General features: G+C 39.1%; 16 protein-coding genes, 3 long non-coding RNA genes and 3 pseudogenes across 26 annotated transcripts; 10 read left to right on the top strand and 12 right to left on the bottom strand.

Annotated features, from left to right (window-relative positions):
• Positions 1-11531: 11531 nt before the first annotated feature.
• On the bottom strand, positions 11532-14829 carry LOC112189198. The gene is made up of 7 exons (XM_024328472.2): positions 14195-14829; positions 13480-14008; positions 13090-13353; positions 12887-12978; positions 12695-12787; positions 12520-12587; positions 11532-11950 (listed from the first exon to the last, which is right to left on the bottom strand). Exons 1-7 carry the CDS (start codon positions 14702-14704, stop codon positions 11767-11769), a joined length of 1740 nt encoding a protein of 579 aa, XP_024184240.1. The 5' UTR covers positions 14705-14829; the 3' UTR covers positions 11532-11766.
• A 6476-nt stretch (positions 14830-21305) lies between these two features.
• Positions 21306-23074, top strand: LOC112183594 (annotated as a pseudogene).
• A 3783-nt stretch (positions 23075-26857) lies between these two features.
• On the top strand, positions 26858-28673 carry LOC112183302. 3 transcript variants are annotated; one of them, XR_005807477.1, is made up of 7 exons: positions 26860-26970; positions 27078-27142; positions 27229-27264; positions 27415-27458; positions 28023-28088; positions 28190-28246; positions 28458-28666. It is a non-coding gene; the product is annotated as an uncharacterized LOC112183302 (long non-coding RNA). The 3 variants fall into 3 exon arrangements; XR_005807478.1 differs by lacking the exon at positions 28190-28246 and having other exon boundaries at positions 26858-26970; positions 28377-28673; XR_005807479.1 differs by lacking the exon at positions 28190-28246 and having other exon boundaries at positions 26859-26970; positions 28458-28670.
• Positions 28674-35039: 6366 nt separating this feature from the next.
• LOC112188267 (trimethyltridecatetraene synthase) lies at positions 35040-37044 on the top strand. Its single transcript, XM_024327351.2, has 2 exons — positions 35040-35979; positions 36304-37044. The coding sequence occupies exons 1-2, from the start codon at positions 35077-35079 to the stop codon at positions 36928-36930; spliced, it is 1530 nt and encodes a 509-aa protein (XP_024183119.1). The 5' UTR covers positions 35040-35076; the 3' UTR covers positions 36931-37044.
• Positions 37045-46616: 9572 nt separating this feature from the next.
• On the bottom strand, positions 46617-51395 carry LOC112184774 (tubulin--tyrosine ligase-like protein 12). The gene is made up of 15 exons (XM_024323014.2): positions 50974-51395; positions 50628-50861; positions 50411-50535; positions 50092-50308; positions 49773-49898; positions 49420-49676; positions 49192-49299; positions 48929-49070; positions 48660-48825; positions 48295-48452; positions 47762-48085; positions 47531-47605; positions 47362-47431; positions 47080-47237; positions 46617-46978 (listed from the first exon to the last, which is right to left on the bottom strand). The coding sequence occupies exons 1-15, from the start codon at positions 51250-51252 to the stop codon at positions 46829-46831; spliced, it is 2589 nt and encodes an 862-aa protein (XP_024178782.1). The 5' UTR covers positions 51253-51395; the 3' UTR covers positions 46617-46828.
• A 3390-nt stretch (positions 51396-54785) lies between these two features.
• LOC112187874 lies at positions 54786-57536 on the top strand. The gene is made up of 2 exons (XM_024326830.2): positions 54786-55458; positions 56806-57536. The coding sequence occupies exons 1-2, from the start codon at positions 55172-55174 to the stop codon at positions 57284-57286; spliced, it is 768 nt and encodes a 255-aa protein (XP_024182598.1). The 5' UTR covers positions 54786-55171; the 3' UTR covers positions 57287-57536.
• A 1250-nt stretch (positions 57537-58786) lies between these two features.
• On the top strand, positions 58787-59928 carry LOC112191016. Its single transcript, XM_024330543.2, has one exon. The coding sequence runs from the start codon at positions 58798-58800 to the stop codon at positions 59656-59658; it is 861 nt and encodes a 286-aa protein (XP_024186311.1). The 5' UTR covers positions 58787-58797; the 3' UTR covers positions 59659-59928.
• A 1355-nt stretch (positions 59929-61283) lies between these two features.
• LOC112188230 lies at positions 61284-63557 on the top strand. The gene is made up of 5 exons (XM_024327313.2): positions 61284-61513; positions 62101-62253; positions 62481-62656; positions 63037-63184; positions 63373-63557. The coding sequence occupies exons 1-5, from the start codon at positions 61379-61381 to the stop codon at positions 63388-63390; spliced, it is 630 nt and encodes a 209-aa protein (XP_024183081.1). The 5' UTR covers positions 61284-61378; the 3' UTR covers positions 63391-63557.
• A 296-nt stretch (positions 63558-63853) lies between these two features.
• On the top strand, positions 63854-64477 carry LOC112183593. The gene has a single exon (XM_024321968.1). The coding sequence runs from the start codon at positions 63854-63856 to the stop codon at positions 64475-64477; it is 624 nt and encodes a 207-aa protein (XP_024177736.1).
• A 1156-nt stretch (positions 64478-65633) lies between these two features.
• LOC112188810 lies at positions 65634-69574 on the top strand. 4 transcript variants are annotated; one of them, XM_024328018.2, is made up of 10 exons: positions 65634-65860; positions 67171-67388; positions 67508-67718; positions 67832-67884; positions 68292-68328; positions 68419-68484; positions 68628-68732; positions 68827-68980; positions 69065-69141; positions 69254-69574. In XM_024328018.2, exons 2-10 carry the CDS (start codon positions 67285-67287, stop codon positions 69317-69319), a joined length of 873 nt encoding a protein of 290 aa, XP_024183786.1. In that variant the 5' UTR covers positions 65634-65860; positions 67171-67284; the 3' UTR covers positions 69320-69574. The 4 variants fall into 4 exon arrangements, with proteins under 4 accessions (XP_024183786.1, XP_024183785.1, XP_040371645.1 ...); XM_024328017.2 differs by having other exon boundaries at positions 67168-67388; XM_040515711.1 differs by lacking the exon at positions 65634-65860 and adding an exon at positions 66361-66518 and having other exon boundaries at positions 67168-67388.
• A 2578-nt stretch (positions 69575-72152) lies between these two features.
• LOC112185502 lies at positions 72153-72862 on the bottom strand. Its single transcript, XR_002930299.2, has 3 exons — positions 72776-72862; positions 72340-72400; positions 72153-72210 (listed from the first exon to the last, which is right to left on the bottom strand). It is a non-coding gene; the product is annotated as an uncharacterized LOC112185502 (long non-coding RNA).
• Positions 72863-77977: 5115 nt separating this feature from the next.
• LOC112183592 lies at positions 77978-78927 on the bottom strand (annotated as a pseudogene).
• Positions 78928-85361: 6434 nt separating this feature from the next.
• Positions 85362-87267, top strand: LOC112186006. The gene is made up of 5 exons (XR_002930584.2): positions 85362-85376; positions 85869-85977; positions 86800-86898; positions 86988-87125; positions 87253-87267. It is a non-coding gene; the product is annotated as an uncharacterized LOC112186006 (long non-coding RNA).
• A 1088-nt stretch (positions 87268-88355) lies between these two features.
• Positions 88356-88954, bottom strand: LOC112190211 (probable mannitol dehydrogenase). The gene is made up of 2 exons (XM_040515397.1): positions 88780-88954; positions 88356-88700 (listed from the first exon to the last, which is right to left on the bottom strand). Exons 1-2 carry the CDS (start codon positions 88916-88918, stop codon positions 88495-88497), a joined length of 345 nt encoding a protein of 114 aa, XP_040371331.1. The 5' UTR covers positions 88919-88954; the 3' UTR covers positions 88356-88494.
• Positions 88955-88999: 45 nt separating this feature from the next.
• LOC112183591 (probable mannitol dehydrogenase) lies at positions 89000-90315 on the bottom strand. The gene is made up of 3 exons (XM_024321967.2): positions 90218-90315; positions 89998-90114; positions 89000-89530 (listed from the first exon to the last, which is right to left on the bottom strand). Exons 1-3 carry the CDS (start codon positions 90313-90315, stop codon positions 89017-89019), a joined length of 729 nt encoding a protein of 242 aa, XP_024177735.2. The 3' UTR covers positions 89000-89016.
• A 4253-nt stretch (positions 90316-94568) lies between these two features.
• Positions 94569-97558, bottom strand: LOC112190210. Its single transcript, XM_024329631.2, has 7 exons — positions 96929-97558; positions 96205-96751; positions 95825-96085; positions 95626-95717; positions 95432-95524; positions 95236-95318; positions 94569-95026 (listed from the first exon to the last, which is right to left on the bottom strand). Exons 2-7 carry the CDS (start codon positions 96308-96310, stop codon positions 94843-94845), a joined length of 819 nt encoding a protein of 272 aa, XP_024185399.1. The 5' UTR covers positions 96311-96751; positions 96929-97558; the 3' UTR covers positions 94569-94842.
• A 2270-nt stretch (positions 97559-99828) lies between these two features.
• Positions 99829-101837, bottom strand: LOC112190208 (annotated as a pseudogene).
• A 1177-nt stretch (positions 101838-103014) lies between these two features.
• On the bottom strand, positions 103015-106335 carry LOC112190207 (ankyrin repeat-containing protein ITN1). Of its 2 annotated transcripts, none has more exons than XM_024329630.2 (7): positions 105981-106335; positions 105398-105880; positions 105170-105319; positions 104955-105068; positions 104426-104473; positions 103898-104340; positions 103015-103800 (listed from the first exon to the last, which is right to left on the bottom strand). In XM_024329630.2, the coding sequence occupies exons 1-7, from the start codon at positions 106135-106137 to the stop codon at positions 103201-103203; spliced, it is 1995 nt and encodes a 664-aa protein (XP_024185398.1). In that variant the 5' UTR covers positions 106138-106335; the 3' UTR covers positions 103015-103200. The 2 variants fall into 2 exon arrangements, with proteins under 2 accessions (XP_024185398.1, XP_040371330.1); XM_040515396.1 differs by having other exon boundaries at positions 105170-105268.
• A 135-nt stretch (positions 106336-106470) lies between these two features.
• LOC112190206 lies at positions 106471-110875 on the bottom strand. The gene is made up of 6 exons (XM_024329629.2): positions 109071-110875; positions 107985-108418; positions 107689-107850; positions 107383-107458; positions 106994-107149; positions 106471-106853 (listed from the first exon to the last, which is right to left on the bottom strand). Exons 1-6 carry the CDS (start codon positions 110772-110774, stop codon positions 106713-106715), a joined length of 2673 nt encoding a protein of 890 aa, XP_024185397.1. The 5' UTR covers positions 110775-110875; the 3' UTR covers positions 106471-106712.
• Positions 110876-113402: 2527 nt separating this feature from the next.
• On the top strand, positions 113403-117621 carry LOC112187397 (O-fucosyltransferase 35). The gene is made up of 9 exons (XM_024326160.2): positions 113403-114076; positions 114621-114761; positions 114894-114966; positions 115101-115171; positions 115268-115356; positions 115485-115617; positions 115933-116165; positions 116368-116844; positions 116954-117621. The coding sequence occupies exons 1-9, from the start codon at positions 113573-113575 to the stop codon at positions 117153-117155; spliced, it is 1923 nt and encodes a 640-aa protein (XP_024181928.1). The 5' UTR covers positions 113403-113572; the 3' UTR covers positions 117156-117621.
• A 354-nt stretch (positions 117622-117975) lies between these two features.
• Positions 117976-120420, bottom strand: LOC112187891 (MOB kinase activator-like 1A). Of its 2 annotated transcripts, XM_024326853.2 has the most exons (7): positions 120092-120420; positions 119546-119594; positions 119348-119456; positions 119072-119165; positions 118771-118904; positions 118528-118691; positions 118043-118439 (listed from the first exon to the last, which is right to left on the bottom strand). In XM_024326853.2, exons 1-7 carry the CDS (start codon positions 120115-120117, stop codon positions 118365-118367), a joined length of 651 nt encoding a protein of 216 aa, XP_024182621.1. In that variant the 5' UTR covers positions 120118-120420; the 3' UTR covers positions 118043-118364. The 2 variants fall into 2 exon arrangements, with proteins under 2 accessions (XP_024182622.1, XP_024182621.1); XM_024326854.1 differs by lacking the exons at positions 119072-119165; positions 120092-120420 and having other exon boundaries at positions 117976-118439.
• A 15639-nt stretch (positions 120421-136059) lies between these two features.
• Positions 136060-137472, bottom strand: LOC112183588. The gene is made up of 2 exons (XM_024321964.1): positions 137137-137472; positions 136060-136728 (listed from the first exon to the last, which is right to left on the bottom strand). The coding sequence occupies exons 1-2, from the start codon at positions 137470-137472 to the stop codon at positions 136060-136062; spliced, it is 1005 nt and encodes a 334-aa protein (XP_024177732.1).
• Positions 137473-139574: the final 2102 nt, after the last annotated feature.

The raw sequence follows: 139574 nt of genomic DNA, 5'->3' as shown, positions 1-139574 counted from the left end.
GAAGATCAACTCTCATGATAAACCAATTACAGACGTCAGCTGAACCAACCAAGTAGCTTGGGGCTTGATCACTTTTTGTAATCTTGTATCTGTTTAGTTATTTAGATTAGATAACAAAAGTTAGGAAGGAAAATGGATATGAGGAACAAAACATGCACATAACATTTGCGAAGAATCTTAAAAAGATCTCGGACTTCTTTTTCAAGTAAGAAACCCTTGCATCCAAGAGTTTTTAGTTTCCTTTACTCACTCGTGTTAAGGTTATTGAAGAAGAATATCAAGGCTAGGTCAAACAGATTTGTCTCAGACTGAAACACGTGTCGGTGCATAAGGGGGAATCTTCAGCTGTTACACGGTTACTCATCAAAAAAAAAAAAAACAATAAAAAAAACAAAGAAATTTATGTTAAAGAAGTATATATGAACCTGTAAACTTACCACAGAAAATATCAACATAATTAGATTCTTCTTCTTCGTGCTTTCGTTGTTTGGCTTAGTTCTTCATTCTTGTTCTAACTTCATCATCATCAAAATCCTAGCAGCTCGGAACATACAGTTGATCAACCAGAAGATCATTTATGCAGAAAGAATTGGCTCATATTTATGAAGGGTGAAGTCCGATATCATACTTCAGATACATGCATGATAACTCTATTTAAAATTGGAGAACCACGAACCGTAACATATCTATGAATGCATGTATATGACATGATGACCGTTTCAAATCTTATAAAGAACCCTAGCTAGCTAGTACTACATTGTGGGAGAACTTGCCACGCTCTTGAGTAATCCATCAGGGAATCTAGTGCGATAAGGATCATTACAACAATGTTAATTGATCAAGAAAGGAACATTTAATTGTTACTAAAAAATAGGAACACACCTGATATGATAGATAGGAATTGGGGAAGAAAGAAAGAGGGGCTCTGAGAATTTTATTAGATACAACCAAAAAAGAAAAATTTCCAAAGAATAATCGGTTCACCTTACATAGGTTTACACAATCTGCTAGCTAGCTTGTGCTTCAATTTGGGTTAATCTTAGTTAGTTGGTAAACTTGCTATGCACATGCATGCTTAATTAGCTCAGCTGTAAGGCAATGACATCTACTAAAACTCAGTTCGTCTAGTCATTAGGGTTCATAATTACTAGACTATTAAATTATCATTGGTGTTGGATTTATGCTAGCTTCAAGAATACTTTGTTAAGGGTAGTATAGTAAAAAGCATTAGTTATATTTTCTTCTAGTATATGAAGAGTATACTGCAAAAATGAGTGTAACAAGAAAATCCAATCACAATACAGCTTCTCGTTTCTTTTCGCGATTCTTTCCCCTCTTTTCCTTCTTCTTCTTCTTCTTCTTCTTCCTGAAATTCCAGCATGGTATCAAAGCCCATGGCGGCCTGACCATTGCTCATCCTTCTTCTTTTCGCTGCAATTTTAGTTGTTCTGTGATAGAAATCTGCAAAGATAATAGAAAGCTCTAAACAAAACCCTAGAAATTGTACAATTACCGGTTAAAACACCAAATCCCTCAGTCTGTTCTTGATTTTCTGTAAAATTACCTCTCAAAACATCAAAATCTCTTCGTTTCTTGTTTAGTTCTTCAAGATTTCGATCTGTTACTCATCAAGAATCTTCAAAGTTTCAAGCTTCATCAATAATGGCGTATTTCAACACTCAAAGCTGTAATGCTGTCTCTGTGAGGCTCGATGAAACCAACTATCCCACTTGGTTCTTTCAGATGTTTCATTATCTTAGAGGCCATGGTCTACTCAAATTCGTTGATGGATCTCACCCTTGTCCATCTCAGTTCCACATTGCAAATGATGGTTCACCTACTTCTGAAAATTCAAAGGCTTATGAGCGTTGGCTTGAGCAGGATAGTTCCTTGATTTTAATGATCACAAATACTCTTTCAGCAGAAGCACTTACCCTGGTCATTGGATGCAAAACATCAATGGAGGTATGGCTTACTTTGAAGCAAAGATATGCTATTGTGTCTGAAGTACATATTATGCAATTGAAGGCAACTCTGCAAAATATTGAAAAAGGCTCAGAATCTATAGAAAAGTACTTATTGCGTTTTAAATCTATAAGAGATCGATTGACAGCAGCTGGTGTTTCTATGTCTGATCAAGATGCTAAGTTTCTAATTCTTGCTGGTCTACCTGGAGAATATGGTCACACACGACAAATTATTAGAGGGAAACATGATATAACCATGGATGAAGTCAGGTCTTTATTACTCTCTGCTGAATTTGAGATTGAGTTGGTGCACAAGGCATTGCCTTTATCCTCTTTTACTGTTATGGCTGCTCAAAATAGTATGACATTACTAGAAGAAATTCAATGGAATGGGTCTCGTGGTGTTGCTTCACCTTATAATTGTTTAGTGTCTACTGGGATAACTAGTCCAAATGCTCCCTCTATTGGATGTCAATCTGCATTCAACACTAATGCAATGATGAATAATGGTATCTTGAGCAATGGTACTTATGTCTCTGAATGTGGATCTATTGGGTATCAATCTGCACCATACAGTAGTACCACACAGCAAAATGTTTATGGTTGTTTCTCTCAACCAACTGGCTTCATTGCTCAAAATGGCAGAGGAATCACTCAAAATAGTGGAAGTATGCAGGTTCCTTATGGTGGTGCAATATCACAGCTACACGATGGTTGTTCCCCTCAAAATTCTGTTTTCAGTCAGCAGCATTTTCAGTCATTTTGTGAAAATGTGAACACATGTTCTCTTAATGATCCATATTCAAATGCTACTGAAAACCCACCATTCGGTGAAGGGCAATTCTTAGAAACTAATGATCTTTCAAATCCAGCCAATCCAGTTGAGCCAAATTCTGCAGGTTTTGATATGCTTGATGAGTACCTTACATACTTCGATGCGGATGATGACATCTCTCAGTACATTGATTTTGATTCTTGTGGAATGCTGGGGAATGAAAATATTGTTCCTAGTGAACCTCTGGTTGAGCAGAAGTCTGTTACGGGTGAAACTGAGCCACTATATTGCGAAGAACAGAAGTACTTTGACATACCAGAGCATTATGAGATGGATACAAAGTCAGTTAAAGTTGATTATATAACTTCGGAATCTCATGACAACCTGAAGTTCTTCAACCTATCAGAATATTATGAGACGGAATCAAAAGTGGTCAAAGATGAATACTATGTTGAACAAAGCCATAATCCTGAAGATGTGAGCAAGACATTGGAACCGACAAGTAATTTTGGTTTTGGAACTTCATCTAGTGAACTAGCAGAAGACAGAGACAAGATCTTTTATGGGAATACTAGAGAACCTTCCTGCCATGTGATTACTAGTGAGAATCATCAATGTGCTCAAGAGGAGATGATGGAAATAGACTTGGTGCAACCAGAAATTCAAAGTTTTCAGATTACAAGAGAAGAGCATTGTCTAAGAAACTTAGAAGCTGACATGGAAAATCTGAAAGTTGTTACATTTTCGCAAGAAGAATCCCTGGGCGGACTTGGTGTTCTCTGTGGGGCCAAGAAACCTCAAGAACTTGTTTGTTCATATGGAGAAGAGAATCATAATGATGAAGAACCAACTAAGTTACAGGACATGATTGCACCAGATACCATGAAAAGTAAAAACAGAAAAACCACAGTAACCAAAGGATATTCAGAAGACCAGCTTGGGGGTTTATCATTCAGCATGGTGGTGTTTTTCTTCGTTTCTCTCTTTCTTCTTCTCTTGTTTGCATTAATCAAATTTGCCACAGCTGATGATGATTTCACTTTGATGTCCAAACACCATGCCAACCGCAACAAAATTGAAGACAAAGTTATTTGGATAACTGGTGCTAGCCGTGGAATTGGGGAGATTCTTGCCAAGCAACTTGCAAATTTGGGAGCCAAGCTCATTATTTCCTCTTGTAATAGTGAAGCTGAATTGGAGCGAGTCAAAAAGCAACTTACTAGTAAACATGCACCTGATGGTGTGAAAATTTCTGGTGAAGATTGGCTCAAGGATGTTGTAGAGAAAGCAGAGTCATACTTTACGAATGTTGGTGTTGATTACATGACCCATTCCAACCATTATGCTTGGTACCCGAGCATATGGTTGAGGGGGGATGTTAAGGGTAGTATAGTAAAAAGCATTAGTTATATTTTCTTCTAGTATATGAAGAGTATACTGCAAAAATGAGTGTAACAAGAAAATCCAATCACAATACAGCTTCTCGTTTCTTTTCGCGATTCTTTCCCCTCTTTTCCTTCTTCTTCTTCTTCTTCTTCTTCCTGAAATTCCAGCATACTTCGTATAGATTAACACGACTGTGAAGTATAAATGCCGTAGCCTTTGCATCCGAAACTGGAACTGCAAGATGAAATTAGCTATAGCCTATGGTAACGAAATAAAAAAAATATCAAACCACATACGTGCGTGATTGACTTTATCTTTTTCTTTTGTGATAAGGTAAATTGGCCTCCAACGATTAATATTAAGAAAGCAACCATTATCTAACAGTGGTTCGAATTGAAGAGGCTTCATTACTAGCAATGAAAATCAGTAAAACCACAATATTCCAGAGTTTGTCAAATGCAACAAGAAAGGTATAAAACTAGAAACAAAACGAAAGATGGTTTACCTTTAGCAAATCCTGCTTTTTTTTTTTCTTTTTTATTGGGGAAAGTGTCGAGTCTGTTTTTGAATATTATGGGAAAACCCAAAAGACCAAGAGAGATATAGAGTCTATTTTTTACCTGTTTATATAAATATAGTTTATGACCTAGTCTGCTCATTTTTACGCAACAAGTTTCTTCAAATACAGCAGTTGTGGGTATGTCTGTGATGGTAGCACAGCCCAGTACGCAATCAGTCAATCACTCAAATGGTAAAAAATAAAATAATGAATGACTTAAATATGAAATACAGTCGGATATATAATTCTTTTTTGAGATTGATCCGACTGATGAGAGTTACCCCAGTAATTTTATGACTAATGCAGCATCATTTCCCAGAATTGCACTGGAATGGCAAAGAAAGAGCAGTTGTACGTCTTGGGCAAAAAGAGAAATCGAGAAGCAGAGAATCAAGGAAATGGAAGTGCTTAATGGTCAAGGGAGCTCTGGTAACGGGCAGAGTGGGTTTTGTGTAAGAGAGAGATTAATACTATTAAGAGTGCCTTGATGGGATGGTGTCATGGGGATGGGTAGGGAGTCCAGATTGTAAAGATCTAGATTTGTTGAATGGGGGTTTGGTAAAATGTTAGAGGGATGAACTTAAGATGAGAAAAGCTGGTGGTCGTGTGTTAAATACTGGGGTGGTTGTAGCGACTAAGGCAGGGAGGAAGATACACTCACGGGAACTGAGACATGCTCTGGGAGAGAAAACTAGCTAGTATCAGAATATGAAGAAACTTGGATTTAGTTTTCACAAAGGTAGATGCTTTCTTGTACGTACAAGAGCATGCAGATACCTTATGCATGGAGGAAATAGTTGCGGGAGGGGAAGTACGTAGTCAGAGCTCGCTACTTTTATAACAAAGTCTCTCTCTCTCTTTTTGAATGAGACCACTGATCATGTGAGTCCATTGTAAATTGTAATTGAGATATAGGGCAATACCGCAATAGTACTATTTTTAAATGTTATGGAAAGCCATAATACTAATGTACAATTGCGTATGAATAATATTATTAGCCTATTAGGTCATCTTCGCCCAGCGAAAACATGATGTATCGATCCTAACTGTAGTAAACATATGACTAAGTTTTTGAGAGACTCATTGGCAAATCATGCTCATCGTGAAAAGTACACAACACCTAAATAAGTTTCAAAAAGATAACATTTTAGATGGTGGTAATCGTGTCTTATTATCTAGACTATTAACTCAAATCTCAAATGTATTGATTAATTACTTGCTCCTTTGACGTACGATGCAACAATAACTAAGAGTGGTGATGCATGTGACCCAAACAGCGTGCAGGCCGGGAAGGCTGTGCATATATATATATGGCCTATATATGTTATTACAGGCATCCTATATATGTTATTACATACATTTTTTTGGCGTTTGAACACTGAATAAACTACAACACTCATCTACCACCATCTTCTCAGAATTGAGTTATTATTTTCTTTTGTACATTCAGATGCTGACCTGATCCATATATAATAGTGCAGCTGACAGTAGCAACTGATGAAGTTTTAGTGCATTATCTTCTGTTCAAAGAGACAGTAGCAACTGAAGCAATTTATTCATCATGAGCTACCTAGGAGCTCCAGGCCGTAGGTGTAGCTCTTGCAAAATATATTAAATTTAAACCTAAATTCTACTCTTTTTTTAATTGTCATATAAGATTCACCACATCTGAGCCTACTAGTTCACTCTTTTTCACTTTGTAAAGCTTATTATGAGCAGAATAATAAATGTAAATTAAGTTTCTAGAAAAGTACATAGTTAACTTAGGCCATCAAATTTAAAATTTCAGGCTTCATCATTGTTCGATCAATTTAGCTTAGAAAGTGCACCTCGATGAGTAATTCCCGGCCATTGGCTGGTCCTAAGAACAGTTTCAGAGAAGAACTAGAAACAAATTGATCCATCCTCCATTTACTAGACACTTAATTAAGTGTTACGACTACGTAATCACTCAAATGGTAAACCATAAACAAAAATGAAGCAAAACCAGTTAGTTTATTGTAACAGTAAATATTGGTCTTATTTTGAAGATATCGATGATATTTTTCTAATGGTGCCCAGCACAAGTTTTGAGGATATAGATTTAGATTCATGCAATTACAGTTGATTAAGGATAGGGGACAATACGAAGCTCAAAGCTGACTTACCAAAAAGGGCAAAGAGAGATATTCACTCCAGTTTCTTATATAGGGACAAAAGGCAAAGATTTTGTGGTCCTTAATTTCTTTGTTGGTTGGTTCTGAAAATTAAAATCGTTGTGGCTCAACCCTAGAGAGTCTCAGAGAGAGCAGGCATGGGTAGTTGGATGATATAAACCAAACCCTAGCTAGCTTCATATATATACTTCCTGCTTTCTTCTTTTGCATTAATATATAGGCCGGGGAAAATTAACTCGATCTTAAAGATATTCAACTACTCTTACAAGTACAACGATCTCGATCATCACAATACTAGCCAGATATTTTGTTGCCAGATCTCGATCATTGAAATGTTAATATTCCAAATAATTAGTGTTGCCCAATCTTTGGTGGTAGCTAGCTAAGTACATATATTTTTGTTTCGAAGTTCTTTCTCATTGGTTTTGGATTCCTGCTTCAAAACTTCGATGTCAATAGACTGTAAGTTGATATACACACACACATATAGGGAGCAGTACCAAAGGCATAACATGAGGACGCCAAATTAAATATACATTTTCTTAGAGGGCCATCGATGTAGCATTATATAATGGCGCGCAAACCCTACCTATATATACGAGTTTGAATGTGAATTGTCAGGGTCTCAGGGATATCAATCATGACATGGTATAAGAGCTATGCACGCAGAAATCCAGTTCAGCTAGACTTACCACAGAAGTGATACAATTAAATGGGAAACCTAACCTGGCTTTACTTATCTGTAGATCAAAAAGGGCAAAGACAGATACTCACGCCAGGATAATTTTTGACTAACAGAGTCAAAAAATCGTGTGGTCCTTGATTAGTTGATTTCCTATGTTGAATTGGGTTTGTTTCTAGACATTAACTCATATAACATCTCTGTGGCTCAACCCTAGAGAAATATCATCATTATCTACCTACATGCTATTAAATAGTGAATTTATGCAGATCTTCTAAACCCTAATTAAGTTAGTGACTGAGAGACATGATCAAGGATTTTTTTTTTTTCATAAATTTTTTTGTTTACAACTAATCTATATGTTTCTGTCAATAGATAAGCAAAACACAGGGATAAAAAGTGACGAAGACTTCAATTCTCATTTGTTATGCAAGCCAATAGAGTATGGAGCGAGCTAGGGAATGAATTTTTTCGTCCAAATGAAAACATTATCAATTAACTACAGAACCCTAAATTAGTAAATCATAAACTTAAGATTAGTCGTCTATTATCGATCAAGTTCAATCAGAAATAACTATAACACCCTAATTAAGATGATTTTCTTTTTTTTGAAAAGCAAATAAAATTTATAAATTAAAGGCTCCATAGCAATCAGAGTTTATAGTGTCAAACAGCAAGGTCAAAAAGACCTCCTTTGGGACCGTATTGGTCCAAGAAACGTCCTCATGAAATTAACTTCTGTCCTAAATTTGCTACTGCAATAGTTACAAAGTTTACTTCTCTAAAAGAACCCTAATTAAGATGATTACATATGTTTGTGTTGGAAAATTAACTATAAGAGTGATTAACAGTAAGACCCTATTTCGATGGATATTACCTAAGCGTTGAATTGGGAGTAGCTATAGGATTTGTTTGTAAACACATTCTCATATCAGATCTTTAGGGTTAAGCCACAAAGTGTCAACACACACACATATGATGACTCTGCCGCCCTGCATTTCATGTGTGCAGTGGATCTTAAGTTCACGTCCTTTTCTTGGATTATATTGGATATCATGATGAAGTGAAGTAGAGAAATACATATTAAAGCAGAAAGTGTTACCGTTACATACCAACAGCACGCAATTAATCAATGATACAATTTAAGGTAAACAAGTAAAACCCATGCAATTAAGCTGTGGTACTTGATCGAACACTCAATGAAGCAATTAAGCCAACCACTTGTCCAAACTTATAAATTCTGGCTCGATCAATTCAATGGTACACTTCGTATCAAAAAAAAATCAATGGGTACACTTACGGGATGCTTGGCAGTAGCTAGCTGGCTATCACTCACCTTAGTAACGGAACAAAAATTACTTAAAAACATAAGTCTGATATTGATCATATAAAACCAAACTCTAGCTTTATATATATAGCCCCTGCATTCTTCTTTTGCATTAATATGCGTAGGCCTGTGAAAATTAACTCAGTCTTAGAGATCTCGATTATTACAATATTAGCCACATCTTTTGTTGCCAGATCTTGATCATTGATGGTAGTTAAGTACATATATTTTTCTTACGACCATGAAAGTTCTCATTGTTTTTATTTGTAAATGAAAATTAAGTAGAAGTTTGATTACGTTGTGTGTGTGTGTGTATAAAGCAACAGAGTAGTTTGGTTGTCTCCCTTCCATTTCATATAAGATATTTGTGGCTCAACCCTAGAGAGTCTCATCCTTGTTCCTTAACTCAATCCAGTCTATCTCCTCACCAACACATCATGCAAGCTTCTGATGGGTCTAGCGTGGTCTCCGACGCCACCTCGGGTAAAATACCAAGCCGCTCTGTCCTGGTCTACACCGTAGATCATCTGCCACAGGGACTCCAACTTGCACCTCTCAATCCACTTATGACGCTTAATGCAGATATCAATCCACTGAATCCAGAACCGGAGAAATGTTGCGATGATTACGCTAACTGGAGTGATCCCCACCTATTTCACCCCATCATTCTTCATTGCTACCGGTGCAACCAGAACACCGAAACTTTGCGTCTCAAGGCCAGCATCTCAGTTCCTGACGACTTGTTTCCGGAGAAGAGGAACCATTTGGCTCAGAGTTGCCCCAGTTCGTGTATGCCTCCTACCAAAGTCCGGGTCCTCCGCAGGGGAAGGAGACCCGTCATCCCGGGTGTCGAGACTCCCATCCTTGAGGTGGAAGTTGATGGTGACCTCGATGCACTTTCTGATACGAATGTGAGGCGTTATTGCTTTGACCTAGGCTGCTTTGATTTTGACGGTGGTGCTATGTACTGGCTGGAGGAGGTTCGAGCTGTAAACAACAATGGCCGTTGGAACTTCAGGGTATGGGATACTGAGGAAATGAAGGTCATGTTAGGCGAGGTGCGGGGATTCAGAGCCAAATGGGTGAACGTCAACTGGACGGAGGACTCATACGACAGGTTGGGACTGAGGGTCATCGACGAGCACTGCTCGGTCAAAGTTGACTATCCCCCTCAGGATTGGACGTCCGGGGAAGAAGACCAGGGAGGCCAGGATGATGGCGGTCATGGTGGCCAGGATGACGGCGAGGAGTGAGCCGAAGATCGATTGATCTGTTTCTATTATGTGTTTTATGTTTTATTATGTTCTCTTAGAGGTTTGTTTGTCTCGGGGTCCAGAGCAGGTTTGTCGCCTGTTTTTGGGCTTAAGGATGTCTGTGATATTTAAGTTTGTAGTTGTCCTAATTTCGGTTAGCCTAGCGTAACTGGCAGTGTTTAATGATTAACCTAGCTTCTCTATGTTCTCTACATTTCCATTTGTTCCTCCACAGTGATTATCAAATCCCTCAACTCAAATTCACTCTTGGTTTTACATTGAATAGATTAAAGCATCCTCTGCCTCCTATTCACTGTTTTCAGTTTTTACATTCAAAGCGTAAAAAGCCAGTTGTTAAACAGAGTCCGGTGCAAACAAATAATAGGAAACTGCATAGCAGCAGTTGGATCGTTCAAATGCATCTGATAATAAACCAAAGTGACTGAAGCAGCTAGAAATTAAGAAAGAAAGATTGACAAGGTAACATGTTCTCATGTGCATGACCTTCCCCTCCCAGCTTGTATCACTGGCCACCATAGATTAGTACCTTGCTAGCTTCCCCACTAATTAAATCCACTTGCAATCCACAATCATCGAATTCCCCGAGAAGCAATAGATTGATCAGTCAAAGCATCAATAAACTAGCAACAGCCTAGCCTTCTTGATCGGTTAAGTATAAGGCCATATACATGCAGCTTTTCCAGTGTATGTTGGATAAACGATTTAATAAGACACCATCTGGATTGAAGTCGCAGTAAGAAATAGAGGGGAACTCAGTTTGAGCTGCTACTGGAGAGCTCCAGTATGTTCTGAGTTTATTACAACACATCAGCAAAGGCATGCATTTATAGCTAGGAAACATTAAGATGTAGAGATTTCATTCCTAGTTTCAGTACGCATCAACTACTCTGGAGATTCACTAAACTACTTCTGCAAGTTAATGTAAAATCAAATACTATTCCAGCCATCAACTAGTTACCGAGGTTGCTTTCAACCACCTCAGTCAGCTGTAGCATATAGTTTGTTTGCTCTGATTATGGTATTGTAAAAAACATTCCAAGCATCACAGGATTAGATTACTAATCAAAACTTACTCAACACTTTATGTCCTTCCATAAGCTTTAAATTGAAATGATTTTCATTAAATAAGATTTGAAGCGTTCAATTGCACTTGCAACCTAGCTAGAGATACCTCGCAGACATGATGCAGCAACAATGTCCTAGAAGATCAATGAGAGTCTGTTGGAACAGATTTTCCTGCGTTTCAAAGATCTTATACAGTTTTCTCTCACAAACGCAGGGTATGGCATAACACAGCATCCATCAACAAATTCCCAAGCATGCTATTTAGGTTTACTCGCATGGTAGTCTGACTCACTTTCACTTGGTTTCATATCTCAGAAACTATTGTTATTTGTAGGCATACTTTGCACAACTTTCCAACTAAACATCAAATTATGTTAAAAATATGCGGAGTTTCTGTTTTCTCCTATAAACCCTGTTCCAATATTGTATACAAACAAGCACACCACTCCAGACTTCTGTTGGATCAGACTCAACATCAGGAATCAGAACATAAACGTGGCCTACAATAACAACTTACCTTCGTGAATAAGTTAACTACGTAGATAAGTATATAAACTGTCTTGAACTACAAGCCTCTAGAGTTTAAGCTTCTTTGTCATCGCAGCTGCACCCAACATCCTTCGTGCGGCAGCACCCTTGGCAATATTCCTAGCACGCCATTCCCTGAACTCTCTATTCCAGGCCTCATACTCAATATCTGGATCATCCATCTCCCGTTTTGAATTGTTACATGGTGCTTTATCATACGCTTGATTGTTTCTGGTAGTAATGAAAACAGTTTGTTAATGCAAACAGAAACAAGACACGCATGCAAAACTTATCAATCACAACCACAGAAAGCAAATGAACTGTGCACATGCGAAGATAGAGAAAAGAAAAAAGTAAGTTAAATAGATAGATATAGAATGTCGTTAGGAGTCTTCTCATCTATTCCACATTTTAATTTTTTTAAAGACCACTCACCATTTATCCAGGGTTTACGGTTGCTTGCATATGCTTGGATTCTATTTAGAGAAAGATAGGGCGAAAATATGCTCAGTGAGTTATAAACCAAGAAGCACATAGGGAGAGCATTTAGTTTCAGTGTGTTCCATGAGTGCAGCTCATTGTTCAAAGCCGAAAAGGAAGATGGATATCACGCGTGAAAGTTAGTCTTGTTTAACTCTCTCCTATTTGAGGCTAGAGGCTATCATGTGTGAAAGTTAGTTTTTTTTCTTCAACTCTATCCTATTTGAGGTTAGAGGCGAAACAATCCTTTAATAAAACATAACCACGATGAAGATAAGCGAGTTCTTGCAGGATGAAAATCTGACTGAGAAAGGTGATACCTGACAGTAGTTGCTGTGGACACATTAGATCTCGCCTCCACAGATTTAGAACCCAGCTGTTCATTGATCTGTTTTTAACCAAAAAAAGAAAAAAGAAATATTAACAATATATAACATACGAAAAAGTATTGACAGCATGAGAAATCTCATTCTAGCAACATGTTTCTCAACAGACCTCTGCAAGCAGTTCCATGTGTTCTTGAGGCAAGACAGCCATTATAGCATCACGCCCCCATTTCTCAACAACCACTTGTAGAACAAGCTTGACCTGAAAGAATTCAGGTTTGAGTCATTAATCTATTAAAACATAATATATGAAAAAGTGATAGTAGCATCCTTAATCTATTAATAGATGAAAAATAAGCACCTCCTCCTTGAAACGGAACTCTTGATCAGGCAACTTCTGCATGTCTGCTAAGGTCTTCAGTGTACCCTTCATCAAATACGAAGAGTATACCCCTGCACAACAACAGCTATCACACTTATTAAAACAAATGGAAAAAATAAACGCACGGAAAGTTTAAAGTAGGTTAAGTAATTTTAAATATCTACAAGACAGAAAACACTAACCTAGTTTCTCGAACATTGTTGAGACAATTTCAAAAGCAAGGTACAGGATAGTAGTGTCGGAATAACCAAATAAGCTTTGAATAGTAGCACACAATTTTTCAATTATAGTTGGCTCAGAGTTTGTCCTGTTATACATATTTGCATTCATCAGAATACGGTCAACTCCCTGTTTGATCAAGCTTTCATCGATGCAAGCACGAATTAAACACTTAAATGCCTGTGCTGCATGAGCAATGTCTTCTTCTTCAGGCTTTACCATTATAACTGACAAATGCAAAAGAGTCTGTCACTCAAAGAAAGGCAAATCTAATGTATCTGGAGTTATGGTGTATGCAAGTCTGCAACAAAAGTTAGTTAATAGTAGAGTTCATGGGGGAAACAACTGTATACCTTTGAGTGCATCAAACACAACAGGGAGCTTAGTTTCGCAGATTTTCCTGTTCAAGGAATAGACTTTTGCCACTCCAGTAGCCAGCAATTCAGATATATTTTTCACAATATAATGTGTCTCATGTTTGGAGACAGAATGACATATCGAGCATATTAGATCGAGCAACAATTCAGGAGAAACGTCTGGAGATGGGTTGAGACAAACTCTATGCACACCATTTATTATGCGAAATGTAACATAGCCTTGTTGCAGTTCAAACAGAGTTTTATAGTAGAAGAGCACAGCAGTTCTGTCCTGGGTTGACATAACGGGAAGAAGTACTGCCACAGCATCCAAAGCAAGCACGGCCTTAAAAACTTTGCGTTGAACTACTTGACTCTCCTTGCAGATGTCTGGTTGGATTGCTTGCTGCGGCGGAGGATACTTATTCAACAAGTGAGCAATCTGTTTGCTTGCAGGGTCAAGCAGCGGCGTGCCTTGAAAACATTGTAGTACATGATGAAGACTCGAACACGCTTCGTCTGTCACCTGTTTCCAAATCCAATTAACACACATTACAATTCCCCTTCCAGTAAATCAATTATCAAGTCTACACGGATGAACATCAACTAATCAATTCTTAAATAGCTAGCTAACCAAACAAGGGACTGAAGTGTATCGATAATCAAACATTAATAGCTAGAAACAAGCTAGACAAAATAAAGAGTAATGTACCAGGCAGGTGCCAGTCATGGTAGCGAAGGTGAGTAAGAAGCTGTAGAGTTCGGAAACATCTGACCAGCTGTTGAAGCGTTTTGTGATAACGATGATCAAGTGAGCAAGGCATTTAACTCCTAAGCAGCAGGTAGTGGCGTCCAACGGAAACGGAAACTTAGACCGGAGAGGTCGCCTCAAACAAGCAACGATCAACTGGAGATTGCTCATCAGAAATCTGGCGGGGGCTTTCGGAATGACGATGGAGAGAACTGTGAGGTGGGCGTCGATGACGTCAGTGGGACGTTTGGGGTTGGAGACGTCGAAGGTGGAGGCGACGAGGTCGAGAGAGGAGCAGGTGGAGCCGAGGTAGGCTTCCGGCGTCGGAGCGGCGTTGTGGTCTCGGAAGAGCTGGGCCATGACGACGATGAGTTTGCGGATTTCGAGGTCGACTTGGTTGTTGGGGTCGGTGAAGCGCATCAGGATTGAGGTGCCTATGTTGCCGTCGTCTACGGCGGTTAGGGTTTCCATTGCCTTCAGTTGCACAAAACCACCGTAGAATGTGACGGAGACGGAGATCTAGAGAAGAAGGTGGTCCTTTTTGAGAACAAGGTGGTCCTTTGAACTAGTTTATACTGGCACTTGATTTATTAGGAGTAGAGATGGATCGAACTCTGGTTTTTATGTCATTTTCATAGTTGACCTTGTTTTTTTTAAGTTGACCCCAAAATCTTCTTTCTTTCTCCAATCGTTCCAAAACCAAGATTTGAGTCCCCAGCTGACCCACGATGGGTTGGACTCGATCAGTTAGATCTTCTTCGGCCCACATGTATGACCCACGTACACGATCTCCTTTTCTTATCTTGGTTTTAGGAAAATGCATGGGACAGAGATATTTTGCAAGGACTGAAAAATCGAAAAAATCGGCGAAATTTCACCGAAAATTTCGTTTTTTTGGAGGCCCGATATATCCATAGCATACCATGACAATTTCGGTCGAAATTTTCGATATTTCCCGATACATTCCATCTCCAACAACAATTCTCACATGCAAAATCAATCTCCGTGGGCCCAACACGTGTGGTGGATGAGTAGTTGACATAAAATTCAATCCAAAAAATCAACAACAACACCAAAGATCGAACCTTGGTCATCCCACTACCCTTTGAGAGGGTTTGCTAACTCTGCTGCACAAACCTTTATCTATTAATCACAACATTCTAATATATATTGATTTGCCTACAAATCTGAAAACTTAGATACACGTCCAATCAATAACTAACTTGAAACACTTAATTACTATATTGACTTTTTTTTTACTAAATGTTCAAATATTTTACAACAACATTTCAAATTATAACTTCTATAAATAGTTTAAAATAATCTTCATACCTTGTACCTCATAGGTCTTTTACGTGGTTCTAAGTTACTCATGTAATTCAAGGTGTAATGTATGATATGTACAAAAAATGTATATAAGGCGTGATGGCTTAGCCTCCCATTAGATTTCTAGCCATAAAAAAAAAAAAAATTAGATGTTTATTTAAAAAAATTTCAGAGTTATCGGCGATTCAGCATTTACCGTTTCATCTTAAATTATTACAATTTACTATATAAACAAGGTTTATTCAAGGTTTTCTTTCTATATATAGTAGATAATTGATAAAATAAACATATCTAAAAGTTTCACTTAAAATTTCCATGTTTTTCTTCAAATTTCCATCATTTTCTTGATTATTTACCGAAATCGATATATCCTCGATATTTCCGTCGAAATTTCCGTTTTCGGGACCATCGATATTTCCTCGAAACTCGATATTTTGGTCCTTGATATTTTGAACAAGAAACTTAATCCGCTACGGGAGTTTAAGAGCATCAATCAAGAGTTTGAAATCGCCGTCAACAATCAAAGACTGGGAAGTGAAAGTGGAGAGCCGCTAGCTGCAACCCATCACGAACTACACCAACTACTGCTCGAGGTTCAATAAGTACTAGTTCAGCAAATTAATTATATGTAAAATCAAATAATAACCCGGCCATCAACTAGTTACCAAGTTTGTTCTCACTGGTTATGCTATTGTAGAAAACAGCGAAAGCATTACAAGATTAGATTGCTAATCAAAACGAACTCCGACTCTAGTATGTCCTTCCACAAGCTTTATTAAATTGAAATGACTTTCAGTTAATTCTGGCAACATTCCATTGCCCTGCTTGCGCAAACCTAGCTAGAGATCCCTCGCAGACATGAAGTAGCAACAGTCTCTCCTAGAAGATCAATGAGTCTGTTGGAGCAGATCTCCCTACACTTCCAAGATCTTATACAGTTTTCTTTCACAAAGGCAGAGTATGGCATAACACAGGTTCCATCAACTAATTCTCAAGCATGCTATTTAGGTCTACTTACATGGTAGTCATGACTCACTCTCACTTGGTTTCATATCTCAGAACTATCGTTATTTGTAGCATACTTTGCATGACTTTCCAACTAAACATCAAATTATGTTTGAAATATGCGGAGTACGTTTCCGTTTTCTCCTATAAACCCTGTTCCAATATTGAATACAATACAAACCACAACACTCTGGACTTCTGTTGGATCAGACTCAACATCAGGAACCAGAACATAAACGTGGCCTATAATAACAACTTACCTTGGCATGTGATTAAGTTAACTACGTAGATAAGTATACAAAATGTCTTGAACTACAAGCCTCTAGAGTTTAAGCGCATGCATTCTTTGCGATAGCAGCTGCACCTGACATTCTTTGTGCTGTAGCGTCCATATTCAAGCGGCCGTGGCAGAGGATACTTATTCAACAAGTGAGTAATCTGTTTGCTTGCAGCCTTGCAGGGTCAATCAGTGGCGTAGCTTGAAAGCATTGTAGTACATGATGAAGACACGAACACGCTTCGTCTGTCACCTGTATCCGAATCCGGCCAATTAACACACATTACAATTCCCTTTCAGTAATCGATTTTTAAATATCTAATAACCAAACAAGGGACTGAATTGTATCGATAATTAAACAATATAAACAAAGACAAAAGTGTAACCCATGGCCGTCCCAATATGAAACGAGGCCTAAGGCGAAATGTTAGAAAGACATGCATTCTTTACTCCTTATAAGAAATTTATCCTTTGTGTTTCAAATATAGAAAAAAAAAAAATTACCTGCAGTTGAAGAAAGAGAGCAGGCTAAATCATAGGTTAATATTTGTTGTTTATCAATCAATCATTAGTTAGAGCCTTAATGTTGTAATTTTGATTCATACATAAATTGTAATTTTAGTTCAAGTAGATGTATAATGAGTGTATGATAAACATCATAATATCATAACTTGTTCCTTTCAAGAGTATGTTGATCACACTCTCCCTTATCATCCGGATGAGTATGAGCCCCTCTATGATGAGGCGCCTAAGCCAAACGAGTCATATCCACATTATGAAAAGTGATATGTCCTCATGTACCGAGTTAAGAAGATTAGAGGTATTCAGAGATTTTTTCCCGTGAACACCGTGAAAGACAACTACTGTGAGGTTTACAACACATGTGGGCCAATCCTTACATTGATCATGAGATTACCATAAGTGCAATAGATGCACTTTTCAAGAGGCAACCATCATTAGAGTGCGTTCCGAAAGTTCTTGTTCAACACCAGAGATGAGGCCGGATGAACGACCTTTGTTTCATAAGAGGATACAATGGGACAAGTGCAACCTGGAGGCCACCATGACCATTCTGAGGATGGGGTCCGAGCCACTCCAAGTTGACAAGGAGGCCTATCTTATTATGGAAATCGAGATGACAGATCCTTTTGAGTTCGTACTATACTATTATTAAGAGAAGATGTTTTGTTATCCAAAACTGAAAAAATGTAACAAAATAACCCTGAAATATTAATGAACTTTAAAAATCATAAAATAAATAGGGATAATATAGTCAAATTATAAAAAGAAAAAGAAAAATAAAAAATAGGGAAACAGATAAGTACGTGGGAAAACTATCAACCATATGAATAACTACTCATTCAATCCGTTTTCTCTGCATATAAACTAGCCACTATAGTTATCTGCAATCTGCATATAACTTTCTTTCTTTTTTTGTACAAATGAAATTTTTTCTCATACATGCAGAGCATGTGGTTACAGACTAGTATTAATAAATAAACAGTTGCATTAGGGTACTAAAAGGAACGAACATTATAAACACACACTTAGCCTAACTTAGGAAACCATAAACTACCCACTATAGTTATTTTCACATAACTTTCTTTTTTATGTTCTTTTTTTATCTTTTTTACAATGAAATTTTTTCCCATACATGCAAAGCATGTGGTTATAAACTAGTATTGATACATAAAACAGTTGCATTAGGGTACTAAAAGGAACGAACATTACAAACACACTCACTTAGCCCAACTTAGGAAACCATAAAACAACGAAGCTAGAAACAGTGGGCGGTTAATTACTACTTACTACCTAAGCTAAGAAATAGGAATACTGACTGAAACATAATATATACAAACACTTATCCATTCAAGTCCACAAACACTTCACTTAGGTCTCAGGCCACTAAGTCATCATGATGCAGGCTCCTAAGCGCTGGACTCGCAGTCTGATGGAGTATGTAGCCCGCTGTAATCATGATTGTCATTACTGCCATGATCCGCAATCCCATGGCAGATGTTGCCCTCTCCATCTTCCCCATCTTACCCATCGCCCTCAGAAGTCTAGTCCTGAGGTGGCCACCCTTGCAGAACAGCATTGTGCTGATCAAGAATCCTCAAACCATACCCATCATATAATTTGTCCCCCCGATCAGCCTTCTCCCATTATCCTTTGAAGCCCCTGACAAACCCAAACCCCTTCTCCACCTAAAACATTAAAAAGAAGCATATCAGTCAAATAATCAAATCTTCCAATTACAAATGGACAGCAATTGTACACAAAACGTATACAATATGTACATGTCCAACTCAAAAGTTTGTGTTTTCTTGCCAGAGATTTAAAGACAACACCACTTAAACTAGACTGAACCAAAGATCAAGTAATAGAACTGATTAAGCCTATTAAGTAATCCTGACCTAATAGAGGGTATAACTTGTCTCGTTCCAGAGTGTGTTGATCACACTCTCCCTTAGCATCCGGATGAGTATAAGCCCCTCTATGATGATTTAATAGAGGGGCTCATACTCATCCAGATGCTAAGGGAGAGTGTGATCAACTTACTCTGGAATGGGACAAGTTATGTTATTGTGATGCTTATCATACATTTTCAGTGCCTGGGCCCAGCGCTATGAAATTCGGGCAAGAGAATGAAATGGAAGCACGTTCATAACTACTGTACACCTCATAATGAATGAAACATCTTAGTATGTACTTAATTTACAAATATGACAGCAAAATTTTTGTCATTGTGGTAAAGTAAGTCCTATTTAGTGTAATATTTATGGTACACCACCTCCTACCTTGTTACAAGTTTTTGAACAAATTTGTTGTCAATGTTGTTATTTTGGTTTAATTTTATGTAAATATTGTAAAAAGATGAATTGAACACTGGTTCAACTAGATGTAAAATGATTGTATGATAAACCTCATAGACTCACAATACCATAGCTTGTCCATTTTTAGAGTATTTGGATCACAGTCATCTCCTTTGTCATCCAAATGAGTATCAGGCCTCTATGATGAGGCACCTGAGCCAAAGAGTCATATCCAAGTTAAGAAGATGAGAGTTATCCGGAGACTTTTCCCAATGAAAACAGTGAAAGACAACTATTGTGAGGGTTACGACACTTGTGAGCCGATCCTTGCATTCATCATGATATTACCATAATTGCAACCTTACACTAAGTTAAGGAGATGAAAGGTATTCAGACACCTTTTGCGGTGAAAACCGTTAAAGACAACTACTATAAGGCATACGGCACTTATGCATCGATCCGTGCATTGATCATGGGATTACCAAAAAGTGCAATGCATGCACTTTTCAAGAGGTGACCCTCACGGAGTGCGTTCTGGAAGTTCTTATTCAATATCAGAGATGAAGCAGGAGGAACGACCTCTGTTTCATGTTTCATGAGAGGATACAATGTGACAAGTGTAACCAGAAGGCCACCATCACCATCATGAGGATGAGGTCTGAGCTACTCCAAGCTGATAAAAGGAGGCTTGTCCTCTTATGGAAACCGGAAGGCTACGAGAGTTTATTAGTCGAGATGGAATTTGGTTTGACTTTCAGTGCTTAGGCACAACACTATGAAATCCGGCCAAGAGATAAAATGGAAAGCAAGTATGTAGCTACTGTACACCTCAAAATGAATGAAACATCTTAATATTTACTTACTTTACAAATGTGACAACCTAATTTTTGTCATTGTGGTAACGTGAGTCCCATTTAGCGTAATTACTACAAGTTTTTGAACAAATTTGTTGTCAATATTGTAATTTTAGTTTAAATATATGTAAATAATTAATGGAAAATGAATGTGGTATCTTTGTTCTCAATGTTGTAACTTTAATTTTTATAAGTTGAAATTTTTGTTCAAGTAGATGTAAAATAAGTGTATGATAAAAAAATCACAGATTCACAGTACCATAACTTTTTCCGTTCTAGAGTATATTGATCACACTTTTCCCTATCATCCGGATGTATGACCCCCCTATGATGAAGAGCTCGAGCCGGAAGAGTCATACTCCACACTACGGAAAATGATATGTCCTCTTAAGTTCATGTTCTTTTCTTCTGTTGAATTGGATCATGAATGCATGATACACTTTTACCCTTATGCACCACAGTTGTGCAGCACGCAAATTAATGTGACACAATTAAGCATGTGGTACTTCTTTGGTGTGGTATTTAGTATTTACTACTAGCTAATAATATATATAAAAACTTCCGATACCAATTATTTATACGACTTGAATTATAAAAATTATTAGTGGATCAAAATTCAGACAGACACTGTTTGTGATTTTTTTTTCCTTTGTAAAATCATTATCAAGATATTGTAGAATGTAAAATTTGGAATGCAGATTTCACTCCCCCAATTGAAGCCTTCAACTATGTAAGTACCCTCCAACTCCAAGGCCATCTCATACTCTCCCCAACTATAATCACAGTGCCCAAAAATGGAGTCTCTTTCTTGTGCTATTTCAACGCTAGCAGTAATCTTTGCTACTCTGACCTTCCTCTCAAAAGTTCTCTTCCCCAAAAGCCACAAACTGAATCTGAAATTTCCACCCGGTCCAAAACCCTGGCCGATCATTGGCAACCTCAACCTCATTGGTCCTCTCCCTCATCAATCCCTTCACAAATTATCCCAAACTACTTATGGACCAATAATGCAGCTTAAGTTTGGCTCCTAACCAGTTGTTATTGCTTCATCTCCAGAAATAGCAAAGCAAATTTTAAGGACGCATGATCATGTGTTTGCCTCCAGACCCCAAGCTGCAGCTGGCAAGTACACCACTTACAACCACCTCAACATCAGTTGGGCACCTCACGGCCCATATTGGCGCCAAGGCCGCAAAATCTACCTCTCCGAGCTATTCAACTCGAAGAGACTAGACTCTTTTGAGTACATTCGTGTGGAGGAAACTTGCGCTTTCCTCTCGCAGCTATGTGCCTTGTCAGGCAAGCCAGTCACCCTCAAGGAGCACCTCTCACGCCTCACTCTCGGCATTATAAGTAGGATTGTGTTGGGGAAGAAGTACTTCAGCGTGTCTGAGTCTGAGACTTCGATTGTGGCACTCGACGAGTTCCAGCAGATGCTGGACGAGTTGTTCTTGCTTAATGGGGTGTTGAACATAGGGGATTGGATACCCTGGCTCGAGCTTTTGGACTTGCAAGGTTATGTTAAGCGTATGAAGGCTTTAAAGAAAAAGTTCGACAGATTTCATGACCATGTTTTCGGTGAACACAGATCAAACAAGGAAGGTGTAAAGGAGTTTGTGCCAAAGGACATAGTAGATGTACTATTGAAGCTCGCTGATGATCCTAATATTGAAGTTAAGCTAAACTATGACAGTGTCAGGGAACTCACCCAGGTACGTATTCTAGTAGTTCCTTCTTCATTCATCAATTAATTTTGTTTAATTGAATGATGAGACATTTATTTATTCAAATATAAGTTTATTATGAACCTTATTTATTTCTAAAAGAAATTAGAAACCGACATACATCTTGACACATTGTTTATTTGAAATCAGGATTTAATAGCGGAAGGCACTGATACCTTAGCGACCACTGTGGACTGGGCAATGTCCGAACTGATGAAACAACCACACCTCATCGAAAAAGCGATCGAAGAACTTGACAGAGTGATTGGGAGAGAGAGATGAGTGGAAGACAAAGACATAGCACAACTTCCTTGCATAGATGCGATCATGAAAGAGACAATGAGGAAACACCCTGTTGCTGTAATGCTCGCACCACGTCTGGCTCTTGAAGATTGCAATGTGGAAGGTTACGATATTCGTAAGGGGACAAGAGTGTTCATAAACACATGGAGCATAGGGAGAAACTCATCAGTGTGGGAAGCACCAGAGGAGTTTAATTAAACCAGAGAGGTTTATGGGGAATTCAATTGATGCGAAGGGACATAATTTTGAGCTGCTGCCATTTGGTTAAGGAAGGAGGATGTGCCCAGGTTATAGCCTTGGATTGAAACTGATTCGGTCTAGCATAGCTAACATGCTTCATGGATTCAACAGGAAATTGCCTGAGAATATGAAACCAGAAGTTCTGAGCATGGATGAAGTTTATGGATTGGCAACACCAAGGAAGTTTCCACTTGTTGCAGTCGTGGAGCCTAGGCTCCCAAACCATCTTTATTAATTATAACAATGTATACCTTGCTTACAGTGTTTTTTTTTCTTCCTTTCCTATATGAAGTGAGTAAATGTACTACTGTAATAAACCCCTAATGTAATAAATCATTCCACGGTGTCTGATATTCTACACCCCAAACTAATCTAAGGGGGGTGTATTGTATATGGAATTAGTGGAACTTTTAAAGAAATCTATGGAATTTAAAAGTCTAGGTGTATTCAATATAGACTTTTAATAGTCCATGAAAGTCTTGAGGTATTCAATTAGGATTTTGAAGACTTCATGAATTCCACCAAAATCTAGGGGTATTCAATTAGGACTTTTAAAAATGAATAAAAGTACAGAGGTATTCAAAATATCATTCATACTTATGGAATTAGAAAATCATGGATAATCATGGACTTTGTAGTGTTAACTATATATACCAAACTCCAATAATTTTCCAGCCTCCAGACCAAAGATTTCAAAAAGTCTATCAAAGTTTCCTCTTCAAAAAAAAATTTTTTTATCAAAGTTCTTCTCTTTACGCACGAAAAAGTTTGTCTTTCATCATCTCTCTCTTAATTTTTTGTCTTTTCTCTAATCTTTTATGATATCAACCTTTTTTGATACCCAACATGTTCATTGTAGTTGTAGAATGCGATTTTTTTTTTCTTTCAATTGTGATACTTCGAACCCTAATAACAATAAAAATGATTTATGAAACCCTAAAACTCAAATATTGTGGTCTAACCCTAAGACCTTGAACCGTACTAAATTTTATTTAATTAATTAATTATTCTCATTAATTTGAATTTATATTATGGTTCAAAAAAAGGTTGAACAATTGAATTTAAATTGATTGATTATAGATCAAGACATTGACCAATATTGCTACAATATATATTAATCGGCGAAAACAAAATTGATGAGAATAATTAACCATAAACATCAAGTGATCTATATTGTATATTTATGTTGTTGGGAGATTAGGAATGAGAACAAACTCGCTAGACAGACTAACAATCATTTATTTGAGTAATTTCTATTAGAAGATACTGGAGCATTGAAGAGACAACAAGTTATTATTTTGTTTTGTGTTTGGGCTGCATTTGTTTTATTTTTTTATTTTTGTTTTTTGTTTTGTTTTTGTTTTTTTATATTTTGTACATCCTAGGAAATCTGTAGAAGTCATTCATAATAAAGTATATAGATTTTCATGAATCAATAAAAGTCTGTTGCTAAAATCAATGGTTTTAAGAAATCCATAACAGTTTATCAACTTTTTAAAGAGTCTGTGGACTTTTCAAAAAGTCTGTTATTTAAAAAAAGTCTGCACAAATCCAAATACAATACACCCCCCTAAGATCAGAAACATTAATAATACAACTCTGTTCGTTCTAGCTAATCAAGCCCTTATTCTTAATATCATCTTTTGTCAAACTAAAGTACCTCATCAGAGTGTTGATTTGCCAGGAAATCCACCGCCAAATCCATCTTTTAATTTCTTTATATGGGAAACTGATTTTTTTTTTTGGCGTAATAATCTGAATAATTAAGTTCTTGGCGTACCTGTAAAATTCTCTCTTTCTTTCAGCGCAATTGTTCCAAACTTCCTATTATTGAAAATCTCACTGTATAGCTCAATCTATATTTCCATTGATCGAGTGGCGATCAAGATTCCCCAACAAAGTGCTCGATCAACCTAACTTAATTACTGGTATAAAATATACTAAAACTAGTGAAATTATCCCATTACTAACTGTACTTACATAGGGATTTGCGTAGCATAATTAGTTAGACATTGGGGTCAACCCCTGCTACCATCACAGGCACTAGCGTTGTCATAGGTGTAACCTCCGGGAACACCACTAGGCGGACTATCGCTTGAGCTCAAGTTCAGGCCAAGATCTCCCCTGATGTGCCTTCACACGCCGCGTCAAGATCAGCTCACTGAAGCATGAGAAGGCCCAAAACTGATCTCTATCAGTCCCACATCGGAAACCAAATGAGTTCACTCTCCTGCTCACCTATAAAATGTTCAATCCTCTCTCTTCATTCATTAAGCATTAAATATTTGGCTAACGTTATTCTGTCAACACAAATACATTGACTAACTTAGGCATCGGAGTAGTGAAGATGACCAGTCGGGGTCTTCCTCCTGACGCCAGTGTATTTTACAGTTTTTACTCATCTAGCAAAGGTCCAAACTTGGGTCTACGTTAGCAAGGCCTGACTATTGTCAGATCTTGAGCATTAACACTAACTGTATTTGTTGAGAGTCAAGGTATCAAAAAAAGTCGGTACTCACCAAGTTTATACCAAAAACTAGGGGTGGGCGTGGGTCTGCCCGGCTCGGTTTTGGGCCAAAACTGAGTCCGATCCGAATCATTCGGTGGGCCTAAAATTATGGCTGAAAATTGAATGTAAATACACTGGGCCAAGTCGACCCGGTTCGATTTCCTGCGCTGTCTAGTTGTCGGCAACGTCGCTGCTGTACGTGGACGTTGTCAGAAACGTCGTCGCCCTCGTCTTCTTCACAATGAAGATTTGAAGCTTCGAGACAGTGAGATTGATGCTAGCGTTTTCGTTATGCATAGAGAGGGGTTTAGGTGGGGGTCAAAATCTGAGGTCTTCGACCCTGAGTTGCGATTTGGTGTTAGCATCTTTGTCTCCTGCTATGAAGACGAAGCACAGCGTCGAGATGAGAGGGAGATGAGAGAGGAGAGATGAAATTCGGGGCTTAGGGTTTTCTATAGCTAATAGGGATCTGGTGCGACAGGTTTTACATAAAACTTGTTTCTACCCAATCAAAATTCAACAGCCATTAAAAAATTAATTTAATATAACTTAATTAATAGGCCGGTTCAGTTTTATTCCCGTTGATTCAAATCAAATGCGAACCCGATTCTGACCTAGTTTAGTTCGGTCCAGTTCAGAAAAGTTAAGTTTTCAGCTTTGTTTTATCCGGTTAGGTATCCGAACTTTCCGGGCTGGTTCGACTGGTTTTGGAACCTCGGGTCGGTCTATACCCAGCCCTACCAGAAACAGATGGCGACACGTGTTCTAATTCTAATGGTCTGTTGATCAGTTATTACATATTAAAACTATACTGAGCCTTATTCTTCTTACTTAGAGTTTGATTTCCTATTTGTTTTCGTCCGTAAGCAAAATTATAGAGAATTAATGTCATTCATGGGGTCTCTATTATTTCCTTGTATTACAATATGTGAATAGATGCAAAAATTTCTCAAGCTCTTTTATGATTTGCAAATATTAGTTAAACATGTTTATCATATCGATGAAAGTCGATATTCATGTGTGTCTGTATTGATTTCTTATATGTGCTTAATGATTCATCTCATAACCGTGGTTATTCAGAGACTAAAATTCGATTACCAACGTAATTTTCATTGTTTACTTTATATTTCATGTTGTGTGTCATAATATATTGTATTCCATATTAGCGGTGCAGCCGGTTGAATAAACTTAGAGGACTTGAAATTTTATTCTTTTTTATTTTTTTAACCAAAATACCCATGAATAGCAATCTAGGGAAACCTAGTGTCAATCCTAGTGAACTAGGCTGCATGTCAATTCATCTCTACTACTATAAAGCCAAGCGTGATCTTTGGTGTCAAAGGCTTCACCAATTTTTTGAAGTCCCTAAATTGTCCACCACAGATACAAAGATCACTAAAATAAAAGATATCAGAGAGGGTTATTCCTGTAAAATATCAAAAAAAAAAAAAAGAATATAAATACGGAACTATAGCTTTGTGCGGCAGAGAAAAGAAAAAAAAAAAAGAATCGCACATGATCTGCAAACAAGAGAGAACTGCCAGGAAGCACGATCTCAACACAGACGTGGGAGTACATATGGCTCCATCAATTTACGATTCATACAGAGAGGAGCAGAGCAAAATCAAACAGGAGGAGAAAATTATTATCAAGTCGGCTGACAATTTTGCAGATTCACTTGAGGTCAGACTTGACAATTGTCATTGGATAATTTTCAGATTTCGATTTTCATATGCACTTTTTGGGTTTTGATGGGTTTGTATATAATTTTTGGGGTTAATGGTTTTCAGCCAGGTACACAGCGACGACGATACTGGCATTGACGCAAGAAGTGGCGCACTTCTTCAGAACAAAGGTATGCCTAAATCTATTATTTGGGTGTCATTTAGCTTAGATTTTGGGTTAACTTTTTTTCATAGTTGTTTTCTCCAAATTTTGCAGGTATCTTGAACAAATGACTAATTTCTTTTGTTCCTGGTAATCGTTGCTCTCTGCTCTCCCGTTTTCCTTTTCTATTTAATTGAATTTAGTTTCCCAATTGCACAATTTCTATTTATTCCCTGTCATTATGCTTTCCATTGATTATCAATATCGATCATCACTAAGGATGTTTTTTTTTAAAACTAGATTGGAATATTGTCTCAAGAATACAAACACGGCAAAGAGAACAGGTACTCTTATCCAGATTATATTTGATTTATGCAGTTACTTTTTCCCATTTATCTCAACCTGTAATTGTATTGTTTTGGATTTTCTTGGCTTTTGCAACCTGTTTCTATAAATTCAGTTTCATAGGGAAGAGAGTAGGTTCTCTCAATTGATGTGCTATAAGGATAATGACATATGGGTTTATATATATCAGTGTTGACATTGAATTCTATCAGGGCACTAACAACTTTCTAATCATATAAACCATCGTCCTTCATGTGTAACCTTGAGCAGGCTCTAGACTGATGATAGACTTCAGTACTCACTTCAGAAATCTCCTATAAATTAAAGTCTTATTTGTACCTTCAGCAACCTCTATACTCCACCAATAGCAGTAATTGTCAATTGTTTCTGGAATTCTTCAGTCATTGTAATTTCATAAATTGCTACCAGTTCTCGATCTTACTTCATGATAATTCTTTCCCCATGTGTGTTTATTCTTTTTAGTATTAACTCTGCTCAATATTCTAGGTGAACGTATTAATACTAACTCTTTCCTTTTGTTATTTTCTTTCATTGGAGTGCAGATGCAGGACTTTGGAATATGAAGTTGCTGATTCTTTGATTTTATATCATCCACATGTCTATAAGAGGTAAGGTCATTATGTTCAGGTCATGAATTGCTTAATTTGATGCTTATTACGCTTTCTTTTCTTTTATCCTTCTCACTCATTATGCATTCTGTTCTGTTCAGTACAATAAACTATTCTAATTGTTTCCCTATGCGAAATTGGGAATTTGGAGCATGCAGGTAATTCTCTAACTTTTGTTTTAGACGAATTGCAGTGATGTTATTGTACTGTTTGGTCTCAGACCCTTGATCTACAATTTTATAATACTTATATACTTTATAGCTTATACTCCTTTCAAATTTTGGGTAGTGTGGAACTGTGGATTTCCATCGTGTTTCTTTGCCATGAAACTCAAACTACAAACCTGATTCTTACAGTTTTACTTTGTAGGAATGATTTTCAATGGAACTTCTATTCTTTTTCTACGATAATGGACACAAGACTTACATTCAGGGTATGAAAATCTTTATTCGGTAATCGGTACCGACTTTCAAAGATCAACATTCAGGGTGAAACTAATTGTTGATTAGATGTCCAGGCAAGTAAAGCACACTCAAGTTACATATTTTTTTTTTTTTTGGTTTCTCTTTTACTTTGAAATATGGATGTATGTATTCAATTTTCATTTTTTTTGCTCCTATTTCAGGTACAAAAGGGGGATAAATAGGAGATTTTCTTTGCTCTGGTCAACAACAACTAGCACCTGCGTTTCGAGAAGTTCGAACTACCTCAGTGGAAAAGATGTAAATGTAACTGTAAACATAGCTATATGGACATTGAGATAGGTCTTCAGGAGACTAAAGACAATCACTTGGAATAGTTCTGACAAATCAGAATTAATTGATATTGACATACATTTTTCTTTTTTTTGTTGGTATTAAATTCCCCTGTGGTGTGATTGTTCACTTCTCTATTGTTCATCTCTTAATATTTTCCTTTCTCCTATAACCAGAAGAAAAGAACTTAGGTTCTGTTCTACAAAAGGTTTACATAACAACGTAAGTGAGCTCACATTAAGGTACAATGATGGCTTAAAGGATTGAAGCAGTGGCAATTGAGTATGGAGAAAGCTTAGTGTATGAGCTTTCGCTGAAGTTCAATCCGATGGGTAGGAAGGGGTTAGAGATTTTGCTGTCAAATATTGCCAGTTCTGTACATTCTTAGTGTATTACAAATAGCACCTTTTATGTGATAATCTAGGAAATTAACCAAATATGTCCTCATTTCTTCATCATTAGATGAGAGAGAGAGAGAGAGAGAGAGAGAGAGAGAGAGAGAAATAATGCATTCGCACGCGCGAGCGCAGTACTTCCGCACTCGCAAGGCGCGTGCAGGAAGGCTAGTTATAATAATTGAGGGAAACATTGAAATGGAGTTCCAGATTTCTATAAAAATGAGTTACGAAAGAAAATTTTAAAATAAAAACTCTATAGCAATCTAACATAGTGCAACCCTAGAGCAAAGTTCCAAGTAACCAATTAGTAATCTGATACTATTAAGGAAGACTCTGAACACAGTTAATACCCTTTCCCAATTATTCATGTTGCCAAAGAAACACCTTCCATAGAAAAGGCTTCCCCGGACTCCTTAATTGAAAGAATAAAATTAAAAATGAGAAGCGCAGCAAGTCAAGGATTAGATATAGCATGCATTAACATAGTGGCCCAATGACAGCAGCTTCATACCCATCCAAGCCTAACAGCACCAAGCCCAAGTCAAGAGGAGCCTCAGACTCACCATATGCTGAACGAAGGTTGGGTCACCCAGCCGCCACGCCGCAACCCTAAAGGATTTGTTGGAAGCATCCACATCTGCGCCTGCAACCCCAACAACATTGCGCACCAAACCCAACCTCGGGTTGAGAGTATCCGTTCCGCAGCCGATGATTGCATCTAGGGCTAGCATTTTGGGTCGAGTGGGTTGAACCAGGTTGAATTCGAACCTGGCCATACCGAGATGCGCCCCAGACCCAAACCCGGGTTGAGAGTATCCGCTTCGCAACCGATGACTGCGCCTAGGGCTGACATTTTGGGCCGAGTGGGTCAAACCAGGTTGAATTCGAACCTGGCCGCCATACCGATATGCGTCCCAGACCCAAACCCGGGTTGAGAGTATCTGCTCCGCAGCCGAGGACTGTGTTTAGGGCTGGCATTTTGGGCCGAGTGGGTCGAACCAAGTTGAATTCGAACTTGGCCATACTGAGATGGGCCGACAAATTGGTAAGCCGACTATTCGGCTCAACTAAGCCGTACCGATTCAATGCTTCAGCTTGGCTATGATATGAGGTATTGCATACCGTCAGTATACTGCACCGACCATATGTACGTACATACCGAATAATATGCAAAATATACAAAATTTGGTAAGAGGTGAGGTTTAAACCCCTTAGCACCCGAGGTTTGAACCCCTCATCACCTCTTACACAAAAGCCTTGCTCCCAACCACTAGAGCATGAGAAGCTCTCAATATATTATATGCAAAGTTTCTATTTATTACTCTTATGCGGTAGAATTAAAACACAATAGTACCTAGAACCCTCTTTTACTTTCTACTCTCTATTTCTCTCTCTTTTCTAGTCGTCTTCTTTGACTCTTCTTCTTCTACAATTTTGCTTCATCTCTTCTTTTTGTCATTTTTTTTCTTCCTCCCCAATCCCCATTTTGCAGTTCTCTATTTACCATATATTCCACTAATCACCAACTAGATCTACGGCCCATTTGTCATCAAGTCAACATCAGATCTTCCTCATCCAATTACTATATATTCCATCATGAAATCAACATCATCAGATCATCCCCATTGAAAAATCAACTTCTTTGTTCAGTTGTTTCCTCTTCCTCCTCTTTCATCAACTACATAATACTCTCCTCTTTCTTCTAGTTCTTTCCCCCTCCTCCTCTTTCATCAAGTTCTTTCTTCTTCCGGCTATTTTCTTCGAATTCTTTCCAACATCGGTATTCCTATCAACTCTAGCCGAATCATGCTGATATCTCGGTATACCAACCTCTCGGTAATCGACCGCGGCGGTACTGCTGCGGTTTTAGATTTTAGAAAACCGACCATATGTCAGTCGGCAGCCGGTTGACAGATTTAGTGGTCGGTTTTCAACCGAATCCAGCCCTAACTATGCCCCCAACAACTACGCCATTTTGTCATTTGTTAAAGTAAGTACAATTAGAGAGCGGCAACCTCGAAAAGTTGTATAATATATGAATCAATTTTGAGAAAATAATGTTGAGGCAAATTGTACTCAAAACCATTGGCCTGGGGGTTGAAAAAATTAGAGGGCCTAGAATCTTGTATTGCTATCATATGAATAATTAGTTGGGCTAATCCAACCTAGATGAGTAGATTCCCTCAGTAAAGTTGTTCAAATATGATTTATCTGATATGGTAGTGTTAAACTTCATTCATGTACAGTATATTTTAGGTACATACACCAGGATTACTCCATCCAAACTCGGAAGTAAAGAGAATGCTAAAGCCCTAATAACAAATTATCCGACATATATATTCCCAGATCCAAAGCAAGAACACAAAGGAACGAAAGCAAAGCAATAAATCATGCAATTAATCGACAGTTCACGAAAGTAATATTTCAGGGTGTCAGCCACTTACATACTCGAAATGTATGGCTACCAAGGTTTGGGATTCAAGGATATACATCTCAATATGTCATACTCAATTATTGATATTTACGTCGATCCGTGCAAGTGCGTATAGTATAGTGCTTAATTTCATATCTATTTCTTTCATATACACTATAGTATTATACATAAACCTAATTAACTTTCATAAAGGGATCAATAAATTAAGAGATTGGTCATTGGTGTAGTCATTCTCATTTTCCTCGTGTTATTATTATATTAATATATATATATATATATATATTTTTTTTTTTTAGTGGAAACGCCAAAACTTCATATCTACTAGGGATGGCATATATTACAGGACCCAGTGGTTGCTCCTCATTGTGGAGCTAAAGGCAAATTAAGCCATTAGACAATTCGATCAGATAATTAACGAAAATTACTTGGATATCAATTTAGCTTATTGGTACGTGAGTTGGCTTCTTCCAAAAAAGATGACATCACAACAGTAATATAAACTTGCCTACAAATTATTGATGTCCAAACTTCAGAGGAGGCTTCCAGACTTCTCCAAACTTGAATGATTGATCTTGGAGATATTTCAGTTGATGCAGCACCAGTGGCGGAGCCAGGAATTTAGATTCACTGGGGCACAAAAAAAAAATACAAAATATTATTACAATGGTAATTGCCCTCGATGAGATTTCATATTTTGAAATCCTTGCATGATAGTCTCATTATCTATGCTAGTAAAAATGTCTTTCTCAATATATGAAATCAATCAAGCAATCTTCAGGAAACTCGTGTGCTCTAGGTTGACAAGGACCTTTTTGAAGATAATATCTGCGTACTTCAATTTGAACATTAGGATGATAAGTTGAAATTGGAGGACGATTTCCATGATCAGAATGATATTTTTCATTAATTTCGGGACAAGGCTTCTCTAAATTACTAAAGTTTTTCTATTGGAACCTCCAAATTTACTCATTTGACCTCTATGCTTTTTACACCTCTTATCAAATTTTCAAATACTAAATTTACTCACTAAACCTCACTAAACTTCCTCAAATAACCTCTCATATAATTTGCAAATAAATTATTATCTTTAAAATAAAAAATTTAGTCATTTCAATGATTTAATCATTCTATAAATCTTAACTAAATATACATTTCTTAATCAAACTTGAGTTTCAAAAATTAATGTCTAATCAATAAGAAAATGCCATGAACTATTATGTTTTTTTTTTTTTTTTTCTATTTTAGCTGTACAAAAAAAAATGAAGAAATCATTTGTTTTTATTCTCTCAAAAAAAAAATCATTCGTTTTTTAATGTTTATTTTTTTTCTGTATTTTTTGTACCACATGATTAATTATTTAAATATTTTTATTTTTATTATTTTTTTATGTTTTATGTTTAATTATTATAAATTTTTTTTTTTTTTTGCAAATAGAATGGATTGACTTAGATTTAGGTCATAAATCATAAAATGATTTATTTTATTTTCCCTCACCAATATGCGTTCAACATATATATCCATATATTTTTATGTCACATGATCTTAATCATATTTTTAATTCTTATTAAATATATATGAATGATTTAATGAGTATGTAGTGAATTTGGAAAATAAAAATAGATAAGGAAAATAATGAGGAATACAATCTAATATTATTGAATTGGAAAGTCTACATAAAATAAATGTAATATTTTTTTGGTATAATTATTGTCCTTAATAGTCATTTTATAGCAAGTTATATATGTCATTTAATAATTCATAACAGATTGAGGTAAAGTGAGCAGATTTGGAGGTCCCAATAGAAACTCTCAAATTACTATCATTCTTCTTTGTTTTTGTTTTTTTTTTTTTTTGGGGAGATGAATCTAATGAGGTATTTATACCCGACGACTCCTCTGCACCAGAATTTTCTTTTCAAAGTATCTTAATATATCTGAATGAAAAATAGAGTAGTAGTAAGAATCAAAAGAAATGACTACAACAATACTCTTCACAAAAGAATTGATTAAGAATCGTCAAGTGACGATATATGTACATACATACATACATACATACATACATACATGTTATTGATGTAATAGAATATTTTTTTAATCCTTTTTCTATTAGACTTAAAAAATATATAGGTAATAAGGAAATAAGAATCATTAATTGTAATCAATTTTATTGTTGATGTCCAAAAAATTGGGAAAAGAAAAATATAATATAAATCAAACGTGGAGCCCACGTTTTCTTCCTCAAACAATCCCAACAATGAAAACAAAAAAATGCAAGTGAAGTGGTGAAGTGCTCTGAAGGTGAAAAAAATAATATAAAATTATATCTTAAAAACCTAATAATAATATAATACTAATACTATGTGTCTATATATATATATATATATATAAACTTTTTGGTAAAAATGTGAGTGGGGCACAGGACCCACTGAGCCCCTGCCTCCCTCTGTCTCTGTTCAGCCACTATGTTTTGAATCGAATATTGAAAAGGAAATAAGAAAACGTTTATTTCTCTCTGAGAGATTAGAAGTAATGGCATCTCCAATAATGGGGTTAAAAGTCGAAGTTATTAGTAAAATTTGACACCCTAGTGTTATCACTATTCATTCATATTTTGCATCTCTAATTCTCTTTAGTAAAAAAAAAAATCAAAGTCATTTCATAATTTAATTATTTTAAACAATTATTTAACTGCAATATGAATTTATATATCATAATAAATATTGCAGTTAATATATAATTAGTTTTAGAAAATTTTATTTTATTTTATAATATTTGTTTCGTTTAAAATTACATTACTTTATTATCAACCGTTCAATTTAATTCCTCACAATTTTCTGACCGCCAGATTACAAATTAAATAATTATATATTTATTTTTTTAGTTTTGGTATCAATTAATCTGGGCCTTCCATTTTAAATCGAGCTAATGGAAATTGAATCAGGGCCGCTGATTTCCTAGCCTTTGGAAGCCCACAAAGGCTTCTGGCGCATGCGGGGCCCAGTGTCGGCCAACCACAGCGCCCGTGCCAAAAATTTTGTCTTCTAGCGCGTCTGTTTCTTGTTTTCTCCCTCTGGCGCGTCAACAGTGGCATTTGCAGCAGGCAAGTGGGACGTGGGGCCCAGCCTTCTCCACTAACTAAAGCCATTTTTTGGCTTTCTACCTTCAATCCCTCTCGTCAAAATGACTCGAGGTAATGGTACGTATGGCTCAAAAGCCACATTTAAATTGGGTTTGGAGATGGTGAAAAGGAAGCCCCTCAACCATTTTGACATTTGACTCTTATTGGAAATAGTACTGTAATAGTCTATCATCTCGATACTATATATATGGTCTCTACAATATGAACGTCAAGCTGCAACAAGACCACCTCAAACTCTCACCATATATAACTGATTCACATACATGGAGGCTTCAGTTTCTTGGTCATGGCTATTCCTTCTGGCCCTTGTATCAAAAATCTTCTTTTCCCAACTACGCAAACTGAATCTGAAATTTCCACCCGGTCCAAAACCCTGGCCTATTGTTGGCAACCTCAACCTCATCAATGGTCCTCTCCCTCATCAATCCCTTCACAAACTATCCCAAACTTATGGCCCTATAATGCAGCTCAAGTTTGGCTCCTACCCAGTCGTAGTTGCTTCCACTGCAGAAATGGCAAAACAGTTTCTGAAAACACATGATCATGTCTTTGCCTCTAGACCACGAACTGCAGCAGGCAAGTATATCACTTATAACTACCTCAACATCACTTGGTCGCCTCACGGTCCATATTGGCGCCAAGGCCGCAAGATCTTCCTCTCCGAGCTATTCAGCTCGAAAAGGCTAGAGTCCTTTGAGTACATCCGTGTTGAGGAAATTCGCGCTTTTATCTCACGACTGTATGCCTTGTCGGAAAAGCCAGTTATGCTGAAAGAGCATCTGTCACGCCTGACTCTTTGCGTTATGACTAGATGTGTGATGGGGAAGGAGTACTTTAGGGATCCTGAGTTTCAGCGTTCGGTGATGAGGATCGAAGAATTTCAGGACATGTTAGATGAGTTGTTCTTGCTCAATGGGGTTTTCAATATCGGGGACTGGATACCGTGGCTCGATTTTTTGGACTTGCAAGGGTACATAAAGCGAATGAAGGCCTTGACGAAAAAATCGGAGCCATTTTATGATTATGTGCTTGATGAACACAAGGCAAAGACTGAAGGAGTGAAGGATTATGTAGCCAAAGACATGGTGGATTCACTGTTGCAGCTTGTTGATGATCCTGATCTCGAAGTTAAGCTCACCAATGACAGTGTCAAGGCATTCATCCAGGTACACATGAACTGTGTGGCTGCCCTTATCCGATCAAATTAGATTAATCGTATATTAAAGTATAGCAAACGTATATTCTTAAATTTGCAAGACTTTGAATTTGGATCATACGTACATTTAGCTAGACAGGAATAAATTTATCTGTAATATATATATATATATATATATATATATATATATATAGTGTCAACTTAATTAGTATAACAACATGTAGTTAAACTGTTAAACTGTCTAGCAAGAGAACATTATGCGCGTACCTTTTTTTTATTATTATCAACGCTAGTGTTGCTTTATTAATATTAATTTTGTTCATTCAAAAATCAGGACTTAATTGCAGGAGGGACTGACACCTCTGCAACAACTTTGGAGTGGGCAATGTCTGAACTGATAAAACAACCTGACCACATTGAAAGGGCGACGGAAGAGCTAGACAGAGTAATTGGAAGAGACAGATGGGTGGAAGAGAAAGACATTTCACAACTTCCTTATATAGACGCAATCATGAAAGAGACAATGAGGAAACACCCAGTGGTTGTTTTGCTTCCGCCACATTTGGCTCTTGACGATTGCAATGTGGGTGGTTTCGATATTCGTAGAGGGACAAGAGTGTTCATAAACACATGGAGCATAGGAAGAGACCCCTCAGTGTGGGATGCACCGGAAGAGTTCAATCCGGAGAGGTTTCTGGGAAACAAGGCAATAGATGTGAAGGGACAAAGTTTCGAATTGTTGCCATTTGGTTCAGGAAGGAGAATGTGCCCTGGTTATAGCCTTGGACTGAAAATGATTGGATCTTGCTTGGCCAACATGTTACATGGATTCAACTGGAAATTACCTGAAAACATGAAAGTAGAAGATTTGGGGATGGAGGAAGCTTGTGGATTGGTAACACACAGGAAGTTCCCACTTGTTGCAGTCACGGAGCCTCGGCTTCCAATCCATCTTTATTAACTGCCTTTGATATTGATCGTCTTCTTGCTGAAACGAAAGAACGTACTATATATGTTTGTATCAAAGTTTATAGTAATGAATGAATAATGAGGATTCCAGATCGAGGAAAAAAATTCCACTGAGCCAACTGACTTGTAATGGGTTATCTAGTCATTCTTCGCCATTTTCCTTGATATCTAAATCAACGATTTTGAGGTTTTCATCCTATATTCGTATACCTAGCACGATCGAGTACGTACATATATCAAGCTCGTGATCCAGAAATGTACGTGTTACAATATATATATATATATATATATATATATATATATCCTATCGAGAGCGAGGCATCGCTTTGAAATTTCAGAGCGAGGTTAGGGTTTAGGGTCACTTTTCGGTCGCATATCCACATCTCAACCGTTCGGTTTTTAGGTACTAATGTATAGATCATCTCTGCAAAATTTCAACGAAATTGATGGTCGTTAAGGTATCTAACTCGCTTAAACCAATGGACGAACTGAATCTGTCCAACCTGAACCGTACTAGCTTTAAGGCAGTTATCAATGCCTTAACGACCATCAATTTGGCTGAAATTTTGTAGAGATGATCTATACATTAATACCTAGAAACTGAACGGTTGAGATGTGGATATGCGACCGAAAAGTGACCCTAAACCCTAACCTCGCTCTGAAATTTCAAAGCGATGCCTCGCTCTGGATAGGATCTGTATATATATATATATATATATATATATATATATATATATATATATATATATATATATATATATAAACTCAATATTCTAAAGAGGCATTGGGAAAAATCCATACATATTTTCTTATCAATCTACACCGAATCCACGTAAGCAAACCTTCCTGTATAGTGTTGATGTATAATTAATATTTTTTCATGTTGTCCTATATGCTTGATTTCCCTTAAGGTTACCCTTAGACCATGTTTGGTTCACGGATTTGAGGAATCAGGAAAGGAAAGTCATTCCTTTGTTTTTTTTTTTTTTTTTGAATAAATGGCTGGTGCGGCTGCCCTCAAGCCTTGATTAATGAAACTGTCGAATACAGGGGGGGACATTAAGCCTAAACCCCTTATTACAATAAGTATCTAGAGAACGTCATGAAATAGTATCATGCGTCTCTACCAAATAATTGTATTCAACTAGGCACCAACTAGCAAAAAGCGCACTACTGGCTGCTCTATTTGCTTTGACATAGCGGTGACATAACGGAAAAATAACTCGATATGTAACCTGATTACAGCGTAGCATAATTACCATACTCACAGCTTTCCTATTCTGTTACCGCCGGAGGATAAATCCGACAACACTTAGTCTCACCCTGCCACTAGGAGGCAGTGACCATTTGACGAAGCAAGGAACTCGTCGCATACCTAGAGCAAATAAGGCACATTGAGTGCACACACAAGCATATAGCCCGACTAGCCCTACATGAAAATTGTAGAGACTTATTGCTCGCAAAAAGCGCAACCATATTAAACAACATAAAAAAAATAACAACATTAAAGTAAAAATAAAAAACTGCCAGGTCAAAGCCTAAGAGATGAGCCCAACCCCACAGACCAGCCCTGATTGGGCCCAAATTCTGAACTCAGGCCCAAATCTGAGCAAAGCCATTCTGCCAAGGAAGTGAGAAGACCACAGCCCACCATCGAAGCCTGTCTCCATCCCAACACGGCCACCCCCGACCTGCCATCCTCTCCACTGCACGACCACCTTAGCCAGATCAAATCCAAATCGCTCCAAATCCTTCCCCAGATCAGAACCTTTCTCAGATCGAAACCAATTCCAACCCAGATCACGCCACCAGGAGCACTCCAGATGCGACACCAAAGAGATCGGATCAGCCACGGCCACGGGTCCAAACCTAGCCACGTCGCTATGTCATGCCACCACCCCCGATAGCCGTTGTGATCTCTCCCATTCCTCACCTCACACACCGCAGTAATTTCCTCAATTCAGATGATCAATCGAGGAGGCCGACCTCAGACCCACGCAGGGACAACAAAGACCGGTCCGACGACGGTGAAAAGGCTCGCCGAATAAAAGGGAGGACGATCTCTTTTTTTTCTTCAGGCGCGTGCAAGCGCGTTCTAGTGTTTTTTTTTTTGCCTCTCTTTTTTTCATTCATTTCCTTTGTTTGGTAGGCACAAACTTTAGAAGTATTGTCCTGACAGAGGGGAAAATAGGGGGAAGATCATTCCTTTTCAGACCGCATGAGATTGATTTTCTCTTCTCCTTTCCCAGCATTTATTACGAAAATTTTGGCAACAATATCCCTGCTCAAATGTGTTATCGCCAAAATTGGTGTACTTTTGAATTTTCATGATGTTATTTTTATTTTAAGATACAAGGGTAATTTTAAAATACAAGGGTATTATTGAAACATTGTTATATTTTTGCTTTTCTTTCATGCACCAACCAAACACCAGAAGGGAAATAAAATGGTATTGCTTGAATGTTTTCTCTGCTTTACCAAACATAGGAAATGAAACCTGACAGAATTTTAATTTCCCATCCCTATGGGAAAGGCAAGCGGTGACATGACGGAAAGATAACTCGATATGTAACCTGATTACAACGTAGCATTACCATACGCACAGCTTTCCTACTCTGTTACCGCCGGAGAATAAATCCGACAACACTTAGTCTCACCCTGCCACTAGGAGGCAGTGACCATTTGACGAAGCAAGGAACTCGCCGCATACCTAGAGCAGACAAGGCACATTGAGTGCATACACAGGCATATAGCCCGACTAGCCCTACATGAAATCTGTAGGGACTTATTGCTCGCAAAAAGCGCAACCATATTAAACAACATAAAAAATAATAACAACATTAAAGTAAAAATAAAAAACTGCCAGGTCAAAGCCCAAGAGATGAGCCCAACCCCACAGACCAACCCTGATTGGGCCCAAATTCTGAACTCAGGCCCAAATCTGAGCATAAGCCATTCTGCCAAGGAAGTGAGAAGACCACAGCCCACCATCGAAGCCTGTCTCCAACCCAACACGGCCACCCTCGACCTGCCATCCTCTCCGCCGCATGACCACCTCAGCCAGATCAAATCCATATTGCTCCAGAGATCCTTCCCCAGATCAGAACCTTTCTCAGATCGAAACCAATTCCAACCCAGATTGCGCCACCAGGAGCACTCCAGATCGGACACCAAAGAGATCGGATCAGCCACGGCCACGGGTCCAAACCTAGCCACGCCGCTACGCTTGATAGCCGTTGTGATCTCTCCCATTCCTCACCGCCGTAATCTCCTCAATTCAGACGATCAATCGAGGAGGCCGACCTCACACCCACGCAGGGATGACAAAGAGCCGTCCGACGACTGTGAAAAGTCTCGCCGCATAAAAGGGAGGACGATCTCTCTTTTTCTTCAGGCGCGTGCAAGCGCGTTCTAGTGTTTTTTTTTTTTTTTTGCTACTCTTTTTTTCATTCATTTCCTTTGTTTGGTGGGCACAAACTTTAGGAGTATTGTCCTGACAGAGGGGAAAATAGGGGGAAGATCATTCCTTTTCAGACCGTAGAAGATTGATTTTCTCTTCTTCTCATTTCCCAGCATTTATTACGAAAATATTAGCTACAATATCCCTGCTCAAATGCGTTATCGCCAAAATTGGTGTACTTTTGAATTTTCATGATGTTATTTTTATTTTAAGATACAAGGGCAATTTTAAAATACAAGGGTATTATTGAAACATTGTTATATTTTTGTTTTTCTTTCATGCACCAACCAAACACCGGAAGGGAAATATAATGGTATTTCCTGAATGCTTTCTCTGCTTTACCAAACATAGGAAATGAAACCTGACAGAATTTTAATTTCCCATCCCCATGGGAAAGGCAAGAGGTGACATAAAGGAAAGATAACTCGATATGTAACCTGATTACAACGTAGCATAATTACCATATGCACAGCTTTCCTATTCTGTTGCCGCCAGAGGATAAATCCGACAACACTTAGTCTCACCCTGCTACTAGGAGGCAGTGACCATTTGACGAAGCAAGGAACTCGCCACATACCCAGAGCAGACAAGGCACATTGAGTGCACACACAGGCATATAGACCGACTAGCCCTACATGAAAACTGTAGAGACTTATTGCTCGCAAAAAGCGCAACCATATTAAACAACATAAAAAAATAATAACAACATTAAAGTAAAAATAAAAAACTGCCAGGTCAAAGCCCAGGAGATGAGCCCAACCCCACAGACCAGCCCTGATTGGGCCCAAATTCTGAACTCAGGCCCAAATCTGAGCACAAGCCATTCTGCCAAGGAAGTGAGAAGACCACAGCCCACCATCGAAGCCTGTCTCCAACCCAACACGGCCACCCCCGACCTGCCATCCTCTCCGCCGCACGACCACCTCAGCCAGATCAAATCCATATCGCTCCAGATCCTTCCCCATATCAGAACCTTTCTCAGATCGAAACCAATTCCAACCCATATCGCGCCACCAGGAGCACTCCAGATAGGACACCAAAGAGATCGGATCAGTCACGGCCATGGGTCCAAACCTAGCCACGCTGCTACGCCACGCCACCACCCCCGATAGCAGTTGTGATCTCTCTCATTCCTCACCTCACACACAGCCGTAATCTCCTCAATTTAGACAATCAACCGAGGAGGCCGACCTCACACCCACGCAAGGATGACAAAGACCCGTCTGACGATGGCGAAAAGGCTCGCCGCATAAAAGGGAGGACTATCTCTCTTTTTTCTTCAGGAACGTGCAAACGCGTTCTAGTGTTTTTTTTATATATTTTTGCCTCTCTTTTTTCATTCATTTCCTTTGTTTGGTAGGCACAAACTTTAGAAGTATTGTCCTGACAGAGGGGAAAATAGGGGGAAGATCATTCCTTTTCATACCACATGAGATTGATTTTCTCTTCTCCTTTCCCAACATTTATTACAAAATTTTGGCTACAATATCCCTGCTCAAATGCGTTATCGCCAAAATTGGTGTACTTTTGAATTTTCATGATGTTATTTTTATTTGGGCTAAATACTGTTTAGTCCTTGAACTTTTGCCCTAAAAACACTTCAGTCCCTGGCCTTTTAATTTCACATGGTTAGTCCTTGTACTTCAAAATTTCAAACCAATAGGTCCTTGCCGTGACTTTCTGTCCAAAAATTCTGTTAAAGCGCTGACGTGGCAGCTTCTTTGCAATAAAATGACTATTATACCCTCACATCATTTTTTTAATTTAATTTTTTTTCCTTTTGTTTATCTCTTCTTCTTCTTTTTTTTTTTTTTTTTTTTTCTGGGAAGTTGGCAAATTTCTCTCTCTTCTTCCCAATCTTCACCAAGGGCCTCTCTCTCTCTTCTCTCTCTCTCTCTCTCTCTCTCTCTCTCTCTCTCTCTCTCTCTCTCTCTCACACTGTTCTCTACAACCAAAAATACCCTGAGTTGGGTTCCTCTTCTGCGGCGCTATCACCTTCGCTCAGCCCTCGGCGGTGCTCGCCCTCCCTTGGCCCGAGCCTCGTGGCCAGCTCTCTCTGTCTCTCTCTCTCAAAATCCCCAAATTTGGAAAACTCAAAACCTCCTCTCCTTGCTTCTGCAAAATCAAGCTCACCAACTTCCCCCACCAGTTCTCCGCCGTCCCTCTCATCATTGACCACAACGCTGCCGCCGCCGCTCAGACTAGCACAACCCACGACACCACCCGCTCCCACTCCCACTCCCTCAACTCCTGCTTCAACCTCACCAAACCCCAAATCAGAAACCCTAGCCTCCAAGTGCCCCATCCTCTCCATCTCGATCTACAAATCGAAGTAGCTGATGTCACCGTGGGAATCGGAGGCGGCATCTGAGAAGAAGTCGCCGTTGGAGGTGCGCGAATCGATGGGATCGATGAAGGGGTTGAAGTTGTGATGGGTGCACCAGTGGGTGAGTCAGGGCGGGTCGGGTTGGTTTGGTGGCTCTGGGTCTCTAGGTAGGTGAGGGGACTGTGGTGATTAAGTAGAGGAGATAAGGGTTTGGTAAGAGAGAGAGAGGAGGAAGAGGGCACGGCAGCATGGTGACGAGTGATGGAGGAAGAGAGAGAGGAGGAAGAGGAGGAAGAAGGTGCTATAATGTCGACCGTAAAAATAAAAAAAGAAAGAAAGAATAAATTAAGAAAAAAACAAAAACAGAAAAAAGAGAGAAAAGAATTAATTAATTAATTAAAAAAAATGATGTGAGGGTATAATAGTCATTTTATCGCAGAGAAGCTGCCACGTCAGCGCTTTAACGGAATTTTTGGACGAAAAATCACGGCAAGGACCTATTGGTTTGAAATTTTGAAGTACAAGGACTAAACGTGTGAAATTAAAAGGCTAGGGACTGAAGTGTTTTTAGGGCAAAAGTTCAAGGACTAAACAGTATTTAGTCCTTTTTATTTTAAGATACAAGGGTATTATTGAAACATTGTTATATTTTTTCTTTTCTTTCATGCACCAACCAAACACCGGAAGGGAAATAAAATGGTATTTCTTGATTGCTTTCTCTGCTTTACCAAACATAGGAAATGAAACCTGACAGAATTTTAGGGGATGTTCGGTATTGTTTTAGGATACTGTTTTTCGTATTATGAATTCAGAAATAGCCGTAATATGCGTTTGGTGCGGTGAATTTTGAAAACGAGAAGAATGGTTCTCATAGTACAATTCTGAAACACCACGTAATTTGTGGAAACGTCTTTTTATTGTTTTCATTATTTTTTAAGTATAATCAGCGCAAACAAAAACACGCAAGTTTTCGTGCTTACTCATAATCTCTGCCAAGCTCTCTATTTTCATTGATAGACTCGTTCTTTCTCTCCCCACAACCCTCGTTCTCCTGCAGTTGTTCCACTGATCTCCTCCTGTAACTTTCTCTGGCTGCAGTTTTGATCTATTGGATTCTCTACGTAGACTCTTGTCTATCAATTGTAACATCCAAAAGCGCCACACAATTGAGAGAGAGAGAGGACATATAATTGAACCCCAAAGTTTCCTCCTTGTGCCATTCCTTCTCTAATTAGCCTGGTTGTAGATCAAATTGCTCATGAGATAGATCCACAAAATCCCAGAGATCTAGGTGGGCTGTTTAGCATGAAATAGGAACAGTGACTGCTCATTTTGGACAGAAAAAATCTGAAATTGGGTTTTGGATTTTTGGGTTTGGGATTTGTGTATGTGGATACTTTTGATAATTTTGTTGCAGACACATGGAGGTCATTTGGGGAGAGAGGGTGAAAGAAAGGTAGACAGGTGGAGGGAGGAAGACGTTAATTTATTTTAATTTTATTGCCGAACACATTCTAAAATTATGAAAATGCAAAATATAATTCATTGTTTTTTTTTTTTGTAAAATAATTTTTTGAAAATTATTCTGTAAACTGTTACCGAACAGGCCCTTAATTTCCCATCCCCATGGGAAAGGCAAGGCAATTGATTTCCCTTCCGTGAACTAAACGAGGCCTTAGGGTAGCTCCACGTAGGCAAACCTTGTAGAGTGTTGATGTATAATTAATATTTTTTCATGTTGTCCTATATGCCTGATTTACCCTTTGGGTAGTGAAAAGTAATATGAAATGAAGTTATGTCATTAATTTTAGCATTTACTCATTGAACATGTAACTAATAAATGACATAGGTATGAGGTATCTAAAACTAAATACCTTTTGACAAGGTATTGAAAAAAAAATCATATTAGAAAATAACTTACCTTATAGCCATGACATTAGATAACATATACCTCTAGAACAGGTAACCAATAAATGACATAGATATTGAGGTATTTAAAATTATATACCTTTTGACAAGGTATTGAAAAAAAATAATGGCATAAAACAACTTACCTCATAGCCATGACATTAGATAACAAACCTCTAGAACAGATAACCAATAAATGACATAGGTATGAGACATCTAAAACTTTATGCCTTTTACAAGGTATTGAAAAAAAATTCATGGCATAAAGCAACTTACCTCATAGCCATGAACATCGCTAAATGTCATACATTTGGAATTGTAACCAATGAAACTCATAACATAAAAAAAAAAAAAAAACAGTAGGCATCAAAGTTTTAGAATTTGAAAATCGTACCTACTACATTTATTTTAATCATCACCTGAAAGTCAGGTGTTTTACCCAACTCCTCAAGTTATCATGGGTGTAATAGGTATGGTATAGACTATAGACATATAGTTGAACAAAACTATATATGAACTAAATTCTTAATAACATTTCATCGAATACATTGAGTGCACCACAAAAAAAAAAGTAATCAATGAAACTCATAGCATAAAAAATATAAAAATAAAAACCAGTAGACATTAAAGTTGTAGAACTTGAAAGTCTACCTACTACATACTTTTTTTTAATCGTCACTTGAAAGTTAGGAGTTTTACCTAACTCCTCGAGTATAGGTATGATATATACGCATAGTCAAACAAACCTCTATGGTAGTTATGCAACTAATAAAAAAAAAGGTAACCAATGAAACTCAGGGAAATTCATAGCATAAAAAAAAATAAAAAAACAAACCAGTAGTTTTAAAACTTGAAAGTCTATCTACTACATACTTTTTTTTAATCGTCACCTGAAAGTCAGGAGTTTTACCTAACTCCTCGAGTTAGCATAGGTATAATAGGTATGGTATGTACGCATAGTCGAACAAACCTCTATGGTAGGTATGTACATAGAGTACACCACCAAAATATATATATCATAAACACTGTTCTCCACAATCTCAATCATAAAACAATTACTATCGATAGTAAGAATCAGATAAATTAACTATGTGATAGAAGGTTTGTGAACCCAGCAATCAACTCGTTTGAATTTAAAAAAATAGACCAAATTGCATGATTCTAGCAATATTGATGACAATATTAAAGTTAGGGATTACAAAACCTACAATTAAAATAATAATGCAAAGAGCTTTAATCATGGAATACATAACATTATTTTTTCGTCAACAGATAGATTAACGTGGGTTAATAATTTTGTTCAGTGACAATTTCTGTAATTTTGAGGGAGACTCACAACTCCTAATTGATTTTCTCAATAGACGGATTCACATTTCTTGGAGAATTTCTCAGATGGTGAGAGATGTCAATTCTCTTGCCCATCTCACAAGAGTTGTTTCCTTCCAACACATAAAACGGGAAGCTAATTTCTTAGCTGATGCCATAGCTAAACTTGGCCACAATCGATGCGCTCAAAACTGGAACAGCGCTCTTCCGCTTTCAGCCTCTTCGGCTTTTATTCTGGACAATCTTGGAGTTGGTTGTGTCCGTGATTTTTGATTGTAATTTCCTTTCCTGTTTGAAAAAAAAAAAAAAAAAAAAAATCTTTTTAGTCTGAAGTGATATCCCATAATGCAATTTTAGTCTGAAGTAGATCTGCTTGCCAATAGTTGCAGTCCAAAGCAGAGTTTAATGTACTACAGCAGTTTGAGTGAAAAACAGTAGGCACGAACATAAAGAAATTATTAATGCAGTCAGATTTTTGCGTACACTGATTTTACTTGAGGCTAGGGTAATTAAATCTGTCATTACACCTATACACTAGACTGAGTAGACTCACAGATTAAAAATGAATAGAAGCGTTACATTGATCACTACCGCGAAGATTAACACAGTAGAGGACCAATCATTATGGAGAAGATTCCAGCAGTAACTTGAATGGATCTTCCAGTCATTGCTACCAACTTGAACTTGCAAAACATTTCAATACTTCTCAGAAACATAATGTAGCCTGTTACAAGCACCAACACAAACTACCTATCTAAAAGCTCAATTCTGTTACAAAACTTTTCATCGTACAGCAAGTTAGGCAATAATATCTCTTGACGCTATCCTAAAATTGCCCGCATGCAATTGTTACAAGACTATATAGCTCAATTACAATGGACTAACATGAGTGGCTTCATTCAAAAAGAGACAACCAAAGACATAGTTATAAAATTCACGAGCTCTAACCACTTCCCCTCCTGCAAATATTGCCTCCATATCATACTTGCATGCTCTTGTACAGTCAGGACAGTAAGTCACCTACAAAACAGAACAAATTCTCAGTTTGCAGAAGCCTAGACTTCAAAAGTATTGTCATCGATAATGAAAGGGAAGGACAAGAAATTTCTGGCAATACAAACCTCCAGTAGCTTTGGCTGGAAAGAACTATCAAGCATGACATCCACACCATACATAGCCCTCGACGTTGGACTGTGCATCTCAGGGTGCACTTTTGCAGCTGCCTCAAAGACCGATCGGATCATTTTTTTGACTCTAGAGTGAATATCCGACCATTTAACTACAGCAAATACAAGAATAAAAATAAGAGTTCATTCAAGTATGCTTAGCATGCTAAAAATTGTGAAAACCTTTTCACTTGGGGGCGATGCAAGTAATGATATAAACTAGACAGGTGATCATACCTTGGTGCTCCTGTTCAAACTCTCTTACAAATTCTGACGTGTTCATGTGATTCAGTGTCCCTCGATAGTTCTGAAAGACATGGTAAAGTGATTATGAAGCAATATAAAACATATTCAATAGTTCAAAGCGTATACTCTTTGAATCTACAACATGGTTTGAAAGACATACCATAACAGTAAAGTGAGTCTCATACTCAAAAAAACTGTGCTTTTCTAAAGAATATTGGTTGTTTGCCAGTCTAACCTGAAATGCCATGAAAATAACTACTTTAACAGAGACATCTCACAGATAAACTCTAAAGAACGGTAACTCGCAGACAAACTTTACAGACGGTTAAACAAGCACATTCATATGACTGGCATGCAGAAAGAGTCTACTCAGTATTGACAGTGTGCATACCCAGAAAGTGTCTGACAGAAATATTTCCATAGGGTTCAAACTCCGTAGTAAAACTATGTAGCGGATATCAAACTTTCTCCCTTTGAACAAGGCCGGGTGCTCAATATACTTCTGACATATCTTCGGTCCAGTCTCCATGAGCCGAATAATAGCAGATAAATTATCAGTGACAGTTGTATCTATAGTTCTTGCCATGTTCCAAGGTTTTAAGATCCACAGATTGTTAAGCCCATCTCTTTTACGTACACAATAGTCACCAATAAGTTGGGATAGATGTGTTTCCAGATTATAGGTTGGCTGCATCCACTCAGGAGATCCAAGTGCCTGTTAATAGGGTAAGAAATTCAAAATTATGAGTATGTGCTAAGGGGTAGGGTGAGAAGAGTCTGAGATTTAAATTTCAGTAAACAATTCTAATCAGCACGATGATGAAACTTGAAGAATTAAGTTGATAATTGATCGAAGTGGTAAATTGAATTAGTATTAACTATTAACACTAGCATTTGAATGCAATGTGAAACTGACTTGCTAACCTTCTGAACAGTATCTGCCAAATGATGTTTCATGACGATACCAGCCTCAAAAGGAAACTGGTTTATGAACTGATTGTCTGTTATTCCCCAAGCTTTCTTCATATCCTCATCCACTTGGTCACCTGTCCATATAATTTCTGCATCCTTTGGATCAGGTGCTGTAAGCACCACCCAGAGAGAAAGAGAGAAAGAACTGTCAGATTATATAAACTTCAAACATATGGATTGAAAGTATTCTGAAATAGAGCAAATACACAAAGATGCATGTTACACTATATAATAAAGGACAATTAAGCAAGGAATGATAGCATTAAGCAAGAGCATAAGAATTGCAAGTCGTGCAAATATTGAACTGCATTACATACTGAATACAAACTCTGGATGTGTCAAAAGTTCTTCAACTTGAGGTATATCGGAGTACACACGTAAAGCGCGTTTTTCATTGTGATTTAAACTTTTAGTTGGACATGACTCCATCGGAGGAGAAGTTAAACTTTTTGCTCGCAAGTTCTGCCAGTGCTTCTCATACTCCTACAAAAAGATATATGAATTAATCTCAAGTTTTCGACAAGCCAAAATCTAAAAATAGAGTACAGCTTTGACCCAAACACAATGTTTGTATAGGTAACCATACTCGAATAAAATACTTCTCTGGTGTATGGAACCAAGCTGTAAGTCTGGCAGAACGTTGCTTGTCCTCCCCAATACCAAAAAGATAATCACGAGTGCATTCATAACCTTTTTCAACATTCTTGATTGGCCATAATATGCAGAAACTGAAAATAACAAATTCAATAATCAGTTTACGCCAAAAAAAAAACACACACACACACAAGATGAGGAATTTTAGACTCTTCAGCAAACAGAAAAATAAATGAAGAAAGACAAAGTGACAACCTCACAGCTGATGCTAATGTCCCCTCTGGCATAAACAGAAAAGGAGATACTCTGAAATTTGGCTCATCACTATGCCTCAAAGCTGAACCTAGCTCATCCATCACATACCTGCAAGGAACTCCAAAACAAAGCATCATCAGCTAAAAGTACCAATTATTTGTTAATTTCTGTAAACTAGATGTTGTATAATCCAAACAAGATATATAACTCTACAAATAAAAAACATACAACACAGAGGTCTCGTCTATCTTCTCTTCATCCGCAAGTCTATATGTCATTAAATATTGCCACATTGCATTTATAACACGATCAGCAAGAGGCTCATCAGGAGTCCACTCAGGAAGACGTGGCTGAAGCGCTGAATCAACCACATGCTTTTCAGTTTCAAATATCTTTGATGCATTGACACCATTCAGTACAGAGAGATTAGGAAGAGATTCAAGAATTTCTAGAGCACTTTCTCCAAGAGGGCCAGGAATATCCACCTATAAAACAAAAAAGTTTACATTCTAAATATCCTACGCTTTCATATCAAATTGTAATGTCCAAGAAAAGAACCTTTGTACTAGAAAACATATTACCTCCAGAGACTGTAATGAAGGAAAATTCCGTAGTACATATAACAAGTCGGCCAGTGAGGTCTCTTCTAAAGGATTTCCCCGAAGATTCAAGTATGAAAGACATGGCAACTGAAAAGGGGTAAATGCCTAAAACAACAAAATGAAAACATATCAATGAAATGCTACTAGATTGCCATTAAATGTTATTGACCAATCCTGTACCCATGACAATCTGAATCTAATGATCATATTTTGCTATCATGTATATTGGCGGATAGAATATCAGACTTAGTCAGCACAAGATAGTAAAATCAACAAAAACTACTGAAAAGAGTCGAACCTTATTGATTAAATTCTGAATACATCTATCTGAAAGATCAAGATCTGTGACTTGCTGCAATGGATGGTCAGGCAGATCAATGCTGCCCGGATTTTCCTTGTCAAACACTCCTCCACAAAACCCCAGTGCCCACTCACCAAAATTGGCGGTAAACTTTGAGTTATAGATTTCAAGATTCGGCAATTCTTGAAGAATCCTATCCCCCAATTCATTGCCACTGAAATTTCAAAAACACAAGAAACAAAACCTCTCAATAAAAATGTATTTGTTTAAAGCAAGAAATTACCAACTCTTCGAACATTAGTAAACACACACACACCGATTTTCTACAACCGGGTTGTTGTTCAGCCAAAGCGCTCTTAGGTTTTTCAATTTGCTAACTTCCGCAACAACTACCTCCACATTGTCAATCTTATTCCCACACAAGGACAATGCAATCAAACCCTGAACACACAAACACCAGAGCTTCAGCAACCAAACAACACATGTTTCCTCATAATACTAATTGGGTTCTTAGAGCATTACAAATCACATACAGGGCACTTAGCAGACAAGTCCAAAGACAACAGCGTTTCATTGTCAATGCCAAGTTCTTCAAGCTCCAACCACTTGACATTCCCATTGGCTTCACTAATCTCACTTTCCAGTACGTCCAAAACGCTGCGTTTTGCATCACCCTCACTCAGAACTTGGTTCTCTTCTGAATTCAAATCAATATCCACACACATTATGCTCGCCATTCTCTCAGCCAATCCCGGAACTTCCCTTAACTACAGAACCAAGTAAAGATTGAAACTTTTTCAGCAAATGAAAATAAAAGTTGAAACTTTATTTTATGGGAAGCCAAACAGGGTCCTAGGAATTAGGGGACAGCAGCAGAACCTGTTTGGAAGCTTCGGAGAGGCGGAAGGTCCAGGCGTGGTCAACGAGGAAGACGTCGGAGTTTTGGGGCATGGAGCCGGAGGTGAGTACGAGGCGGCGCTGACGGCCGTCGGAGGTGGGCTCGATTTGGAAGTGGGACCCGCCGTCGAAGGTGTCGGAGAGAAGCTTCTGGAAGAGCTGGCGGTGCAGGGACTGGGGCAATCCCGAGGCTGCCAGAAGCAAGCCGTGAACTTTGACGAAGTCTTCGTAGGTTTCAATTCTTTTTGCCGGTGCTGACATTGTGACTGTGGACTGAGGTACGAGGTTTCACTGTATCTGTAACTGTTTTTGGCGGCTGAGCGACAGGGAGGAGTAGGAAGAAGAATCGGGAGGTTCGAGAGGACTCTCGTGGAACTTAGACATGTTGGGTTGGGCGTTGTTTGTTTGAAAGTCCATTGGGCTTGGTGTGGTGTGAGAAGGGAAGTTGCACTCCCGAAACCCAATCCCAAGAATTAAAGAGTCCACATAAATTTTATTATACATTAATGTATCAATATATCAAGTGGAGTTAGTTTGATCTATTAATAGAGAATACTCAAACTAGTATACCAATATCTGGAGTCAGTTTGGCTTTGAATTGAATTGGTCTGCTTGATTACAGATTTACAGTAGACGAATCCCAAAAATCATCTTTTGATTTATTAATCAGTAGTACGTTTTGCTTTGATAATCTAATCTTTGTCTTTGATTTTGAGATTATGTTATCACACATATAACATCACCGGTCGTGAAATACCCCTCTCAATTAAGCCAAAAATTGAAGAGAAAAATTTGAATTAATATCTTATAATACATTTCATTCGATAGTCTTAACTTTGAGTCTCTGTCTTTTGATTTCCACAATACACTACCCTGTATATTATAAACATATAAACCAAACTCCAACAAAAGGTCATCTGGTTTTGTTCACTTTCTCTCATAAGTCATAACTTCTCCAAACTTCCCTAACAGGTGGCTTGTATATTTCGTTATCATCAATCACAAAAGCAGACATGTACTATTCTTTTTATCGGAAGAATTACTAGTCCGCCACCCCAAGGACTATGTTGTCGGCCTGATATCCAATTGTACATTAGGCCAACAAGTTGCCGATCACAACATGTGTGAAGTTGCGAGGTGCCATCACCTCTTACGTCCTCTGAAATCTTATTATGCTCCTACAAATTAACATAAGCAATGAACCTGCCAATTTGTTAGGTTACTACGAATATTCAAAGAATCAAATCCAAGATATTTCTCCCTTTCTCATGGATAGAGTATTTTAATACCTAGACGGCTAACTTTCAATTTCTGTGCTTCTTGATTTGCCAAAGAACAAAAAGTTGCACAAAAGACTTTTGTGCAATAATTAACTGTTATCAAAGCACAAGTAGTTCAATCCCACAGTTTTATGGGATAATGGTATCTTAGAAACCAAGTCTCCCAAAACTTGGTAGTGTTAGTGTTTGCTCATCACCTTTATTCCATCTTGGGATTTTTTTTAGTGAGTTTCAAGATATGTTCAGTATAAATCTACCAAAATAAATGGGATAATAAATTAGTAACGTGATACTTACTTCGTTGGAGAAAATTCAAACAAATCTTTACCTTTTTGAGGATTCAAATTTGCTCACCACCAATACTTTGGTGGTAATACCACCACTCAATATAAAACTGTCATATGTTATAAAATATAATTATAGTTAATCATGATGTTTTATTAAGCAAATAAATTTTAAGTATTAAATTAATTCTACATGACATGACAAGTTTTAATTGGGTGGTGATATCACCACAAAATAAAAATGGTGAGCAAATTTGAATCCCCTCTTTTATGTTTTCCTCTGGATGCAATGTTTCAGTCTCCCTATCAACATTAAACAAAGTAGTGGAGCTACTCTTATAGAACAATCTAAATACAACATACGGCTATGAATTACTATACGTATTCCAAACTTTATTCAATCTTCATAGAACAACTCAACAACATAAGACCTTATTTGTTTTACAGATTTTAAACTCGGGAAAGGGAAAGTGCTTACTTTCCTGTGTTTGGTAAGTGCAAGGTCAGGAAAATGGTTCCTCTTGCAAGGAAAAGTAGGAAGGAAAATGAATCATTCCATTCTCTTAAGGAACTATTTTCCTTTCTCATTTCCTAGCATTTATTACACTTTTCTAACATTTATTACACTATTTTATGACTAAAATAATTCTATAAAACAACAAATACGAGCTAGAACATGCTAAGTTCATATATAGCTCCGCAAAACTCAGACTGATCGACGTCTAGGGTTGCAAACTTGTTCTCGTTCGGTGGCACTCATTGTTGGCGGTCGTTCGCCTCGTCGGTGAGGGGCTACTGTCGGATGGGGATTCTAAATATGCCTGGGAGCTTCTTGGAGAAGGTTTTGGCTTGGGATTTGGGTTGGATGGCTTGGCGGCGAGTCCGAACGACTGGCTTCAGACCAGTGGTTGTGTGTACATGGATGGGGCACCTCATCGAGGGATTTCCAGATCCGGCGAGTCAGAGGTGACTGGGCGGCAATGGAGGATCCTGGAGCGGGCAGCACGACGTGGTGCAACGGGTTCTGTAGCGGCGTAGCTCGGTGTGGGGCTTTGCGACTCAAGGAGTGGCGGCGGGGGTTGTAGCGGCTTGGGTCGTTGGGATGACGTTGGGATGCGGCGGTGGCGACCGCTGGAACTACGTCGGAGTTGTACACATGGCCAGTCGGCTGAGGAAGATGAAGTTTGGGTTTGGGCCAAACCAATCTTTGCCGAACCCGAGTTTGAGCTTCTTTTCATGGGGTTGTCCTTTTTGGGCTTCTATGGTGGGCTAGGGTGTTTGCCATATGCCCAACCCTATGTTATTAGTTTGTCTAATTACAATAAATTCCTTGTATTAAGAATACTCTATGTACTTCTAGCGCCTCTGAAGTAGTACCGAAAGAAGGTATCCGCTACCTCTACGTATTTACATGTATAATAAGTAAGACTATATATACCTACCACTTGTGAGTACTACCACTAGCTTCTTGTTTGTCTTTAAATGTCAGCGGAAGGGTATGTAACGACATATTCTGGCTTATGATGAATACATTATTTCGCCCTCGTGGCATTACTAAAAAAAAAATAATAATAATAAATAAAACAACAAATACCAATTTTCTTCAAGTATACTATTAATTATTGATTTCATCTCTCAGTGTTACCAAATACACTAGTAGGAATATTAATTTCCCTTTTCGATGGAGATATAAGAGAACAACTTTTATAAAAAATTTATTTCATGAACCAAACAAGGCCTAAGTGAAATATAGAGCTACGGATGGATATACGTATGCAGGACTCATTTAATATTTTGCACTTGAAACTAGGTCAGAGACTTTGATTAAGAATCCATAAAGATCGTAGATATTATGGCATGGGAAACCATGTTCTATATCAATCAATGTGCTCCAACCTCGATCGAATATGATATCACACCAGAAAAAGGAAGGAACACAAATATGATAAGCCTGTCTGGGACCCCATTATCCTTTTTCCCTTATAAGGTAGGGCAAAAGCGACCCTAAACTTCTGAGGTTGCCAAAGAGTAAAGGGCAAAGATTCATCATTATCAGAATCACCAGTAGAAGGAAACATCCGCATCACCAATTCACATTATGGTCAACCAAATCGTTGTACAACCTCGGAAACAAACCACAGCATTCCCTGAGACCGCCCCACACACAATCCCAGCCCCCCAAAAAAACTTGGATAAAATAAATAGAAACAGATAATTTAGTTTACTGTTCTACACAGGCCATACTTGAATATTTTAAGCTCTCTGGTTCAACACTTCAATCAGGATAAGGCTTAGCCTCCCCAAATTTATTCTCTTTTAACCTTTTTGAGTTTTTCTTTTCCTCTTATCTCTTTGCTTATTATACTTAAAAGTCCCTGAATTCGATTCAGATAACACTCCTAGTCTCCAACCCATGTGGGTCTTCTTCCTCACCAGCTATTAATACCCAATTCCAGTCATTTTTTTTTCTCTCTTATGTTTATTTTCAATCAAAGCTCTCAACTTTGAAACCAGCTATTAGTTCCCAATTGTCCTCATTTTTCTTCTCTGTTGTTTTTCAATCCAAAGTTTCAGTCTTTAAATCAAAGCTCGCAACTTTGAACCAAAACCCACATCATGTCTATTGCTTTGGACAGAAATGGGAATAGTGGGAATGGTATGATCCCACGGTCCGGGAGGTTCATCCATGGGATGCCTTGTATTTCGATCTACGACACAAAAGGGTTTGGTCAGGATCGTCGTTTGGAGTTGGAGGAGGACTCTAGTAGCTCGAGGTCGTCGTCGGTTGGTAATAACAGTGACGAGTCTAATGGGTCGTCGGAGGGTGAGGAGGGTGAGGTTCAGAGCTCGTTTAAAGGGCCTTTGGACACCATGGACCAGCTTGAGGAGGTTTTGCCTGTCAAGTAAGTTAGTTGGTACTTTGTTCTTAGTTGGGTTTTGATTTAATTTGGATTTTGATTGCTTGGTGTTGTTGGTTTGCTGAATTAGTGAATTGGGTTTTGGAATTGGGTTAAAAGTTTGATGCTTTATTGGTTGCTTAGCATGTTAGAGGTGTTTGTTAGATAAAGACCTGGTTTAAAAGAGTTACTAGCTTGTGGGTTTTCTTTGTTAGTGATTCCATATTATACAGAAAGCCCCAAATGGGATTTGAAACAAGAAAGAAAAGAAGTAGTTACTGGCTAGTATTGGTTGGGGTAATAGTTTAATGCTTGCTTGCTTAGCATATTACTAGTTCTTATTGAATAAAAACTTGACTTTGAGGAATTATTAGATGGTGTATTTCTTTGTTCATGATTCAATATGTACTCAAACCTCAAATATTTGTATTGGATATTTAGAATAGAAAGCTCACAACTTCATCAGAAATTTGGATTTGCTTGTATATGTTTTGTTTAGTCTTCGTGAAACTAGAGGGAATGAGAAGAATTTTCTATGTTTGAGCCTTCTGGATGCCGTTGTTATTGTTGTGTTGTGAGAAGTCCCAAGGGAAGTTGATCAAAGCACGTTATTGTTTCTGTCTAAGGTTCATTTGGGGTTTGTTTTTGTTTTGACTTTTGTCTCTTCCTTGGGCTTTGTTTTTGGTCTTTTACGAATCATCCAGTGATGGGTAACATGTTTAAGTTCAGCTTTTCTAGTTTTCCAGTGTCCTCAGCAACCATACATATCTTTTAGAATAACTTTGAGGGTATTAAAAAATGAAGGCGATGCTTTCATTATATGTTGGTTTGTTCTTATACTCGGTAAGCTTCTATGTCAAATTTGTCAAGGTCATATTTTGGACGTGCTTGAAGTCTATCCACAGAGGAGCACCTGGATTAATGTTTTATCAATCAGTGTGTTGCATCCTTTTCTTTTGAAAGAGAAGAAAGATTGAGTTAGTAACCCTTTAGGTACTAAAATCTCATTAAATTCAAGTTTTATAATTTGCTTTGGAGATTTAGACCTAAATGAATGGATGAGGTTGAAGGAAAATGAGAGCAATTGCTCTCAAGTTTAAAGTCAACAGCATTTTGTAAGATTCTGAAGGAAGCCAGTTCATTCAAAATAATCAGATGCTATTATAGGGGATCTCTTCTTGTAGGAGCTAATTTCTACATGCTTTAGATGAGTTTTAAGATCATTAAGTACAAATTTCAAGCTTGAGAAACATATAGACAACTAGACAAGAGTGATTGGACAAAACACACATCTTATGCTGTCATTTTTTATGCATTTGATCTCTTATAGTATTATATTCTGTCTCATTTCAGGAGAGGAATATCTAAGTTCTATAATGGTAAATCAAAGTCTTTCACGAGCTTAGCAGATGCGTCATCTGTTTCTACTGTTCAGGAGCTTGCGAAGCCAGTAAATCCTTATAACAAGAAGCGCAAGAATCTGTTGGCCAATACTTATTTCCGGGATCTGAAGAATAGTGGTGGTGGGATAAGGAGATCAGCTAGCTCTAGTCGAGGCATATATCTTGATGGGGAGACTCTTAGCGGCTCTAACAGTGGGGACGATTCCAAGTCTATTTCACCTTCACCCTTTTCTTGTCGTCCTCCTCTACATCCGCACCGTAAAAGATCACCTGGTAATGGGTCATCAGATTCTTCACCGCCTTCTCCTCCTCAACGAAATGCTCCTTGGCGATCATTCTCACTGTCTGATCTACAATGCGCCGCTGCACCAACAGCCAACATTACTGGCTTTGAAATTTGTAACGGGGACATGGACAACAATCCACATTAACATTTTAGCTTCATGTTTCGTTTTCCTGATTCTGGAAGAATGCTGGTGAAGTTGAAGTTGAAGTTTCATTCCCATCTGCAGACCACGTCCGGTCATCTTGAAAATTAATCAGTGTTTCCACATATAGGCTTTAGTTGATATGTAATGAGCTTAAATGCTTAATGACTATAATGATGGCATTGTATTATACAGAGTATCAAAATTTATGTTTCTTGTCCCAAATTTTGGAAACATGCCCTACTGTACTAAACACACGTTCAGATTAACATCAGTAAAAATTTGAAAGGTCCACTGTGCTCGTCAACCTTAATCGGATCATGCGCAGCAATGCTCCCGGGTGATTAATTTTTCATAACTGCAGGGAAAACATCACAGACCATGTACCAACTATTGGCATTTCTACATTTTGGTATATCAATTTTTATATATATCACAATGGTATATCAAGTTTGCTCAAATATTTCACTTTAGTGTAGACTGTTAACTTTTCCGTTAAATATCTCCTAGAACAGTTATAAAAAAAAATTATTTTTCGGTTAACTTTTGCATGCAAAAACTTAACGGTGTTAACCTATAAAATGATGTTGAAATGCAAAGTTCATACACTAATTTGATAGTTTTCAAAGTTCATACACCAAAGTGTAGAATCATCAATACTTCATACACTGTTTGTGAACATATCCCTAACTGCAAACCTCTGATATGGGCATGCTTTTGATTATAAACTCAGTTGCAACCGAGTTTTCTGAAAGTGCGCTATTTTCTCTTCACATTAGGAAGTATCGAACCTAGGAACTATTACATATAATCCTGAACCCGCTTTAGGCCCCATAAACAGGAAACCACACTATTTCATCAGATCGTGGTTTTATAAATAAATCTGCTGCGGAGGAAGCAGACAATTAACTTGAACTACCTTTGCAAAGTGTTAAAGAGGTAGGTGCATGCAGAAACTGATAAACTCAGATTTTGACCAAAGAGATAAAAAGCAGTAATGAGCAATTAAACGGACTAAAGTGTCAGACTCAACAATGGCATTGCGAGATTTCCTCAATGCCAAATATACAATCCTCAGAAACTAGTTGAAGGATTAGTGACACCAGGCTTAAAGTTGCCATGCAAAGATGCCTTCAACACATTTATGGTGTGTTTGCCATAAATGACCTCTTGCTTAAAGTGATATTTTAAACCAACAAAAGCATCCAAATTAGCAAAACAAATTGATAAGAATACCATAATGACAGCAGCTCAGCATCAGTTTACAGTTTTGGACTGATACTATTCCCTTTAAATGAACCAGGCTTCATAGGACGAGACCAAAGTCCCTATTGTTGCTGGTGTGTCAGTGCCTATTGTAATGAACCAGGCTTCTTAGACCATAGAGACAAAAAAAAAAAAAAAAGGTAGAGGTTTCTTTCTTAACTCCAGTGTGTTTTCTTCTTTGTTTCTCTTTTATTCAGCTGATTTTTAATTTTTTTGCAGGTTCTAGTACAATTAATTGGTGCAACATTATGGCTTCAAACTCGGTACCTTCTTTTTTGACGAAACAGGAGGTGTACCTATTTCATGCAATGGACAGAGAGCTCTACAGCATTCTGGTGATCCTTCTCTGTCGCGATCCAGTGGAGTCTATGAAGGTTATGGCCTTGTGGCTCTGGCTGGAGAAGTTGGGGTTTCGAAATGTTGTGAAGAGGATGCTGGCTTTACCTCTCATCTTGATCAATGAACTAGCAGATGAGACAGTCACATGCCTCAATGCCATCAATGGAACCCTTTTCTCCTACTTATCCGAAAGCTATGACATTCCACTCCTACAAGCCTTTATGACCAGAGAAATTTCTGTCCACTTCTTCTATGAACACCGCCTGGTTGCTGCCATGGGTATCGCCGAAGTTGGCAGGGATGTGTGCGTCAAAGCTTTAAGTGACATCATGGCACATGCCATTGAAAGAAATAACCTTGCTTATCAGAACGCAACAGCAGCAAATCAAAGCCAGGGGATGCTATCACCTTCCAATATTCGCCAACAGCCACCGCCGGTGAGAAGAAACGAGGTGCCACCACAGGATAGGACCATGTTTGTCACATTCTCTAAGGGGTACCCAGTTCATGAGTTTGAGGTGATACAGTTCTTTACTAGACTTTATGGAGATTGCATTGAGTCTTTGCAGATGCAGGAAGTGCAGCCTTTTGAGCAAGCACTGTATGGGATAATTGTGTTTTATTCTGCTAATACTGTTGAAGCCATACTCAATGGTATGAGCAAGGCAAAGTTCACCATAAGTGGGAAGCATGTATGGGTGAGAAAATATGTGGCAAGACGCACAAGGGCTCCTTCGGTTCCACCCATGATGTGGCCTCAAAACCTTTGATCATAGTTTGTTTTTCTGTGGGGATCTTTCTATGGTGGATTTCTGTTAAAATAAGTGAGAAATTAGATCGCGACTCACGTGGCGTTCATAGTTTGTGCAGGTTATGGTTTGTTCTCTGTGACGATCTTTGTATGGTGTATCTGTGTTGAATAAATGAGATTCACGACTCAATCTTGGGGAAGTAGGGATCTTCTTGGCAATTAGTACTGAGAAAGATATGCAATGTACAAGATACGCATCGATTGTTTTGAATCATGTCACGTGATCGATCGAGATGACATTATCTTATATAGATTTGACACGTTAAATGATTCCGTCATACTAATGTCCGTTTATTGTAGAGTCTTTATCACTTTATGTTCTTTTACGTTACGATGTCTATATGCGGAGATAAGATTTTAAAACGTGACTCGTGTGCCAAATATGTGTGGATAAATCTATGAAAATTAGTTCTTGTTACCAATTATAATGCTAATTGCTGACTCTGAAAAAAAAACATACACACAATATATGTACGTATATTTTTGAGTGTGAATCATCCTAAACTGATATAAGCTTGAATTCCCTTGACCAACTCGAATTCCCTTGACCAACTCGATTACACATCAATATCTATGTTCCTTTTTAGTTCTTAGGTTTCCAACAGAAGTACACCGTCTATATGTCATAATTTTACATAATGTCACTTCATTGTTGGTTCATAACTTCATATCATGTCAAAGTGTTCAGTGAAAAACCATATGTATAAACTTAAATACTGTTAACTGCAATTCATTAGCTTCTTCATATCGTTTGGATATCATACAAACAATTACAATGGAGATTAGTTACCTATTTTATGTAGAGACTTGATCTTAAGATGGATACTTAACAAAGGGAGAGAGTAGTAAGATATCGCAAGTCTTATTGGTATGGAAATGCGCTGCTATATTTGAGTCATAATCTGGGATCCCAACTCTTTTCGAAATTTTAAGAAACTAATATCTTCAAGTTTACTTAATGATGAGTTTGGGATTAGTAATGAACAAATAATTGCAGTCCAAGACTACTATAAGTGACACCCTTTTAATGGGTGACTAACTTTATTCTATAGGTCTTGTTTGGGTCATCAAGTAACTTGGAAGGTCATAGTCTAAACTCTAAAGAAAACTTGCAATTTCAATTTGGATTGAGTTGATACCCTATCCAAGTGTGTAAACAAAGTTTGCAATATCAATTCTCATTCTCACGATAATGAATGAAATTAAACTATCGATCTTTATTGACTAAAAAAAAAACTATCGATCTTTCAACATCCACAACACTTTCATAAGAATTGTAATAACGTCAAATCATTTGACACTAGAAATAAAATTAGTTGGATTGTAATAGCTTAATTTTAAAAATGGACAACCTTAGTACTCTGTTTGTAATCGCTCAAGGGCCAAACACCGCTGTACATGGGATGATCACTTCCCTAAACTCAAATGGAACATAAATCTTTGATTAGGTTCACATCTCTGAAGTTTCAATAAACACACTGAAAGCTTAGGTGGGCCAGTATAATCGACCCAAATGGACCATAAACGGATAAACCTAATTATGGAACATGGCCCATTTGTTTAGCTTCATTGGACGTATCTAATTCCCAGAACAAGTTTAGCTTCACTCGGTCACTCGGTTCTGCGTTTATTCAAAACCCCTTAAAGACTTGTTCTTTATAGTCGTGATTGTTCGAAAAATGGATAGGAATTCTAATGGTGATGAAGAACCCAGCTCGTGGGAAGAGCTTTACAGTATCAATTTGATACCATCAGAGTTGTTTCTCAAGTTCAGGAAAGAACTACAGGGTTTAAGGGTCGGTCTCAATTTGGAGGTATATAAATTCTATTTCTTTCATGTTTCTGAACTGTTCTATTATGTGCCCAGTTCGCCAGGTTTGGAATTTTTGATAAATAATGCTCAATTCTGTGTTTGATATGTTAAATACGAAGGTTTGCTTGATGGGTTTACTCTATCCCAGTGATGGTTACGTTTTTCCTGGGCCAGTTAGGCAATCCTGTCCATTATTTGTGTATGGGGTTTGAATTAAGCTTTGTTTACAACTGGATAGGTTTGTTATGAAAAGCCTAATGCAAATTTCTGGTGCCTGTTAACACTATTTTGGTCTGGGATAGTAAAACCATGAGGATCACTCTGTATGGAAATCTCAGCTTCATTTAGTTTGAGGATGCTTCTTTTGAAGCGTGTATAATATGACAAAAGAAATTTTTTACTTCTAGTTCTGTTTTTTGTAGATAACATGATTGTGTTTTCGGTAGTGTTTTGGCTTCATCACATTGAATGTTTGGCATTGTAGATTGGAATTTGTGTAGTCATCGTGTATAAGTTGTTAAATATTAGCTGCTGTAATGTATGGTTGTCCTAGCATCTTCAACTATTGATGTGGTCCTTTTGGTTCAGTTCTATAATGCTCCAATCAATGAGTATCAAGCAAAGATTGTGTTAAAGCCCTTAGCTCCGGATCGGAGGTGGAAGTTCATCTATGAGCCTATCCGTCAAGATGTCCGTGTTCTTTCCAAGAAGATTCCTCTAACTAACTTTCTAAATCTTCAGGTTTGATGCTTTCAGTCTGATACAGTACTTCCCTGCATTATCAAAGTAAATTCCAGGCCCTTTACACCATCTCACGGATATTGCTTAACTTACCAACTTTAATAGGAGTTGATAATCTTTAATCTTTCAGTAATCATACTATTCTGCATGCACGCCTACTTTCCTGCACCAAGCCATATTTGTTAAATTGTTGTAGTAATCACACTACAAACTGTTGGAACGAACAGGTTGGCGTTGGCCATAATTTTCGAATGAATGCAACTGGATGGAAATGGAAGCTTACTACATGTTTTGGTGGAGATGGCATATCTCGGATTCGGAATAAGACATCACTTGGCGTATGCCCTGGTGTAGATTTGCGCTTTGGGTGGAGGGCGGATTATGTACTTCCAGAAGTTACTGGGTAAGTTGCTTACTCTTGTGTGCATTTAGGAATGTAAGAGTTATGTGGCCATATAAATGTCAAATTCGATGTACTCTCACTTAAAGATAGTTCTCAAGATAGATCTTTATTAGCATTTCATTTTTATTATATCTACTTTAGTGAGAAACATCAAGTCATTGATTAAAATGAAAATTACAAGCAAGAAGAATTGCGGAAGGCAAGATGTCCGGTCACCACTGTACATCATAAAGCCAAACTGTATTCATTTTTCATGGTCCTTTTTTGATTAATATAAACTTGTTGTTTCTTAAAATTACATACTGTAATGTCTTGTTCCTCATCAACTGTTGATTTGTGATGATTAATGGTGCTTCGTGGTTGAATATTGAAATGATCAGGGCTCTGGGTACTGGCGAAGCATTGTTTAACATGAGTAGTGGGAAATTGGAAGCATCACTGGACAGAGTTGAGGGCATTCTAACGCACAATGATAAGGGCATTCTAACTCACAATGATACACCCGATCTATACGACTATAATGACCAGGTATAACTATTATTGACTTTCACGACCTAAAAGATGATAGCTGAAATTTTATCTGATGTAGGAGATGAGATGTACATGAAAATGACAACATTAAAATCCAGTTTTGAAAATGTACTTATGTTGAAACTGTACAAAATAACTTCTATAGTTATCTTTGATTTTTGAGTGCATTTTTCTTTCTTCACCAGGAGCCAGCAGAGGACTGAAACAGATGAAACCACTCATTGCAGTGAGCACACCATTCCTCAAAAAATGGAGTGACCTTCGTTATACTATCACGCCTCAAGCTTGTTAGTGTTTTCAATGATCATTCAATATGGGGTCATCATGTAAATGATGTTTAAATTTAAGCAGTTAAAAGTTTTCAAGTGTTTTTACCGTTTGTTTTCTCTGTAATTGTAGTTCAAGTTTTTAACCTTATCAAACAGATAGGGCAATATCTGATAATTACTGTGGGCCTTTAGAATTTAAAACCTAGAGGAGGGAACTTGGGAATTAGGAACATATCATACTTCGAGGACAAATGTGGGTCATCACAAACCTAGCCGTTGCGGACTCAACGGCCAAATGCTACTGCATCGTCATATATATATTCAAAATCTTCCCCATCCTACTTACAAACCAAAAACACATTTCAGATTCTGAAGCAATTCAAACACGAATCCCAGAATGTCTTCCTCGAAATCCAATCTTAGGAGCTCTTGTTCCTTCCCAAATCTCCTCCTGGCATGCTTGAATTTCATCCTCTTCATTCTCTCTGTCGCATCTCTAGTCCCCACCATCCTCCTCCGAATGCCCCCAACTTCAATGGGTATGGCATTCCTCATGATTTCCGGAATCTCACTGCTCTCTTCATTCGTAAGCTTCTACTCTCACCTCTGCTTCATAACCCACGTCTCACTTCTCCTCGCGTCGTTGATCGGACAAATTCTTGGCATACTGGCCTTGTTTACCAAAGAGCGTGCTACCCTTTTGATGCTCAAGTCCCCCAGGGACCTGAAAGAGGCCAAACTATTGGTGAGGTTGGAATGCGGGGTTTTGATGGCAATGCTGATGATGCAGATGGTGGTGTTGATGTTGAGCTGTGCGGTGCAGAGCTGCTGGGTGAGAGAGTATGAGGGATTGGAAGCCGAGAGAGAGGCCATGACGAAGAAGAGGAGTCAGCGCATTGCCAAGGTTCAAGAGGAGTCCATGGCCAATGCTGAAAAAATTGCAGAGATTAAGGCTAAAGACTTTGATGAGAAGATGAAGAACAAGTATGGACAGAGGGTTAAGCCTGAGTTTGAAGCCTGAGTCTCTGAGCTGTTTGTATGGTCACTGTGGTTGTGGCCATTTGGGTTATGTATGTGAAGTAAAGCTTATGACTTGTGAGGGTTATTTTTCATGTATTTGAAATTTGAATGTTCCTAGTGTTCAATATTTGTTTGCAGAGGAAATTTCATGCTTCATCTCCATCAATGATTACTCGATGTGATTATACTCTTTTTCTACTTTTCCTACATCGAAAGAAGCCAGACTATAGTCACTTTACTTTAAATATTCTTCTGGACTTGGACAAAAAAGAGGGAAAAGAATAAAAATGGTGAGTTCTAAAGAAAAAAAGGTAAAAAAGAGACCCAAGCCTCTTTAGGCGGATGAGCTTAAAAGTTGGGGCTGTTCTTTGTGTCGATTATTAGAGGCTTGTCCTTTTTTCTGTTTAATTGTTGTATAATTTTTAGTCTCGCGGTCTATATTTTCTGTTATATAATTGTGTTTCGGTAAAAAATCACGAGTGTTAGATTGTAACTTTGATTTCATAATTTTTGAAATCAGGGTCTATATTTTCTGTTATTTAATTGTGTTTCGGTGAAAAGAGGGGGAGATTCTGTTTATAATTTTCGATTTCAAAATCTATAATTTATGTTACCTAATTGTGTTTTAGTGAAAATACTTTCAATCAAAAGGGGAAGAGGGTTCAAATTGAAGAGAAATACCTTATCCAGAGGACAAAATGCAAGTTAGTTAGTTTCCAATGAAGTTTCCTTCTCTCTTTTTTTCCTGCCAAGACCGACCTACAACCTCGATCTAGATATGAGACACGCACCTGTCTCTACAGTCTCTGCATTTCTGCATCCAACATAGTACTGTTGGCAGCATAAATCGACCTTCAATTGGAGTTCAACCACAGGCATGTTCGTACCAATTGAAACCAGCCGACATCCCACTTTTGTTTAAGCATTGGTTTATTTCTATTATTACACTCTATTTGCCACTATATGTGGATTTTTGTGTTATTATTATATGAATAAAACTGACGTCATTTCCTTAAAATAGAAAAATAAATAAAAAATGAAAGCCGCCTACAAAAGTCATTCGTGAGCTGGCAATCAAGCACACAGAAACCAGAAGGCGGTTACAAAATTGTAACAGAAATGAAAATATTAATTTCTTTCTTTAAAAAAAAAGAAAAAAGAAAAAGCGTATAATAGCGCGTTGGAAATTCGACCCCGCCATTCATAACAAACCCAAATAACTAACCGCTTCTTCTTCTTCAGACCCAAAATCCAAACCGTAACAGAACCGCCGCCGCCGCCGCCGCCACCATAACCACCGCCGAGCCCAATCACCAAACCCATTGCGATTCCAATCCCTTATCGTCGCTGCACAATCGCATCTCCGAGCTTGGTTTCCAATTGGGTAAGCTTCTTCTTCTTCTTCTTCTTCTTTAATTCGAAATCACCTCCGAATTTCGGCCATGTCTTTGTCAATTTGGGGGTGCTTTTTCTGTCTGGGCTCGCGAGAGTTAACTCAGTCTTGAACTCAGTAGATAAAGGTTTACTGGTAGCTTTTTCTCTCTACCCAACAAGAATGTTAAAGAAAGATTTCATTTTTCATGCTTTTTTGGTATGAACATTTTCTCTCTCTCTCTCTCTGTTTTTTTTTTTTTTAGTTGATGGAGAAAGATGTAGGTTAGGAATTAATGCATATAGTTGATTGGGTATAATTATTGAGTGGTTAATATGTATATTTTTGTAGGTAAAATAAAAAACTATATGCATATGCGGCTGTCATGTGGCCATGTCCACTGAAGTTTCTAAATTAGTTTTTTCCCCACATTGCGGAAAATAGAATAGGTTAATGATTTGATCCACTAGTTTTCTTTGGTAAATTCTGTCTTGAATTTGGTATAAAGGAGCTAAAGCAACAAGGGGAAAGAGTTTTTCGAAATTCGATTTTAGTGAACTCTTGTGTGGGGTTTGAATGCTCTGAAAGATTGGAGCTACAAACCCCCCGCATTGGTGATTTCTGTTGGAGGTTGAAGGGTCCTCAGTAAATCTCATTCGAGTCCCACAAAGTATGTGTTGTGTTATATATCTATACATTAAGCCTGGAACTTATCGTGCAAGATTTCCATGTCCAGCTTTGTTTCTCTGTGTTACGAATAATACTAAAGTATATTATTGAGTGAAAAAAAAATGAGGGGGATTCACATGTTCTGCTGAAAATGATATCCATAAACGTTAAACATAACAGCGGCCACTGGTTTTCTTCATTAATCTGTGTGTTTGCTGCATACCCACTTGTTGTTTCCTTCATTAGTTAGGCACAAAGACAAACCATTTTTGGGTTTATCTGTCAGGACTCAGGAGCCAAAACAGACCCACAAATAATTTGGATTTTGGATAGGAGAATTATTGAATTTGAGTCCCTTCAATGCTGGAGGTCTAAAATCCAACCTCTATTTTGGCACACCAGATTTTGGGTATTCACAACAATGGTTTTTGTAACCTCATACCCCTAAAAGAAGGATGGCTTTGAAGCCATTTTATTTTGTTTTTATAATTGTTGTTTCTTTTTATGAATGAATCAGTAACTAGTCAAGCCAAAATTTTGTCATCTTGTCTTATCCATCGTCATGGTCTACCAGTTGACATCTGGATAGAAGATAGTTATGTCTCATGAAATAATTTTGCTTTTGTTCTAAAAGACAGCTACTCTTTCAGCAGGGATAAAACAAGTGTTTCACATCCTGAGAATCATTGTCTCCATCCTTGGGAGATAAGAAAGCTGTAAGAAACAGTTCTTATTCTGTCATAGTCGAGTCTGGAGGAAGAACTTCTATGATGTTCACGATTTCAGTTCCGAAACGTGGACTGGTGAGATTTTCCCATGATGGAACAAGGCGTCCTCAAAAGTTTGACAGGACTGATTTCGTTTGGTCTATGTGAGTTATTTGGTTCTATATGTTGTTATTCAATTAGAGGCCAGTCCTTTTATTTGTAAACTAAGATCTTTTCAAGGCTACATATCTCTCATTCTTCCATTTCTTCACCAAATGAACAGGAAAATGGAGTCAAAGTTTTCTCATGACAGGAAGATTGAAGAATTGTCAGTAGAGCTTCCAACACCACCTAGTCCTCATCTTGATTCGTCTAGGGACCGTGCTCTTCAATTTAACCGGGGGCAACCTTCAGGTAAAGATTTAGATCCTGACAATGTGTTTGAATTTGGAGGATATACTGCACGAGAAGCCATGTGCGATGAAGAATACTGGGTAAGTAATGACTTTCTCTGTGATAAAGTCTTGATCATGGAATTGTCAAGGTGTATGTTATTTGTGTCCCATGAGTAACATGTGGTGGTTGCATGTTTTTCAATTTATGGTAGACAGCAGCATATTTACGTGCAGAAACTTGCTGGGAAGATCGAAATCATGACCGGTGAGTATTTCAGGTTTCCCTCACCACCTGTGTGTGTATGTGTGTTCCTCTCACTGGGAGACTTTGTTAGTCACATTATTCTAACTAAATGAGGAACATAAGGTTCCTATCATAGGTAGGCTCACCAGATGGTCTATGCCATCTGAACTCGCCCACTGGATGGTCTATACCATCTGGAGTCATCAAGCTGATAGATAAAACAAGAGAATGAGCATGGCTCAAAACTTCTAGTTCTGACCTCAATCGAGATTTTGAGGATACCCCCGTGGCTAGATCCTGCCAATGGTGGGTCACAGTCCTTCCTTTGCATGTGCAGTCTTTAGTGGGCTGCAAGCCTTCAATGAGTGTATTTAACAAAAGAGTGGAGAATTAGACACTGCTGATTCTAGCTACGCTTGATTACACAGATATGTTGAAAGCCACCTAAGGAAATATACAGAGCAGGTAAGCATGGCTCATTCACTATTAATTTCCCAATATTTGTACATGGAATATATGTCTAATGAGTTTCTGAGCAATGCATTTTATTTCCAGGAGTTTAATGAAATCAAAAGGCGAAGCAATGTCCAGTTTGGGAAAAAATGCAGATGCATTGTGACAGTATGGCGTTAATAATGAGCATATTTCTAGTTCTATTACTTTGAACTTGTATCATACAACCTTCTTTGCACAAAGTCTATTTAGTTGAAGTCCTCAATCATTAAAAATATTCCATTGATGGTCGGCGCTTTCAAATTTGTCAGATGAAGAAGGATTCAAAGAATGTGAAACGCACTGTTCTGAAAAGCATGGTTGGAACACTTGATTTGAGGATCCGGTACTTGTTGAATGGAGAGACCTTTCCAGAGGTATGTTATTTTTGTTTAAAGACTAAGGACTTCTATCTACTGGTCTATCCAATCAGTGTCTTTGCTAAGCTGGCCATGGTATTACCTATTGCAGGAACAAGTAAAACCTTCCATCTTCAGCAGCTTCTCAATGACTCGCTCAAATAGATATGGTTATATTGCAAACTTGTGTGTTATCAAACCAGCACGTCGCCAGGGTGTTGCAAGAAATATGCTGCAGTTTGCTATTAAACAAGCAAAGTTGGATGGTAAGATGAAAATGAAGCATTTCATGCTTAATTGTTTTCCGGAATATGAATCCCTGTCTGATCTCTCTTTTTCTGGTGTCTCAGAATTAGAACTGGTATATGTGCATGTTGACAGAAAGAACAAAAATGCACAGGATCTGTATGAAAAGATGGGATTTCAGGTATTTACTACCAGTGTTGTGCATTTGGAGGCTGTACACAGTTTTTAATTTTTAAACCCAGAAGGGGCTGCTGAATCTTCAAATAGCTAATGCAACTTTACAATCTTTTCAGATCATTGAAAGCACGAACCCTCAGTTGGAAAAAGATGAACTTTATTTGCTTTGTTTGAAGATCTAGAAGCAGATTCAACACATATTCATGAATTTGATTTTTTCTCCTTGGAATCAAACAAATACCGTAGAATACTCATGTCTGCATGTGACATGAAGTTAGGTCAAAATCCAACAATCTGACCTCCCGTCTTGTACAGAAATCGTGTAGCTCCTCACTTGTTCAAAGATAGATGACCCTCCAAAGGTTCTTGGTATAGAATATACTTGTCTCTCATTGTTAACCAAACATTTGCGAAATGAAAACATGTTACTTAGTCCATCTCTTTTTCTGATTTGTTTTGTTGTTTCATATCTTCTCATATAGTCAGGTCACATATATTTGAGGTGCGATCCATAGTATTACAGGGCTAATACAATGCTCATTGCTCACTCTGTGTGACATAATTACCTATTTGTCACTGGGATGGAATTTTACGTTTTTAACAGGTTGAGATCTCAAATGGGTGTGAATTCAAGTTTTTTATTTTTTGTTTTTTTATTTTTATTTTTTTATTTTTTATAATTTGTGCTTTGAGATTAAGTGGTCAGCGTTTGATTAGTGAATAAAAACCTTATGTCGAGCTTAATAGAATCAATTGAACCCCATTTTGGTGAGAAAGATGACAGAAGCTCAAAATTCTATAGTTTAGGGCTGCTAAAGCCTTCCCTAAAAACAAAATACAATAAAAGAAACGCACTTTTAAAGATGAATTATTTCTCAGAGAAAGCCTTTTTTTTTAAAAAATAATAATAAAAAGACACATAATTGCTGACGAATTGTCAGTCTGTAAACCCTCCACCAAAGTAAAATGGACTCCTTTGTCAAAAATTTCGTCACCCAAAAGCCTCATATAAAAAAAAATTTGTGCATAAAGAGGCTTAATTTCACTGTGAAGCACTAAAGTCTCTCACATTTCCTGACAACTCATTTTAGTGCTCATGATGAGATTAAGAATCATGAAAATTTGTATAAAAATTGGGCTTTGCAAAGTTTGGCACATTGAGAGATGTGGTGGCATCCAGAAGATGCCATAGATGAAACATGTAAAATCCTACACCCTATAAGACCAGGCCTCCTTTTTAAAAAAAAGACCAGCTTCCTCTTTTAACTAGAAATTGTGCCCGCGGTTTGTTGCGGATTTTAGAGCTAACACAATATTATTTAAGCAATAAATTTAAAAGCATAGAAAATATATTTGATATGATCACTATATTAACAAAAGATGAAGTAGATCATGTCCTAGTAAGATCACCACCATGTTGGGGTACAAGGTTTAAGAAATAGGTTGTCATAGTTTAATGCTAATTAACTTGGTTACAATTGCTACTGCAATAGTTTGCAAAAAATAGTTGATGATGTCCGTTAGCAGGTGCTGCAAATAAAACCAAGAGCAACAATAGATCAGAACTTTCAGAATCAGATTAATCAAACACGAAAATCAGGTCAAAATATTCTTGCAATTTCAGTGTAAAAAAAATTAATAATTTTCATTATCAAACTTAAAAGCCAAAAGGTCACCACTGTAACTTGCAAAAAAAAAAAAAAAAAAAAAAGACCAATTTTTTTGCCATGAAATGTTCCATTATTTGCAGAACATCTAGTGAAACCCTAAACCCAATTACCAATAAGCTTAATTGAACAATAAAATACCTACTTTTAATAAAAAGGTTTCATTCTCTTGATCGCTTAAAATAAAGATACAGATTACTTATGTCAAGTATAAAAAGCGTGTCCAGTTTATTCATTTGAGGAGCCTAACAAACAGTAATACACACTGCTTGCCAGAATTCATTCATTAATTATTGACTAACAAATTCACAGACCACACAAATATTCATACTCTAGATTATTGTTGTTCAAGAATATCAAAAGCCACAGCTCATAGCTAGGTGTAATTCAAAAAACAAAAGCTTCAATCCTTTCAATAAATTAAAACTATAAACAACTATAGTAAATCAATAACATCCAACAAAAGAAAAAACTCAGACCTCAAACACTAATCTTCTAAGAAATGAATCACTTCAAACAGGAACAGTAGTAGTAAGCGAAACCTGCAAGCAAAATCAATGACAGCCCAACATCAAGAACAATGTAACCAAAGACTCACTCTTTATGATCAAGTACTCAATTTTGAAGAAGGCAAGTACAACGTGTTCATGGGATTAGAATATGAATGAGAAGAAGTCTCTTGGGTACTTCACCTCTGACGATAGAATGCTGATACATAAATAGTTCAAAGAGAAACAAAAGCATTTTAAATGAACATGGGTATATATCATGAAAAGAACATAGGTTGGGAGGATATACCAATATAGATGAATGAATGCCCCAACTTAGGATACAAATTTATATAAGATGATGATACAAAGATGCCTTTAAACAAATTGTTAAGGTTATATGAATAGCAATTTCAAGCAGAGACATGGGAATACCAAAACAATGCAAACAATTCATGTTATATTTTTTCTTTATAAGCTACAAAACCCAATTAAAGGCCTGAAACCAGTATATACATATCTGCATGGTAAGTCTATATATGTGATGAAATCCAATTAAAGGTCTCCACCGACACCAAAAATCAGAGCTTTGCAATTTAGATTTTACGTTTATAAATTATACTGCAAGACAAATATCTATGAGCAAAACTGGCTTAGCTTTTTACCAAAGTTACATATCACCCATAACGAATCAGATCAGAGCAACAGTTCTCATGTTAATCAAAAGAAAATGTTGTCAAGCAATTTGAATCAAACTAATCATTCTCTCCAATGCAATGAATCAAAGTTAAGACAAAGCCTTTATTTGCAGTTAAATTCAATAGTGAATTCACAGTAAAAAAAAAAAAAATCAAAACCGTACCTTGCAACCTTTTCAATCAATCACCAGATTCCCAAAGCCGAAGATAAACCAAATCCCTAAAACGTCAAAACCGATATAAAACCAATACGAAACAGCACAATCTAATTGAATCTCGTTTAAGAAACTCAATATCCAACTACCTATGCTATAAAATTATCTACAAACCTTAAAAAAAAAACACTCACCTGGAATACAGACGATCTCACAAATAAATCACTTCGAAGAAACAGTAGGAGCAAGCAAAACCTGCAAGCAATCAATCACAACCCAATATCAACAAAAGCATATTCAATACATCTGCTAATTCTGAGAGCACAAAATAATTGAAAAAAAAAGAATATAACTCAGAAAATTTCACACAAAATCACATATATAAATACACAAAAATCAAAAATAAAACACTCACTCGAAACCACAATATTAGACAACTGAAAAAAAAAAAAAAAAAAAAACAAATCAAACACGTACATCTTCTTCTATTGAAAGCTTCCTCAACCCAAACCTTCCCCCGAAAAAAGGACCAAATCTTGAATATCTCCTCTTCTTTTTCCTACCCCAACGATCTATGATCAAATCCCAAATTTTCTATCGAATTTAGTACATAAACACTGAAAACCAAACCTTTTGTACTTGTTATCAGCCCAACCGTAGTATCTGGCAGCTTGACGGATGCAGTTGAAATTGTGAAACAATCAAGATCGACCTGCGTTCGATAACTTTGTTCAATAGAGGCTTCCCGAACAAATGACGATATCGATAAGGGAGAGCTGAGAGTGGGATTCACGGCGGAGATCCAAATTGAGAGAGCAATCTTGGTTATACGGCTGTAGAAGAAAGAAGAATAGGTCAATGGCAGAGCCGTAAAAAAAATTAAAATGAGGGCAAAACCGTCATTTCTCAGGTGAACAGTGCTTAGGAACAGTGCAGGAGCTTTAGTATATAGTAAATGTGTATAGATGAATAGATGAATAGATAGATAGATAGATAGATAGATAACATTAGGATAAAAACAAATATACTTAAAGGTATGGTAGTAAACGAGGTGTTAGGCATGATTAGAACACACTTAACCACCGAACCCTCATGATCAAAACAACGTGGCTCAACTCTCTCTACTATCTGAACCGCGAACCGGATCAAATTCTAGGAGGATCATCAACAACCTTTCTAGAAATAATCAAGAAAATATCTTTAAATGTTTATAACTTGAGCAGCAAGTTTTCTCTATTTTAAGGAATCTTTGATTGCTTTGAGGTCAATCATGCTACGAAATTTAAGAAATGGATGAGTTTGTAGCATACTCTCTTATAAGACGCAACTTTGATTAAATGGTTGGGATGAATTAGCTTAATTGGCAATGTTAAGGGCTAATTGAGAATTGAAAGGTTGAATTAATGCTCTACGAGGGTGTGGACTGTGGAGAAAGGCGATCAACATAACATGTAGACTTAGAGCAACTCCAACAGCTTCCCTATAATTTCTGTATAATAGGGAAGCAAAAGTCAAAGTTTTAGCATATTTTTCTTCTCCAACTCCAACAGATTCTCTATTCTACATCAATCTCTAAAATCTCCATATTCTTCCTTAAATTTTAGAAATTGCTGTAATTATAGGGAATTTGGTTTTCTCTTTCCTCACTTTCTCTAAAATAGAGATAATTATAGGGAATCTGTTGGAGCAAAAGAGGCTTATTTTTCCCTAAAGTAGAGAAAAATCTAAATATGGGGAAGCTGTTGGAGTTGCTCTTACATGTTGTGACTTTGGCATCGAGGAAAGAAAAGTCAAGAAAAGTTTAAACATACATACTTATGCATAATCAATGAGCTTAAAAGTCTATCATTGGGAAAATCATCCAAAGGTTCCACTACCTAGAAGGATCAAAGTTCGAGTTAATTTTCTCTTGATGACAATGATTAGCTTGGAAGAGCCAAATGCTTCAATTGGATGTGTTAATACGAATTCGTTGGAGGAAGTAAATCATGATTAGAAACTTTGGTACAAATCTTTGTAGACTCAAATGGAAAGAAGAAATCACAAGTCAAGAGCAGTTCTTCAAGATCAATGCATCTTCTAGCTTCACCTGGAGAGTAATTTACTACAACAAGATTGAGGCACGAAAAGATGAAAGACGAGTACGAGTAATTTAGGTGTTTACTTTCGTATTTGCCTCGTGAATCACACATTCACTTTTCAAGTCGAAGACTTCAAAACATTTCTTCCACACCAAGAGTTTACATTAACCGTTTTATATTCTTGCATGTTTCTTACTATGGAAAGCTGATTTTCGTCTCTTACATTAGTCCAAACTTTTTTCTCTTAAGTCAAGAGACTACGTACACTTTAAACTTTTGAGTTTTCCTTATTAAGGTGTTTCATTTTCTAAAGTCCAAACAAATTTTTTTTTAAAAGTTTCTGCAGCCTAGACTTTGAACACCAACTCAAACTATCTACAAGGGTACTTCTAGTAAAAGGTTTTTGAAATTACTTCTTTAGTTACCAAAGAATTCTTCCCGACAAGTTTCAGTCGAAGATTTTAAAGTTAAATTCCCATGTCCGTTTCCGGGTAGACACTACTAGAAAAAGGTCATCAGACGACTGTGATTTTCTGTTGTGTGATGACCAAACTAACCGTGGTCTAAACGAGTGTTGTGTGATTGAAAAATCAGACAACGGTGATTTCACCGTTGTGTGACAATACTTTGCTCAACAGAATATCTGTTTTCGTTGTGTGAATTCTGCGCAAGCATGTGCCTGGCATGGCAGGCGCGGGGATGTGTCGGTACATTCAGACAACAGAAGAAAGAATTCACTGTTGTGTGAGATTCATAACACACAACAGATATAACTCATTCTTTGTTGTCTGAGATTCATAACACACAACAGATATTACTCATTCTTTGTTGTCTGAGATATGTAACACACAACAGATATTACTCATTCTTTGTTGTCTGAGATTAATAACACACAACTGAAGTGAAATTATATCCCTTGTCTGTTGATTACTCAGACAACGGAGATGATTTCATTTCTGTTGTGTGTTATGAATCTCACACAACAGAACTTTGTTTTCTTTTATTGTTGGTTGTTAGTTCACACAACTACTCTATTTGGTTTCTGTTGTGTGTTATGAATCTCACACAACAGAACTTTGTTTCTTTTGTTGTTGGTTGTTAGTTCACACAACTACTCTATTTGGTTTCTGTTGTGTGTTATGAATCTCACATAACAGAAGTTTGTTTCTTTTGTTGTTGGTTGTTAGTTCACACAACTACTCTATTTGGTTAGCTGTAGTGTGAATATTGTAATCAAATTGAGTAACAAACCAGTGACTATTGGACAGTAATTACCACATCAAAAGTACTCAAATCCATATCATTCCATTACCATTTTTCAAACATCCATACATTCAAGTGACTAGGTAATGTACCAAACAAGAAAGCATTCCTAGCTAGCTACACATGAATCAAAAGCTGATATAATATCTTTTCGCTTCAACAAAACCTTCTTGTGGCATTTTATCAAGCATCCTGTGCACTATATATACTCTCATTTGCATCACCTCCAAGCTTATTGTGAAGCTTCACGAGTTAGCACATATTGCAGCAGAAGAGCATGATACAGTACCAAAGGGGTTGGTTTTCCAGAGGAATGAAGAACAAGAGCATGTAACCCAAGTTCAAGTGCCTTTTCCCCACTCACTAGCACCAATGAAGCTGCACCATCACTGCTCAAGAGAAAAGCACAACCCATTATGCACTGTTAAATATTTGCAGAAAAGGTGGAACATCCTTAGAGTTCCAAAATATTAATACTGGAAAGTACAAAGAACACTATTAATACTACTTCTCTGTTGTTTCTTTTATTATGTATTCACATAACCCCTCTACGGATTCACTTGGAACACCTCTAACTTAATTCAACACTCATCTGCTGAGACAAACTGATGATGAATCTAACCTGCTCGTTGTGGCCCTGAGGGAAGTAATAAGCAAGACTCCCCACTTGAGGCAAACAAACAAGGGGGCCGACGCAGGCATGCCATAACTCGGAATTTATGGCCTTCCGGGACCCTGAAAATAAATAAGACCATATAGAATGAGGCACAATATTTAATAACTTGTGCTAAAAATTAACAAATGCACACCTTAATTAACAACATCGGCATCAATATTCAATTCTCATCAACCTCAAACAATAGATCCTCTTAGAGACCTGGGATAGGAGTATGAAGGTAGCATAAAACATAAGTAGAAAGGACCAGATGCAATTAGAACATATAGATAGGTGGAATCTGTACAGTTCAAAAAAAAAAAACAAACAAACAAACAAAGAAATTACAATAACAAAATGATGTAGAATAACTCATTCCAACAGATTATTACCTTTTCTTGATTCGTGGCATGGCAACGTCGCATGAGTAGTCCTTTGTCAGAAGTTCATCAATAAGCTCATCCACATGAGTCAACGAGAAACCTGAGACAATGAAAAGCAAACTTGAGTTAGCGTGCACGTAAACTGACCAATGGCAAAGAACATTTATATAGCAGTTACGAAATAGTAATCAGGGTGATCATAACTTACGTCCATCAGCCAATTTACTTCTCAACTTCCGATAGTCATTGTACAGAAGCTCTAGGTACTGGTAGACATTAGTATCGCTGCCTGTGATACGCAAGTAAAATGCACCAAGTACCCGAACATATCTGAAACCCAAGTAAAAAGTGTTAAATCACATTGAAGGAAACTGTAATGGAGAATGCTAGATGGCAACACGAGATGTAAAAACAAATAGATATTCAGCACTCAGAATCAAACAGGCTACTTCAAACAGAACATAACCACTACAAAAACAACTTGCAGTAGTAATTAGGCAACCCAATATATATAGACCTTCCTAAACAAAAATTACACCAATTTCACTTTATATTTTAACCCGAGGCCTATAACTTCTCCTCTACCTCCACCTAGCACAAGACTCGATTATATGTTCAAACCACCCAAATTCAAAAATTTAAGTAAGAAGAAAAGAAAAAAAAAAGCAACGTAGGAAGGGAACAAATTAACAAACCAGAATGATCCTGCAGTTCTTTTAACAACTTCATCTCCTCAAGTATACTAGACTGTGCTCCACTAAGCAACCCTCCAATTCTCATCTTCTCTTCCATTATGACGTGTTCTGAACCAAAAGAACTCACCTTTCACATCTTCAATGCAAAACCCAGAACCCAAATAAAAAAAAGCCAGAACTGATTACTGATATACCTCAACAATATAGAGGACAGATTCCATCTTAAGAATAGGTTGAAGAGCCAGAACTGATAGACAGGCATCAGTGTCAACTTCATACCTAATCAATTGAGGATGTCAAGTCAAATAAGTTCCATGGAGTTAAAAATTTAGATGTGCCAGAATATTCAATGGAATTTCGCATGACAAGAAATTTCAAAGAAAATTTGAGAGCATATAGTCCACAACAATTTCTCAAATAGAATCAAAGTTGATCAAATCCTCACCTATCTGCCTTTTTTGGCAGTATAATTATGGCACATGCCTTGTTGACAACAGCTCTTTCATATGATTTTGTTAAGCTCATGCTACGACTGCAAATGAAGGTGCTTATTAGCTAATCTAAAGGCCTTCTATCCGTAAAGGGATACCTTATTAGCTTTACCTAGAGGCTATGATATAAAATGAATCCGAACATTATATACTTGACAACAAACTTGTAACACCAGACTTAATTGAAACAACTGCTATAGTTGAAACTTAAAAGCTATTGAAGTCATAACTGGTTCATATGCTAACTGTAAGTGGAAATGACACTTACAATATAGAAATGACACTTACAACCAACTGAGGGCTGTAATCCCTAGTCCCAATCCAAGCACTTTCAATAGCCAATCCATTCCCATACTCATGGGAAACCACCGGGTGGTGCAATTCCACACCCTTGGGCGACTTCCTACAATACAAAAAAGCAATCGACGGCGGGCAAAAGAACCACTTGTGCAAATTACTAGTATAATAATCAGCCCCAATCTCCTTCATATCAACCTCAGTGCACCCAATGCTGTGTGCCGCATCGACGAACCCTGATCAACTCCCTCCTCCCTACAAATCTTAACCAACTCCTTAACAGGTATAACCACACACGGCATTGAAGTAATATGATCAATCACAGCTAACCTAACCCTCCTACCATTAGCCTTCCCCTTGTCCAAAGCCTTCTTAAACTCGGTTACAATCTCATCGTTGGAATTCAAAGGAAACGGCAAGGGCACCTCAATGACGTGCCCGCCGGCGTGAGTGACGTAGGCCTCAATCGACTTCTTGACGGCGCCGTAGGCGTAGTGGAGCATGACGACGGCGTCGCCCTGCTCGAACTTGCTCTCGGAGAAGCCCCAGGCGGCCTGCTGGAGGACGATGGCGGCGGCGGTGGTGGCGTTGTCGACGATGGAGACCTCGTCGACGTGGTCGGCGTTGATGAGGTCCTTGATGAGGGTGCGGGAGTGGATGATGCCGGCTTGGAGGTGGTTGAAGTAGAAGTGATCGGGCTGGGAGAGGTACTTGAGCTGCCAGCGGCGCTGGGCCTGGAGGACGGAGTCGGGGCAGGACCCGAAGCTGCCGTTGTTGATTCGGGCGACGGTGGGGTCGTGGTGGGAGAATTCGGCGGCGATTTCGAAGGGGGTGATGAAGGAGAGTTTGGGCTTTTTGGAGGCGTGGGTGTTGGAATCGCCGTTCAGGGTGTGGTTGTGGTCGGGGGAAGAGGCCATTGCTGGGGGAGGAAGATTTTAGGGTTAGAGTTTGAAAGGGGGTGATGAGATTGAAGAAGAAGAGAGCATGAAATTGAGACAAGAGAGATCGAGAGACTGAGAGAGAGGGGTTTCGTGGGGCGAGGGGGGGTGGGGGGTTTCACGATTGGGAGAGTCGTGGGGAGGGGGGGTGGAGAGACGGGGGTTTCACAACTGAGAGAGCTCGAGAGAATTTGTTTCATTTTTCTTTCGACACGATGTGGCTTGGGCTGGGTGGGAGGCACAATTAAACTTCCAACAAATTCTAAAGTTGCTCACACAACAGAAACCTAACAAACTGTTGTAAGAGTATCAAAATGTCAAAATATGGAGGGAAATCTGCCGCATACAGCAATTTGGCTCAAAATGTTGCCGCCTATATGTTCCCACTTTCACACAACAGAAAAGTATAACTTCTGTTGTCTAATTTCTACAACTTGCACTAGGTTTACCTTGTGGAAGACATTCAATCAAGCTTCCTCAAAATTTGGCATCCAGTTTTCAATCACACAACGGAAATATAAAGCACCGTTGTATCAAGTAGCACAAATTTCAGATTTCAAGAGGCAACCAAGGCTCCAAAGTGGAGGGAAATCTGCCGCTAATTTTTTTAAGACTCAGACGACAGACATTACTTAAGTCCGTTGTGCAATGTAGTTCTGATAAAAAAGTTATCACTTTGTTGGCATTCACACAACAGAATATAACAAGTACCGTTGTGCAATAAAGCTTACTTAAACACACAACGGATGATTTCTGTTCCGTTGTGTGATTAACTTTTTGTAGTAGTGAGAATTGAAATTCTGGAAATTTTACTATTTTGTTGCACTGCAGTTACTTTGGGTGTAGTTTTACCCGATCTCCATTACTCTAAAAAGTTCTAAAATTTTAACGCAACCTCAGTCAGCATCACTTGATTGGATATGGAGAATTTTGTCTCATTTTGGTCAAAAAACTGTGTCGTGGTGATTTATACAAATTCAGTGCATAGTTGAAGAAGGAAAAAGTGTTATTTGGATTTTGAGCTTCTCTGAAAAGTAAATCTCTTTACTACAAACTGTCTTCTTGCTAGCCTCGATTTGGTTGTTATTAGAATTCCAAGAATCTTAGTTGTGAAGTTTTTTGGAAGTATTATAATTTTTTTCCGAAAATTTGAAATGTTATACTCTTTGTGGTTTTCTTGTATCTTTATTTAATTTTAATGTAAACTGGGTTGGAAGAATGTTTGTTCACCTTCGAGTTCACTAAGGACAGCTACATCGAAATTGAAAGATCAATTTAGAGGGGGATGATTAGAATTCTACTTTGTCTTGTTGTCGAATGAAGACACGAGAGTGTTAAGTGCTTACAACCAGTTCGATTGTTTTGGCTTGATGAAATGTTGAATGAGCGCTTATGAATAGATCCAAACGTGTCTTAAGCTATGATTAATGGTTACTATGTTGATTAGTTCATATATATAATGCATGCATCTCTTCTCTATTTTTGTTTTGTTTTTGAGGCAGTTGGCCTATAAAACTGTTATGACATATTTTCTGGCTAAAACAAAAATAGAGAAGAGATGCATGCATGATATATACGTACCTTAGGTTCTAGCTCCTATCATTGTTTTGGACTTCCAACTGTGTAGTGCAGAAGTTGTCTTCATTCTCATAGCAGTATAAATTAAATAAACAACTAGGCACGTTCTGTTCGCAGTTGACCTCAAGAGGTCCTATGACTTCTACGTCCAGAATTGGATTCAAAATGCCACCGGCAATGATGGGTCTCGTCCCCTTCTCAAAATCCTTACTTTGCTTGTCACACCACACTCATCGTTGGGGCATGCCACAACCAAGTGGTTAAGTTTGCCATCCTCAGCATCTATAGCATGGCTGGCCTTCAAATGATCAATGTTAAGAAAATCTTTGGTTGATAAATGGCATCTTGATTGCACCGGAGAGTGATTGCATGTCCTAGATGTGGATCACGCCAAGTTTCATGCATGTTGCAGTAGATGTCCTCTTCCCCTTGCGCATTCACACTATGAGGGACTAGTCAAAATCCCAAAGGCATATCTACTGCAGAGTAAATCAAGACATAACGCCGTTTGGAATATGAGGTTGCTGATACGCCTAAAATAGACGTTCAACTTAACTCTGCAAGAATATCGTTCTATTATAGTATAGGAAAGCCGAGATCGTTCGTGCCAAAAGTTAGAGGGGATTGCAAGTTAACACAAAAATAAAACAAATAAAGAAAACACAAACAAGAAAATGGGGAGTTTAGAGTTTGTAAAAGACACAAATTGAAGAAAGGGATTTTTGTTTGAAGTTTTGGAAATCAAGATGATAAAAACGTTAAAAGCTCAGAGATCCACTGCCAATTATGACCAAAACAAGTTATGCATCCTAATTCCAATTTCTAAGTTATGAGAAAGAAATCAATCAAGAAACAAGTTTACACAAACAATGTCCATATTTTACTTCTCTTTGTTACTTAGTCTACGTGAAAGCATGATAACTAAGCCTAGCTATCAAATATGCAATCAAGGTATAGAACGCTATCTTATCAACATCATATTTGAAGCATTAAGATCATATGGAAGTTTGATCGATTACAGAATAACATCCTAGTGTGGAATGCCTACCTAGCATGCAATTCTAATTGTTTGATTTAACTTTCATCCAAAAGTTGTCGTTACTTAAGAACATTGACCACAAAACTATTAAGTGAATTGTTTTAAGTCTTGGCTCCAATAACATGCTTATATCCCTAAGTACACATATAAGAATATAAACATATAAAAGATATCTATTTAACGAAATCAAACAATCAATCTCATAAGCAAAGTTCGCGAAACTAAGATTGCATAACAAAGAGTTTATCACATAATTGGGGATTCAAACTTTGCTCGTAACAAAAAAAAAAAAAAATTAGCTACACATAGTTTTAGAAAACACCATACAAAGCATAGTATAATAAAAATAGAGAAAAGGAAAAGATGGCGGCGGATGAACAAGAGAAAGAGACAGAAGAGAAGGCAAAGGGTGTGATGGTGAATTATGTGATTCAAGGCTCTTTAAATAGTGATCACGCATTTCTTGATTCCTGTACGAGTCACCTACCATCTCCAACGGAGAGGTCAATTGTCATGTGGAAGCCCAACGTTTATTTTTAACAGTTCAAACCCTTCTCCAACCCGTATGTCTTTTCCACGTGGATGAGACATATCCCTCTCCTCTGTCAAATTTGACAGCCTCTTCTCACTCTGTCTTTTATTTTTGGGTTAATTACATATAAGTGCATCTTAGAATGTTTTTTTAGCCATAGGGCCACCAACTAGTTTTTTTCCTTCATAAGGCCATTAGATTAAAAAATGTGTTATATTTTGGATATTGAAAACCAATATATTTACATAAATGCCACTAGAGTACAAAATCAACATTCATTCTCTCTCTCCTCTCCGGCGAGGTCTTCAGTCAACTCCGGCCGGTCTTCGGCCAACCTCCGGCGAGTCTCCGGCCGACCTCTGCCCAACTTCCGGCGAACTCCGGCGACCACAAAAGCTACTGTCACCAGCAACAAAAGCTACTGTCGCTAGCAACAAAACCTACTCTGATAAAATTTCCGGCGAGATCACAAAAGCTACTGTCACTAGCAACAAAAGCTACTATGATGAAATTTCCGGTGATCTTATGTGAGGTCACAAAAGCTACTCTGATGAAATTTCCGACAATCTTATGTGAGGTCACAAAAGCTACTGTCACTAACACTAAAAGCTACTCCCACAAACAACAAATATTACTGTCACCAGCAACAAAAGCTACTGTGATGAGTTCTCGACGAGGTCACAAAAGTTACTGTCACCAGCATCAAAAGTTACTGTCACTAGCAACAAAAATTACTCTCAGCAACACTAAACGCTACTCTCACCAACAATAAAAAACTACTGTCACCAACATCAGAAACAAAAGTTACTCTCATCAGCAACAAAAACTACTGTCACCATAAACAAAAGCTACTGTCACCAGCAACAAAAAACACTATCACCAATATCAAAAAAGCTACTCTCACCAACACCAAAAGCTAATTTAATCATCACTAAAAGCTACTCACAGCAACACCAAAAACTAGTACCACGCAAAACAAAATCTATTCACAAGATTGAAAAAACTACTATCAGAGACTAACAAAGCTACTATCACTGACTGAAAAAGCTATTACCAACCAACACAAAAACTACTATGAAACATTAAAACAACTATAAATTTACAATGTCGAAGGCTTGCAATGCTTAACCTTGCATGTATTGCACATATCATAATCCATCAACATAACTTGTATCCATGAGCATCATTCACTAGAGTAAGCTGTAAAATCCATAGGAATTACCAAATTGTAATACAAAAACTGTATCCATGAGCCTTCTCTTGCTCTATGCATGACTTGCAGAACTCCAAAACCCTCTTCTGGTCCACTTCGCGACACGCAACACTAGAGGGAACCATAGACAAGTGCAATGCCTCCTTCACTATCCTCATCTGCTCCTTATTCAACACAATTTGCTAATTTAAAAACAAAATAAACACATTTTCTCCCAAAACTCGATCTAACTTTGCTTGAACAAGGCTTGCCTCTGGGATTCCAGTTTGGCTTAACAACAACCGATGGCAATTGCAGTAGTCATTTGACAAGAAAATCATTCATCACAATTAGCAAATAAGTTAGTAACTATAAAAAGCATCTCTATCCTAATGATCACAGTAGAACAGAATCAATTCAAATAATGCAGTAAACAGAGAAAAGAGTTTTCAATTCTATCATAGTCTAGACTTCCAATCAATGTATCAATAGGATCCCTAAATTTAATTATAATTATCCAACATTCTCACTCTATGCATATCAAACAAATTGGAGAGAAAACCCTAATATGCATCGTAGCTCCAGACGAAAATTTAACTGAGATTCACAAAATTCCAAAACACAAATAACATCAAACTCGCCCAATATCAAATTCAAATGAGCATGTATATGTGCGCGTGAAGCTGTGACTATTAGAGAGAGAGAGAGAGAGAGAGAGAGATTGGAAATTACAAGCATGGTTGTGGCCGGCGGTGGAGGAGAAGGGTCGCTTGGGCGGAGCAGAGGACTGAGAGCCACCGCGCAGGGCCGTTCAGAGCGCACCAGATCGGAGCATCGCATTCACCATTTTCTCGGTGAACCATCATGCCGGCGCCGTGAAGATCTGTGATCGAGGAGAGAGTGTGAGAGAGAAAGCACCGTGTCGGTGAACTACGAAATTGCAAGTGGAGACCAAGAAGTGATATGTGATCGAGGAGAGAGAGAGAGCGCCATGCCAGTGGTCGCAGGAATCGGAGGCGGAGGCAGAGACCAAAGACGTGAATATCTATGGTCGAGGAGAGAGAGACTGTGATTGGGTAGAGAGAGAGAGAGATTTGGGATCGATGTAAGTACCGTGCAGGCGCCGTGAAGATCTGTGATCGAGGAGAGAGAGTGCGCCATGCCGGTGGTCGCCGGAATCGGAGGCGGAGGTGGAGACCAAAGACGTGAGTATTTGTGGTCGAGGAGAGAGGGACTGTGATCGGGTAAGAGAGAGAGAGATTTGGGATCGATGTAAGTAGAATTTGGTTTCTTAAGTGGAGGGTAAAATTGTCAAGAATGAAATAATTTGTAAACATAAGTGGCCTTATGTGTACAAGAAAAATTAAGTGGCCTTATGACTAATTAAAGTTTCAAAAGATCACTTGTGTGTAATTTTCTATTTATTTTTTTAATTGTTTCTCACTGCCTCAGTGCGTCTCTCTTTCTCCTTTCCCGGTCTTTCTTCCTTCATCTTACCCAGAACTCAGGCTTTTGAAACCCCGGTTCCAATGAGCTAAGGTGATGCCTCTCTTCCCTTCAATCATGGTTGATTCTAAATTTCTCTCTCAATCAATTTCTTTCTTTTCTGGGTCCAATCTTGCTTTCTCTTCTACTATTTCGTGTATAAATTACTCTACTTTCAGACGCTCTGTTTAGGCGTTTTGGTTATAAACCATGATTTAATCTCAATTGCGTAAGAATCTGTCTCGGTTAGGAATTTCTGTTCCAAAGTGAAATTGATCAGTTGGGTGCTCATTAATTTTTGATCTTGGTGGAATTCATGACTCGGAATTGTTGGATTTATGTGAGAATGCAGTGAGCTGCATGATTATGGTCCTTCCTTTTCTTGCATGATGATATTGAATTTGATGGAATTAGAAACTTGGATTTGAATCTCGTGGATTCAAACACTTTACTGTCTGGTTTGAATATGACTTTTATTGTACCTCCTTCAAAGTTCTGGGGTTGCAGTTGTGGAGCCTAGAAGCTTGGTGCAGAAAGAGGATCTTATTTCTCAAAGTCTAAGCTGCTTTCAGAGCAAACAGCATCTTCCCACACACACTCAGGTGAGGACTTAAATCTTGCTATTTGAGATTTTTCTAATATTTGTTGGTCGTGTGTGCATTGAGAAGGCTTAAAATCTGCCAAATTAGTTTTGATTTCAGTTACACTTGATTAGTTAGCATCTGTTTTCATCTGGTGCTTAGAATTCCAACTTATTACAAAAATATTGAAAACCAACTTCTTAACTGACTGGAAACATTTAAGAAAATTTAGGGAAGAAAAAAGGGGTTAAAAATTTAAGAAAACTTTTATTTGTAGCTTATATCTTTTCTGCAGATGAGTTAATATGATTACTTGAGGGAAACCCGGGATGGGATGATTGAGTGGATTTATGATTACTTACGCTGCATGTGGGTTGTGAATTTTGAAATGTTAAGGATTTTATGATTAGTGATTTTTTTTATTCATAATGTGGATTCTGTACCTACTTCCACTGTGGAACTGATACTTGCCTGATGTTAATGGGAAGCATTTGATTGATTTCTTGAATATAGGATTGGAAGCTTGAATCATGGCTGAAGATCTGGACACACCGTTGTTGGATCCTGAGAATTTCAATAGAGATGGCATCGATTTGGCTATAACAAACTTGAAGAGAAGACAGTAAGAACCTCAGTTTTGAAATATGCTTTCTATTCATTTCTAGTGTTTGCAGAAAGTAGAAAAGTCAATTGCAACTTAAACTTAGATTGACCGAGTTAAGAGCTTGGTTATTGAGTACTACTTTAGACTTGAAAATTGGTGGACAAGTTTCTCCAGGGTGGGAATTTAGCATTCTTTTAGACTAGCAGTAATCCAGAACCAAGAATATACAAATGAGAAAATTCAAAAAGTCAAAGACAAGGTTCCTCATGAATTTGCTCATTAGAGTTTCTTTCAAGGAGTTCGTTTGAAAATTATAGTCTTCATCTCCACTATTTCAAGGTTGTGCGGTGGGGCTGCATGTATATGTGTTATTTTGTCAGCATCTTTCCACCTCTGAATGAGTAGAAGAGGCTACCTGTGTTGAGAAGTGATTAGGTTGATGTACTTTGCTGTCTTATTTCCTAATCATTCAGGCTTTTGAGTTTTAGTGGTTCTCTAATGGGCTAATATTCAAATGATGGTTTTATTTGAGACGTAGTTTTATTTACCTATCAAAACCTGCTTAAGTACAACAATTATGATTAAGCGACAATTGAAAAGAACTAGCTTTCTAGAGGAACCAGAAAATACAGTATACTGTCTTCAAATAGGTTATCCATATTTTAGGTTCTTTTTGAATTGACAGTGAATTGATCGTGAAAATTCCTTGGTACCATATAGCAGGACTTTGTCCCAAATGAAAACAAACTTGCGGTTCTAGCATGCATGTTGATTGGTCATTAAGTTTATATTAAAGTGTATTCCTAATTAACATTTTTAAAATCCCGTACTTTTTTGCAGGTGAACAAAATTTTGAAGTTTCTTAGCTTTATGTGGAACCCCTTGTCATGGGTTATGGAAGCTGCAGCAGTTATGGCACTTGTCCTTGCTAATGGGGGAGTAAGTAGTCTTAAACTAGCTATGCACTTCCAATTCAGGTCAAATTAAATATGATGTGTAACTTATTCTGGAATAAAATGATATTCCAGGGTGAGGGTCCTGACTGGCAAGACTTTGTTGGGATTATTGTCCTATTAATAATCAATTCAACAATTAGTTTCATAGAGGAGAATAATGCGCGAAATGCTGCATCAGCTCTTATGGAACGTTTATCTCCAAAGACAAGGGTATGTCTCTTTGATCGATGCCTTCCGCTCATAGAGTTTGGCTATGACAGTTTTATGAGGTCTGCTGATCATGTTTTTCTATAAATTTAGGTAGATCTTTTATTTGTAGCTTGTATCTTTTATGCAGATGAGTTAAATGCCTCACCAAGCTGCACATGAGTTAAATGCAGACGAGTTGACCACCTACCAGATTTGCAGCAAAGGTTTTTATTCTTTTTTCTGCAATATCTTCCTTAGTGAGAATGAAGACTAGTTGCTCTTGTAATATGCAACATAAGTCTGTGTGGAGGTCAAGAAAGCCTTATAGTTTTTTTAGTTTGTATCAGTTTGTTGGTTTCCAGTGAAGTACTATATGTTTTTTGTTTCTTGCGATGTATTCCCATATCTCAAATTCTCATAATCTCAATTGCATCTCTTAATGGAACCATTCATTGTATGATATTTGATTTACAAGATAAAAAAAAAAAAAAAAGCAACATGAATAGAATTTTATATGTTAAAGTAATATTCAAATTTGACATCTCCATTGGAGCTAAAATTAGTTAAAATGTTGCTATATCAAATTTGCCATGTCATATGTCAAATTCAAATTTGACCAAAGCAAAAAAATAAAGCCATTAGAGATGCTCTAGTTTTCCTTATCCAAGTTGAAGTATGTTTGCCTCTGAATTTTCTGATAGATGCACATATGTAGGACCAATAGAAGCATGCCACCTCATCTAATTCTCCATCTGGTGCACCGCATGTGCATGATAAGTTGGTGTATTCAGTAAAAACTCCATGTGGAGGTTTTTGGTTTTAGAATGTCGATCTAAACCAGACCCCTATCGATGGTTCTAGTGGGAGTTCATATGGCACTTCTGGTAGTTGTTCTGGGTCCTCTAAAACTGAATCTCCTGAATTTTAGTTCCTGACATAAAATCAGCCTTTAGAGTTAAATCTCAAACTCAGCCGTCATTGCTGATAACTTCATGTGTTTTGTACCAAATACTAGCTTTCAGTTCTTAATTTTGGTTTTTGATGAATTTGCATTGGCAGTCGGGATTAGAGATAAAGCAAAACAATTTGAAGTGATTATATTAGAAAACAACATTACAAAACAAGGCAGTGACATTATTCATGTATTCATTTATTTCAAATTATCACAGAAGGCAGTAACATTATTCATGTAATCGTTTATTTCAAATCATCACATTACATTCTGCTTATATGTGATGAGGATGAGTCTAAAAGAAGAAGAATGAATGAATTAATGTACGTAGCGAACAACAAAAAATGCTCTGGAGAAAGAACAACACTGATTATGACCCCGAATCAGTCTCGACTTCTGTTCTTGTTTCTACATCGATAACAGTCTGGGTTGCAGAATTTAAGGGCTGGCCTTTAGTGTGTTTCCAATGTCAATGACAAAACGGTATCTGACTTCTGCTTTGGCAAGGCGCTCCATGGCATTGTTCAAGTAGTCAATTGGGATAACCTCGATCTCTGTTGTTATGTTGTGCTTGGCCGCAAAATCGATCATCTCCTGTGTCTCCTTCATACCTCCAATGAGGCTACCAGCTACCATCTTCCTTCCTGTTAAGTCGAACATTAATAACCCTACACTGCGAAAGATAACAGATAAAGCCAACTACTCCTATAGTTACATGCTTACCCATGAGTAAAGGAAAAACCGGAAGCTCAAGAGGCTTTTCTGGTGCACCAACCATAACAAGCTTTCCATGAGACTTCAACAAACCAATCAAAGGCAAGAGAGGATGTTGTGCAGAAACTGTGTCAATGATCCCATCCATGGTACCAATGGCAGCCTATAAATTAATCAATGAAAAAAAAATTAAGTAACTTGCTCATTGTTTAATCCACTTAAAAGTCGTAAAAGCAGTAACATTACCTACATTTGATCTTGGTCACGACTAACCAAAAACGAGTCAGCTCCAAGGTGTTTAATAGCCTCCTCCTCTTTCTTAGGGGAAGTACTGATCACTGTCACCTTCACCCCCATAGCCTTGGCAAACTTCACCGCGACGTGGCCTAAGCCGCCTAGGCCAACCACACCCACATGCATTCCGGGCTTGTCTAGTCCATAATATCTCAAGGGGCTGTAGGTTGTAATCCCGGCACATAGGAGTGGAGCAGCACTATCAAGCGGTAGGTTGTTTGGGATGCGAACTATGAAGTGTTCATCGGCCACCATAATGTCAGAGTAACCTCCATAGGTGGTGGTTCCGTCGTAGTACTTGGCACCGTACGTGAGTATTTGTTTGGGGCAGTAGTTCTCAAGGTGGTCGGTACAACTATCACAAGATTGGTAAGCTCCCACTAAGCATCCAACACCGACTTTGTCTCCAACTTTGAATTTTTTTACATTGCTCCCTACTTCCGTTACTTCACCAACAATCTCATGGCTGCATTCCCGAATTGTGTTCGTATTAGATTACTGAAGAGGTCTCATAATTCAAGCAATAAAATGTAAACACCGGCCTTTACTAGTATGAGACTTACATACCAGTATCCCATACACTCATTTTACATCTATTCGAACAAAAAATTACAATTATTTGAATCAAAATTACAACATTGAGAACAAAAGTTATCATATTCATTTACACTATTTACATATAGTTAAACAAAATTTACAATATTGACAACAAATTTGTTCAAAAGCTTGTAACAATGTCGTAAGAAGTGTAATTACCATTATTAGAACTAAGATTACACAAAATATGACTCAACATTACCACTCTGACAACAAATTTGTTGTCACATTTGTAAATATGTGTATGAGATACTACTATGTACTAAATAATTTTCCTACTAGTATAAGTGTATAACTAGTCAAGAGTCTCCTGGAAAAACTGAAAAAGTATCGTACCCGCCGGGAACCAGAGGATAGGTAGAGGAGCCCCATTCATTCTTGACATTGTGAAGGTCCGAATGGCAAATCCCACAGTACAACACTTTGAACGTCACGTCTTTCTCTCCGGTTTCCCTGCAATCAAATCGTTTCAACTTTAGAAATTAATATAAAACAAACACTGTGGTGTAATCTGACGAGGTAGAATAGAGGAGTGTTATACTAGTTGACAATGTACCTTCTGGAGAAACGGAAGGGGGAGAGAACACCAGATGAATCTCTTGCAGCCCATCCAAATGCCTTCTTGGGGTGTTCTTGCTCGTGAGACATCACCATTTTCTTTGTTGCAGATTCTTACTGATGGTTTTGGTGTTGAAGCTTAATGCAGTTCGAGTAGTAAAATGTGAGAGACAGACAGATATGGAAGTGTGAGCTACCTTCAATGGAGTTAAATGGTATATATAGAGGGAGGAGATGGGCGGGGGTGACGTACTTGGTGAGAAAAATAGAAATGTCGAAGAGGTGGTGACGTATTGGGTGACCCAAATAGAAAGTCCAAGAGATTAAACTGACGTCACCGGTCACCAGAATGGTAAGAGCTCAATAAAATAAATTTTTTGCATGTTGTTGGATGTGACTGATTCCACAACAAATGTAATCTGGATTGATCTATTCTAGTCTTTGATCTAATATAGCTTTCTATCTTCAATTAATATCTACAAACTTTATTCACCTCTCAACAAACTATGATCTATTATCGTCTATTGTGTTTGTATGTGTTGGTTCTATTGTCGTCTTCCACTCAAAAAAAAAAAATGATGCTTATAGCACAAGACAGATAGCAGTCACTGATTGAATGAACTAGAAGCTCACAAATGGCATTAGGAAATTTTGTGAAAAGGGAAAAAAAATACAAACAGTACCAAACTTAAGGCTCACTCTAAATTTCTATACCTAAGTTTTTAAAACTATCACATTTTTTTTAATAAAATAAGGGATTAGGCGATATTATGGCACGTTTACTTACTTGGAATGGAAAATAATCATGAATCGGAGACAATTGGAATGAGAGAAGAAAGGAATCGGTATTGATTTCAGAGGAGTTGATTCCTAAACCCATCTCGCCCCTTCGTAATCAAATTCCTGAGTATTCAGGAATCAATTCCTTATAAGGAGGTGAGACCTACACTCATTCCGATTCCTTCATGTGTTAGTAAACGCAAGAATACTTTTATCCGGAATCATTCCAATTCCTTTGTGTTAGTAAACGTACGAATAGTTTTACCCCATAATCATTATCTTTCATTCCAAGTAAGTAAACGTGCCCTTAGTTCTTCAGAGGTGGACAATGTAGGGAACAAGTCCCACCCTCAATCCCAAAGGAGAAGGGTCTGCCACACTCTGGAAACCCACCCCCATCTCCCTATTTTTATTTTATTTAAAAGAAAGTGCAAAATTACATAAGTTGGGGGGACCAAACCAAAACCCAACAAGTACAGACATAGAAGAGACAGAACCCTTTTCATATACAAAAACTAGAAAGAAAAAAAAAAAACCAACCAAGTAAATGCAACCCAAACGAATCTAAAGACCCAAGACATTAACGAAATCTATAAGAAAGAGCAGACGATAAGTCTTTTCCATAGTATCCAGCAATGAAGGTAGGTAAAGAGTCCCACCACCTAGCACCAACATTAGTAGCATCATAATTAGCAAGCGCATCTGCTATCATATTAACTTCCCTGTAAATGTGAATAACTCTGAAATGGATTAGACGAGAGAAATAAACACAATTATTCCACACCACTCGCAATCTCCATGGAATTAACTTAGGATTATTGAAGTAGTGCACCACAAGATATGAGTATGTTTCAAGCCATAAGTGAGTCCAACCCTTTCTCCAAGCAACTCCCAAGGCCTCTATTACTGCCACTACCTCTGCATCAATGGCACTCGGAACCTCAACCTTATGTGCAAAGGCACCTTGAAACAATCCATCGTGGTCTCTAAAAACACCCCCAAAGCCTGCAGTTTCTGGGTTACGAAAAGAACCATTGGTATTAACTTTTAACCAATTTACTGGGTGGGCATCCCAATGCATAGGAATGAACTTTGGAGCTTTCAAACTCAATGGTGAGAGGCCAAGTACGTTAAACATGTTCTGTATTCTTGAAGTAGCAGTGCAAGAAACAAACTGAATGGATGCCGACTCCTTTAAAGTGACCAAAAAATGATGCTTAAATCTCACTGGGTCAAAAGATGCACCATCAAACCTAACTTTATTTCTTTCTGTCCATATGCACCATAAAGCAATACAAAAGGCAAATCCCCAAAGTAGCTTAGTTGAATGGACCATTTCATTTATATGGCTGGGGCTAATAAGCTCAAGAACTGAATTACTATGCAGCAAGCTCACGTTGAAAAAAGAAGCAATCCATTCCCAAAATCCATGAATTAAATGACAATTAAAGAATGTGGAATTTGATTCTGCACCCAAATTCACACACCTCTTTTAGAATAAACCCATCCATAAGAGTGTTTTAATATAAACCCAAACCAATTAATTAGTTAGGTTTATGCAAAATAAAAAAACCTATTAAATAGAATAAATAATAAAACCCAATGTTGTTAAGAATTACTAAAGCTGCCACTATCAAATTCCCTATTCACCTATTAAATAGGATTGATAATAAAATCCAGTAATGTTGCCGATGGAAGTCGATCATGAAACGCCTACCCATAGACGTCGCCCAGAATTACTCAACCCTTGATTTCAGCAATTGAAAATTCTCCTCTGGGTTGGAGGTTACGTAATCTCCACATTGAAAAGCCTAATCTCTACATTCAAAGCTGGTGTCAATATCTCCACAAGCTTGTGATTCTTTTTGTGATTGTAATATAAATGGATCACACAATCAGAGGTTGGTGGGTTGCCTGTGTTCCACAGCATATCCGATTGGTACGGTTGATGAGTCTTATTTTTGCTACCTATTCTAAAGGTGTGTGTGCTCCTGACGAAGAGGTATTTGTTCTGTGATGGTTCTAGGTTTTTGCTATTGAGTAGGTATGATAGACTATACAAGTTCTTGATTGCAGGGTTTTGTTTCATCTTCTTGTTTCTCAATAGATACTACAAGTTAATTTTGATGGCTAAAAAGTACACCCACTTGGAATTTAGGTGCGACCTTCTCAAGTTTGGACGTGTTATGACCGACGAGTTAAGGGCAGATATTACTGAATTGAAGCTTGATCTGATACCTACGCCTATTGGAATGGACCCTATTTTAGAAAATTAATGAACATACCTACGCCTATTGGAATGGAGAATCAAATTTTATTCAAAAAAAGGGAGAAAAAAGAAAAGCAAAATGACATACCTTGATGAGAGGATGTTTAATCACTACATGATAGGAATACCTCCACAAAAGGATGTTAATCAGATTGAGAAATCTACAAAATCTAATAGGAATATCTACACAACCACATCTACTAAAAAATAGCAAATATAAAGATCAAATCTGAAAGGAAGAGATATACAATAATTAAGACAATTAATCTTTTTAAATAAGGAATATCTATACAAACATATCTCCTAAAATATGGCATCAGTTACATATATTAATTAAGGCAATTAATCACGTTGACGTATTTAATAATAGAAATATCTACACAAACATATCTAATAAAAAATGGCAAATATATAGATCAAATCAGAAAGGAAGAGATATACATTAATTAAGGCAATTAATCGTTTTTAAATCAGGAAAAATAAATTGATTGTATTAAATTATAATTTGTGTTTATAACTGATGTCATATTTAAATTCAAAAAAAAAAAAAAACACCTATATTTGAGGAATACTTTCCTTATTCATCCAGAAGGGTAAAATAGTCAAACTAAAAAAAAGAGGAAAAAACTTAATTATAGACTTAAAACCTATACGGTAGGTTTAATTATGTGAATGGGTGTAGATTGAAAGAAAACATAGGCTTGGGTTTTCCTTAAAAGGAGCTTCATTTTTTGGGTTTTTTTCTAATTTTCTCTTAAAGAAGGTGGTCCATTGTTTCCACATGCATGAGACAAATAGAACATTGGGAGCAAAGAGAAAGTACCTCTTTGTTGTAAAATATCATCAGTAAGCATCCTCCCATATATAACTTTCCAAGCAACCAAGCTTCTACGTGGCTGCAGGGCTTTATACCACACTAACTTACTCCAACCCACAATTGGATTTGGTGGTGAAAGAAAATTGAAAGCTTCCCTCGTGGTCAACTGTCCAGCTGGGTTATCAGGCCAAATTACTTGATCTTTGACATCTTCTAATGGCAACGTTGTATTAAGAATTTTCCAAGCAATGCCCGGGAAGAAAAAACTGAAAAGAGAGGGCAATGACCATTGCTTATTAACAATTACATCACTAACCTTGATTGGCATGAAGGATTGTAACACCGGCGTGAGTTGATGATTTGACAAGTTACATCACTAATGAAATACAATTCTCTCATCAATCTCTCTCAAATTCCTTTTTACTTAAACACTCCTATAATATTATAGATGTAAGAATGTCTTTAATTATTTGAACAAATGTATTGAATGATATACAATTACACATATATTGAATTAATGGAGGTCAAGGGTTCGAGTCACCATGGGGATAGGAGTGAAATCCTTTGATCCTCTTTTAAAAATAATGAAAAAAAAAATTAATGGAAGATCTTGGTTACACACACAGATACAGGTTCTCTCTCTCTCTCTCTCTCTCTCTTCATAATTAAAATCAAAAGCTGAAGAAGATGAATCTGGGGCATTTGGACTTTCGTAAATAGTTTAGGTAGGTACGAACTAGCTTAAGCTCTAATCTATTTAGAGTTTAAGCTTCTTTGTCATCCTGGCTGCACCTAATATCCCTTTACTGATAGCCTGCTTGGCATCTCTCCTAGCGTGCCTATCCAAAAGTGCTCTCCATTGGCGATCAGACAAACTCTCTTTGCCAGCCAATTTCCGTTTCATATTGTAGTATCGACGATAATTGTCCATATACTTGGACCTGGTAGTAACAAACACAGTGTGTTAATGCGAAAAGAAACAAGATACAATTGAAAAATACATGACTCAATTCAATAGTCTAGACAACTAGTTATTAATCACGACCACAAAGAGCAAATGAAGTTAGCACTCATGAAAGAGGGAGTATCAAGAATATTGACTGCTGTTTCTAGTCTGCTAATCTATTTCAAAATTGGATGAAACACTTACTGAGATAAGTTATTCCCAGATGTAGTTGCTTTGGATGCATGAGAACTCACATCCACAGATTTAGAACCCAGTTGTTGATTGATCTGTTTCCAACACAATTACAAAAAAAAAAAGAACAAAAAAAAAGGGTAATTTAGATGAGAACCAAATCGTGAACACCATGATCATTCTTATTTCAAGACTTCTCTCAACAGACCTCTGCAAGCAGTTCCATGTGTTCTTGAGGGATAATGGCCGAAATAGCATCAAGACCACATTTCTCACTAACCATTTCTAGAAGAAGCTTAACCTGAAAAAATGTTCAGATTTGAGTCATTAAAACTTAAAGTCATGAACAAAATGATAGTAGCATCCTTGTCTATTAAAATCTAATATAGGAAAAACAAGCACCTCTTCCTTGAAAGGGAATTCTCTATCAGGCAAAATCTGCATGTCTGCCAAGGTCTTGACTGTACCCCTCATCAAATAAGAAGAGTATACTCCTGTAGGATAACAGCTATTACACTTCTTCTATCACATGTAGAAAACAAATGCACAAAAAGTTTAAGTGATTATACAACATAATTTCGGAGAGACAGAAAACACTAACCTAATTTATTGAACATTGTTGAGACTATTTCAAAAACAAGGTACCGGATAGTAGGGCAGCGATAAGAAAGTAACTTTGGAAAAGTAGCACACAGTTTTTCAATTGGAGTTGGCTCAGACTGGCTTCCATCATCCATATTTGCATTCATCAGAGCACGGTCAACGCCCTGTTTAATCATGCTTTCATCAATATAAGCAATAAGACGCATAAAAGCGTTTCCTGCATCTTGGACGTTCATTAAGTCAGACTGTTCGAGTAAAACTGTCAAATGCAAAGAAAGTAAGTCACTAAGAGGAGACGGTATCTGATGTACTCAAAGCTGTATTATATGCAATAAAAGTTGGTTAAGAGAAGAGTTGAGGGAAAACAAGAGTCTATACCAATGAGTGCATCAAACATAATAGGGAGTTTAATTTTGCAGATTTGCTTGTTCAGGGAATAGACTTTAGGCACTCCAAAATTGAGCAAACCAGCTATAGTTTCCATGATGTAATTCGTCTTGTGTTGGGAGACAGAAAGACATATTGAGCATATTAGATCGAGCAACAATTCGAGGTCAACATCTGGTGATGATGGATTGAGGCAGAATCTGTACAGAGCATCTGTGATGAGTCTTGTAACAAGTCAAGGGATAGCATCACAAGATTCAAAGGTATGGCGCAGTTCTAAGAGATCCATAAAGTAGACGAGCACAGCAGTTCTGTCCTCGGTTGACATAGCGCCAAGGGATAGCATCACAAGATTCAAAGTATGCATGGCCTTGCGTTGTTCGATGCTATTAACTCCATCAGTATTTGATTCCACACGTGGCGGAGGATACTTTTTCATTAACAAGTCAGTAATGGTTTTACTTGCAGGGCCAAACAGGGGAGTTCCTCGAAAACTTTGCAGTGTGTCGTGAACACACAAACCTGCTTGTTCTCTTACCTGTTCGAAAGACCCATTAGCATTCATCACCATTCCAATTTCACTAATTTATCAAGTCTCTACTACATCTAAACCTCTAAAAATCCTTAGTTTCAAGATCATAACCGCAGCATCGGTAAAGTTCAATTATTATGAATATATAGCAATAACGAAAGAGTGAAAAGGTAATGTACCTACCTCGATGCTGGAGACATAAGCGAATCTGAACAAGAGCCTGAAGGGTTTCGAAACTTGTGACCAGTTGTTGACGCAGTTAGTGCTGCTAATGAGCAATTGAGCTATGCATTTAACTCCTGTGCAGGCTGCACCGTCGAAGCTTGGGGATGAAGAACGAAGAGCTGGGGCTAAGGAATTGCAGACCAACTGGAGATTGTTGATGAGAAATGCTGGCGGGACTTTGGGGATGACGATGGACAGAATTATGAGGTGGGCGCGGAGCACGTCATCGGAAGGTCGGGGCTTCGAAGCGGCGATCAGGTCGAGAGAGGAGCACGTGGCGCCCAAGTAGGCCAGCGGCGTCGGAGGAGCCTTGTGGTCTCGGAATACCTGGCACATGACGGTTATGAGCTTGCGGATTTCGAGGTCGATTTCGCGACGGCTGTCAGAGAAGCGCATCAGGATTGAGAAGCCGATGTTCGCCACGCCGTCGTCCACGGTGGTGCTGGTGGTGGGGTTTAGGGTTTCCATGCCTTTAATTTTGTGCGGAATTGGGAGAGAAACCCTAGATTGGTTGATCCGGTTCGCGGTTCAGATAGTAGAGAGAGTTGAGACGAGTTTGTTTTGATCACGGGGTTTGGCGGGTTAAGTGTGTTCTCGACTTCTCGTCACGCCTAACGCCTCGTTTTTAAATTGTTTTCCATATAAAATTTTTTACTTTACCGCCCCTACTTACCTTTCGTGTCTTTTATTTATTTATTTATTTTTTATTTAAATGAACTTTCATTTACTATAAGAATAGAAATACACACGGGATAACATACGGTCGTTCTAGCATACGCAGGATTTAAATTTGCTTACCACAAATATTTTGGTAATAATACCACCACTCAATACAAAACTGCCGAGTGTTATAAAGATCATGGTTTTAATCAATGGCGGATCCAGGATTCAAACCTTGGGCGGGCTTGGGTTTCTTAACAATTTTTTTTTTTTGGTGCTGGCACTACTAGAATACACTAATTCAATGAAGGATTCAACAACCAAACTATAATTAAACGAAAGAATACTAACCGCTCATACAGCTGGACCAGCAATGTTGTTAAACAAATTAATCAAACTATAATTGAGCAAACATTATACACAATTGCATCACCGAAGTGTCCCTATACTATAAAATCTACATACTAAAACACCAACAAGTATTTATCAGATGCCATCAATAGCATTTTATTGATTACCACCAATCAGTGACATGAGAGGTCCTCCATGGATCCTCTACTCCGGAATTTTAAAGTCAAAGCTCTTTATCCCATCACTGCTTCCAACACCAGTTCCATACCTGTTTCTCTCTTTCTTCTCAGAACTCAATGACTAACTACATTAAATCAAACTAAGGTTAGACATCTTTTAATCTAATAAATCAAACTATAATCAATTAATCAAAGTATCAAACCAACTAACCAAGCTCGGAGCCTCAGTCATCTTCTAATCACAACACAGCACCACAGTCATCAATTAATCAAAGTATCGAAGTATCAAACCAAGTAACGCAAGAACAAGAGTAGCAAAACTGCAGAACCCATGTAACAAAAGAAAATCCCAAAGAAAAAGAGTTTACCTCTTTAGCATGAACCATGACTCTATGAAGGTAAATGATATGCGATTGAAGAAACAATTATGATTGTCTATGCCCAAGGCTTGGCTCATGTGTCTGAGATTTGCCCCAAATTGAATTCGACATCAATTCTTAACCCTAAAATTTGCCCCAAATTTAATTGATTGAATTGAACACATACTTACAATTTCAGGAATTAAAACATATTGTATTTGAGTCTGGAATTAAGGCCTTTTAAGAAGAAGAAGAAGAGTAGAAGAAGAAGAGATGGACCGATTAAGGTCTGAGTCTCTAAGAGAACGTGAGAGGCTGAGAGCTAAAAAGTTTGACTGAGAGTTCGGGAGTTTGAAGCTTGGTACTTTCGGGTGGGCTTGACAATGCCAATATACAATTCTTTGTAAGTATACATCTAATTTTTTTTTTAAGCTCAAAAATCTCGGACGGGCTTGAGCCCGCCCCATTCTGTACCTAGATCCGCCCCTGGTTTTAATAGGGTGGTGATATCACCATAAAATAAAAATGGTGAGCAAATTTGAATCCGCATACGCAGTAGCAGACACTGCGTTAAGCTGAAAATTAAATTTTACGCATAAATGTTGATACTATTCATAAGAATTGGCAATACCTTCGTGTGTTTTATGTAGAAATTGAAAATAATAAAAATAAGCATTACTGTAGGATTGAATTTTCAAAAAAATTCAACTGTTAGTAGATGGAAATACTTCTTTTTTTTTCAATTCTTTGCATGTAAATGCTCTTAATTGATATTAAGGACATTTAATTTGTGATGAAGCACCTATTCTTTTATATTAGTAAATTGTATTCATAAGGACATGTATGAGAAATGGTCACGCACCATAGCTTTATTCCGACAACATTTTGTGCTGTGAACATGGTAAAATTAAAATTAGACCAAAAGATATGTAAGAACTCTGTATCGTAAGGAGGTTCTCCACTTGATAATCAAGGTTTTTCATTCGATAAAAGTTGTCCGAATATGATATTTACATCTTTGACCACTCAATTACAATAACCACAATAAGTGTTGTCATAAGTCGTAATTGCAGTTCAACTAGGTGTAATTTATTATTTTGACAATATTTGTTACATGATTTTGAACAATGTTACATGTCAAGAAAGGATGTGTTGTTAACATGGTAAATTTTATTTTTAAAAATGACACATGTCGATATTTAATTGAGTAACTTGTTGGCCAATTCAATAGGTTTCCACTATATTAATTTATTAAAAGTTAAAAAAATAAAAAAAATAAAGATATAACATACATCAAGGTACTCTAGACGACCCCCACAGAAGGCAATAACAGTATTCATGTATTCATTTATTCAAATCATCACAAAAGGCAGTAACATTATTCATGTAATCATTTATTTCAAATCATCACATTATATTCTGCTTATACTGTGATGAGGATAAGAGAGTTTAAAAGAAGAAGAAGAATGAATGTAGCGAACAACAAAAAATGCTTTGGAGAAAGAACAACACTGAATATGACCCCGAATCAGTCTTGACTTCTGTTCTTGTTTCTTCATCGATATGGTGTGGGTTGCAGAATTTAAGGGCTAGCCTTCAGTGTGTTTCTAATGTCAATGACAAAACGGTATCTGACATCTGCTTTGGCGAGGCGCTCCATGGCATTGTTCAAGTAGTCAATTGGGATAACCTCGATGTCTGCTGTTATGTTGTGCTTGGCTGCAAAATCAATCATCTCTTGTGTCTCCTTCATACCTCCAATGAGGCTACCAGCTACCATCTTCCTTCCTGTTAAGTCGAACATTAATAACCCTACACTGCAAAAGATAACAGGTAAAGCCAAGTAGCCAACTACTCATAGTTACATGCTTACCCATGAGTAAAGGAAAAACCGGAAGCTCAAGAGGCTTTTCTGGTGCACCAACCATAACAAGCTTTCCATGAGACTTCAACAAACCAATCAAAGGCAAGAGAGGATGTTGTGCAGAAACTGTGTCAGTGATCCCATCCATGGTACCAATGGCAGCCTATAAATTAATCAATGAAAAAAAAATTAAGTAACTTGCTCATTGTTTAATCCACTTAAAAGTAGTAACCACTTAAAAGTAGTAAAAGCAGAAACATTACCTGCATTTGATCTTGATCACGACTAACCAAAAACAAGTCAGCTCCAAGGTGTTTAATAGCTTCCTCCTCTTTCTTAGGGGAAGTACTGATCACTGTAACCTTCACCCCCTTTGCCTTGGCAAACTTCACTGCGACGTGGCCTAAGCCGCCTAGGCCAACCACACCCACATGCATTCCAGGCTTGTCTAGTCCATAATATCTCAAGGGGTTGTAGGTTGTAATCCCAGAACATAGGACTGGAGCAGCACTATCAAGCGGTATGTTGTTTGGGATGCGGACTATGAAGTGTTCATCGGCCACCATAATGTCAGAGTAACCTCCATAGGTGGTGGTTCCGTCGTAGTACTTGGCACCGTACGTGAGTATTTGTTTGGGGCAGTAGTTCTCAAGGTGGTCGGTACAACTATCACAAGATTGGCAAGCTCCCACTAAGCATCCAACACCGACTTTGTTTCCAACTTTGAATTTTTTTACATTGCTCCCTACTTCCGTTACTTCACCAACAATCTCATGGCTGCATTGCCGAATTGTGTTCATATTAGATAACTGAGGAGGTCTCATAATTCAAGCAATAAAATGTAAACACCTTTACTAGTATAACTACTAAAGAGTGTCCTGGAAAATCCGAAAAAAAAGTCTGTCGTACCCGGGAACCAGAGGATAGGTAGAGAAGCCCCATTCATTCTTGACATTGTGAAGGTCCGAATGTCAAATCCCACAGTACAACACTTTGAACGTCACGTCTCTCTCTCCGGTTTCCCTGCAATCAAATCTTTTCAACTTTAGAAATATAAAACAAACACTGTGGTGTAATCTGACGAGGTAGAACAGAGGAGTGTTATACTAGTTGACAATGTACCTTCTGGAGAAACGGAAGGGAGAGAAAACACCAGATCGATGAATCTCTTGCAGCCCATCCAAATGCCTTCTTGGGGTGTTCTTGCTCGTGAGACATCGCCTTTTTCTTTGTTGCAGTCTTGCAGATTCTTAACTGATGGTTTTGGTGTTGAAGCTTAATGCAGTTCGAGTAGTTAAATGTGAGAGACAGACAGATATGGAAGTGTGAGCTACCTTCAATGGAGTTAAATGGTATATATAGAGAGGGAGGAGATGGGCTGGGGTGACGTACTGGGTGATAAAAATAGAAATGTCGAAGAGGTGGTGACATATTGGGTGACCCAAATAGGAAGTCCCAAGTAAGGCTGTCACTCGGTTGGTTCGAATCGGTTATAGGTATTACCAACTTCAAAACCAAAACTTTCGGTTTCAAAATTGAATTACCAATTACCAACCAAAATTTTCGGTTTTTAATCATAACTACCAAATTCGGTATTTCGGTTTTCGGTATTACCAACTTTAGAAAACTAATTCTTTGTAATTAAAATTAGAACGAACAAAACTAGGTTCTTCAATTTTATAGTCGTAAACTTTGTACTCATCTCCTAATTATAGCTTTCTTTTGTATACATGACATCAAGTTTGAGTCATTTTCAATAAAACTAGGTTATTTAACCATCTTTGACTAGGTTACTTAAAATACATGTACTATTAATGTAGTATATATATGTAGTAATGTTCATACTATTATGAAAAATTTTATGTTTATTTCTTAATATACATGTATGTGAATTGAAAATCATAATATATAAAGCTAAAATTTAGATAATCGGTAGATTCGGCATTTACCAAAACCAAACCAACTTTTTCGGTAATTTTCAATTTCAGTTTTATCGGTCTCGGTTACCAAAACGTCGGTTTACCAAACTTAAAATATCGGTTGGTATTCGGTCGGTTTGGTAATTACCAAACCAAGTGGCAGCCCTAGTCCCAAGAGATTAAACTGACGTCACCAGTCACCAGAATGGTAAGAGCTCAATAAAATAAAATTTCTGTACGTTGTTGAATCTGACTGATTCCACAACAAATATAATCTGGATTGATCTATTCTAGTCTTTGATCTAATATAGCTTTCTATCTTCAATTAATATCTACAAACATTACTCACGTCTCAACAAAAGTATATATATACCTTGTCCTTAAGTTTCTGGCTTTATGCAATCAGTGTGTACTGTCTTTCTTCAAGTCTAATATAGCAACAAAAGTTGGTTAAGAGAAGATTTGAGGGAAAACATGTCTGTACCAATGAGTACCTCGAACATATTCAACGGGGTTCCTTGAACATATTCAAAGAATCATGTGTTCATGGATGCTAATTTAAGCAAACCAGAGTGCATTTGTGCCGATCGATTTATTAAAATTTACAATGTTTTAAAATTTGTAAAGACGGAGAAAAAGATTTGAACTTCCATCCTCATTTAGCATTGTAACGAGAATAAATTTGAGTGTCTTGAGCCGAAACATAAACAAGGAATAATGCCATACACTTACATTTATAGATTGATCAATTAATTTTATGTACATGGAGGTGCATGCTATACAGGTAAATTTATCTGTAATATCGAACTCTGCACAAAATTAGTCATAATTAATGAAACCACAGCCAAAAAAAAAAAAAGGGCAGATCTTTTCTCTGTTTAACTCCTTGAGGTTAATTTTAAGGACGAAAGATGGTGTTTGCAAATGTTGACCGCACCATTTGAATAAACAAGGGAAGCTGCAGCAGAGCAAATAGAGTCACCGGAAAAGACGCAAGTAAGGTGATCGGAATAGAAACCCAACTGAACCTCTTGCTGAGCACAATCGAAATGGTTGCACCGAAGGCCACCATTGTGGCAGCTATAGCAAAGAAAAGAGAAGCCAAACCTATGATCAACCTCTTTGGCAACGAGTCAATGAAATCTTCTTCAGCATACCGAGCAGTTAGGATGGATAAAAACATCAATACTGAAGTTAGAGAAGAAAATAGAGCTACTGCATCTGAAACCAAAAACACCATGAATATCAATGGCTTCTTCATTAAGAAATTTGGATTTCCATCTGCTCCGTCGTTACCACCAGGAACTGTAAAAGCAGCAGCAAAAACCACCGTAGCAATTAGAGTTGCAACAACCATGCAAGAATTCGAAGTATCCTTCAGCCATTTCTCTCCTTTCTCGGCCAAGTTTTCGTGTTCCTTGGTGAATAGTTCTTTAGCAGTCTTTTCATCTTCGTTCTTGCTCTGCTTATAATAAGGATGAACTAGATTCTCCACCACCTAACAATTCAAAATGAAAGAATATGTCAGCAATGACAAATATGTGTATCTATAAACTACAAAAGACAGTTTTTTCATTTTGCATATTAAATTACACCTTGAACCACTGCAATTCTCTTTGCATTTGTAGAGCTGCACCACATACGGATGTGAGTTGGGCCGGAGGTGCCAACTTTGCTGCCAGATGCAAGATGGTGCCAGATTCAAGTAATGTAGATGCCATTAATTTACTGCGTGCAGTGTGGTCACACACAAGACGGAAAACCTTTTCATGTCGAAGCTCGATAGCAAAAGGAAGTAACAAATACTGGTTGTTTCTGAGCCGAGCCCATATTAGATCAGGGAAAAACTCAAGGAGTGTACTAATGATTTCAGTTATCCCATTAAGAGTGGCTATATACAGGATTTCTGAATTCAAAAGATAGTTCAAACGCCATGACATATGAGAACGCGAAAGTTCTATGCAAATTTGCTTTACTAATTCAACTGCACAGTGATGTCTAAGTTTTGCATCCTGGAGTGTCATGAAACCAGAAGGTGCTGCAAGTTCAAAATGTATAGTAAAATGAGGGGAAAGCATCAAGGAGTAGTCGTAAATACCATAGGGTGAGGTTCAAGTACTGACCTATTTGTTTAAGAGCTCCACAAAGCAGTCTTCTTAACCAATATAGAGCTGCAACACAGAACCAAATCACTCTAAGAAGCGTCAACTATTAACCTTCCATGACTACCAAGATTGTTATTTCATTTGGGTGGTTTCACCCCTTCCCGATCGAAATTTGACGTGGCATTTTCATTTTCCTTTAACAAAGAAAAGTAGAGATGGTTCGACTTTGATTCAGTAGGCAGAACAACTACATGATTTTGGCACAAGGTGGTCTTATGGCTTCTTATTCCTAGTGACCACAAACCATTACCATTACAGAGCTCATTATCTAGATTTCAATTCCTAACAAATATGAACATTTGAATATATGAAGTAAAACTGAAACCTTCAAAATCTCCTACTTTCCTCTTTTTCATTTTCTACTCAACTAGAACAAGATAGAAACTTGCTTCATGTTGATATTGTAATTGCTAAACTATAGGATGAGATTCATATTCATCAAAAAAATATGAAAATACACATATATCAAAAATTTGCAGAACCTGACCTCCATTCTGTACTGGTGATGGCATTCTGTTAAGGTTTTGGATGCTTTCATGGTGACTGCCTACATAAGCTCTCACCGAGTTTGGTGGTCTATAGTCCACGTCAATAGGGATAACTGAAACCAAATGGAAAATGATACAGTATTTAAAATCAGCAGGAGAAACAAAAAGGCTTAAAGAAACTGTAGAATTTGAGAAATGAGAGAGGAGGCAAAACATGGGTAAATGCAGCTTTCCCAAAATCCAAGCCTACTGCCACCAAGGAAGTTTGATTGGTTCTTTGCCAAGACATATAAAGGAGTGCAGTCCTCTTGGTCTGTAGCAGTGGCCAAGTTAGGATATTGTTGAAGGAGATATAGAGCAATATCTGTAACAGAAAATTTCAAACCAAATATGTTAGAAGTTAAAAACAGCAAAGTGATCAACATAATAATAGTGTTCTTACCATGGAAACCAGAAGCAATTAACACATTCATAAGGTTAGAGGCCCAGGGACCAGTGAAGGGATGACCAGGTTCCTCATCTGTAGTTACCAACAAAAGGTACCAAACCAATTCCTTACACTCCGAAGAAAAACTGGCGGCTAGGTGAAGTGGAGTTCTTCCTTTGGTATCTACACTTTGTGCCAACTTGGGATTTTCCTTGAGCAATGCCTTAGCAGACCTCAAGTTTCCACCTATAGCAGCATAGTGGAGGGCTGTGAACCCCATTTCATCATGCTCTGCCAGTTCATCTGCGGGCATATGTTTCACTATCTTCTCCACAAATTCCGAGTGACCTTCACAAGCCGCAACATGTAATGCAGTCATTGACAAATTTGAGATCTTGGCTTTGACTGCATTAGGATCATGCTCCAAAAACCGTCTAGCATCTTCCCAATTGCCTCGGAATGCAGCATGGTACAGTGGTAGGTAGTAATCCAAGTTCACTTCAACCATTTCGCAATCATTGAAAGGAGTTCAGCTAAAGTACACAACAAGCACTGGTTTGAGAAGAAAGAACAAAAGACAAGTAAATCAGACACTTACAATCTTCAGCAGAACTTTCATGCCGGGTTGACATAGTTCTTGTTGCAGAAGATTGGTTTCCACCGGTTCTGAGATACACGGTACGAGCAGCAACAGTACTAGGACTTTGCTCAACATCCAACGCTAATTGTGTGATTTCCCTGTCTGGAAGTGCCATTGGATGGATTATGTATGTATGTTCTTCAGCTACAATACTAATAAACAGAAGCAGATTTAGTTCTTGTTTGGTTTTAAGTTTTGGCCTAAATATTAAAGTAAATGATTCTTTCTTCTTCTCCCCGCAAAAGAAAAATGAGTGTAATAAATCTGGAATGTGCTTCTTTTCTACTTTCACTTTATTGCTTTTCCACAGAATCCTTTCACGATTACGGCTAGGGTAAAAAGCAGAAGCAGGCCTTCTCACGTCATTCCGATTTCATTAAGCCCAACAAGATTTCTCATCATAAAGGCTAAAAAAGGTGAAGGCATTACTAAAAATAAACCACCAAAATTCAACTAGAAATAGGTCATCACATTCCTCAAATAAAAGTGCAAAAAGAAAGAATTCCACATGGCTGATATGAAATGCTTACAAAAATCCTGACCTTTCCACCTATTCTCGATTATACATGAACAAAAAGCACTGTGTTCACTTTACAAAAGCTGTTGATTTTACAAGACAAGACTAAGTCAAGTATGTGAACAACGACTGCACTTGATTCAGCTTCCAAATGATGATGATCCAAACTGAAATTAGGTTGAAGAGATAGATGAATAATGTAATGGACCTGCTGCAGGATCAGGCACCTTAACATCTTTCAATATTGGAGTCATTTTCACGCCAATGATTTTCACCTCAGGATTTGAGTGGCCACACAGAAACAAATCGGTAATCTGAAAAGAGCATCATTTGATATATTAAATGAAATCTTTAGTTTGTCAACACTATCTATAAATTTCATTACAGCCTGTTACAGATTTCAAGTCAAAAATAGTGACACTAATCATGGCTGTATGCTTGTAGTTGTATGTACCTGAGTGCATCCAAAAAGTTTTAACATCTTCAGAGATAGGCAGCTATCCACAATCAAACCCAGGGCCTCATCTGTCAAATTCCGGCACCAAGATAGATCCAGACTATGTAAGCTTCTTGAATGTCTGGCAAGTGATATGGCTGTGTTATCGCCAACCTGAAAAGAACCACCCAGTCCATAATCATAATTGAAGGACATCTAGTTCTGGCTATGTGAACCAGGCTCACACACTCATTCAACCCAAGAGGTACAGCTAAATCAAATGTCATGCAATATTATAATGGTCAAACCTCAGCTTTGGTTTATGAATTTATCATACAAACAGATAATTGACAGTGTGTAGGCACGTTGTGTGTGTGAGAGAGAGAGAGATGGAGAACATAGCTTACCTTCTTAATATTATTTAGTGAAAGTTCTTTCAAACACTCTCCAGAAGTTTCCAGGAATGCAGCAATAGCTTCATCACTGTCACACCGAGAAAAAAAAATGTCCCATAGTTTATCACTCGGAGATATTCAACTAACCCAGTCAATTCAGCAAAGCCAGGAAATTCATTCAGAGGACTGTGCAAGTTAAAATTATCTACAAAGTCTATGCACTCATCCAAACTAAAGTGTAAATACTGATATTGCAGTAATTTAGCAAACACTAACCACATAAAAGTCTATGAGAAAAATAATAAAGTAGGGAACCACCTGAATGAATTTTGACGAAATTTTAATGTTTGAATTGCTCGGCAACCATTTGCAAGATATCCTAAACTAGAATCTGTCAGCTTATGCAAGTCAACTAGGTCAAGCGCACATAACCCAGAACAAGTTTCAGCTATGACTTTCACAGAAGAATCTGTTAAATTTCTGCAGCAAATCACAAGCAACCATCATAAGTAGAATATCAACAAAAAATCAATTGAACTACAATAAAAGATGACAAAACATATTTCTTGAAAACGTTATATACAGAGATGTGTTAATATGAAATAAAAACTCACATGCAATTAGTCAAAATAAGCTCCTTCAAATTATGGCCACGAGCAGTAATAAACTTCTTAATAAAATCATCACAAACATTTTCAATGCCGGGCAGCCACAACACCTCCAAATGCTCAAACTTCTCTAAGGCTGGTAATATCAGCATAGCATTAATGCTTTGGCAATCATTTAAATATAGTTCCCTCAGCACTGATCCCAATGAATTAGCTAAAGTGTCGATACTTGAGGAAGTGAGAAGCGAGCACTGGCTGAGATTCAGAGATCTTAGTGCAGGGGCAGAAGAAACAAGTGCACCTAACCCAACATCCGAAAGACGACATGCACCACTGAGGGACAAAGAAGTTAAAACAGGCAAGCAATTGGATGACCGAGCTAAGGTAGAATTCAATATATAATCTGGCAGACAGCGGCCACATTGGTCAAGCTGTAGTACCTATTTCACAAAAAAAAAAAAAAAAAAATCCAGCTTATGCAAAATATTCAAAACACTAAACAAGAAGCTGCAAGTCCACAATTAGTGAACAAAGAAATTCCACACTACTGAGAAAGCAACAGAAATGGCCTCAAACGAGAAACTAATCCTTTCTGTTATCATGAATCCAGGTTGCGAAGCATGTTTTCAAACTTATCAACATATTCAGCAAAAGCTAAAGCCTTCAAGAGAGACAACTGACAAGCAACAAAATCCATAAACAGATCCATCCTAAAGTCACAGACTTGATTCAGAACTGCTTATGTTGCAATTAACTTGCATCATTCTATAATAGTCAAGTGTTAATAGAGCCATAATTTGAATTCAGGGAAATAGTGTTATCATAGATTCAGTACATGAATACCTTTACAATTTTGTGACAACATGAATAGCTTTACCCTCAAATAGAATTTTTTTCTTTTAAAGCAAAAACTATGATCCAATGCAATAAACAGTAAGCCTGTTTAAATATACCAAGTTCAAAGTACTAAAATACTAATACTAAATAGTAAATACCAATCAACATTATACATGAAAGTAAAACGACTAACAATAAGAGAACATACTGTTAAGTATACATGAAAGTAAAACAACTAACAATAAGATAACATACTGTTAAGTTGCTAATGTCGCACTGCTGAAAAGATTTTGTGAACTCTTCCTCTGTCAACCATGAGCAATCCCTTAAGCGAACCTCTGTTGGTGATCCTTGAACAAGAAGTTCGAAAAAATGAGTATTCATTCTTCTAGAATCACAGAGCAGATGACTGAGTTGGTGCCTCAAAGCATCTGGTACACTCTCAAGTGAAACTATTGCATCGGCATTCATAGCAAGAACAGACAAACACAACTCTTGCAATGAGGGGATCAAATTCTTTGATATTGCACGATCCTGTTCCTGACACTTGGGAACCCAGTTCACCAATGCAGGTTTTGTCTTGCCTGTATAGGCCCTCTGCTCTTGCATATTCTTTTCTGCTCCATCTCTCATAATCCTCATAGCAGTAGAAAAGGGACCAGGCCAATCTTCGACATCTTGTTCCACATCAACCTGAGGAGGCATATCATTCTCCTCTTCCTCTCGAGGATCAAAACGAGCAAAACGAGAAGCATTTTGCCTGGCTATGTCCCGAAACCGTTCCATGTATTGATTCCTGTCTCTTCCATTCTCTCTTCTATTACTGTTCCTAGCCTGCATTTCATCTTGCAATGCTTCATTCTCCCTTATCTGAGTAGGACTAGGAACCACATTGTGCAATGAACTCAACACTTCTAATCCCAAACCCAATTCCACTTTGTCATCATCATTCGATAACAAAGCTCCTCCAACCAACTTCTCCTTCCCTTTTTCTTGTCTGCTGTACTTCCTTCTGCCCTCATTTACACCATTCTCACCGGAACTCATTTCATCCTCCGAATCTTCAACAACAATTTCAATTGCATCACTCAACTTCCTCTTCCCTGTAGAACTCCCCCCACTCGGAAGATCACTCTGAAACACATTCTCACCGGACCTCTCAACTTCCTCATCCGAATCCAATACCACCACATAAATACTATTCTCACCCAACTTCCCCTTCCCTCTCTCTCCTCTTCCACATTCACCTTTGCTCTTCACACCACCACTCTTATCAGCACTCAAATCAATTACCCATTCCCCATTACCAACACCATCCACTCCTGGCTTAGCAACTCTCTTCCCCGATCGCAAGCTCAAAAAAGGTTTACTTCCTCCATCTTCCTCTTCACATTCCCAAGCCGGTAAATTGATATCAATGTCCAACTTCCTCTTCTTCTTCTCCTCACTATTACCCCCCAAAACTCCCAAATCAGAACTAAGCCCTAATTCAGTCAAACCCTCATCAACTCCAACCTTCTCCTCCTCTCCAAAGCCCGAACCTTTCCCACTCAATCGGGTCACCGGGTCTAACCCAGAACCCAATTTCAACTCCTCAGCCCGTTTCTCAACTCCCATGACCGTAACCCTCTCTCCAAACAAATCAAAACCCACTTCGTCAATTTGGGTATTCCTCTTGGCGGAACCCTCGGGAGTTTTCGAAGCGAGACGGAGACTGCGCCGCCGCAATAATCCGGTGGCAGAGCCCGAATCGGTGGCCTTCGGATTGGGATTGGAATTAGGGTTTTGGGATTGGGATTGGGAGGAAGGGGTGGAATTAAGAGGCGGAGGGGTAGTAGTAGTAGTAGTAACGGACTCGGGGGTTTCGGCTGGCGTGGATGGGTCTGATTTGGGCCGCGTTTTGGGGCCCTGCGGCGTCGTTTTGGGCGGGGCAATCTCCCGCGACCTAAGAACCGTCATCAGAAATGGCGCGAAATGGCGGTTAGTGATGGAGAGTGGAGAACCGGAGAAACTAAAGGAGAAGAAGAAGAAGAAGAAGAAGAAGAGAAAAGAGTTTTGGGTTTTTAGGTCAAGTATTGGGTTTTTATTGAGAGATTATTGTCTTCATTAATCTTGATTAAAATGCTTAATTGTGATTAGTTCTACTTTCCCGCCATATTATATAGGGGTTTTTTTTTTTCTTCTTAAATAGACAAGGTGTCTGTTCTTGCTTTTTCTCTTTTTTCATTTCTTATCATTGTTAATGGCTCCCGTGGTGTTCATGATATTCTTCAGATGTCCACCTCTTTCTCTTAAATCACCTTCCGTCATATTTTAATATAAGCACACTTTATAGTGAATGCTTTGACAAATCTTAAACACACGATTTTGGGATAATTGTCTTCCCCTTATTGCTCTAATTTCAACTCTTTTGAGTTAGGTTGCCCTAGAGGCTATTATTCGTAAATGTTGTTCTGATATTTTCTTATCAAAAGTAAAATAATCAGATTAATATAATTTTTGGCCGGTATTATCGCTCCCGGAGTGTTTGTAGAGATGCAGTGGATAAGAAGGCCAACAACCCCTATAAAGTGTTAACACAAATTTGCTAAAATTTTAAAACAAAATGAAACACAGTCTCGAGTATAAAGTAAGTATTTCTAGTCTCAATCCTTAATGGCTAATCTAACCTCGGTTATTAACTTCATACGAGATACAATCAGTGAGAGCACTTGATAGAGATTCGGTCTACTTAGAAGTTATAGTTTTATGAGTTTGATTGTTAAACATGAAGAAGAGTCTTCTTCTTGCCCATATCACAAAAAGGAGGTAAGTAATCACTAATCACAGAAACGCACACCGCTCAAAAATGCAAACCAGCCCAAACTTAGGAATATGTCCATCCAATGTCCAAACCCAAGCCCAGCATCTGTTCTGGGATGTCCATGTCCACGGGACTTCAAAGCACAAATTCTTCTTTTCTCATTTTGAGCAAAAGACATGTGGGAAGGAGATGATGACTTTGAAGGAGGCTTGCCCGGGCAGCTAATAGGCAGGAGGACATGCCGCCACGAAAAGTCAGTATTGGTTGGCTTCAAAAAGGTAACGTACGTACCCAATAGCTTGCATTCAAACTAGACAGCTTTCATTCCGCATTGAATTTTACAGCATATTCACACCCACACCTGAGGCGAATTTAGTAACATATCCAATAGAACAAGATTAATTAAGAGGTGAGTTCCTGACTTCCTGCATGGTCTACCTATCCTTAAAACCAAAATTTTTGTCTGGTTAGTTCCAAAACTATGTTCAGAGACTTCAAGTCGTATTACAAGAGCAAGTCCTTCGATTGGTTGAGAATGGTTCACATTGACTGATTGACTTACAGGTTATTAGTATAGTGCTTGATTTAGCTTCTGGTGTTTAAGTGTACATTATACAACAAGAACAAGTCTAATAGGAAAATGCCAACAATAATAATAATTTCGTAGAGATGAGACAAATGTCCAATTTATACATCTAAATTTTGATTCCTCTGAAGTTTGAAACTTTGAATGACATAGTGCTAATGTTCCTTTCAATGATTCATATATGTTTCACTTGGCACATATTCCACTTGTGGACGTTTGCAAATAGACAAAAATGTTCAAATAATTTAGCTTGCAAAGAAGACGCGTCCTAAGAAAAATCCAGGCTGTTTCTTTCTATCCCATTTAGAAATATTTGGACCATTATAACTAACCATGACATAGATTTCCTCTTTGTACTTTCTAGGATAAAAATCTCCCTTTTTGGTGTAATATTCATTGTTCAAATGAAATGAAAATCATGTTTGAACAGTTTCAGAAAGTTGAAAATGAAATTATCAATGATAGAGAGATTTACGGCTTTTTCTCATTTTTGTCTAAATTCAGTAACTTGAGAGCTAAAACAATTATCTCAACACCACTGATTTATTTCACTTTACATGTCGTCTATACTTGGAAATTATTTTATACACCGACGGTGCAAATGACTCAATACTTATAAAATGATCTCAACTCTTGATATTCATAATTAATATTTTTATTAATAACCTAAGAGTGTATTTAATATAATCTAACCATCTATTTATGTCGGTGCAAATGCACGTCGGTGCACTAAATCCTCCCTCGTCTATACTACACAAATGTAGATTCGAACATTTCATTGAATTAAATACTAATAACTCCAGTGAACGCTGATCTATATCACAATTTTCTCTGCAGAAAACATGAATGGATAATTAATTGAATCATACAAGAACATCCAAATGCCAAACAAAACACGTCAAAAGCAAAAGTTTTTGAAAGAATAAATACAAGTCAATTTACTATATGCTTTTTGGGTCAATTTTTGGCAAGAAAGACGTCAATTTTTCATTTTTTTGTTCAAGAAATCAATCATACACACTTTTATTTCCTTCCTTCCATGCTTTTACATTACTACAGAAATGGGAATCGTGCTCGGATATGGATGAAAAAAAGAAGGAAAAAAAAAGAAGAAAAAGTACAAATTTGCAAGAGCATTGAAGTGTCACCATCATAATTGGGATTAAACAAACAAAAGAAAACCCCAAAAAAATCCACCATTTACCCAAATTCTCAATCTCCCTATTTCTTCTTTCATTCTCAATCTCAGACCTCCTTCACTTTCAGAGCTTTTCTACTCAAAAAGCCAGCGCCTTTGTTCTCCTATGCGATCTCAACCCAACCCCATTCATCAATGCTAGCATTCAATTCCGCTCACTATATAATCTCATGGGCCACCACCACCACCTCCACAACACCACCGCCGACGGCGGCGTCTCCCAGCGAGTCAACAGCCCCAGGTTCTCCGGCGCCATGACCCGCCGCGCCCACTCCTTCAAGCGCAACCCTTTCTCCTCCTCCGCCGGCGCCGGCCACAATGACGACGGCGGCGGCGGAAGTGGCGGCGGGTTCAGTACCCAGTACGAGGTGGACCTGCAGATGACCTCGCCCAGAGCGGAGATCGGCGGGAGCTCCGGCTCCGGCGAGGGGTTTGGTGAGTCGGCGGCGGAGAGGAAGCAGCAGAGCAGCCACGTGACGCAGAGGGCGGCGGTGAGAGGGTTTCTGAGGAAGCCGATTGAGGCGGTTATGGTGGAGATGGGTTTGAGGGAAAGGAAGAGACTTGGGCATTGGATGTTCTTTGCGTTTTGTGGGCTTTGTTTGTTTCTGGGGATTCTCAAGATTTGTGCTACTGGCTGGTTTGGATCTGCTATTGAAACTGCAAGGTCCAATCAGGTTCGTTCGTTGGTTCTATCTTCTATATCATTACTGCCATTAAATTTCACATTTTTTTTTTTTTTTTTGCTGCTGGGTTTAGATTGTTAGTCAGCCAATGATTTTAGTGCATATAGATTGGAATATTCATGTGTTATCTGTTACAAAAAGGAGTGGAAAAAGTTTTCATTTGCTTTAGAAATGGGTTTTCAGTGTAGGTGCTTTATTAGTTTTCATTGGATTGTTTTCTTGCAATTACTAGACTAGATGGATTTTCAAACGGCTTCGAAAGCCAGTTTACTCATAATATTGGCCTAATAATTAGCAAACCCTGCTCTCAGATTTACATGTAGCATGTTCTGAGATTCAAAGAAGTCAAAATCAGCATTCTCAGTAGATGTGAACTTTTAAATTTTTGTCCTTATGTTTGTGTATGATAGTTTTGATCTATTCATTGATAACTTGTGGACAAATGTTGAGTGTCTTGTGTATCTGTTTGCTCTTGCATTTTATGTTTAGATGCATGTTATGGTTTTTTCATAAACGTTTGAAATCTTCTAATTAGGATAATTCTGGCTCCACGGCTCATTCAAATCGGATTGATCAAAGCTCTCATGATTATGGGTATAGAGAGGGAGGAACTGATGTTGAACGGACTCTAATGATGGTATCGTCTGGTGTGGTTGGTGGAGAGAACAGAGCTGAAGTAAGTCTTAAATCTTGTGTCTTGATCTTGTTGTTTTCTTTCTTCTCACCGATTGGCAAACAGAGGAAAGAGGGCCTTCTCAAAAGTTCATTTTTTTTTTTGTTTCATTTGTGATATTCACTTCTGGTTCAGTACACAGGTATCTGGTCCCAACCCAACAGTGCAAATTACACTCAGTGCATTGACCATCCAAAAAGCCACAAAAGTATGTAACTTTCTTTGGTCTAATTCACAAAATTATGTTACAAAGAAATTATATTCACCCACTCTGCCTCTGCGTATAGATTTTTTAGCATGAGGTTTTCATTCTCTCATCTCTTACCTTTCATTTTTTGGCAGAGCTAGATCCAAAGACCAATGGTTACGTTCTTATAAATGCCAATGGTGGCTTGAATCAGATGAGATTTGGGGTCTGGCTATTGTACACTTTGATTTTTCATAGTAGTTAATAATCTACTCGTAGTATTATAGACTATAGTCTGATGCATGAAAATATTAGAATGCAGATTTGTGATATGGTTGCTGTTGCTAAGATTATGAAGGCAACACTTGTCCTACCTTCACTTGATCACACCTCCTATTGGGCTGATGAGAGGTTGGTTTATTCCGCTTTTGTGCAACTGGTTTGATGTGCTTAGATGTTTCATATGTTATTTATGCTCTCCAGGTCACATTCCTTTCCACTCATATACTCTGAGCTAATTACTTCTTTTGTCCTTGCAGTGGCTTTAAAGATCTGTTTGATTGGCAACACTTCATTGAGACATTGAAGGATGATATCCACATAGTTGAGACATTACCACCTGAATATGCAGGAATTGAACCTTTCAACAAAACACCAATATCTTGGTCTAAGGTGAATATTAACCTTTATATTATGTAGTAATAAGCATTTTCCTTTAATATTGTGCGAGGAACATAAATTAAGCCATCATTAGGGATGGGGTGCTGTGCTTTCTTTGCACACAACTCACTCTGTGTACACTGATTCAAGCCTGTTAGGCACACATGAAGCCTCGTCAGCCTGTTAGATACACTGATGCACCATTTCAATGCGTATTAGTGTATGCACTTATCTGTAATTTCCCAACTTACTGATCCATGTAATCTAATAATTTAGTACTATTTCTTAAATTAACTGTTTTCAGCTGGTATGCGTTCTTTTGACCAGGCAAGTTATTATAAGTCAGAGGTTCTCCCACTGCTGAAGCAGCACACGGCAGTCTATCTCACTCATACTGATTCTCGGCTTTCCAACAATGGGCTTCCAAGTTCCATTCAAAAACTGAGGTGTCGTGTGAATTACAGGGCATTGAAATATTCAGCTCCAATAGAAGAACTTGGAAAAACCTTGGTTTCTAGAATGAGGCAGAATGGAGGTCCTTACCTTGCTCTCCACTTGAGGCAAGTAGTGATAACTTTAGATTTTATTATTAGACCCTGGTGTGAGTCATATCTGCAGAGATGAATGGGCTTGCAGTAAATATTTTTAATTGGAACAGTAGGATTATGCTTCTTTCTTTGATAAAGAAGGGTGAGTCCTGCAAATGTTTTAGACTTGTCTTGATCCTTGTATATCAGTTTGTAATTCTACATTTTCCTGCAGGTATGAGAAGGATATGCTTGCATTTACGGGCTGCAGTCATAGTTTGACAGCAGAAGAGGATGAAGAACTACGCAGAATGCGCTATGAAGTCAGCCACTGGAAGGAGAAAGAGATTAATGGGACAGAGAGAAGGTTGCTTGGTGGTTGTCCATTGACCCCTAGGGAGACTTCTCTTTTGCTCCGAGGGCTGGGTTTTCCTTCAAGCACCAGGATTTACTTGGTAGCTGGTGAAGCTTATGGGAATGGTAGCATGCGACATCTTGAGGATGACTTCCCGAACATCTTCTCCCATTCGACTCTCGCCTCAGAAGAAGAACTGAGTCCATTCAGGGATCATCAGAACATGTTGGCTGGTATAGACTATGCTGTTGCCTTAGAGAGTGATGCTTTTCTTTATACATATGATGGAAACATGGCAAAAGCTGTTCAAGGGCATAGGCGCTTTGAGAACTTTAAGAAGACCATCAATCCAGACAAGTATGTTCATTGCCCATCCTCGTTCTCTGGTTTTGGCTTTATAGATAATTTTTGTTTTTTCTTTCATTAATATGGTGCATAAATAATTGTCATATCATTGTTGATGCAGGATGAATTTTGTGAAACTTGTTGATGATTTTGACCAGGGAAAAATCTCTTGGAAGAAGTTTAGTTCTAAGGTGAAGAAGCTTCACCATGACAGAGATGGGTCTCCATATTTGAGGGAGCCTGGAGAGTTTCCGAAGCTGGAAGAGAGTTTCTATGCAAATCCTTTTCCAGGCTGTATTTGTGAAACAAGATGGAAAAAGTAGAGGCTGAACAGTTTTGCATTATATGATGTTGTCAGTTAAGCTGAATGCAAATTGCAAAGACCTCAAGGTGTGTTGCCGTTGTTTCACACATATTGGCAGGGCAATGGCAATCTTAAATTCCCAATTGCAAATAGCAGGATGATTGGCAAGCACACCTGCTCATTTGGATGAGTTGTGGAATTAAGGCAAGAAAAACTCGGAAATTCTCTAATTCGAGCGTCGTGACAGAAGTCGGGTGTATATCATTCTCCAGGTCTACTGGAAAGTAAAAATTGATACCGTGAATAGATAACCTCATTGCTACTGTACCACAACGATTAGAGAACGCTGCTGTTTGGTTTTGCAAATTATTGATTCTTAATTTTCTTTTTGAGAATGTAATAGGAATACAAGGGCACTGAGAATGTGATAGGGAATGTATTTTGCAACAGTATGAAAATGCAATTCAAAAGGTATCAATTTTTTATATATTTTATTTAAAATTATTATTATTATTATTTTTTTGCAATTTGAGGAATCCTTATGTTCTGTCAAGATGAACTGACATTCACCTCTTTCAGTAACCAGGGCAGATTGCAAAATATCTAGTTTTACTGTTTTTTTTCCAGGTAATTAAAAAGCGGACGTATATTTATTACATGATGAACTTTGTCAGTTCCTTCAACTCCAACGTCGATCTCATTTTCATCTAAACAAAAAACGTTCCATAGAAATGTTTAGTAGGCCCTTGCTCAAGTGTGATATAAACTTGGTTTTCTAACATCAAATCGATAAAATTGACATATTTTGGAATTTTGCTATACAGAGACTATAATCAAAAGATTCAGAATACATTTACCCCGATTGTTATTCACCCAATATGCAGAAAAAAAGCACCAAGAACATAATTGTCCTTCATTAGGCCACTAATTGGCCTAATGAAACCATGAATGACTTTATAATTAGATCCATTGATTCATGACTGGCGAGTTAGGCAGCTTTAAAAAAACAGTTTATAAAGTTGTAATACAATCACTTGAAAGATTACAACCAGAAACACTTTATGGGGTTGGTCATCTGTACTTCTCTAGGACGAGACAGAGAGAAACAGAAAGAGGGTGCTAGCTTGTTGGCATCTCATTCCACAAAACTACAAGGGCTAAGCAGAAGCTGACAAAAATGTGTATCACTCATTAAGGTCTCAAAGGAAAAAAAATGCAAACAGTTCTGTCACTTTGGCTGTAGAATAGACTCAACAAGGTCTTGAAGAGGTGCAAGCTCTCCTTTGTCAATCAAGCGGAATTCCTGCATCATATAAAACAAAGCAATCAAAATGAATACAAACGCCCGTATGTACATACGTGTATTGAATTTCTTAACAAGAATAACTTACCCAAGTGAAGAGAACAAAGTGCTTAAAGCAAGTATTGAGATGAGCTTCTTCCTTCAGACTCACAATTTTCTGGAAGTGAGAGTGGTAGATATGGGCATAAACACGGAACATTCGCTTAAAGATGGTCTTGACAACATCTATGAAATTGGATGGAAATGGTGCCCCTGCAACAATATATAAGTAGGATTATAAGCTGGTGCGTGTAAAGTGCTTAGTTTAGCTTTATCAAGAATTTCTGCTTACCCAATTTTTGAGGGAAGATTGATTCCTCATCAAGCTGAACTTCAATCCAGTCCATTAAATATTCCACATATTTTGGAGCAGAGACCTCTATTGGTTTCTTAATGTTTACTCCATCAGCCCATCTGTACTCATACCTGTGGAGAGTATAACCAAAGTGAGAACTTACATGAAACACATGATGAAACAAAGACACGGACTACTTAAGGGAGGAAGCATCATAATCAAGATAAGTCATCAAAATGCATAAACTCAACAATCAAAACCAGCAAGGTGATTTAATTGAGATGACCAAGAACTATACTTTGGTCCTGCAGACATTGTTGGACAATTGACTGGCGTGCAGAACTCGGTTAGAGTACCAAACAGAATGTTCACTTGGTTGAAAAAATCAACAGCTGCAGTAAACAGAACGAATTTGAAACTAGCTCAATACATTGCAGAGACAATTTTCACAGATAGGTAAACAAGTTTACACATACATGTACAAATACAATATGTGTATGCAAGTAACATATGTCTGTATCTATCATGGTTCTGAATCTTAAATTTCACAAGGCGATTGATTCCAAGTTCTTACTGTTTACTGCGAGCCATTCATTTATATCTTCTCCGGGAGGCAGGCGCACGGCTTCCCTAAGGTTCCCACTGCCCAAAGTAGCATCAATATGTTTTTGCAGCTGAGCACCCTGCATTTTTACAATACATATTATCAACAGCTACAGAAGACACACCCTTTGATAAACAAAATGGGAAGAAAAAAGTATGTAACACCAACCTTGCTTCCTGATGGAGCACTCTTTTTAGGCCGGAAGGTCTTTTGATTTCTGTACGATGAAAGAAAAAAGACAAAAAGAAAATCTCCCAAGATCAAAAGGAGAACAAAGTATATGGATTTTGTTTTCTAAAGGCAAGAAACGATATTAAAGAACACATCTTGATCTAAAATTTCCTGATCCAAATTGCAATGAGCAATCATATATATCAATATAAATAACATGTAAATTACGCTTTTGATTGATGCTCATGGCAATTACACCTCTAACAAGGCCAATTTTTTAAGTTTATAACAGAGGTATGAATCTATAATGCTAAAAACAAAGCATGCAGGAATTAATCAATCAGATATGAGATAGGTTTCAATATGTTATCATAACCCATTAGCGCTCTGGTCTGATCATGCAACCAAAACGAGATATTAAGTGAAAAAGTGATTGAATTCGATGACACTCATGATTCTTGAGAAAGAGTATAATATATTGCATGAAGGGAAAAACCAAAATCAATTTTGCAAACTTTGAAATCATAATCATTAGCAACGTACCTGCTTCCGAGACCAAAGAGACTCATGCTGTTTCTCTCTGTCTCTGTCTCTGCAGAATCCCAGGCGATAATACAGGACTAAATTCTTGAAGAACCAAGGAATATATATATACAGAGAGGTACAGTACTATATGTATATTTATCTATATATACATGAGAAAGAGAGAGAGTCAGTCTCTCTGTGTCTCTCTCTCTCTGCTTGACGTCGCTAATGCCAGTCTGTCATTTACATCTCAGAATTAGAAAGGCAGAGAGCCTCGTCTTCCTTTCTTTCCCATTTGCAAACGTGCTGCTGGCTTACCTGACTCATTCTCCGTATTTCCTTCCTATTATTCCCCCACTTTATCTTTTTAAGAAATATTTATATAACAATATCCCAAAAAAGAGTTTAGGATATGAACGGTTCGGATCCCGACATAAAATTATGTAATGAAAACGTAGAAGCGAGTTTGAACATAAGTGTTCAAATTAACTTGGATAAGAGAATTTTCTAAAAAAGAATACAATATATGCTCTTGCAGGAATTTGGAAGAAACAACATCATTAATGTAATGTGATAATTATAAGAGTCATTTACATGGTAGTTATATAATATCGTGACAAAATTACTGTATATTAGTGACGTGCCTTGTGCCTTGTACAGTAATATGCTTAATGATCTAATTGAAGAATTGCAATTCAATATGAGGTGACTCGAGTTCAATAAGAGCTCTTAAAGTTTATGGTCGACCATTTGAAAGAAATACGACTTTTGTTCGAGTTTGGCCGTTGAAGTTTACACTCGATGAGATAAATCCTAATTTGAAAGCGATCATGAAAAAGCAAACTATAAAAATCATTCTAATTTACATGATAATCTAATAAGCAAAACAAGGTGTATAAACAGTGATGGTGGGGAAGCATAATTATACAGGACCCTCAATCGGTATTAATTTTGATTAGCTAAGATTCATTGGAAGATAAAAGAAGATATGATAAAAGGAAACTCCCAATCAATCAAGTATAGGGCTAGAATAGAGATAAAGAACCAGATTCAGCATCTGAGTTGGGAATTTTTATGTGGGACCAAAAAATGATGATTATGATATGCATCTCTTAGCTGTATGCCTACTGGCAATCTGGCATAATATATATGTTCCTTATTGAAGAATTTAAGTTTATCCAACCAAGTTGGGGCTGGACAATGACCATGGTTTGGTTTCTAATAGGACTGAATTCATTACAAACTTTATGGTAAATAGAGAATATTTGAATGTTAATAAGCATCTTTGAAAATTCAGAAGAAAAATACACAGTAGATAAGATCGTGACCACTTACCTAATTTTAGTCTAAAAATTGTCCACTTACTCCAGCAAGAGTTTTTTAGCCCATTTACCCAATCTAACAGTGTTTGATAGTATTGCCCTCATTTTAATTTATAAATTACACTCATATATATATATATATATATATATATATATATATATATATATCTCTCTCTCTCTCTCTCTCTCTCTCTCTCTCTCTCTCTCTCTCTGCCATTGCAGCTCTAGTGCCCTACCACCGGCTTCGGGCCAATACATCCATCAAGTCTCCACCGCCATCAGAGACGATCTCAACCATCATGGGTCCCACCCCCAAGCTAGCCCCAAGATCGGAGCACTGCATCCGGATCCGAATTGAACCTCCGAGCTCTACCGTCACTCAAACCACCGATCCAACGCCCATTGCCACAACTCAAACCCAACAGGGATCCGATTCCGATCCCAGCCCGATTCGACTCCGCTGCCCTTACAAAACCACGCCCCAACCACTCCTTCCAACCGAGAAAGACGAACACGACCAGACTAGTCTTCCGGCCTGAGATAAACCAATCATTGGTTAATTCTCCAACCCTCGGTCGCATCTTCCGCCTCCCAATCTAGTCACGACCTCCAATATGCCTTCGGGGAAGCACCGAAGAAAAAAACCAGCTGGCCTCACAATCCGATGGGTGCCCAGAGCACTTTTTTTTTGTATACTTTGAGCTCCGAGAATGAGGAAGGAAAAAAAAAAAGTGAACGTGTACAATTGAACATATAAATTGATCAATTGTGTCTGTAGTATATTCATTTTGATTTTGGGAGTTTTTGTAATTCACTTGAGGGCTATAATATAATTATTGGTGGGCAATAATAAGATTACTGAAAGGCAGTAAAATGTTTATTGGGACAATAATAAGATTATTTATTTAGATAAACCTCCGAAAACTTTCAAAATTCAAAACATCTTCATTTTTCACTAATTATTGATCCATAATAACAAGTTTATTGGGGAGCAATAATATGATTATTGGGGGGCAATAATATGATTATTGGGGGAAATAATATGATTACTAAGTATTATTGGGGGTAATAAAATCAGACGCTGAAAACCGATCACCAGTCCGGCAGTAGAATTCTGGATTTCGGTGATTGGTTGTCGAATTCCGGTCACTGGACACAGGACTCCGGTCATCGGTCGCCGGAGACCGCAGACAGCCACTGGTCACCGGAGCACAGCAAGGTGGAGGATGACTTCTCTCTCTAAGTGAGAAAGAAGGAGAGGGCAAAAAAGTCCCAAAAATAAATAAAAAGAATAAAAAAAGAATTAATTGGGTATTAGGGAAATAATCTCTTAGAGTGTTTTAGGTAAATGAGGTTAAAAAATTGTTAGTGGATCAAGTGGACAATTTTTAAGCTGAAATTAGGTACATAATTATTTCCCCATCTGTATATGCGCCAAACCTCATAAATCAATATGACAAAAAAAGAAAAGTTATGACAATTCAGATACAATATGTTACTATATACTTGTATAGGTTTGGATTTTGCATTCTATCTATTTCTTTAGGGAGGCTATTGAGTATTGACTTGGCCAACAGCATCAGTATGGGTTGTTCTCAACTTGTCTTTGAAAGTGATTGTTTACAAGCGGTGCAACCAGTTCATTGTCTTGATCTATCAAACTCTTTTGGGATTCTCGGCTTATTCAACATATCAAATTCTCATTGCCAACTAATCGATGGCCAAGTATGGCAACGTTACGTCATTAACTTGTATTGTTTTAGATTTTTAACGAAAATTATTTAATACATTGTACGTTTCTTTATTCTTTTAAAATGTTCTCTCAAACGATTGTTATGATTTTTATTTATCAAGGGATGCCATAGTGTTTCCCGTAACATATAATAACAGAATTCTTAAAAGAAGAGGGGCGGGTGGTTGACACTTCCCGCCATGTCCAAGCTCAAATAGCCGTTATAATAAATAGAATTTCAAACTCCTCTTTTTTTTAGGGAGAATTATACAAATGGTCACTCAATTATGACTCATTTGACACTTTGGTCACTGAAGTTTCAAATATATCACTTTAGTCACTCAACTATTATACTGTCAATCACTTAAGTCACCAAAAGAGTATTTTTTTATAATTTTTTTTAATAAAAAAAATTTACAAAGCGACTTAAGTTTCACAAAATGAAAAAGGCTCATGGCAGTGTTGTTTTTTTTTTTTGCATGTATTTGGGGCTACTTGGCCAGATTTTGCTTGATCTTCTGACACTGCAGGTGACACGTGGGGGCTGCTGATAGGAATGGCGTGTGCGGCAACATCGCTCCGCAGCCGTTGTCGCTTCATCATAAATGTTGCATTTATGATCACGTCGTTTTTACCGAGGCATCGTCTCGGTTAGTGGGGGTACGTGGTGTGATCATGGCGGACGGTTACTTTTTGGAGACGGTCGGGATTTGTTGTCAGAGTTTGTATGTAAGGGGGAAAGGATATCGACTTCCCTCACTTTGCTCTATTCTGTCCGATTGCTTTATTTTTTGAGTGAGAGAGCTAGAGAGAAAGGATTGCAAATTGCGTTGATTGAGTGGAGGAGAGAAAGAAAGAGAAAGGTTTGAAGGAGAGAAAAGAACGTGGTTGGATTCCTCCTGCGGTTGGTTTGTTTCGTTGCTCGTCGACGTTTGCTACTGCGAATTGGAGGTATGTTCTGATTCTGGGGGGTTTTTTTTTTGTGTTCTTGTTTTGGTCTGGTTTGTGTGAATGCCTGCGCTCTGTTTGTACGGGTTTTTATTTTGTGTATGAGGGTTTGGGAGTTTCTGGCTTTTCTGGGACCTTTCGGCTACGTTCTGGGATTTGGAGGTAACGGTTCTTGACTGAGTTCTGTTGTTTATGGCCTAGGGTAGGGTTAGATATGGCTTGGCTACCAACTTCTAGGTTTAGGTTGTTTTCGTGGTATGCCGGACGTTATCGATATCTCGAGTAGTGAAGAGTCGGACGTGTCATCGATTAATTTGTCGGAGAGGGGTTTTATTGATTCGTTGTGTCGTCCTTCCTTTGTAGGGGATAGTTCCGAAGAACTGCTGGATCTTGTCCCCCTTCAGACCGTTTGGCCGTCACCTATGGCAGCGCGTCAGAGTGAGGAGCATGAAGTTGTTCGTCGTACCAGGGAGGAGGATATATCCGACAGTAGAGAAGAAAGTGTCGGCGTCTCTAGACAAAGTGACGATGGGGTTGAGATTGGAGATGAAGGTCATAGTTCCGAGCCTACTAGCTTCTCGTGGGTTCTTAGTGATGGTGTGGGAGTAGACGAGCCTCCTTCGTTATGTCGTGGTGAAAGATACAGAAAATGAAAGATAGGTTTCGGTTGCCCCAGGTTGTGAAGTTGCGGCCTTTTGAGAAAGGTGAGAGGGCTACTGACTTGTCGGAGGGCTATGCCGCTATTCATGAAGCCATACTGAATCATGGGGTGAAGCTGCCGTTACTTCCCAGCCTTCAATATCTGTTGCATGAATTGAATGTTGAGGTGGGTCAAGTGTCGATAAACATGTGGAAGATGTTATTGGCTTTGACCGCTTTGTGGGATTTGTCGGGGTGTGAAATTCCGACAGTGGCTGAAGTATTATTCTTCTACGAGTTGACCTATAACGAGAGGAAAAAATGTGGCGGGACCGTTAAGCTAACTCGTCGTCCTGGAGCCCTGAAACTTTTGGAACATACGCCTGATTCCTCCACAACATGGCGGGCTGTTGTGTGTGTTTCCACGGAAGGTTGGGAGTTTGACATGAGGCCGAATGGGGCGAAGGTTCCGTGGTTCCTTCAAAGTTCCAAGCCATAAAAGGTTGTTGTCTGTGCTTGAGGATTTGTTGTTTTTTTTTGTGTTGAGTGCGATACTTGCTTTCCTGCTTATTGTTTACGCTGCCATGTTGTATTACTACGGCTGTGTTGTTATGTGATATTTTGTCTTTGTCTGCAAAGGGTTGGAGACCGAAGTTGACGGACGTTGAACGACAGCGTATGTGTCGGGTGCACTACTGTTGGGAGCACAAAAGCTGCTTAGATCTTCACGTCCTCTCGCATTGGTCGCTACTTATCCGCCTACGCTTGACTCGGGAACCTGGTAAGTGTAACCAATTTTATTCAGATTGTGACTTGATGTGTAGCTTGTCTGAAAAGTGACGGTGGTCATGCCTTCCTTTGTAGTCACTATTCGTACGAACAAAAGAACCACCGAAGTTCTTAAAAAAGCGATGGCTGATATTGGCGGGATTAAGGACTACGTCAATTTTATGATTGACGAGGCGGCCAAAGTGCTGAAACAGACTGTTTGATCGGCAAACAAGGGAGATAAAGACGGTGGAAGAATTAGCACAGATCTTGAAGGCTTCGCTACACTCGAACCGCGCCAATCTGAAGAAGAACAAAGCAGGGAGCAAAGGAAAAAATGTGGCGGGAAAGAGTGAGCAAGAGGATGAGGAGGATACGGGGTTTGCCTTGGAGGTACCCGCTAACAAGTCATAGGAGAAGGTGACAACTATTGTCGGGGAAGCAGGTATAACGGAGGGTGAAGGTGAGAGGGAGAAGACAATGAAAGTAGGGGCCGACATCAGGGGGTCAAAACATGTCGGTCCAAGGACTGTTGGTGGTACCGGTAGGGATGAAACAGCAGGGGGTATGGCGTACCGCAGAAGAGGAAGATTGTCGCTTCTACCCTTCCGTCAGATTCCTCCAAGAAGATGAAGGTTGGAGAGAGGAATGTGGCGGAGAAACATGTTGCGGTTGGCCATAGAGATGTCGGAGTAAAATTTGTCTCCGACAATCCTGTCGTAGACTTAGTGCAAAGTGCACCCGCCAATCAACAGGCCTTCCTGCACAAGGTCTGCGAGCGTCTTGTCTTTGGTTGTGACGCGAGGGTTCCTCGTCCAGCGGCGTCGTCAAAGCTGGAGAAATCCCTGGATCTGATTTTGAAGGGTGCTCACGAGCTTTACCTTCACCAAGGTTCAGCGGAGGAGCGTAAACTAAAAGAAGAACTTCTGCAGGCACAACGTGATTTGGCGACCGAGAGGGAGAAGAATAAAGCCACCGCTGCGGACATTGCTAAACTTGACGGTGCGCTTCTCGACGTTAAAGAGAAGTTCAAGCGTGCCGTGGATAAGACCATCGCCGATACTGCCACGATTGCCAACCGTAATGCCGAGTTGGCGGTCCTGAAGAAGGAGAAAGCTGAGAGAGAAGATATTATCGCCTAGTTGCAAGAGGCTCTTACCGCCAAAGAGAAAGAGTTGGCGGATTTCCAGTCAGCTAGGCAAGAGGAGATGGCTAAACTGGCGGAGGATGAAAAAGAGATGGTGTGTCTAGAGGCGATTGACGCTTTCAAGAATTCAGCAGAGTTCAAGGCACTCCTAACGGATGCTGGTAAACAAGGTGCGTCCGCCAACTTTAAGGAGCTCAAAGATAGCGGCTATTTGATGGCAATTCTAAGACTCCGACCCCGACAAGTAAAGCTGCTAAGAAAAAGATGGCTTCTCGTTCGACTGTGGAGAAACTTCACCGTGGTGATCGTGCCTTGGGGTCTGCCTCCCAGGCCGGTCAAAGTTAAAATATGTTGACGTGGGATTTTTAATGTAACTGCCTTCCCAAGTGTACATACCTCCAACAATATGGAGTATTTACTACATCACCAAGCATAAGTAACACCTACTTTGGGACATCCACAAGACATGGCAAGGCCCAACTGAGACATGCATCGTGTAGCCCTATGTTCAGGCTACGCGGCGGTATCCGGAAGTCACAAATCCGCCACCGGGAAGCCACCTTTCCGCCCTTGCCAAGATGCCCCCATAACATAGCTTTCTACATGTTAAATAGACTAGAATAGTAGCTTTGCTTGTCCCACATCGAAGAACAAGTAAATGAGAGGCATTCCTTCATCTATAAAAGGAATGCCTCCTCCCACAACTCAACACACTCCATTACACACTTTGTAATGCACTTGGGCCGCAAGGCTCGACACACTAGTATAAGCTTTCAAGTGGACGTAGTCTCCCGCTAAGGCGGGAGGTGAACCACTATACATCTCGTGTCACTCTCTCTCTCTCTCTCTCTCTCTCTTTATTTATAGCTAACTAGAGTCCCCTCGGATTCTAACGTTAACATTGGCGCCGTCTGTGGGAAGCCAACACAAAGGCTTCGTCACTTACCATTGAGTTAAGTCATCTTAACCAAGTTCAAAATAATTTCTTTCTTTGGGTTATATAATTGAAATTCTTAGCGGTAACTTGCACCTTGAGGGCCGGTCAACGCAGAGCTAGTTTGGTCAACGCCCAAGGAGTGGTCAAAACTTGCAGAAACTGATCAAAACACCAACGCATGGGCTGGTCAATGTTCGGTCAACGCCCAACATGGCTGGTCAACGCCCGGCGGGGTCGGTCAACGCCCAACATGGCTGGTCAACGCCCGATGGGGTCGGTCAACGCCCGACATGGCTGGTCAACGCCCGGCGGAGCCGGTCAACGCTGAACCTAAAAAAAAAAAAAAATTGGGCGGCAAAAAATTTCTCTGGACACCCAAGAAATTGTTCTCCACACCCACGTGCAGCGCTCTCCTTCTCCCGCTCCGCCCAGCTTCTTCTTCTGCTGCAATTTCCTGCTGCACGTCTCCGCTAGCCACACCAGCCAGCGACTGCAGCTCTGCAGCATCACCTCTGCGAGCCCAACCTCAGCGCCGTGCAACCACTCTACTGGTTCCAACCGCTCCGCTAGGAAGCTCCGCTAGCCGGCACGAATCTTCCGCCGGCCTCCAAGTCTGTCACAGCGCAGTTCTGGGTCTCCGCTAGCCATCCTCTCCGCCAAGCTTCAGTTCTACCAACTCAACCATTTGGTTCATCACCGTCAACTGAACTTGACAAGCTTTGGATAACTCCGCCCAACTTCGAAGTTCCGCCCACTACAGGCCTCCGCTGAGCTCATACTCCGCCGGCAACCCCCGCTCCGCCGAACTTCTGCAGCGCCGCTGCGTACCCAACTGCAGCTCCGTCCAACTTCTTCGACCAAACTCGGTCTCCATCACAGCTCCGGCTCCGCCAGGCTTCGGTTCCGCCGAACTCAAATAAGTGTTCTCCGCCACACTATGCACCGCTACCAATTCCCAGCGGTCATCCCACCACTAGCAGAGTACCGCCAACAGCAGCGGCTTCGCCGGAGAAAATTTTTCGCTGGGCAACCTTCGCCAAGCTTCTCCGCTGAGTTTCACCGCCAGGCCTGGCAGCTCTGCCAAGTCCGACAACAGATTCCGCCAAGAAATCCTCCGCTAAGCGCATCCAGCGGCATATTCTTCCACTCCTTCCGCCAATATCCGTCAGCGGACCTCCTCCGCTGCACTCCAGCTCCGCTGAGCTCCAGCCACCGCTGACCGGGCTCCGTCGAATGCTCCGCACCGCTGCCAAAAGCTCAGCTCCGCTGATGAAACCCGCTCCGCCAGCCTCACTACCGCTGAACCTCACCGCTGGCCACCACCACTGGCCTTAATATGAGCAATCCCTCGATAACGCATCAAGCCTCCCCCCTCAGAGCCTTTGACCTTGGCACCCAAAGTTCCTCATTCGCTCGTTATAGCCACCAGGCAGCAGGCGTCCTCTAGAGGTTCGTCCGACAAACATGATCCGTCAGTGATTGATCAGCCACGCACCGAGGCTTCGACGGGCTGCCATGCACAGCTTCATAGATTTGGGCAAAGCTTAATCAAGAAACGGCGAACTCAACCCGCCAGACCTCTTCGAATCACCTTCTTGCTTTGACTCACCTTTTGGGTTAAAGTCTCCGGTACCATCTCAGCGGATACTCGTTGGATTAGCATGCTGATATTCACGAATCTCATAGAGACTTCACTGGGCACACCTGCAAATCTTCTCTTTACACTCAACTACGGTTGTTTCAAGAGACCTGGGCTGGTTCTGTTCCACACATTCACCCAACAGGCATCCAACCGCAACTACAAGTTGACGTACATTATTGGAACACTTTATCCGCCAAAGCAATGAAGCGTCATGCTTGGACAACTCCAACATGATTTGGGTACTCATATCAATGCCAACTCCAACTCACTCCAAATCGGCATAAGATAAGTAACTATATCTTACTTTTTACGCTCTCTCAATTTGAGCTAGTGCCATGCCAATGCCATGCTTTTATAACTCCTAAGCATGCCTACAACAGTTCGTAGATTTGGTAACACTTTCTAGACCTCACATGCTAGATATGCCATGCTTCATATACCGATCTCAAACGATCTCTAAGCATGCCTACAAAAATGCAAAAATGATATTAGCATCCACATTACAAGTACATGCTAGACACATATGCCATGCTCCTATTTAATTGCAACCCAATTAAATAAACATGGGACACAAACAAAATATTATTACTTGCTCTATGTGTTTATCATTTTTCATACAGATACAAACTTTACGAGTCTATGTTCTACGACCAACCGCCAAGCGGTAAGGCAACGCCTCATAATGACAATGACCGCTACGCGACATTGCAGTCAAGTTTCTCTTTCGAGAAAACAGCTAGGGACTAGTTAACACAGCCCACGGCAGCCATTGATCCGGCAGTTAACCCCGACGCTTGGGTATCTAAGATTGGGCTCGCTACCCAACACCCTCTGCTCCGCGCAGTTCCCCTCATCAAACAATTTTCCGACCATACGGAGGTCTATAGCCAGGAGTGGGGGACTCCCTGGCGGGCCTAGCAGGGGCCCACCCGAAAGGGCAAAAGCGTTCGCTCCAACCAATTCTAGATGGACGACGCACTCGCACTAATTATGCCTGATATACGGCACAAAGCTACGCTTTGGTATCAACCCGCAAGAACACCCTCCTTGACTGGGGACTTCGGGGACTTATACATACAGCCCAGCATAATTAGCAACGGCAACGCTCATGCCTCAGGGCATCACCGTCGAGCTACCCGTTAATGCCTTCCCGGCACCCACGAGCTTCCGCTCACGCCTTCCCGGCACCCCGAGCTTCCGCTCATGCCTTCTCGGCACCCACGAGCTTCCGCTCATGCCTTCCCGGCAACCCTTGAGCTTCCGCTCACGAGCTTTCCGCTCATGCCTTCTCGGCACCCACGAGCTTTCCGCTCATGCCTTCCCGGCAACCCTTGAGCTTCCACTCACGAGCTTTCCGCTCATGCCTTCCCGGCACCCACGAGCTTCCGCTCACGCCTTCCCGGCACCCCGAGCTTCCGCTCATGCCTTCTCGGCAACCCTTGAGCTTCCGCTCACGAGCTTTCCGCTCATGCCTTCTCGGCACCCACGAGCTTTCCGCTCATGCCTTCCCGGCACCCACGAGCTTCCCGCTCATGCCTTCCCGGCACCCCGAGCTTCCGCTCATGCCTTCTCGGCACCCTGAGCTTCCGCTCATGCCTTCCCGGCACCCACGAGCTTCCCGCTCATGCCTTCCCGGCACCACGAGTTCCCGCTCATGCCTTCCCCGCGACCCTCGAGCTTCCCGCTCATGCCTTCCCGGCACCTACGAGCTTCCGCTCATGCCTTCCCGGCAACCCACGAGTTCCCGCTCATGCCTTCCCGGCAACCCTCGAGCTTCCCGTTCATGCCTTCCCGGCAACCCCCGAGCTTCCCGCTCATGCCTTCCCGGCAACCCTGAGTTTTCCGCTCATGCCTGCCCGGCAATCCTCGAGCTTTGCACTCATGTCTACTCGACACACAACACGTTAATGGAACATTGAATTCTTCTACCATCTGTCGCCCGTGACAAATTGAATTCTTTTCGCGTTCCATTAACACGAGCGACAACCAAACAAACTTAAGCGTTCACGTATTCATCATTCACGAATTACAAACGTTTACCTTCGCAGCGCTCATACAACTTACATTTATCATATGCAATCCATATGCTCACACGACCATACGCGCTCTCGAGTTTGTACGTCATATTTGATCGTACTCGGCGCCATTCGCATGTATACATCAACATGTATCACGCACCCCATACGTTCATATATGCCAACGCATATCATTGCAACTCACATTTGTTGCCCAATGCAACGAGCATTCTACATATGCCTGTTTTTTGTCTTTGTTGTGCAGGTTAACGAGTCCCTTCTTGCTTACGGAGTTCGGGGACTTGTAGGGGCTCCGTGCCGCCCGGTTACTTATGCTTGATGACTTCGTGGTTATAACTCCCCAACCAAGAAGCTCCTCTTACTCGGGGACTTCGGGGACTTGTACATACCTCCAACAATATGGAGTATTTACTACATCACCAAGCATAAGTAACACCTACTTTGGGACATCCACAAGACATGGCAAGGCCCAACTGAGACATGCATCGTGTAGCCCTATGTTCAGGCTACGCGGCGGTATCCGGAAGTCACAAATCCGCCACCGGGAAGCCACCTTTCCGCCCTTGCCAAGATGCCCCCATAACATAGCTTTCTACATGTTAAATAGACTAGAATAGTAGCTTTGCTTGTCCCACATCGAAGAACAAGTAAATGAGAGGCATTCCTTCATCTATAAAAGGAATGCCTCCTCCCACAACTCAACACACTCCATTACACACTTTGTAATGCACTTGGGCCGCAAGGCTCGACACACTAGTATAAGCTTTCAAGTGGACGTAGTCTCCCGCTAAGGCGGGAGGTGAACCACTATACATCTCGTGTCACTCTCTCTCTCTCTCTCTCTCTCTCTTTATTTATAGCTAACTAGAGTCCCCTCGGATTCTAACGTTAACACCAAGTACCGTGGTTGCTTGGTTGCGATTTTGTATGCAACATAGTGCTTTGTTTAGGTAGTTCCGATATGCTTTAAATATGTAATGTTTGCTTTATTTGTCTTTTGGTGCAGTAGATGTTTGTCTGCAAAAACCTTTGGGATTGTGGCGGGCATAATTTTGAACGTCAATGAAACATGAAAGGGATTAAGATTGACCCGTTACATGTTTATATATCGCCCTTGCCCTGAGGCGTGAGGGTGTTGGCTTGGCCAGACTTGATTTTTTTTTTTTTTTTGCATGTATGGGACAATGGTTTGAATAATTCCTCGGTTCATTGACGACTGGGTGGACCCAGCTTCTTACAAAAAATGTACCCGTAGGGTAGCTTGTCTTAGCTAAACTTTTGCAAAAATTAGCTAAGTGAAGATGCTCGCGGGCATGTTGCGGCGCTACTTATAGTAGTAGCGGAGATGCTGAGTGTTCCATGGGTGGGTGGATGTGACGCCTTCCTTGTTTTTCAAGTAAAATGTGCCGGGGCTTACCACTTCTATGATTTGATAAGGTCCTTCCTAGGTTAGGTGAAGTGCTTTTGGCGGTGGTATGACTTTTTTCATAACCCAGTCACCAAGTTGTAGGTTTCTGGCCTTCACACGATTGTTGTAAAAACGTGACACTCGCCGTTTGTTTTGCAAGTTGTGCAGGTGGGCCTTGTCTCGTTTTTCCTCTAATAGATCTTTGTCGAGGTTGACACCGGCGATGTTTGTTGTGGCGTTATGTCCGTCAATCCTAGCCGTAGGTTGGGTTACCTCAACGGGGAGGACTGCCTCTGTGCCAAACATCATGTAGAATGGAGTTTCGCCGTTGGCGTTGTCCGGATGGCCCAAAGCACTTCCGGGAGCTTCTCAGCCCATAGGCCTTTCTTGTCTTCCAATTTCTTTTTTAGCAGCTTTTTTTATAATTTTGTTGGCGGATTCCACCTAGCCATTGGTCTGGGGGTGTGCCACTGAAGCGTAACGCATCTTGGTGCCTAGTTTGGTGGTGAAGTTGATGAGTTTCTCATTGTTAAATTGCGTTCCGTTGTCAGTAATGATTGTGTCGGGCACTCCATAATGACAGTAAATATTCTTCCACAAGAAGTGCTGGACTTTAGCTGTTGTGATGGCTGTTAATGGTTCAGTCTCGATCCATTTACTGTCGTAATCGATGGCTACGATTATGTATTTGAACTGACTTTTAGCGGTTAGGAGTTTTCTGACAATGTCCAGCCTCCACATGGAGTGAATCCAGGGCGCGATGATGATGGACAATGGTTCTGCTAGAGCATGCGGAAGATCTGCATATTGCTGACATTTGTGACAAGATCTGGATGTTTCTTTGGCGTCATCGCCCAATGTTGGCTAGAAATAACCTTGGCGCATGGTGCGGTTAGCTAACGATCTAGCTCCAGCATGATTACCGCACTCTCCTGCGTGTATTTTTGCTAGGACTTGTTTTCCCTCTTCTGGTGTTAAACATTTTAAGTTGGGGTGTGTGAACCCTTGGCGATAGAGTTTGCCACTTTGGATGTTGTACTGTGTTGCCCTTCTTACCAGTCGTCGTGCTTCGACCTTGTCGGATGGCAATGTACCATCACGCTTGTAATTCAATATCTCATTCATCCAATTTGGGCTTACCTCGATGGTGTAGATTTCTGCCAGAGTTTTTGTGATGCTGGGCTTTTCAAGGGTTTCCACCCTAGTGTCGGCGGGACTTTGATGTGGTTGGGCTGTTGCCAGGCGTGCCAAGGAATCGGCTTTAGCATTCTTTTCGCGGGGTATTTGCGTGATGTTGAAGAAACTAAACTTGCCGAGCAGTGTCTTGGCGTACCCTATGTATGCCGCCAGTTGTTTGTCTTTGACTTGAACGGTGTCGTTGACTTGGTTGACCACCAACTGTGAATCACTGAAGATGTTGACATTTTCTGCTCCACAATCAATGGCTAATAACAACCATGTGATAAGTGCCTCGTATTCCGCCATATTGTTGGAGGCCTTGAAATTGAACTTTAGAGCCTATTCTGCGTTAAGTCCCCCGGCCCTGTGAGGATTAAACCGGCGTCGGAAGCCTTGGAACACGCAGAACCGTCGACATAGAGATCCCATTGTGATTGTTTTTGTGCCAATGTGTCCTCGGAGTGTTGAATGGTGTCCTCCGGTACTACGCTGGCGGTATGTTCCGTTAACTCTGCTATGAAATCAGCCACCGCCTGCCCTTTGATGGCAATTCTGGGCTTGTAATCGATGTCGAATTCACTGAGTTCTATTACCCATTTGCTTAAGCATCCTAAGTGTTCCGGATTTTGGAGAACTTGCTTTAGCGGTTGGTTTGTGAGAACATGGATTGTATGTGCTTGGAAATATTGGCGCAACCTCCGGGCGGCCATTATGAGTGTTAACGCCAGTTGCTCAAGTGGCGGGTACCTTATTTCTGCTCCGTTCATTCCTCTGCCTGCATAGAATACCGGCAACTCTTCTGTTGCCTCCATGAGGATAATTGCGCAGCTGACGGCTGTCTTGGATACCGCTAAGTAGATGTATAGCGTTTCTCCTGGTACCCTGGTTGAGAGTAACGAGACAGAAGCCAAATACTCCTTCAGATTTTGGAATGCTTCCTCGCAATCGGGCGTCCAATCTACCACTTTGCAGTGGGACCGCTTCATTGCCTTGAAGAAGGGCAGACATTTATCGGTTAACCTAGAGATGAACCGTGAAAGAGCCGTTAACTTTCCCTGCAGACTCTGCACTTCAACTTTTTTCTTTGGAGATTTCATGTTTATGATTGCTTGCACCTTGTTGGGATTAGCCTCTATTCCCCGCTCACTGACTATGTATCCCAGGAACTTGCTGGCGGTTACACCAAAGAAACACTTTTCAGGATTTAGGCGCATCCCGTATGCTAACAAGATAGCGAAGATGATGCGGAGGTTGGCCACATGACCGCTGGCCCGTACGCTTTTTATGAGCATGTCGTCGACATATACCTCAATGATTTTGCCCAAGTGCTTCTTGCATTCATCAACCGTTGGTATGTGGCACCGGCGTTCTTGAGGCCGAAAGGCATGACATTGTAGCAATATAACCCTTTGTCAGTGGTGAATGTTGTGCACTCCTGGTCGTTGGGGTGGATCTTTATCTGGTTGTAGCCAGAAAAAGCATCCATCATGCTGAGGACCAGCTGGTTGATGCGAGGTAGCAGGAAGCTATCCTTGGGACATGCCTTATTCAAAGGCTTGAAGTCGACACACATCCGCCACTTTCCGTTAGGTTTCTTTACCATCACCATGTTGGAGATCCATTGTGGATAATGCACCCGTCAAATGAAGTTTATGTCGCGCAATTTGGTAACTTCTTCCTTGATGGCCCGATATCTCTCCTCGTCGAATGCCCGTCACTTCTGCTTGACGGGGTAACAAGATGGTTTGAGGCCAAGTTTATACTGAATTATATCGGGAGAGATTCCTGGCATGTCGGAGTACGACCATACGAAGACTGCAGAATTTTCTTTGAGGAACTGGGTGAGTTCAGCCGTTATCTCTGGGGAGAGCTGGGCTCCGATATGAATAGTTCTCTCTGGGTGTTCATCAGAGATGCTTATGGTGTGGAGCGATGTCTCTGGATTGACCAGCTATTTTTTGTAATACTTCTCGTCTTGTTTATCCTGGGGTCGTCAATTTTGTCCGTCAACTGAGGTGTGTTGGCTACCGTCAAAATTTCATGGCGACCTCTTGATCTTGCCACTGTTGTAGAATAGCACTCTCGTGCAATTGACTGACTTCCCCTGATAGATCCGGTTCCGTTGGGTGTCGGGAATTTCATGAGTAGCATGTATCCGGCTATGATGCACTTGAGTTTGTTGAGAGCTGGGCGACCGATAATGGCGTTGTATGAGCTGAAGCAATCTACTACAATGAATTCAGTATGTATTTCTGCTGTGTAGGGAATTGTCCGACCGATAAAGGCATATAATCTGACCCTGAAGGTTGGGTTACGTCGCCAGAGAAACTGAGTAGCGGCTCGTGGTCTTGCAGAAGTTTGTTGTTGCATTGTAGTTGTTTGTAACAACCATTAAATATGACGTTGACAACGGACCCGCTATCCACCAATACCCTTCCTACAGACGATCTGTCGAGGACGGCATCTATCAGAAATGGGTCATCATGAGGTGAATGAATACCTCGCTCCTCCTCCTCGGAAAAAGTGATTGGTCCCCAACCTGTTTTGGCCATTTTGGCTGACTGGTCATAACGGATATTGAATACCTCTTTTGGGTGGTTAGCGCGCTCATAACGCTTTCTGGCTCTGTGTGATAGGCTGCCTATAAAAGCACTACCCTCAATTGTGTTGATCCGCCCCACTGGTTCGACGTTGGCGACAACCGAAGGTGGTTGTCGTACTTTGTACTGCTCCAACCTTCCGTCACGGGATAACGACTCAATTGCTGTCTTGAGGGCGTTGCAGTCGTTGGTGTTGTGACCGCTATCCTTATGGTGTTTGCACCACTTGCCGATGTTTCTAGGTTTTCCTACTCTGGTGAATTTTCTTGGGGGTGGTGGTGGTATTTGATCTTTGCACTGGTCATATATTTCTTCATATGACGCAGTTAAGACTGTAAAGACTTCAAATTTTTGAGTATTTGTGTTGGGCTTATTGTGGCGGTTGTCGCGATTGTCGCGGCGAACATTGTGAAAAGATCTGTTGTCCCTATTATGATATTGTTGATCCTTTTGCCGCTTGTCTTGATAATTACCCTGCTGCCATTCCCTTTTCTTGTCATTGGGTGGTGTGATTATGTTTGGAATGGTGGTGGTATTTCCTGGTTGGGATGTGGCGGGTTAGGGGTTTTTTTAGTGGAGTTTGTGGTGGTGGTGGTGTGGCGCCATAAGTGCTGTATTCGGCTTGGCATGCAGGACTGCCTCATTCATGACGTAGTCATATGTGGCATTTGGGCAATTACAATTTAGGTGGTACAGAAAACATGCCATGTGGAGTCTTTGCTTGAAGGTCGCCAGCACCATTGTTTTGTCAAGATCCTGGCATCTTGATGTGGCGGTCCTCCACCTTGTGACGAATGACTTTAACGACTCATCAACACCTTGACTGACGCTGAATAGCTGGCTGGAGTTGTGGTATCCGTCTGTCATGAGGATGAATCTTGACAGAAATGCATTTGATAGAGCTGAGAATAAGTCCATGGAACCTGGTGGGCATTCGAAAAGCCAACTCATTGCCTCGCCATCCAGCGTTTCGCTGAATAGGTGGCAAAGCGTTGCGTCATCAAATCCCTTATTACCCGTTACTTTCTTGAAGGTGTCCATGTGTACGAATGGATCTGTTGAGCCGCCAAATTGGGCTATCTTGGGTGTTTTGGCATATGTGGGTCTGACGGTTTGTAAGTGTACATACTGCATATATCACATACCGCCAAGCATAAGCAACGACATCGTACGTGGTCCCCACGACATGGTAGGTCCCGCCTACAACATACATCCGGTAGTCCGACACCCGAGCTACCTCTCTATGGTGGAGGTCGGCCGATACCTCATGGGGAGGCCACCCTCCCATGATCTTCAAGGGGCTTCAAGAGAAGTAAATATGTGCATTGTATCCCACATTGGAAATATAGAATATAGTGGGACTTCCCTTAGCTATAAAGGGAAGTCCTCCCCTTCTTAGAAGGGATGGATCCATGATCCCTATATGTTAATGCTCAAAAGTCTGGCGGTAGCCAAACCTTGGTCTAACGCTGGTCCGGCAGGCGGACCGCTACTCTGCCGCTCTGAGGATTACTGCTAGCTGCCAAACACAAGACAGGGCGTTAGAGGGAGACCGCGCTGGGCGGTCTTCAACTCTCTGATGCCTAAGTCAGTCAATGCATATAGGCAGCATAATAATAATGAGTAGTAAAATACGTAATTAATGAGGAGAGAGGAGAGGACCTTTTATAGGTGAGGAAGAGGATGATCTTCTCCTTGTTTTCGATGTGGGACTGATGTGCTTCAGTTCCCAGTTTCAGTAGCTTCTGATGCTAACTTGACACGGCGCGTGGTGGCGCGTCGGCGGTGCTTTGGGGTTGATCCGGGGCTCAAGCGGTAACCCGGCTAGCTGTCTTTACGCCAGTCACTCATATGGTGGGCGTTGGTACCCCTGGCGGTACAATGAGCGTGGCTCATTATAGCTAATTATGCTTGCAAATGCACATGTATGTACAAGTCCCCAAATCCCCAGTCAAGGAGGGCAATCTTGGTTGGGGAGTTGATCGGCGGTTTGAAGCGTTTCTCCCGCTAGACTTTGCAGAAGCATAATTAGCGTCAGTGCGTCGTCAACCATGGATTTACTGAGCAAACGCTTTGTGCCCTTTCGGGTGGGCCCCTGCTAGGCCCCCAGGGAGTCCCCCACTCCCCGGCTAAGATGGACCTCCGGATGGTCGCTATTATTGTTTGTTGAGGGGGAGCTGCACGGAGCAGAGGGTGTTGGGTTGCGAGCCCAATCTTAGCACCCAAGTGACGGGGGTCAACGTACCTGATCAGGGCTGTCGTAGACTGTTGACTAGTCCCCGTGTCCCGTAGGGACATTCTGACCGTAACTCCGCGTGGCGGCGTTGTCAGAGAGGCGTGGCCTCGGGATCCGCCGCTGGCGGAAGTCCCCCGCTAGATGTAGCAGGAAGCAGCGTCAAGTAGACGTGCTTGGTGGTATTTTATTGAGAGGTATTGCGCTGAATAAAGTACGCAGCTTGTCAGATGAGAAAGGGGGGGTCCGCTAGCGGTTTGCTGTGTAGCGGAGGACGCCCCGTTTACCGAATGACGAGAGAAGTTTCGTTGGAGACTTCGATGGTGACAAGAGAAGTTCCGCTGGCGGGGTTTCGCTCAGTGGACTGTCACCTGGGAGATGACAAGTGAGAAAATCTGCTGGCGGGGTTTCGCTCAGCGGAGACTCCACTTGGAGGATGACAAGTGAAGATCCGCTGGCGGGGTTTCGCTCAGCGGAGACTCCGTCACTTGGAGAATGACACGTGAAGATCCGCTGGCGGGGTTTCGCTCAGCGGAGACTCCACATGGAGGATGACAAGTGAAGATCCGCTGGCGGGGTTTCGCTCAGCGGAGACTCCACTTGGAGGATGACAAGTGAAGATCCGCTGGCGGGGTTTCGCTCAGCGGAGACTCCGTCACTTGGAGAATGACAAGTGAAGATCCGCTGGGGGGGTTTCGCTCAGCGGAGACTCCGTCACTTGGAGAATGACAAGTGAAGATCCGCTGGCGGGGTTTCGCTCAGCGGAGACTCCTCTTGGAGGATGACAAGTGAAGATCCGCTGGCGGGGTTCGCTCAGCGGAGACTCCACTTGGTTGGGGGTTTTCTTCTCAAGTGGTTACTTCCCTTGGAAGCTAAAGGAGACGACGGTTGACACGTGGCCAACTCCTAG

The sequence above is a fragment of the Rosa chinensis genome, chromosome 2, assembly GCF_002994745.2.
Source record: "Rosa chinensis cultivar Old Blush chromosome 2, RchiOBHm-V2, whole genome shotgun sequence".
NCBI lineage: Eukaryota > Viridiplantae > Streptophyta > Magnoliopsida > Rosales > Rosaceae > Rosa > Rosa chinensis.
Note: the sequence above shows the minus strand (reverse complement) of the source record. Positions and strands in the feature narration are given on the sequence as shown.

Bases quoted from the DNA above. Each gene is read 5' to 3' on its own strand.
- LOC112189198 (XM_024328472.2), bottom strand. From the start codon at position 14,704: ATGGAAACCCTAACCGCCGTAGACGACGGCAACATAGGCACCTCAATC. The intron at 13,354-13,479 runs GTATACAGTTGT...TGCATTTGTCAG, and splicing joins TGTGTTTGATGCACTCAAAG to TTATAATGGTAAAGCCTGAA. The intron at 11,951-12,519 runs GTATCACCTTTC...CATTACTACCAG, and splicing joins TCCACAGCAACTACTGTCAG to AAACAATCAAGCGTATGATA.
- LOC112188267 (XM_024327351.2), top strand. From the start codon at position 35,077: ATGGAGGCTTCAGTTTCTTGGTCATGGCTATTCCTTCTGGCCCTTGTA. The intron at 35,980-36,303 runs GTACACATGAAC...TTCAAAAATCAG, and splicing joins GTGTCAAGGCATTCATCCAG to GACTTAATTGCAGGAGGGAC.
- LOC112184774 (XM_024323014.2), bottom strand. From the start codon at position 51,252: ATGTCAGCACCGGCAAAAAGAATTGAAACCTACGAAGACTTCGTCAAA. The intron at 49,899-50,091 runs GTTCGACTCTTT...TTGTTGTTTTAG, and splicing joins TTCAGAATTTAATCAATAAG to GCATTTACCCCTTTTCAGTT. The intron at 49,300-49,419 runs GTATGTTTTTTA...AGTTCCTTGCAG, and splicing joins ATAGACGAGACCTCTGTGTT to GTATGTGATGGATGAGCTAG.
- LOC112187874 (XM_024326830.2), top strand. From the start codon at position 55,172: ATGTCTATTGCTTTGGACAGAAATGGGAATAGTGGGAATGGTATGATC. The intron at 55,459-56,805 runs GTAAGTTAGTTG...GTCTCATTTCAG, and splicing joins GAGGAGGTTTTGCCTGTCAA to GAGAGGAATATCTAAGTTCT.
- LOC112191016 (XM_024330543.2), top strand. From the start codon at position 58,798: ATGGCTTCAAACTCGGTACCTTCTTTTTTGACGAAACAGGAGGTGTAC.
- LOC112188230 (XM_024327313.2), top strand. From the start codon at position 61,379: ATGGATAGGAATTCTAATGGTGATGAAGAACCCAGCTCGTGGGAAGAG. The intron at 62,254-62,480 runs GTTTGATGCTTT...TGGAACGAACAG, and splicing joins CTAACTTTCTAAATCTTCAG to GTTGGCGTTGGCCATAATTT. The intron at 62,657-63,036 runs GTAAGTTGCTTA...TGAAATGATCAG, and splicing joins GTACTTCCAGAAGTTACTGG to GGCTCTGGGTACTGGCGAAG.
- LOC112183593 (XM_024321968.1), top strand. From the start codon at position 63,854: ATGTCTTCCTCGAAATCCAATCTTAGGAGCTCTTGTTCCTTCCCAAAT.
- LOC112188810 (XM_024328018.2), top strand. From the start codon at position 67,285: ATGATGTTCACGATTTCAGTTCCGAAACGTGGACTGGTGAGATTTTCC. The intron at 67,389-67,507 runs GTGAGTTATTTG...CCAAATGAACAG, and splicing joins ACTGATTTCGTTTGGTCTAT to GAAAATGGAGTCAAAGTTTT. The intron at 69,142-69,253 runs GTATTTACTACC...CAATCTTTTCAG, and splicing joins ATGAAAAGATGGGATTTCAG to ATCATTGAAAGCACGAACCC.
- LOC112190211 (XM_040515397.1), bottom strand. From the start codon at position 88,918: ATGGATGGGATCATTGACACAGTTTCTGCACAACATCCTCTCTTGCCT. The intron at 88,701-88,779 runs GTAAGCATGTAA...TCGACTTAACAG, and splicing joins GGTTTTTCCTTTACTCATGG to GAAGGAAGATGGTAGCTGGT.
- LOC112183591 (XM_024321967.2), bottom strand. From the start codon at position 90,315: ATGGTGATGTCTCACGAGCAAGAACACCCCAAGAAGGCATTTGGATGG. The intron at 90,115-90,217 runs GTACATTGTCAA...ATTTGATTGCAG, and splicing joins CCCTTCCGTTTCTCCAGAAG to GGAAACCGGAGAGAAAGACG. The intron at 89,531-89,997 runs GTACGATACTTT...TCGGGAATGCAG, and splicing joins TATCCTCTGGTTCCCGGCGG to CCATGAGATTGTTGGTGAAG.
- LOC112190210 (XM_024329631.2), bottom strand. From the start codon at position 96,310: ATGGAAACTATAGCTGGTTTGCTCAATTTTGGAGTGCCTAAAGTCTAT. The intron at 95,525-95,625 runs GTGCTTGTTTTT...ACATTTTTTCAG, and splicing joins AATTCCCTTTCAAGGAAGAG to GTTAAGCTTCTTCTAGAAAT. The intron at 95,319-95,431 runs GTCTGTTGAGAG...TGTTGGAAACAG, and splicing joins ACATGGAACTGCTTGCAGAG to ATCAATCAACAACTGGGTTC.
- LOC112190207 (XM_024329630.2), bottom strand. From the start codon at position 106,137: ATGGCACTTCCAGACAGGGAAATCACACAATTAGCGTTGGATGTTGAG. The intron at 105,881-105,980 runs GTAAGTGTCTGA...AAATGGTTGAAG, and splicing joins TGAAAGTTCTGCTGAAGATT to TGAACTTGGATTACTACCTA. The intron at 105,320-105,397 runs GTAAGAACACTA...TTTCTGTTACAG, and splicing joins AATTGCTTCTGGTTTCCATG to ATATTGCTCTATATCTCCTT.
- LOC112190206 (XM_024329629.2), bottom strand. From the start codon at position 110,774: ATGACGGTTCTTAGGTCGCGGGAGATTGCCCCGCCCAAAACGACGCCG. The intron at 108,419-109,070 runs GTATGTTATCTT...TTTGTGAAATAG, and splicing joins GCGACATTAGCAACTTAACA to GTACTACAGCTTGACCAATG. The intron at 106,854-106,993 runs GTACATACAACT...TGCTCTTTTCAG, and splicing joins AACTTTTTGGATGCACTCAG to ATTACCGATTTGTTTCTGTG.
- LOC112187397 (XM_024326160.2), top strand. From the start codon at position 113,573: ATGGGCCACCACCACCACCTCCACAACACCACCGCCGACGGCGGCGTC. The intron at 115,172-115,267 runs GTCTGGCTATTG...ATTAGAATGCAG, and splicing joins TGAATCAGATGAGATTTGGG to ATTTGTGATATGGTTGCTGT. The intron at 116,845-116,953 runs GTATGTTCATTG...TTGTTGATGCAG, and splicing joins AAGACCATCAATCCAGACAA to GATGAATTTTGTGAAACTTG.
- LOC112187891 (XM_024326853.2), bottom strand. From the start codon at position 120,117: ATGAGTCTCTTTGGTCTCGGAAGCAG. The intron at 119,595-120,091 runs GTACGTTGCTAA...TTCATCGTACAG, and splicing joins CTCTTTGGTCTCGGAAGCAG to AAATCAAAAGACCTTCCGGC. The intron at 119,166-119,347 runs GTAAGAACTTGG...TGTTTACTGCAG, and splicing joins TGAATGGCTCGCAGTAAACA to CTGTTGATTTTTTCAACCAA.
- LOC112183588 (XM_024321964.1), bottom strand. From the start codon at position 137,472: ATGGACACCTTCAAGAAAGTAACGGGTAATAAGGGATTTGATGACGCA. The intron at 136,729-137,136 runs GCATGTTTTCTG...ATATATGACCAG, and splicing joins TCAAGCAAAGACTCCACATG to TGCAAAGATCAAATACCACC.